At 37.2% G+C, this 144,179-nt stretch overlaps 1 protein-coding gene across 4 annotated transcripts; it reads left to right on the forward strand.

Moving 5' to 3' along the window:
• Positions 1 to 18,352: 18,352 nt before the first annotated feature.
• FUT8 (fucosyltransferase 8) lies at positions 18,353 to 87,710 on the forward strand. Of its 4 annotated transcripts, none has more exons than XM_072337641.1 (12): positions 18,353 to 18,566; positions 34,563 to 34,634; positions 48,191 to 48,333; positions 51,685 to 52,106; positions 60,627 to 60,742; positions 60,895 to 61,060; positions 67,143 to 67,257; positions 73,334 to 73,571; positions 76,540 to 76,786; positions 78,550 to 78,726; positions 79,894 to 80,044; positions 82,917 to 87,710. In XM_072337641.1, the coding sequence occupies exons 4-12, from the start codon at positions 51,904 to 51,906 to the stop codon at positions 83,232 to 83,234; spliced, it is 1,731 nt and encodes a 576-aa protein (XP_072193742.1). In that variant the 5' UTR covers positions 18,353 to 18,566; positions 34,563 to 34,634; positions 48,191 to 48,333; positions 51,685 to 51,903; the 3' UTR covers positions 83,235 to 87,710. The 4 variants fall into 4 exon arrangements, with proteins under 4 accessions (XP_072193742.1, XP_072193744.1, XP_072193743.1 ...); XM_072337643.1 differs by lacking the exon at positions 18,353 to 18,566 and adding an exon at positions 18,980 to 19,099; XM_072337642.1 differs by lacking the exon at positions 18,353 to 18,566 and adding an exon at positions 32,668 to 32,853.
• The last annotated feature ends 56,469 nt before the right edge of the window (positions 87,711 to 144,179 follow it).

The raw sequence follows: 144,179 nt of genomic DNA on the forward strand, positions 1-144,179 counted from the left end.
AGGCCTACTGGCCCCTTCCAGCCTTCCTCCTCATCCCCTGGCATACAGTTGCAAGGCAGAAGTGATCTAATACCTAGTATTCCATTTTCTTCATCTGGTTCATCTTTATGTCAGCTTGTCCTTTCCCCACATCCACATCTCTGGCTGCCTGTGCCCTGCTGCCTTCTGTCCCTTCAGTCATACAGCACTGCTGTATCTCCCACTGCTGCAGAAACTGGGTATATGCTGCTTACCTTGTTTTCTCCTCTTGAGTTTACTGAGCTCAAGGCTATTTTTGGGAAGTCGCAGTTTTCCCCATCTTTCTCATATTCCTCTAGTAGTCACAGCCTTTTATCGCACTGTCCATTCATTCCTCTCTAGCTTTTCAATAAACTGCTCTCTTCTGCCTTATTCCCTGTCATCTTTCTACTAGATGCTGTCCCAGTATATCTTATCACCTCTTTCTCTATTTGTCCTGAAGCCACGACAAAGTTGGCTTTCTCTTTGTCTTGCCTCATTCATCTCCTTTCCACTCAATAACCACAGCTCTTCCTCCTCTGGAATTTGTTCCACCCAATTTGTCTTATTTCTTAAGGCTTATTTGATTCAGCTGTGTGTATGTTTATGTGAGCATCTAAGTTTAATGACCCATTTTCAAACTCATTGGTAAGCTGCATCTCAGTGATGAGTGAAGGTTTTAAAGAATACTGGCTTCCTGAAGATTTCATAGAGACTGATGTCTAGGTGAAGAAGAAAGATCCGTGCTTGCTATTTGTGATCGAAAGGGTGCAGCACGTGCTGCATCCAGTGAATGCACAATTATTAATTATTAGTAGTACTCAACACCAAGAGGAACTTCAGTCTAAGTTCAGATTTTTCTGAATGACAGCAAATCATATCACAAGACAGATCTGCAATAGACCAGACATCGGGAACTGTTGCTCACAGGTCTCCACATTTTTCACTCGTTCAGGTGATCTATTGCCCGTTGTTTCATTACTTAACTTTGGGCTCTGTCCTTCTTCCCTGTTTGAAATTTCCATTTGTCTTGGTGGACTTCCTTAACCAAAATGTCTATACAAATTCTTAGTCACTCAGGCTTGTGCTTTGACGTCCATTTGTAAATGCATTCTTTCTGCATCTCAGCTTTCTCCAAAGTAGCACTTTTGATGTCTCTAAGTTCTCCTTTATACAGTGTCTTCTCCCTTTGTATTGCTTCCTTTTCTCTTGTTTTCTGTTAGAGCACCCTTCTGAATTTCAGCTTTTTAGCTTTGTAGCTGCTGGTGACTGCCATCCTCCCTGAATGCTCTCCTTATAATCTGGACTTTTGTAATTCAGAAAGTTGCCTTATAAATGCAGGAGGACTTTTTGAAGAGCATTTTCTAGAAAGGGGAAAAAAAAAAAAAAAAAAAAAAAAAAAAAAGGAAAGGAAAAGAAGAATAAAGTCTCCATAGAAGTTCATAAAATTAATTCATAGCCACAATGAAAGTTCAGCTGCCCTTTTATCAGCTGTGATACATTTTCATATAAATGGTCACATTTATGTCACTCATAGAAAAGATTTTTCTCTGGTTACAGGTTGAGATTAATATCCATTTCTGGGCTCTGTAAAATTATTCTGCTCTGAAGTTTGTACAGTGAGAAAGCTCTGTGGCTTACATTCAAACAAATCTTATTTTGCTTATTTTACTCTGAATGACTTCATTATTAGATAATATTAAAAAAAGGTTAGTCGGCAATGACATTGAGTCTGTGTGATGAGAAGATTATCAACGCTTGGCATGGAAATACTAGAAAAAACCCAAGAACAGAAGTGAAAAAAAAGCAGGATAAATTGTTCTTTCATCCTAGGCATTCAACCAAATTGTTTCAGAAATGCAAACAATGAATTAAAATTGGCATTTCAGAGGTAAGATCCTGAATCATGTACTTGCAGAGAGGATTTCTTACATCCCCAAATAAAAACAGAACTGATGCAAGAAATCAAGGAGAGAAGTCTTAATAATTGAGTGACATAATGAGAGGCAGCAGAGGACAAAAGTGCTCTTTACCAGGCCTGATTATGAGGGATGCCTCTCATTTTCAATCCAGGAGCATGTACAGCCATCTCTCTAGCTGAGTATTCAATCACTGAATTTCATAAATCCCAGAGACCACACAAAGCTGCCTGCATCGGAGTGAAATTAAAGTACTGTACTAAATGAGAATTTGATTTTGCACCAGCAATTTCCACAGAAAATTTTGTTAGCCGTTTTCTGTCAGTGAAGTATTGTAGATATATTGCTTCAACGGAGATCTTTGTTTCCATGACCAGATAAAGATGCTGAATGACAGTAGGTAGAGCTGCCAGTTTCAGACCTAAAGGATGAGCAGAAAGAAATTGGGCAAACAGGAGTGAGGAAATTGCAGCTTACCTGGGTACCTGAGGTAAATGAGCCTTAATTCTGAGCAGTATGTGGAGAGGTTTGAAATAGCATTTTTGTTACCTGGATTTTAGTTAGTATGTCATGCTTTGGCTAGAAAAAGAAAGCTTCTCCAAAAATGGTGTTTAATGTATCTGTCAAAATCTGTTGTGGAGACAGCAATTTGTACTTCAAATCTGCATTAGCTAGCTGCCTTGGAGTGTAGTGCCATTTGTGCAATCGCCATCAAACTTCAGTGTTTTGGTCCAAAAAGTATTTGCTGTTGAATTACAATTGCTTCTTACATGTTGCTTGTAAGGAATTATGAAATTACCAATGAGTGATAAAATAGCTTATGGATGCAGGATGCAGCTGAGGCTAAAAATAAAGGTTATATACTTCCAGTGAAGTCTAGAGAACTTCATCAGGCCACCATTTTTATAGAGACTGTATAGGCAAGTAGTTAAGAAATGCCTACTTCAGTTACAAGAAACATTAACTGTATGAAATGTTCATAGGAAATGGAATGCAATAATGGGCACATTCAAACACAGTGTCTAAGAAAGGCCAACCCGTTTTCTCAATGAAAACCTCACAGATAGAACTTTTCAAATGAGGTCTACCAAACACTGAAGACAGCACAAGTCAACTACTGGGAGAAAAGCCTAAATTGCTTTATATTGTCTTCATAGCATAGACATTGTACCTCAGTTATCACAATATTCGTTCTTTCTCCCTGGTCTGTTTTAGCAAAAACACATTATTGCACTCTTACTCTATTCTTTGAAATTCAGTCTCTCCGAAACTCAGAGATGAAGTAACAAACCTTCTCTCACTTGATTTATTTCCCCCCCCCCCCCCTTTTTTTTCCAGTTAAGTATGTTGTTGATTCCGATTTGCACACATATCTTTTTAAATATGGGAGATTTTATTCAATGAAATCTCCAGGAATTCAAGTGAAACAAGATAGCTTCAGTGGAATATTTTCCCCTAGATCTCCAGTAGCAGAAAATAAAAGCAGCTTAAAACTCAGCCATTATCTCATTAAAATCTGTTTCTGCTTTCAGCTTATAACCTCGCTAAATTAGCATTAGAGGAACAGACCTTTATGTTAAATTCATTGCAGAGTTGTGCCAGCAGGACTAGTTGCGTTTTAGTGGTCCCTCATTGCCTGTTTGCACAAAATTATAGCAAAACCCTGAACAGTAAATTAAAACGGAACACAACCTTTTTAATGTTGAACGCGCAGTAGCTGAAAGCTTAAGCTTCTGTAGAACTCCATGATTATTGCATAAAGCATGTTTTCTAGATTTAAAATTTTGAATGATTAATTTAAAACACTTGCAATAATTAACATGCATGCTAGAGGAAGCCAGAAATTATTTATACAAAATTGCTCATTGTTTCATTGTGTACGTTCAAGAAAACTTGATGTGCTGAATCTTTTCCAGGACTTCCAACTGCATGAACTAACACAGTCCTGGGGCCCGATTTTATGTTTCTATGTTAGGCTTTTTTCTTCTGCAGTCAGCTCTGTCCCTTCCAGTGGAGTTCTGCCGTGTGTGCATTTCATCTCCCCTGTTTGTGACCCAATAGTGTGATCAGAATCATCATTTTCTCCTTTTGATTGCAATCTCTGCATTCTTTTTAGTATGTCCTGCTTTGTCTTCTGTCCTTCTTTGCCATACTATTGTGTTAATATGTATTAAGAGATCACAGGAGGAGTAATTTCTGCTACTAACTATCACTGCATACTGCAGGTGCTGATGAATGTAGTGAATTCAATGACACACAGCAGAATTTAAGCTGTAGCGTTTTGCCCTCATCTCTGCATGTCTCACACTTGTTTCACAGCATGGGGTTCTCTGGTCCACTGTCCTACAAGGGGCCATAATAAGATGAAGTGTCTATACCTAATTTACAACTCCAAATTGCTAAAAGTATATAAAAATTCAGGTTTATAGCTTTGGCATCCCTGTCAGCTTCTGTTTTACTTGACAGACTGAGCGAGAACAGAGCCAAGCCGACTAAAACAGTATAAAGCTGCATCTTAGTGCTGGTTTGCACACAGGCTTTTAACAAAATCTATCTTGTAAAACTGATTGCATTTGACAGCTAACCTGCAAATGGGCACTAACTGGCAGGTACAATGATTGAAGTGGCTTTAATTTTGGTATGATTATAAATAAGATTGGTATCTATGTTGGTTCGTACTGGGAGAAAGACAAAGATTCTAATTCACATTTTTGCTTTATTTTTGCTTGTGTCTGGACTGTTCAGGAACACAGAACTGTATGGGGACCAGGTAGACCACTGAAACTACTTTGACATTATCGCAGTGTCTTGTATAATTTCCACTTTGAGCTGATCCAGCTGTGTTTTGAAAGTAGGCAGTTTTTTGCTAATACCTGCAAGAGACAAAATTGAGTTTGTGACGCGTGTTTTTATGCAGAATGATATTACTGAACTGAAAGGAAACTCTCAATCATATAAAACTGTTAGAAGGCAGATCCTGAGTATGCAGTTCTCCTGCAGCTCATCGTGTTGCAGAGACAAGTTTGCCCACAAAGACTGACTTTGTGGATCAGCTCTTTCTACATCTCCCTGCTGATGCAAATCCAGCATGGTGTTATGATACCGTGGCTAGAAATTCTTGTTATTCTTCTCTTGGTTACTAACCAGGGAACTGCTGCTTTTGTTCATAGTCTGCAGTATTTGCAAGAGTCACTTGTGGAAAACAAGCTCTGTGTCTTCTAAAGTGAAATGAGTCCTTCCAGTTAAACCCAGCACAGCCCCCTGAACTTCACTATCAATAGCTGCAAATATATTAAAACAAAAAAAGTACTGCTTTCTTATGTAGACTTGCATCTTAAAATTAACTCTGCCTAGTGCTACATATAGGCAAATACAGTCTTCACTGCACATTAAGATGGAAAGATTTTATGCAATTAAAGATGGGTTTTAGGCAATAAAGCCTTTATCAGTGGGAAAGGAGTGATCATGGATTTTCTCACAGAGTCTGGCATTTACTTATAACTAAGCTTCAGTTGTTAGGCATTAGATCCCACAATACCAGTTTTACCCTCCGTGTGGAAATAGACTGAAATAGCTCTTGGGGGCTGGCTAGCATGCTTTGAATTTATTTCCTGCTTCCCTGTGCTCTGAATATGTCTTGTGGACAAGCCCGTTTGTGTCCTTTGGCAACCTGAAGAATCGATTCAAGTGCATTAAAAGAACAAAAACAAAAACACAAAATATCACTAGCATAATTATTTATCCCTCCTCACATTTTTCTCTTGGAAGCAGATGAAGGTGATTTGACACCATACCATCATGGAAGTTCTGTCAATCTTTGTGCAGTTGTGTAACTCACTCATAAATAATTTAACCAACTCTGGATGATGATACCTTTTAATACTAAAGTGTCATGTTTTACATGTACTATGTGAAGCATTATAAACTCTTTGGGTTACACAGGAGTTGAATTGGAAACCAGGTTTATTTCCTTGTGATGTGGTGTTCCAGTCTGGGCAGGGGGAGGTGCTTAAGTGTAACATGGCACAGGGAGGAAGGGGTCACGCTCAGTCTCTGTTTACTTAGAAGTGAATTACAGGTGCTTTTCTTTTACCCAAGAACTTTTATGGATCCTAAAGAAGAAAGAGGAGAGCTTCTAAGATACTTCCTCTTAATATGTTCTTGCACTCCAACTGTTTGCAGCTCTGGCAGTTTGTAGGCTGGATGTGGCTTTGAGGTATGTAGTAACCCTTAGAAGACTTCTGCTTGAGCCCACGGAGGGTTTATCATCTTCAGTATTGCTGTGGCAAGGAGTTGCACAAGACCGCCATCTATCACATGAGGAACACCTTCCTGGTTTGCTTTAAACCTGACTTTTGTGAGTTGTTGCTCTTCTCAAGACTAGAGAGTCCAAAGTAACTACAGTCTTTCTCCAAATGGAGTTCATTTCTGTCACCTTTCAAGCTTACTGCTAGATTAGAGCCCTTTGCCCTTTGGTAATATAAATTATTTAACAGCCTTTTGAACAGTCAATCCTACAACTTGAATTACATGAACAGGTTTATTTCCTGCATGTTCCTCTATACCTGTGTCTCGGGTTCTGAAAAGTTAGAAACCTGTAAGTCTGCTGGTTTCAAAGAAGGTGGATCCATTCAGACCAAGTGGGGCTACGATCCAGGATTTATATTTCTGTTTATTGTCAGTGATGTAAAGTTAATAGGTGTCTATAGATGTTTACCGCTTTTTTTTTTTTTTTTTTTTTTTTTTTTTTTTTTTTTTTTTTTTTTTTTTTTCCTGGCTATTAAAAATCAGCATGCAAATTCTTCCTCCAGGAAGCCCCAGTAAGGCAAAACTAAACCAAGCAAGCTGCTTCAGTGCCAGGCAACATTTCACCCAGGCAAGGCTTGTTCCTTCTTGTCTGAGAGTTGCCAGCTAGAGCTCCAGGAAGTAACAGTGTTGCAGCCAGTGTTGCAACGATGCAGGCAGCAGCTAGCTAAACAACAAATGGAGCATGAAGTTGGTGGTACTTCGCTTTGCAGAGCTGGTCACGGTCTTATTGCGTGCTTTCAGCATATAAATATTAACTCAGATCTACACCTGTGCTATTTTTCAGTGGTTTGATGAGTCATCCGTGGCAGCCACCTGATAAAAGCGTTTGTTTGCAAATTTGGAACAAGATAACATGTAGCAGGAAGCAACTCATACAGCTGAGTTCTCAGTTCAAACCTGTCATATGCCAAACTGTACTTAACATCTAATATAGTAGGAAATGTTACGATTTGTGGTTGCCACTGGAGTCAAGTGCTGGGCCTTTTTGGAAGAGAAATCTGGTTTCTTTTTGTCTTGGTAAGCTCTGAGCAGAAGATGCAGACTTAAGACCCATCTGATATGTTACAGTTTCTGTTAATTCAGACATCCAGTTTCAACCAGATTTTGTATAATCAATGAAATTAAGGGCTGATCAGGGCTATAGACTCTCATAGTTCAGTAATTAAATGTCCGTAATTACAGAAGATGAAAGGGAGATGCTTTTTGTAGAGGCAGGTTATTTGTTAACTGCTGGTGGCAGAATCTCCTTAGGCTCTTCTTGAAGTACCTGCTGTGCAAATCTTGTGCACTGAGGAATATGAAAATATATTCTTGCTGCAGAAGCAGAACAAGCATGTTTCTATAAAAGAACCAGTTAGCCTCAGCTTCACAGGGAGCTGCAGGGCCCTCTCCGCTGCTCTCAGCAAGCACAAGAAGCACCTTATAGCTGCACTGAGCTGCAGGCTATGCAGAGCTGAGGCAAGGAAGGCTGCTGCAGGGATCTCAGCACTGTGCACATCCATATGAGCGCTGGGGCTTCACTCATGTTGTCTGTGTGTGTGCTTCAGCTGTTTTCCTTAAGAAGGCCTGTAGCCAGGCAGTTTTCCCTCCATGGGCACACAGCAGCGTTTTGGGAAGCTTTTAATTTTATTTTGTTTTCTAAACCAACTCAATAGTACCTGAGGTCCTTTTACTCAATGCCATTTATGTAACAGGTAGTACTTTAAGTGTACACCCTACGGGATCCCAGAGCATTTTCCAAAGTGATATACAAGTGTCATTTACTGAGCACTGTATGGGGTTTATTATTTAAAGCTGCATTTTACAGCTGAAGAAACTTGCCTCCCATTCAGTGAAACCTTAAGTTACAGCCTGGGTAGTGCAGATCTTAGTAAGAAATGAAGGCAGTTAGTGTTTCTGGACAATATAAAATCTACTGAAATGAATTTGAACCAATGCATCTGTTAATAGCCAGGAAAGGTCCCCAGGAATAGGACTTGTTGGGAAAGGGAATTAAGTTTTCAGACAAAAAAGCAGCTCACTTGCATTCACTGAAGGTTTCGACTTCTCAAACAAAAAGCTTCAATACAATTAAAACCCTCCCAAGATACCAATCAAAGAATAAGTTTTCTCATGCCAACAGAGAAAAAAAAGTTTGCAGTAATTTCTGATAAATATCCAGTATCCATTATTATTTATAAAGACCACGTGGTGCCACTACTTATTACACCCCATTGCTGTTCTTTGATCTCTGAGCTTTTCTCAAATGTTGGCTCATTTCCCACGAGACAGTTGTCATCTCACCATTCTGCACATGAGAGTGGGAAACGGGCGGATGAAGAGGCTAATAAAGCTCATCAAAGTTTTCCCTTTCAGCAGTGCAGATGGGAGAAACAAGTCATCTTGATACCAGCTCCTCTGCAGTAGCTGTATTCATCTTTATGAATTATGGTGTTTATGGTACATTTTAACACAGAACTTGCCCTGCCGGGTTAGTATGTTTCAGATGTGTAACTTTCTGTGCAGCTGCCTACTGGAGATGTGGGCTGTCTTGCAGAGCTACGCTTCTGTAGTGTCTCCTTGTGCACTTGCTGTTCTAAGTAATAAAGCTGAATTTTACTGCTTACTTTGTACAGAATTTCCACAGTAGCCCCCAAAAAGAGAAATGAAATTGAGAATTCTGGACATAATAAGAAGGAGGAGAATAAACAGGAAAAAAAGTGTCCAGAGAGGAAATCCTGAACAGCTCTACAGAACAGGGGGGACCAATAGTCTTACCTGCTGAGTGGGGCAGCTGATCCTCCCAAAAGACAGTGTTTCACTATCCCACAAACCTAGCAAAAGCCACTTCATGTATTTATCTTGATTGTCATTTATTTATTTATCTATTTACGTAGGAAGGAGACTCAGTTTTGAGTAACAAATTAGCGTGAAGGTTCCTCTTCGGTATCCAGCAGTGATCCTTCAGCTGCTGCATTATGTGAGCTGACATTTTGAAACATGGGCAGCTGCAATACGAGAGTTTTGAAATGTTCTTTTACATGTTTATGCTCTAATTGAGAATACTTGGAACTGTGTAACCATTGTCTGTTTGTGACAATCCCTTCTCCCCTTTCAAGAGATGAAATGGTCAAAGGTTTCCTGTGTGTTGTGATTGTTGTGTTGATGATGAGTGTGGGATGCACCACTGGCTGCCACACAGGACTGGGGAAAGCCAAGGGCAGGTGGGACATGGCTAGCATTATTTGTTCCAATGGGACCAGTGGCTCTTCCTGGTGTTTCATTGGTACCAGTAGCAAGGGATCCAAGGGATGCTGCTGGTCAGCTTCTGAGGCTTATGCCTTTACATCTTTAGGTTTTTGTTTTGGCTGTGTTGTTGATACATTTGTAGTATGCATAAATATATACCTATGTACTTGATAACACTACAACTTGTTATTTAACTATGAAATTACATTATTTCATCTGTGCATAGTTTTGTGCTGTATAGGTATAAAAAAATAAAGCTTATAGTTATTGTTACAGGTTTGAAGTCTTCTGGAATGGTGCCTATCCTTTATGGAGTGATTGTAGAGAAATAATTGAATGATTAAAGGCTGCTATATAAATGCAGTTGTTCTGATTTGCTATTAACACCCTTTTGACTTCTCAGTGGTTAAACTATAGTGACACACATCATCTCTTACCAGTTCTCTCACTTGGCACTCCTGTTTTCATTCTCACATATGAGCTTGGCAGCAGGATCAACAGGAAATAGAAACATCAAAGGGAAATAATAATTTACTTTAAAATATGTTTGTAAAAGATTATATAGATAGTGATAGAGGAGCTGAGCTGCATTCCACCCTTCCCTGGAGGCAGCTCTTAGTTCAAACAGATAGCAGGTCTCACTTGAATGTGGTATAAACATATACCATGTGCAATAGGCTTTGCTGTAGTAACTGTGATATAAGGTAGTATTAAATATATTGCCATCTACCAGCTGCTCTGTAGCCACACTGTAAAAAGGTAAATTCAGTTAGGTGGAGTTTGGTAATAAATTTTTGTTCCTGTTTGCCAATGTAAGACTGGACAGATTGTGTCTGTTTCTCTCTTTGTTCTGTCTGTCTACCACCTGCAAAGACAAAGATCATTAGAAGAGGCTCACCCATTCTGAGTCCTTAAAAGACTGAAATCCTCACTTACAAACTACATGCTGTTGTGGCATATCTCACACATTAGTAAACTGATTTTCCCTAGCTTTCCCACATAAACAAAAGTAATGAAAAAGTTGTGCCACCACTTTTGAGAAGGTGAATTTGATGGTAACCAGGTTCCAAATGCTGCTTTGGGTGTTCCTAAAGGGCTTGGCAGCAAGCCTGGCAGACGAAAAGGACCAGATAAACAATAAAATACAAACAAGTAAAATACCTGGTCAAAGAACAGCTATTCAAAAGCAGTAGCTATAGACAGCCAAAACTGAAAAAAATCCCAGCGGATTGTCAGAGATACCCTGAAGTCATCGCTTGGATTAGCCTGAAAAATTACTAATGAAAGTCAGTTTCAGTCCCTCAAACTATGTAACATAAAATTTTCCCAAATTATAGGACAGTCTGAATAATTTGGCTTTTTTAATGATAGTGAATCTTATTTTATTTTTTTAAGTTAGAAGTAATTTATTATCAAAAGAATTCAGAGAAATTGAAGAAGCAGCCAGTTTTGAAAGGCGGTAGAAGTGTAACAACTCCTCTTGGGTGGAAACTAGTTCTTACCGTTGCTAGCAAATGTTGTTTGTAGTTCTGTGGTTGCAGTGGGACATGACTAGAGCTTCTACAAGTGGGAGTGCTGTGGGCTAGAAATACAGCTTTGAACAGCCTCGACATCTGGCTTAGAGCCACTGCAGATGACAGAGTAGCACGCTCACAACTGTCCTTCCTTCTCTACATAGACCTTAGTGCGCTTTGAACCAGCTGGATTTTTTTCCAGTGGTAATAGAATTTATTAACTAAGAGCAAAGTCCTGGATGTATCCGTCACTGCTGCAAGACCCGTTCCCAGAGCTGCAAGTGGACGCTTTAGCTCAGTTACCTGGAATTCTGTTGGTAATGGGAATACCCCTTGCTAGTGGGAAGGACAGAGCTGGTGCTGCCCACGACCAGAAGTGCAGCAGAGGAGGCCGGCTGCAGGAGAAAGGCCTCTTCTACTTTCTGCTGCTAGGAGTCAAGGCTGAATTTCTTTACTGGTAGATAATTTATGATTGTGGGAAGATTGTTTTACTTCAGGAGATAAAAAGTTGTACTTTATACTTGTTTGTTAGCCATGGTCATTGCTTTGTGCTGATGTTGCTAGAAACCAAACTGAAATCCAGCTGGAGGCCCTGCATATAACTTTAACGTCCAGGTAGGATACAGTATCCGGTGCATCTGACACTTGCTGGCAGGGAGATCCCTTTCCCTTAATGTACTTGCTAATGAAAGGAAAAACTGGTCATTCGAGTTACACTGTGGGGCATGTGATTTGAGAATGGGCTGATAAGTTAACGGTACTGATAAATGGCTTTGGCTTGCTTTTCTCACTGTTTTTCCCTTTGTGCCAGACACTGGTAGATGAAATAACAACAAACTACCCATGGGAAATTTAAAACCTGTTTCAGTTTTAGCCACTGATGCAATAATAAATGCAAAGGCCTTTGTCAAAAGCAAAATAAAATAATCAAGCTTCATGAATGTTTAATTCAATTAAAAGTATTTGTCCTGACTGGTTTTGGTTCACAGATGTACTTTTGCCCACAACTCAGCAGAGTTTCACATGAGCTGCTGGGTCAGTCCTACAGACTGTCTTTCTGTGGCAGGTCTTCCATCAGCTGCTCCTCCTTTGCAAGTGTGTGCATAAACCATTTGCAAAGGCAGCACTGAGAGGGAGGACAGCTGGGGTCATCATTTGAGTAGGTGACAGCATTTTGCTTGTAAGCCACAGATAAAGTGTTCCACCTCTGTTTCAGGTTATAAAATAGATCAGGCTGTTCTGGAGTGTAGGCTTACCTTCACAGGAAATCCATTGTTCAGAAAGAAGCTAACGGAGCCACCACACCCCTGTGCACACTGATGGAGCTCTCTGATAACTCCTGGCTCTCCAACAGACAAGAATAACTAGAAATTATCTGATGATGCTATTGTTAAAGCTCCAATATTGAAAATCCTGTAAGAGATGGTGGATTTGTTTTCACAAACTTACTGAACTTTGTCTGGGCAAGGAAGCAAATTGCCAAGTAGAAATTACAATGTCCAGTCCAGTGCAGAGCCAAGTCCAGAATAAATTACTGGAAGTCAGCTAGAATAGCAGACCCAAGGGCCAAGCTCTTCTTAAGGGAATAGAGCAGCCTGTGGCACCTCAGGGACAAAAATATGGACAGTCCAGTTGCTTCCTGTTTCTGGTAGGTCTATACAAAAAGCAAACTACCCAGAAGAAACACTGTATTATTTGTAACCATTCAAAAATGAATTTCACTCTCCCCTTCCCTCTGAGGGAGAAATAGGAGCCAGATAAAGCGAGGAAATCTTTGTGCTGTGCTGTTGATGAGCAAGTTTATCTTCACAGTTTCATAGAGGGAAATAGTGACTGTAAGAGAGAGTCAACACAGCCTTAATGCACTTTGCATGCAGACTCTAGAACTCTTTCGGATATCATGCAGTTACACTGTAAAGCTGAACAAGAAATCCTTAAGAATGAGTTTCCTTTCTATCCGCCTGTATGGTGTTGTGCTTTAGATTTGTGACAAGGGTGATGCTGATAACAAGTGATAATAAAAGTAGTTGCTGAGCAGTACTTGCACAGCATCAAGGTCTCTGCTTCTCACTCCAGCCTGACAGCAGAGAGGCTGGGTAGGCAGGCAGCTGGGAGGGGACACAGAGGGGAACGCTGGCCCCAGGGCTAGCCTGTCCCACAGAGCCTGTGCTCATCAATAAAAGCATGGGGGAAAGGTTTGCCAGAGCTGCCATTGCTTGGGGGCTGGTTGGGCATTGATAGATTAGTGTTTTGCATCACTTGTTTTTCTTGGTTATATGGTTTTTGGTTTGGGTTTTTTTTTGTTGTTGTTGTTTTTTGTTTGTTTGTTTGTTTGTTTCCCCTCCCTTTCACATCTATGTGTTCTAATCTTTATCTCAAGCTTAGATTTTCCATCTTTTGCTCTTCTAATTTTCTTCTCCCATCCCACTGGAGGTCAGTGAGCAAGCAGCTGTGGGTTATACCACAACAAGCAATTTGTTTCTATGATTCTTCTCAGTATCATTGAAGTATTTACTGTGAAAAATTTGTTTTTTAAAATTATATACTTCTTGGACTCCATATACAAACAGCCTGACAAAATGGGAGTTGGTTCTTTGCAGAAGAGCTAAAGTGATATTCTTTTTACTGCAGTAATCTTGAGAGGTTTGGAATTCTGACTTTGAAACTTAAGGTAATTTAAAAGATAACAAAACAAAACAAACAAACAAACAAAAGGTGGGTAGGGTGCAAAGCTTTGAAAGTGGCAGTCCAAATGGACAACAGTTTATGAAATACATATTCCTGCTATAAGCAACTGACATGGGATCTTAAAGTAGGAAGCGTTGGGCAGTTTTCAAGTGGCATTGTGCACACTGCTGGTGCAGCAACATGCAGGTTGCGTAGCTGAGCTTTCATCCTGATGCTGCTCTTAGTGTGCATAATTTTGTATGACCCAAAACACTTCTGAATATTTTGTAGTTTAATTGCTCATCTACGGTGACAAATGACAGTGTTTGGATAGCCGCATTATCTGTGGCTCAATACTGTGAGCTGACCCTTGCTGTTCTACTGTGACACAGACTGCTGCTGTGCTGGTGAATCTGTCCACATAACCATGGGCACATCTAATCTTCACTGAGCATCCGCAACGTGATTTTGTGATTATGCGACCTGCCCAGCTCATTTTAATAGTGTTTGTACTTCACTCCTTTTGACCTTTAAGTGCTACTTGCAGTAAAATCAGTGTGTAGTCAGAAAAAAAAAACTTGTATACCATGTCAAAACTTGTTGGAATTCAAAGCGAAGCATTGCAAGTGTCAAGAAAGAACAAGTTTACACTGATTTATATAAACACTTTATTCAAATGCTTTGAATACAGATAAACATTCCTTGTGCAATGTTTGTTATGGTTTCACCTGCTTTAAGCTGGAAACTGAAAGTGTTTTGCTAAATGGGACAGAAAAGTGTCTTGGGCTGATCTAGGGCTGCAAGTGCTTCCTTATGTTATGCTGAAGTACTCATATCTTGCAACAGCAGTGCTTTTCAGTAATTAAAAAATACGTGTTTTTTGTTTTCTGTTTTCTGTTCCCCCCACACACAGAGCAGGAACCATGGCCTCATACTGCATTTACAGGGACTGCCTGTACCTGATGCCTGATGGCATTTCCTGGTAAATAAGATCTGCTGATTCGGCGATATTCTTTCATTGGCGTGTCTGAAAGTCTGAGTTAAAATGTTTTAGAAGTCTTCTTGTAACATTGCACGGTTCACACAAGTAGAAAGTGTGTATCCTCTGAGCACTGAAGATGGACTTTGGATGTTTTGTTGTGCGTGTGTTCGGGCCAGACAAAGTTAAAATGTCTTTACATTTCATGTTAAGGTGCTACTCGGAGTAACTTCTGAGAAAGGTGGCAGGACGTCTCACCCGAGTAAAACTAGGCTCACTGTGCTGTGTTTCCACCTGATAAAGTGCTCCCACCTTCTTGCTGCCTTGATGCCAACAGGTTTTGAGTTTATATCAGTTACAGGCAAGGTATTAAGACTGTGAGGTGAAGCACTAGGAAATGTGCACAAGGCAACAAAACCTAAAAGCCTCTATCTTAAAACTGCAGAATTGTTTAACATAATTGTTTCCTAATCATAAGCACGAGATGGTTCCACAGGTTGTAGTGTGAATTTCCCCTCATAGCTACTTAAGCTTTTCCTGAACTAGTAATTTAATTCTTAATTACAATTTTCTCTGTTTAGTTTCCCCATTGGGCTTTTTTAGGGGGTGTGGGAATGTGTTGGCACTAGGAAAAGGGAGGAATATTAAAGCAGTCATTGCCTGTTAGACAGAGATCAGGGACTTTTCAGATGCTGACAGAGCTGGTTACATAGAGGGGCTTGAATGCTGCATCAGCTTGTGGTATATGTGCTGTGTATGGCAGAAGAGGTAGCTGGAGACAGGTCTCCTACATCCATTGGATGGCACCCAGCTTCCCAGGTGCTGCAGTGAAAATAGCCACAATCTTTATGTTAATTGAAGAATCTGCATCTGTGTGTGCTGCAGTGTCCTTTATCTTTGCAATTCAGTGTGACTTAGGCATGAGTTAAGGAGACTGAAACATTGCTGGGAATTTGAAGGAAACATAAGTGATGAAAACTTAAGTGCCTTTAAACTTCAGAAATATATGCTGTCGGTTACTCTTGATTTCACTTTTTCCTGAATTTCACTTTGGTCTTTATTTGATCTCAGATTCATATTCTTTGCTTAAGCTTGTGCAGTCAGGACTAAAGCACCTGATTCTTTTATTTTTATTTATTTTTTTCACGATGGGGACGGCCTTATCATAAATGTCTCTCTAGGTTTGAATAGGCTCTATGATGTACAGACATCTTTACCTGCACAAGCACAGCACATTTTGTTACAGACTTGTTGAGTTTGGCAACAGATTAAATTTGCACTGTTGGTGTCTCTTGTCTAGCTCCTTGCGATGGCTCAGCCAATGCTTATTGCCTTTTACGTACTGACACCCTCATTAAGCATAGGAATGATATCTTTGCATAGGTAAATGCACCGTACCACTTGTGTATGGTTACTGTACCTTTACAACCACTACCCAAATCACCACATTTGCCCGGGCCATGGATATGATTAGGAATTCTCAACTCTAAAAACATTCTAGTGCTATTTGGTGAATCGGACAATGGCTCCATCAGGTCTGTGCAGAAATAAAATGCTTCCAGTGTTGCTAGAAGTCTTGTTAGCTGAAGTGCTTGAAGCTTCTGCTTCACAAATCACAGATCCAGCCATTACTGACATTTGCTTAAGGAAAGACTGTCATTCAGTTCTCATTAAAATTTCACATTAAAAAATTATGGTCGTTGCAAAGGGTAGATATGAATAAGGACAGATTGTGTAGTAAAAGGAGTTCTGACAAGTTTTTGCCTCTGTGACACTGATTGACATCAGTCAAGGCGCTTAAAAGAGTCTTCAGGAATGGGTATTCATTGGCCCTGGGGCTACACAGTATTCAGAGAATCTGAAAAAATGCAGTTGGATTTTTTAAAATGTGCCCATCAGCAGCACTTCCGATTCACTTAATAAAGAGGAGGACTTTCTGCGTGGAATTAGAAGAGAATCAGAGTTATCAAAGCATCCATAAGCTAAGGCTCTGACCATGTGCCACCTGGTGATGGATTTGTTGGAGTCCCGGATGAGATTCTACACTTCAAAGTGATTTATATTTTGTGGCTAAAAGAATTCAACTACTGACTTTTTGGTTTGGCTTGGGAAACGTCCTTCTAAATGTATGTACCTGCTGCTTTGAGCACAGATAAAAAGTTAGCACTCGGCAAGACTCTACTCATTTCATTTCTTCCATTAAGCCATGGCTTAGCACCGCTCAGGTCACCAATTGCACCTCCTCAAAATGAGGCTGATAACTGTAGGTGCTGCAGCATGCTTACAACTAGAATACAAATAAAAATAATTGCTTAAGATAATATGCCTAGAGCACAGGATACTGTGGAACTGGAAGCCGATAAACCAGCAGTAGTAGCGTTATTACATTAAGAAATGATTTGAAATGCATTTAATTTCACACCATAGTAAGTACAGATGAAACCGCTACCAGCATAGTGATGAAACAGCCCACTTATTGGAGCCCGATTTTCTGCCAGTTTGTGGATGTTCTGTCTCCGAAGTGTGGCAAATGTGCCCGTGTCATCTGCGCATTACTGGCTGGACTTACGTATGTCTGCTCATCTCTATTTTCTCAGCACACAGGGAAGACCAATCAGAGAGAGCTCCAGTTTTCAGATGTCTTTCTGAACCTTGCTGTGGGTGAGACCCTCCAAGCAAAGGCAACGTGTAGTTGAATGCATCCTTTGGTAAGCTGTGTGTTACTTTCTGGATCGTCTCGGTGCAACTTCCTTCCCTTGCTGGCGCTGCACACGCTTTTGGCCTTGATCTACATGTTTTCATTTGCAAAACGTATCTGAATTGTTGCACGTTTTTTCCCCACGTGCAAAGGGTTCCTAGGAGAGCAACTTTAAGGTTGTTAATGATAGTTCATTTTGTCTTAGTTTTTCGTTATCCATTTTAGCACTCATTCGCTGATGGAACTGCCTCACAAATGGGAAACCTCTCTGACAACTCTTCTTCTTCTACCATTGTAAGTCATTCACTTGTCCCCGTGGGTTTTGGGATCCAAGTTGTTGGCTGAGCCTGCAGGCAATATAACTGATGGTAATTATATCCATCCATTAATAGCGGCCAGCAGCAGCAGCTCAATACTGGAGAGCCATTGGCAATCCGCTTACCGTTTCAATTTCTAAATTGATCTCTGGAGTTGGCAAGAATTGGAACCCAAAGGAAAACATATTTTTGTTATCTCTGCCTTCCCGGATCTCTCCAGAAGGTTGCCGGGGGCGCAGAATTTCCCAACTCTTCTTTCCGTCCCCCAGACACGGCTGTCGTTGCCCTTCCCTGCGCAAGATGGAGAGTCCCCGCGGGCAGCGATCTGCCCGTCACGGGCGCGGGGCTGCCGGCCTCGGTGGGCTCCCCGACAGGAGCGGAGGGGGTGGCCGCGGCGATGCGAGGATGCGGCGGGGCGGGGGGCGGACCCGGCCGTTGTCTCGCGCCTGGCCTTTGAGGTGGGGGCACGCGGAGCGGGCGGATCGGGGAGGGATGCCCCCGAGAGGCGCATGCGCCCCGCGCGCTCAGCGCTGCGTGACGAGAGCGCTCGGGCAGCATCGGGAGGCCGCCTCGCGCTCTCATAGGTCGCCTCCCGCCGGCAGGCGCGCTCCCGAGACGGAGCTCTTCCGAGTAGGGCGCGCGGGGGCGTGCGCGCGCGCGCGCGAGCGCCGTCGGTTGCTCCCGCCGCGCGCCGCCCGGCGCACGCCCCGCGCGCTCCTTGTTGTCAGCTGCTCGCGCGAGCGCTCCCCGCCCTCGGCGCGCGCGCCCTGTCAGCGTCTCGCGCGCCGTCTCTCAGTCCGCCGGCGGCTCCGCTACGCGACGGCGGGTTCCCGCTTCCGTCCTCGCAGCCGAGCGTCCGTTCCCCTCGTCTCGGCGTCTCCCCGCGCCCTGCAGCCTCGGCCGCGGCAGCGCGGGCCACGCCGGCGGTGCCGCACTCGGGTAAGAGGATGCGGGGGTCGCGCGCGATCCGCGGCGGCGGGGAAGCGGATGCCGAGCCCGGAGCGGGGCTGCTCCAGCCCGCGCTCCCCATCCCTTCCCCCGGGCCTGGCGCCGCCGCCGCGACTCCGGCGCTGCTCGGCAACCGCCGCCGCCGCCGAGGGGGGAGGGGGCCGCCCCCCGCCGCGCGCCTCTCCCGGCCCGCTCCTCACCTGAGGGGCGACACCGGGGCCTGAGCCGCCTCCGCCCGGCGAGGAGCGGGGTGGGGAGGCTGGGGCGGCGAGCGGCGGCCACGGAACCGCCGGAGGTTGCGGGGCCGGGCCGGGCCCGGGGGTGCGGCGGGGTGCCCGTGGCGGGGGACGGGCGCCGGGCTGTTTCGCCGTCCCGGGAACTGCGGCCGCCCGAGGGGACGCGCTGCCCTGCGCTGGGAGATGGAGGCGGAACTCGGGGCCGGCGCGCAGCTGGAGGAAACGCTCGCTCTCACGGGGTGTGGAGCCATACCGGCTGCTGCCTCGGGCGACCTTTACCGTGTTTCGGTACGTGTGCTTGCTTTGGTCTTGGGCTCCGTTGGTGATAAGGCCTGTTTTTCCTCTCAAGTTTGGGCATAACGTCTTTTCGGGTCCTGTCGCACGTGTATGTGCTCGGCGTCCCTCTCCGAAGGCCAGGATTGTGAGCCTCTGCTTTTGGAAGCTCCTGACTTGAGGGGACAGAATAGGTGGTGGAGAGGGCAGAGCAGCGGGCGAGTCCAGCGCTGCTGGTTGGGCTGAGCATCTCGTCGCTCTCACTGTTACTTGGTGCAGTTTGCTGCTGTTACTCAGTGCTATTTGCTGCATCGTGCTGTGCTCCAGGTTGTACCAAAGAGCCTCAAGGCACAGCCATCAGCTGACGTATTGCTAGGTGAAAGAGCCCAAGTTCCTTGGGGCAGTGCTAGCTTTTGTGCGCGGTGCTCGCATAGTGTAACATTCAGCAATATGATGTCAGTTGCTGTGCTCCACACGCTGTGTGGGTGTGGAAGGGGAAAGCAGCCAGGTGTTCAGAATGCTCACGACTTTGTGGTGTATATAATGTATATGTGCATACATCATGAAATAAACACACACAAACACTTTAAGCCAAAATGCAGTGTTTTGATGTCTTGGTTTCTAGGCGTTAACTGAAAGCTGGTGGAGTAAATGCTTCGGAAGGAGTGCTTACGCGTGAAGCATTTTTGGATATGATAGCATTAGTCAAATTTTGTTCCAAGTTATTCTCCAGTGTACGCTATCGAAAACTTTAGACAAGTCTGAGATCCAGAAACAAATGAATGGTCAATGCTGGCTATGCTGCTGCCTGGGGCTATTTTACAGGCACCTCTGTTTTAATTCCTTCCATTATTAAAGAAGCCCAGTTACTAGGACTTATCAACCGGTGACTGCTTTGAAGTATTTCCAGTGATATCCGTTTTTCTGGTTATTACAGGTACACGAAGTCTCATGTTTGTATGATACTTGTTGGTGTTTCATGTGTACCTAAAGCTGGCAAATCATCATATTGCAGAGTTTGCATATTTTCCCAACAAAATAATGAGACGACCATTTTTCAGTGTTGGAAGTTTAATCAATTATTCATATTTTCTGAGGAAGCGGCTCAGTAATGAGGGGAGTGTAGGAATCACCCAGGAATACCAAATCATGCAAATGGACTAATTGAGTGATGCTGCTGCCAGGACACACAGTGGTACAGCAATGCAGCATGCCTGGCAGCAAGTGTAACTTTATTTTCTTTCCTTTTCTAACAGGCAAAATTCTAAACAAAGCAAGACGTGTTAGCTGAGCGGCTTGAAAGACATTGTGTCCAGCTAATATTAGAACAAGAAAAAAGCATCAGTTATTCTCGCTGGAATACAAATCTATATTTTAAGTGAATTAGCGAAGGTAGTACAAAACCACAGAGTGACTTCCTTTTGTTTTGGCATCTGTGGTTTATGATCGGTCTGCAAACAGAGGCTTGATTGTATAACAAAGTTACCATATTATCCATTCATGGGATTGGTCTGAAAAATTGCTTTTTCAGTCCACTCCTGTCTCTGTGTAGCTGTACGGATTTGCCTCTTTATCTCTCACATCTGTTTTGAATCGAATGATTTTTTTTCAGCCTTGGAATTTATGTACAGTAAGGAATAATAGAAGATATTTTTGCGCTGCCATTCTTTGATCAGTCTGTTCATTGAGATTTAAAGGGATAAAGAAAACTGGGACTTGAGCATTTACATTTCATTGCACAGTCAGAATTTAAAAAAAAAAAAGAAGAAAGAAAAGTAATTAGTGTGAGGTCTTGCTGGTCTGGAGGGGGAGCTAGTGCCAAACGAAAATGGGACCTGCTTGTCTTTAGACTTACTTAAAGCTTTCTTTTTGGCCACAGAGTTTGCTTCCAATACTGTAAGGGAAACAAATGGTAGATGGTGTGCGCTGTGTATGATTGCATTAATATGCATCTCTTTTATAGGACAGCTGTAATATGCAGTTCATGCGTATGTTTTTCTATTGTGCAACAACAGACATCTTCAAAGAACTTGGAAGTTATAAGATGAAGCTTTCATAAGTGCCAGGGATTCTTGTCAAACTCTAATTTGGCCTGTAAATATACAGTTAATTGTTGCATTTTTCCATGCAATGTGTCTTTTACTATTTGGAGTAGAATGGCAGCGGTTGTGTTCAGTGAGCAGAGTGGAGTATTTTTTTTCTTGGTACCAAACAGTGTATGGCCTCACCTACTCTTTGTTATGTGCTGCTCTTACTACACCTCTTTACTGCTTCCTCTTTTCCCGTTTCATTGCCATCAGTCTGTAGTGCTTCTGTGTTTCCCTAGAAATATTGTCACAGAATTCTCTGGGGATGTGTTGTGTCCCATCATGTGGAGTATCCTACCCGGGGCTCTTAGGACATCTTTCAGAGTTAGCAGTGTATTAACCATCTGCACACATTGAAATGCTTCCTAAAAAAGCTCTTTCTCCCTTTGTAATTTACTAACCGCTACCTGCATTTCCCTGTGACTTGTTTTATAAGCTACTTAGCTGGGATCTATGAATGGCCTTGCTACAGAAGTTCTCACTGCTTGATTTGTTGTTTGGTGTCCGTTGATTTAGACTGCAAATTTCAATGTTTAGATGTACTGTGAAGTCAGCACTGAGATATGAAGTCAGAAATGTTGATTACCTATTGAAATACTCCTTTATTTAGGGGGGGGGGGGGGGGGGGGAAGGCTTACCTACAAGACACAGTATCCGTAGCATATCACTGAGATACAGTTTAGATGTCAGTGGTCCATCCTGATACTCAGGAAAACAAGCAGACATATCAGGAGATGATCTTGGTGTCTGATCTCCTGTGCAAAAAAAAGGGAGGATTCAAGCAGTGGAAGTCAGGGCAGAGTACGAAGGAGCAATGCTTCAATGATTGGACTCAGAGTAGCGGTTAATGGATCATATCTGGATGTCAGTAACAAATGGGATGCTTTAGAGGTTGATTCTGAGGCCTCGAGAGGGTGATGGAATATTACATTTGTGGAAGGCACCAAATTGAACAGAATATTCTACGAGATCAGGGCAGGGCTGCCATTGAGGGGGACTTTGGCACCATGTAGAAAAGACCTAGCTAAAACCTTGTGAAATACAACAAGGCCAATTGCAAAGCCCTGTGCCTGTGTAGGAAGGGCTCCTTGCAGTGATACAGGCTGTGGAGTAGCTCCTCTGGGAAGCTGTGGCAGCAAGGATCATGGGCCTGCAGTGGTGTGCTGGTCCAATGGGAGCACAGCCAGTGGACGGAAGGAAGGGATTATCCCTCTGTCCTTGAAACTCATCAGACCACATGTACAGTGCTATATGCAGTTTTGAGATCCTCAGTACAGGAAAGATGCTGATAAACTGAAATGAGTACAGGAGGGGGCTGTCAGGATGGTTAGGGGCTGGAGCACTCATACTGTGATGAAAGGCTGAAACACCTGGAATTGTTCTGCTGAAGAGGCACTTCAGTGGGATTACAACAACAATGTGCTGGTACCTTCAAGGAGATCAGTCAGAAGATGAAGCAGTGCTCTTTACTGAGGTGTATGATGGGAGTGAAAGGGGCAGTGGTTGTAAGTTGAAGCAAGATTTAGACTGGATATGAGGAGAAACGTTTTTCAGGAGTGTGGTCACGCCGTGGAAGTGATTGCTCATATAAGTGACTGCTCACCGACTGCTCTCTGTCTAAAAGGTTTTTGGTACCCAGCTGGACAACAAGCTGAGCATCTTGGTTGGATCTCATAGTTGCCATGAGTTTGAGAAGGAGGTCAGATGAAGAACATTTGGGGGTCCCTTCCAGTGTTTATTGTCCTGTGCATCTACTGCTGCAGATGCTCGATCCAGAGGCCTTCTGTTGGAACGCAGTCAATACAGGCAGAATGTTTTGGTGACTCAGCTGTAACATACCAAAGCAAAAGAACAAAGTTGCAGTCAGCTTGACAAAAGCATTGTTTGTACGTCAGGATACCTTTTGCTGTCTCTTAGGAAGATGCATGTGGATCTTAAATGATGAAACTTTCTAAAGAAAAGGGAGCCTTTTGTAATGTGAAAGCGTTCTTCCTGCACCTGTCTTTGGAAAGGTGAAAAATGTGTGTTTTGCATAGAATGAAAATATTGAAGGAGCTGAGCTTTAAGATGGATACACCCACAGAAAGGGTCATCTTGGAAAGCCTTTGGGAACTTAAAAGAACATGAAAAACGAGTCTTCTATGAGGGAATATCTGGCAGCCTTAAACATGAGTGATCTTTCTGGGTCATTTGTCATGATAGGTATGTTAATTCATATTATGCAGCTCATAATGCATCATTTCAAGGTGGTGATTTTTTGACTATCTGCTAAATTGGTTGCAATCAATTTTCATTCCCTTCCCCCCCAAACACATAATTATTGCTTTATGGTAGCAGTATTAATTCTGAGTGTAAATGCTTCTTAAGAGTCGGCTTTCGTTGTGCTTTCTTCAGAACCTTATAGTACTAAGTATAGTACTAAGGTGAATGGTTTTCTGTAAAGTTAGAGTTGCTTTTGCAGGACAGTGATAGCAAGAAATATAACCGTGACACGATTAATTCTGCAAGGAAAGGAATTGGGAATGTTGCTGCTAATATCTTATGGAAGCTATTTCTGGCTTGCTATGTCTTAGCATCAGTCTTATGCAAGGTTTTCTAAAGTAACTGTAAGAATTCTATTCCAACAATTTTCCTAATGTTTATCTTTTTAATTAGGTTTCTTATGCTGAACTTCACCATAATTTGCCGATAGCTAGCATGGTCTCATCATAACTTTTCTTTTTTTTAGGGGGTATTTGTGAGCATGTATGTAATAAAGTAAATGTATCTGATGTGCTGTTTATTGATTGGCCCTTTTTTTTTAATTAAATGACTTTGTTACATTATTAGAATGTTAAATTACGTGAATTACTCTGTCCATGAGGAGATTTCTGCTGACCAAGAAGAAGCAACTCAGTCTCTTCCAACAATGTGAACTTTCGTTACAATTGCCTGAAGCCTTTGTCTTTGGTTCCCTGCATTTATTTATGATGATAAAATATGGAGTATATTTGAAACGTGTATGTTTCTATTATGCTGTGCTTTTTGTACCTTCTTGGGTATTTGCTAAGCAGCTTCCACTGACAGTCATAGATATTCACACAGTAGATGGTCGTGTACTTGAGGATGAATGGTTTTTGCTCTCGTACTGTATGTAGTGAGGAGATGGTCTTATCTGAGCTGATGGTTTGAATGTGTTACAGAATTATGATAGTTAGTATATATATATATATTTGCATTTACGATTCTCTTGTTAAAATAATATTTGATAAATATATTATTGTGTAGGATGGGTTGATTTTTCTGTGTTTTTGTTATCCACTAGAATTACTGTAAGGGGATTTTTATGCTACCTTAGACCTCCAGCCTGTAGTCAAGCGAGCTGTCCGAGAGCTGGTGGCTACTGTTACTGGTAGAAGCTGTACGGCGTTTCTGCAGGGCTGGTTTCTCTTTGCTCAGGGAGGCAGAATAAGGGAACTTAATATTTGAAATGAAGGTGTCTCGTTTGTTTATCTGAAAACATAATTGCGGTATTTTCTGTATTTATTTATTTTTTTTTTTACTTGAGAAAGTTGTTTATATTTTGAAGGAGTTTTAAGTGAACGCTCAGGTGAAGTGCCTGTGGGTTTATACTGAATTATTAAAATTAACTGGCGCACAGCAGTTAAGTTTACTGTTTCTTCTGGATAACAGCAACCCAACACTTGGATTTTTACCTGTCATTAAGATACCTTTTTTAAAATTTAATTTTTTTTTTATTATTATTATTTTTTGGTGAGAGTTCAGCTCAGCATTTGGAAAAGTTTCAATAGGCATCCTTTTTGTGACATGTGATAATATGGGAGTTTTTTGTTTGTTTGTTTGTTTGTTTTTTTCCCAGTCTAATCTTTCATTAGTCCTTTCATATAACACAGACCCTACTATTCTGTTAGTTTTGTGGATCCCTGCTGTAGTACTTTGACCTGGCAGGCTTGGTTAAATAATGTCCTGCCCGTTCAAGCAGAGTCCCCTTCCTAGAGAAAGTCTGTGAAAGAGTCAGGCATGCTGGAAGACAAGATGAGCCACGATACAGTGCAGTAGAGATTTACAGCTCATGTTGTGTGCCATGTCATACTGTGGTGATGAACACATCCATGTAAAACTTCAATTTTTTTCTATTTTTATTTTTTTTCCTACAAATTATTTAGGAAAAGAAATATTGCTCTTGAAGAATTTTTTGGTGTATTTCTATGCCTAATTTTTTGTTTCTAGAATAGCTCATCTAGTGGTTGGGGATGCCATTTGGTGTCCCATCAGAAGCATCATCCAAGCCATCAGCTGCCTCGTTATTTCTGAAAATAAACGTGAAAAAGAGGAAGCAGAATTGTATCCCCCTGCTTTCAGAGTGCTGATTTGAGAGCGCGTGCAGATTTTTCAAAGCATCTTTGACTTCCTTAATGTTTGTATAGTCAGTGTAAATATGGAAACGCTTCTTCACAGTTCAAATATATTTTCTCGTGACACTGATGTGAAATGTTACAATATGTTCACACTGGTTTAGATAGCAAGGGTGTATTCTGTGAGTTCATGAAGGTTATTGTTTCCTGCTGAGAAGTTTGAGTAGTGGGTATAACTCAGGGATGCCTGCCAGTCAAGCACAACCAGCGCAGCTTTTGTCCTACAAAGGGGTATTTCATTTGTTGGACTCCATAGGCAGTAAGTGACTGCTTGCTTGTTTAATATTATTATGTGGCAACTCCCTCATTCAAGTAGGTCTCAAAGTTATAAACAGAGTATCGTTAGATTGATAACCTCCGTTAGTAACTTTTCTCCTGAAGTCTGTTACAAATGTGTAATATTGTTGTTTAAACGTTTTAACTTCCTGGCAGAAGCAACTCTAAGTAGATTGATTGTTCCTTTATCTGACTAAGACATTTCTTATAAAAAAAAGACGATAGTGCTTTTCAAGATAGTAAGTGCTTTGAAATGAAAGTGAATGGAATGGACTTTTGAACATCTCTTTTCTTGGATGCTGCTCAAGACTACTGTACCAACTCAGTGTTTATTAGCTGCCATCATTTGGTGGTGAAGTACATCTAGAGCTCCGTGGTCCCCTTAGAATGTGACTTTTAAAAATTTTTTTTAACTTATATACCAGATTGAATGTAATTCCAGAGAAAAATGTGTTGTGAGCTGTGAATTGTCATCTGAGAATTCTTCATCCTTGCTTCAGCGTGCTTGCTTGAAGTCATTACTGTATTATGAAGGTGAACAGTCCCAGATGTGCACAGTTAGAATGAATAAACATAAGAGAACAACACCAATAAAAGAGAACACAAACTGTAAGCTACACTTACTGCATGTGTCTCTGCCAGCAGTCCCTTGGTTAGCATGTCTTGTGTGGAGATGTTTTGAAGGAGGAGCCCGAGGTTCTTGAAGATGCAATCTGAGCCTCAACAAAACATTTTCTCTACAATCTTTTGCCTAGCCCTTTTCCAGCTTAACTCTATGTGTCCTGATGGAGGCTTTCGATGCTTAGTCCTTCTTTACCCTGTTTAATGAGTTCAGGGATAAGAAGCACGTTGTCAAGTTGTATCTCTGTAGAACTATAGTGAAAGCTGCCACAAAATGTGCTTTTACATCAGACTTATGTTTGCATCTCCATGTTTATTTTTTAAGGATGTCTCAAAGTTTTTTTAATTTATTTGTTTTTATCTTGTTCTTCTCCATTTTCTTTGTATATACCGCCTTATCCTTTCTGTTATACGAGGGTCAAGATTTAGTGGAAAATCCAATTTCATAATTCCAAGCCCTTGACTTCCTTGTATGTTTGTCTGCACCTCCTCAGTGCTGTGGGAAGGGGTGACCTATGTCATGTTGTTATGAATGAAAACAAAGGTAACTGATGTAACTTAGGAGGTTGTTTTCTGTATGAAAGCAGGGTTATCCTTTAGTCTTGTGCTGGTCACTCAGGGTAGCTGGTACCACAGTCATTGGATTGTACAGAGGAACCTGAGTTACTACATATATATACTTGCTTTGGAAATAAATGAAGGACTCAGTTGTGCAGCCTTTAACTCTCCGTAAATGCATTGCAGGGAGTCTGTTTTCTTTCATATGTTTTGCATATTGAACGAGAGAAAAAGATGACATTGAACTGGATTTAAACTAAATAGCTACAGGGCTAGAGGGAACTGCCTCAAGTTGCATCAGGGGAGGTTTAGCTTGGATATTAGGAAAAATTTCTTCTCTGGAAGAGTGGTCGGGCAGTGGAACAGTCTGCCCAGGGAGGTGGTAGAGTCACCATTCCTGGAGATGTTCAAGAAATGTGTAGATGTGGTCCTAAGGGATGTGGTTTGGTCAGGAGATGCTGATGGTTGAACTGGATGGTCTTGGAGGCGTTTTCCAACCTTGGTGATTCTATGATCCTAAATACGTGGCTTTGAAAATGATATTTTCTTTTTATTCCTGAATAGGAAAGTACGCATAGTTTTCTATAAATTTCCCTTATAAATGAAGCATCAAAAGAATAAGGGAGAAATGCAAGATAGCCTAATGTATAGTAAAAGCAGGATAAGAAAGCAGCAGATCCACTTCAGAAGGAATCTTCATGCAAGCATTTAACTATAGTTTCTTCTTGATATCACGCTATTTTAGTCTGTTTATGGTCATGTACAGGTATGGAAAAGATGGGTCACAAAATGACTATGCAAAACTGAGCAACTTGAAAGACCCAAAACCTCTCTGGAATGCAGTGTGCCTTATTTTTAGTAGTAGATGGTTTTGGTTTTTTTCTCTAACATTTAGGCACTATAAAACTTTGCATATAGTATTGAAGAACAGTCTCAAAGGTATATTCTGGTGTACGAAAACATACAAATAACATATTTTCTTGTGTAATATTTGTGCTGATAGAAATATATTAAAAACAATTCTTCAGTGCTCTTCATGGTCAGGTACCATCAGCCACATAACAGACCATTTTTGACAACATCATTCAGGTTTTTCTGAAGTCAGTGTCTCACTGAAAATCTCTGTCCATTTCTTTGATGTTAATTGCTTGTATCCCAGCTCTAATGGTCCTCTTGATTTTCTTTTTATTTTATTTCTTTATTTAATTTTTAGGATCTATCTTTGATTAGCACGTGTCTGATGAATGTGAAGCCATAACTCTCTAGCCCTGAGGGAAGAAGTGGTGTTTCTTCTTTTTCTCTCAGGTTCTGGATGCTGAATTCTGCTGGCAGCTGTTCAGAGCCTTCCCGCGGATTGGCAGTGGCAGGGATATGAAATAGCTACCATCTTTGAAATCTGCACAGCTGCTGGGATGGTTCTGATTCACAGCAATGAAGGTGACCACAGTCTTGTTAGTGTCATCTTACTGCTATTTGACTAATCACTTGGTGAAAGCAGTCACTGATGCTGTTTGATGTATTTTGGAATAAAGTGCCATGATTTTTATTTGGTTATTGTTTGAAAAACTGGGAGTAAAAGATATTATGTATGAGTTCTAGTATAATTCCCATGGCATTATGAGACCATGGGCTTACTTTGAGCAGGTTTGAATTACTGACCTTTTTAAGGGCGAAGAAAAAGGAAGAAGACAGGAAGGAACAGGAAAGGACTCAAAGGCACTAAAAATAATGCTGTTTCTTCTTTTAATCTGCTACTGTATGATTTGTTGTAATACATAAAGGATTCTTAGTTCTGTTGGCACTGGCCTTGTGTGTTGACTTCCCTTAGGGAAGTGTGCTTTGGTATTTGTAGGAGTAACCAGTATTTGTGGTGGGTAGTACGGTGTATGTTTATTAATCTTAAAAGGAAACAATCTCCTTTATATCTTTAGTTTGGTAGGCTGAGATAAATCCTGGGGTTTTAAACTGTCCCTCATAATTAACAGTAAAGACCTCTATTTTTATTACGTGAATAACAAAATTTGGGAAAAAAATTCTTTTGGCTTGCAGTCATTTTTCTTTGTAGCATTTTCAATATTGCTGCTCCTTTTCAGTGACATGCATGATACCATCCTTCTTGCTGATTTCCATCTTAGATTTTTTTGATTTTTTTTTTTTCTTCCTGTAAGTGTCAAACTTTATTTTCCTACCCTTTGCTTTCATGGGATAGGCCTTCTAGTTTCATCTAGTTCCTCAGACAATTACTTGTGAAACTTAACTGCGGAAATAATTTCCTTTCTCAATTTGAAACACAGGTTTGTTTCTTCCTGAATTTCTTGACCTTATTTGAAGAGGGTGGATTTTGCCAGCATTTCAAGCGTTGTTTTTCTTCTTCATGTTGTCTGTATTTTCCTTTAGGAATTTAATTTCTCTTTCCTTATAGATTTTTGCAGTCTTTTCTTTCAGTAGGTTTTGTCTAGGGAGAGTTCTCTGTAATTCTGTTGCTTCTGAATTTGCTTTTTTTTATTTTTTTTTGTTTCCTTCAATTTTTATTTTATTTTCTTTTATTTTTGTTTTGTTAGATCTCTGAAGATGCCATTTTTCCCTCACCTAGTTTCTGCTTTCTTAAGTTAATTTGATTTCAAAGCCCTTTTGGTCTTATCAGCATCAGTAAATGGAACCATTGTCTGGTCTTGAGGACAGCTGGCATGGAATGAGATTTGTCCATTTGGTTCATCTCTCGGCTTTCAAAACAGGTAGCTGCACACAATACCATTTGCAAGTTTTTCTGGCTGCACGATAACCTTGACGCTGTTTGTTCCCAAGGGCTCACTGGGACAGTGCTGTTGACCATTTCCAAAAGTATTTTATTGTTCTAATATAATGTTTTTCACTTCAGTGTAGCAAAGTTTCAGACACCAGTATATTGATGCAAACTTTTAGCTTCACTTCAACAAAACCAAGTCAACTCAGTTACTAATAGGTCTAGTACTCACTTATGTCCTTGATCTGCTTCCTTAAAGCCTTACTTTGTGAGTCATTAGTACTAAATCTCATGCTTTGAAAATTCTGCTAGCTGTCAAAAAGAAAAGCAAGAGTCAAAGCCAAACAACTCTCTCCCTCAACCACTTTATTCTTCTTGTTTGGTAATTTTTCTTTTCTTCCTCTCACTATAAAATTTTCCTGTTAATGTTATGTGGATACTTTCAGAGTATTTGGCTTCTGTGACTCTAGATCTCAAAATGAGCATGTAATCCTTTGATATTCATGATAAATTTCCTGCTTCGCCATTTGCATTTGTATTTTCCAAGCAAGATATATCTTCTAGCTTCATGAAGCATCCCTCTAAATGTATCATCAACTGAGTTGTATTTTTATTTACATTCAAGCTCATCTTGTTTTATTCTCCATAATTTTGTCATTAGCTTACAGGGAATAAGAAAGCTCTAAAGGTAGTCTACTGATTGCTGTCTTCCCTGTGGTTCTTTAACTAACTGTGCTCCTGCTCCTCACTTTGGGATCAATATCTAGATTGCCATTTATAATTTTCATTTTATTAAAGAGGGAAGTCTCTGCCTTTAATATGCTTGTTGCTGATACAAATGACAGCAGAATTTTAACTTGCCAGTTTGGGAAGCACAGATGGCAAATTCACATGGCTGAGAAGAAGTGGAACTCTGGGGAAATGAATCACAACATACGTTTTTCTGGTTTGGAGGGAGCTAAGAGAAATCCAGTGCTTTTCTTTTCCCCACATTTTCCCAAATTTCCCCAAATCTGCATTGCATGTGCTACATGTGTATCAAGTAGAAGAAATTTCATTATAGTGTACATGAAACTTTGTAGAGTGAGAAAAACATTGATGGAGGTACTCCCAGATCTGCCTTCTGGGAGTATTGGGATGTGTCGGTGGGAGCCATTTGTTTTTGAAATAAAAGGGAAAAATGAGTCAAATATCTGGGCCAATGCCTCCTGAAGGGAGTGGAGAAAGAGCGTAGGAAAGCAGTTAAAGTCCTGTTGGTTTACTACATCTTGCGTGAACTGCCTCTTCACAGACTAATAGATTGAAAGTGTTTTTATATTTGGATGCTGTTCAATAACATAGTTATTAGGTTGGCCTTTAGGTATGTTCATGAAATAAATCCATTAATTGTATCCAATGAAATCCATTAATTATATACCATTCTCTATCAGTTCTGTAGGCTGAAACTGGTATGTATGAAACTTTTGATATCATAAAGTGACTTTATAACAGGGTATAAACCAAGAACAAAATCAAAGTAATAAAGTTATACCTGATAATAGAAAAACGAATACAAGTAAAGCCCCATACTTCTAGACTTGTTTTGGGAACTTTGAGGGGAGTGTAATGCTTTCAAATTTGCACCTTCTTTGATTAAAGTAGAATTTAATTGGACAACTATATGTCTTCCTCAAACCTGCAGTAGTCAAATCTTGTTTGAAGGGGAGCACAGAAAGAGTCCTCTGCATGTTGCTGTGTAATGGCTGATTCCCGAGACCCTTTATTTGCTGTGCTGGAGTAGTTAGGTGTGATGACTTTCATCCTTGAATATTATGAGTTCAGTACAGTGTAGCTGTTCCTAAGGTGTTAATGGTAAGGGATCTCTGACTAATATATGTAAAAATTATTTGATACATATAAAGATTGTCTCTTCCTCGGTTTCCCTGGGTTGTATTTCTTTTTTTACACATTGGTTTAAGGAAATTTGCTTTGTGTCAGCAGCTTAACTCTGATTCCAGACAGATGTATTACAGGGTGTAAGAAATCCAATTCATTATTGAAGTTAAATAACTGTTGTTATTTTGTTTTTTTGTTTTTTTTTCCCCATAAAGTTTACTTTCTCTTGTGTCTTTAAACTTGGAAGCAACTTGGAGCTCCACCTGATGTACAGAAGGAATAATTTCTTATATATTTTTCTTTTCTAAAAGTGAAAAAAATGTTCATTGTAACATTTTTAACTGTTCTTGTTGTTTCTTTTCTACAAATACAATTGTTGGAATAAATTGTTTCTTTTCCTGTAAAATTTTTTTTCTGAATGTAATTTTAGTTATTATCCCTGCCAGATACTTGAAATAATAGAGACTGAAAAGTAACTGACTTTGCTAAAAATCTGGCCTGTTTCCTTCTGAATAGTAAGAAATGATTATAGTACTCAGTAGCAGAGGATGGTTTCTGTGTTTGGAGCAATAAATAATGTTCAAGTTTCATAAAAGAAAATTAAAAATGCAGATGATTTACTTATTCCGGTGCTGACAAGAACTCCTGGCATAACGAGACTGCTAATCAGAGGTAGAGGGATCTGGGCTATAACACAACTGTATCTGTTTTCTTCTCAGATGGTTCTAAGACACACCAGGTGGTTTATAGCTTTTAAAAAAGGTTGTTAGGACCAGCCAATAAAGCACTAGTTAATTTGCATTTAGGACATGGTTTGTAATGCTGATCAGTCACACTCGGAAAAGACTGAGTCTCTCAAAAGACTCGGGAACAAAAGAGTTTTTGGATTATGCTTAAGTTGAACTCAATGTCTTAAAAGAGAATGAAAGAGAATTTGGCAAGTGAAGCTAGAAAGAAATAAGAATAGTCTTTGCTGAGTGTTGGAGAGTGCATGGGAAAGAGAGACAGCACAAAGTAAATATGTCTGAAGGAAAAATTTAGCTCCAAAACACTGGAAAATCAGATGATGAAATTTAGTCCTGAAAAATTAGTAATGGTGAGAAAGAAAATGAGCGGTTTTGTATGATCTTTTATACAGTTCCGTAAAGAGCCTATGTTAAATGGCAAAATTGAACCCGGAGGCAAAAGTGATAGGTAAGCATTTGAGATTTGTTGGCTCTGGAATATTGGAAATCTTGGGAAGCTGAGGAAATATTTGGTTGTTGTTAGTTGTAATGACTCCAATTTTACCTGATCTGTTCTTTGAGGATTCTGCTGGTAGCCTGCATGGAAGAGGAGGGAGCATTTATTTATTTGTTTATTTCTCTTGTGGTGCATAATTTGTTTGCTGTTTCCTTCATTCCCCTCCAAATCAGAGGCAGTTCATCATTGGCCAAAGATGGGATTTTGAGTGAGGTGATTCTTCCTGTAGTAGTGGGAAAGTAGTCCTGGCATGGAGAATGGGTTTGATATGTGAAATCAAATCTAAATGTTTGACCCCATCGTGTGGGGAAGGGAGGGTTGGTATATTTGGATATATATATATATATATTTTTTCCTCCCCTCTGTGTACTGAAACTATCAAATTCTAATGGAAATGAAAATAAGCCATTTCACTCTTTTCCCCAGATTTTCCACGTTTGAAAGTTCATGGGCTCTGACCTTACAGGTGGAAGTTATGTCAAATAACTTATTACATGATTTAAAAATGTACAGAATTAGGCCTTCTAAAAATTATATTTATATATCCATGGTACTACATGTGACATAATCTTAGAGTTGCCAGAATGGTTGCTCAACTTCTTTTCAAAATGTAAGGGCACTTAATAACTTTTAAGCAAAAATAAGATTAATGTGGCAGAATTGTCATTGCGGTAAAAGACAGCAGATGCACTTACATTTTCTCTTCGCACCTGTTCCTGGTGCTATTGTTACTTTAATTAGTTTCCTATTTATTTTTCTTTTTGCTAGCTTCCCCCGTTTTGCCCCTTTCCTTGAAGTCAAATTAACTTTTTCAATATCCAATTTATGCTATCTTGAAGTCTGATATTTGCAGCTTTTGATTGCTTTTTCTCTTAAATGATCAGCAAGCAGCACTTTGTTCAGTAGTCTGCAGCTGTTCTGAGGTAACAACAACACAGTTATTAAGTGAGGTAGTAACTCCATGCCTTGATAACTCAAAAGTAAGAGTTTATTGAAGACAATACACTTCCTATATACTATGATCTGCTATGTATGTTATGTAAAAATATAAACAGACGAGTTCAGTTTACTTGTGTTGTTTAAAAGTAGATTTATTTATTTATTTATTTATTTATTGTCTTTGTAGCAAATATTTCAGTTTGAGTTGTTTCTTTTATATTTTTGGCTTCTGAGACCGTGTTTTAGAATCTTAGTCCTATGATTTTCCTCCTCCACCCAGGCCTGGCTATATATATATACACAAAGAATTACTCCACTGCTTTCTTTTTCCCTCACATCCTGAGTTTGTTTCCCAGCTGCCTTGAAAGCATCTACTTAATCTTTTTTTTTTTTTTTTCCTTTCTTTTTTTGGGGGGGGGGTGGGGGGGTTGGGGCGGAAGGGTGGGATTGAAGCAGACATCACTATTTATTTTGCACATTTTTTTTCAAATTTCTAGTTTTCAAAAAAGATTATTCATGTCTATTGATTTCTGTTTTCATAGGAGTTATGGGACATGTCAGATGTTGAATCATAAATCATAAAACAGAGGAACTTTTAAAAATACGGATGTTTACATGCATCTCTTGAATGTATGTAGTGGATAAAGGATGAAAACGCATATAAAGATTTAAAAAGAAGAAGGGTATAAACTAGTGATCTTCTTTTCCTCTTCCATTTTCAGAGAATTAACTGGACTTCAAAATGAAAGTGAGGAAGTCCTGGAAAGTATTAATTTGAACAGGAATTATTGTTGGTAAGTAGATAATTTTTTTAAATTTTATTTATTTATTTATTTTTTCTGCAATATTGCTGCCACTGAAACAGCAATATGGCTGAGTGTAAAGAAGCTGGATGAGAAACTGTGCTACTTAAGTAACAACCAAAAACTGCCCTTTTAATGGTAAATCAATGTCAGCTGGAAAAGGCAAACTTTGCAGCACAGAGGTCAGGTCCTTTGCTGGATGGTTTGTGGATTCCATTTATGAAGAAGTTTTTATTTTATTTTATTTTTTTTAATGTCAGATTGTTGACAAAACTGGGTCAGTCAGACACCTCTTTCACCTTTTTCTTTCCTCCCTAAAAAGCAAAATTATTTTATAGATACATTGTGTATCCTCTGTCATGTGTACAATGTACTTTGTCTCTATTCTTAGGTCCTTTCATCTGTATCTGAGTTGTAGATATTGCATTTCTCAAAGCTAAGTAGTACTTCAGTAGAAGTTATACACACACTTGATTTCTCTCTATCTGACCTGTGAGCAACTTGATCATTGCAGCTGAAAATAATTGTGTGCTTTGGGATATTCTAAATCCAGGGCTTTCTTTCCTCAAATAGTGACATATTAAAAATGCAATATTACACGTTCATATGCTCTTGAAGGTCTACCCAGGAACTGTAACTTACATTCAAATAAACGAATAATAATAAATATATCTTAAAATCTTCTTTTTAAATACTGATTAGAGTGAAGTTAACTTCACTGAAATGTGGATTCAGATGTGAACTTAGAACCCAAGCCTGTTATTTTTGTTTGATGCAACTATAGAAAAGACTCTTATGATCAGTAACATTAGTAATTATGGTAAGGATAAGAAGATTGAGAGAGCTTCTTGAACTTTCAAAACTGAGTTTCACAACCATCTCAGAGCAAGTTTGTTGCAGACCACAATGCCTTTACTATTCACGCAGCTTTGGTAATGACTGTAAATTAATCTGAAGACAGCTAAAGCACTCTGAATTATAGTGATCTATTTGGAAGTATGGAAGTAACTCTTGAAGTTTGCTTAAGAATTTGATGGATGATTTTAAAAAACAAAGAAATCTAAACAAGAAAAAAGGAATCTCATGGTCAAAACAGAACAAGAATATGGAGATAACTGAATGCTTGGAAAGCTAGATTTCCTGGAATTGGGTTAGCCATTGTTAACAGCCTGCAGCTTGAAGACATTGGCTGTATTTCCTGAACACTGCTCTCACTTCACTTTGTTCTATTTCTGACTCTGCTGAAACCGTTTGTGAATTGATTTATGTCAGAAACCTAGCAAAAAGGTGAGTTAGTGGGTTGGATTAGCTCAGATAAGAGTTCAGAAAGTGTTAAAATGATGCAAAGGAAGAAATGAGAATGTGCAGGTGGTAGCAGTGAGTGTGAGAGCATAACCTGACCATTTAGGCAGCAGAAAGCCAGTAGATCTGTCCAGCAACTTGTGGAAGGGCCAAAGTTATTAGGCTAGAAATAGCCAGTGTTACTTTTGAGTAGAGCAGAATACAGCTTCTGTGACAGTGTTTGACTACAAGTAGGTGATTTTGCAAAACTTTTCCTGGTCTTTGCTGTGGGTAGGGGGTGACCTTCCTCTACTGACTGGTAACAATGATTCACAGAGAATAAGTTTTGAAAATCTCCTAGCAGACAATAATAACATCTGTAGCAGTCTCTCCCTCCCTATATGTCAGCACGTGTAAATATGTATCAACTTGTATGGTTTGTGCAAGCCATTTATTATCAGAATTTGCTGATCCCTTGAACATGCTGCCCTATAAATTCATAATACAGCAGTTGCTCTGTCGTCTTTTACACATTTTTTGTGTCCCTGTTTGGCTTACTTGTGAAGTTGGTGTTACAAAGCACTGTAAAGTTAAAAGGGTGATCTACATTTGTTTTTAGTGTGAGTCTTGGATGTAAGTGTATATACTTGTTTATATTTAGTTTCTGTAGTACAGTTTGCACTGTGCTCACGCTTCCTTGGTTTGTCAGTTTTAGTGGTAGTTGTTCCTCCGTTAGAGAATCAGTCCTTCTGTCTTAACTAAAGGAACACTGAAGTTTAGAACTACATGAAACTCCTTTTTGCTTTCTCTTTTCAATTTTTGTCAGAGGGCCATTAAGAGGAATTGTACAGGCCTGAGTACTGCAGTGCGTGGGGCACCAGTTCAGCTGGTGGTTTTGGATTTATTACTCAACTACTGGGGCAGATTAGACTGTGGAGGAAAGTTGATTTGAGCTTAATGTCTTGGTGGTTCTGGTAGGTTGAGGAGAAGTAACTAAGCAATAGAGGAAAACTGATACCTATTCCTTGTTTCTTGATTCTTTAGTCCGGGGCTGCATTCAGTTCCTGCATCTTTTTGTTTTTCTTTTTTTTCCTTGACTCTTCTCAGATGTATGAATATTTTTGGTGGTCTTTTCCTTTATGTTCAAGTTAAGTTTCATACTTAATCTAATCCATTTCATCTATGAATTGCAATTTTGCTATTTATTAATATAGATGAATGGTGAATTTTTCATATTCTGAAACACTTTTTGATCCTTTATTGGAAATGCTGAAAGTTGTTTTTCATCTGTGATGGGCTTTTGAAGGTAAATACTCTGAAAAAGGCTTGTTTGTGTTGAGTTTTGGTTTATTTAATGGGCACCCGAAATCTTGAATAGATATTCTCTATTTCTACATATCAAAATGTGTCAACATGCGGAAAGGAAAAATATCGTTCTAAAAGAGTATATTGATTATTGCGCTCTTCTTATCAAGATCAAAGCTGAACCACCCCAGTGTGTTTCTAAAGTTTCAGTCTAGTATATTTCTTGCTTGCAGAAGCAGCACATAATCTTTCTGCATATTACAATGAGTTTCGTATTTGTATTTTGTGGATGAAATATTTTCCTTTAATGGTCTAAGTAACTTTAGATCATGAATTGATCTAAATTTAAATTTAAATATTCCAGATCTTAAACATTGAATGTGAATATGAGCAGTTATTCGGGTGGATGTTATCTGACGATAATACAAATTAGTATTTTTACAGTGCCTGAAAATCAGATTTCAAATATCGTTGATAATCTATACCATTTGTAATGTCTGAAGTTTATCTTTTACACCAAACTAAGACTGAAATATTGAGGAATTATTTAAGGAGGTAAGATCAGAGGAAATAGGCAAGAATAAACCAAGAGGTGAACAAATATGAACTTACTACTTGAAATAAATGTGTATGAAATCATAACCTATTCTTATTTTGGAATTAAAAAAAGGATTTAATTAACCCAAATCATTGAATAAATTCTTATAGGTTATACTTGTGATACATCAATAATTGGGAGATGCAGCTTGAGAAAATTAATAAGATGAAAGCTTCCATGTCCATTTCTATTATTAGAAGTATGTCTTATTTTTGTAATGCAACCAGTTGAATGATTTTAACCAAATGTCATTGTCTGTTATGGACCCAAATATGTGTGCAGCATTTGATCTTCAGTTGGTTATTACATAAAGACAAAAGCCTGTATCAATGTGATAATTCAATTTTTGTGATGACACATTCAGATCTACATGGTACCCAATTCTTTGTTCTGTAAACCTGTTCCCTTTGACCTGGTCTTTTTTGACTTTGTTCTGGTAGCTGTCAGCTACCACTAAAAGGGGGAGAAGATTTAAAAAAAGAAAAAGAAGAAAAAAGCTTATGTGAGATGTAGGTAAATGCCAGGGTTACTTTTACATAGAAACATAACATTCAGGAGTTTCTGTTTTACAAAGTATGATGTAATCATATTACATGTATTACAGTGCTCTGTTATGTTTATATTTTGGTTATTAAACGGTAGCTAATAAGCTCTTTGGAAACTGATGAAAACTGTTCATTGTTTTTGTGCTTAAGTTGTGGCTTTTTTTTGGTGTCTTGTTTTGTTTTTAAAGAAATGCTGAAAGAAACTGGAGTCTGAAGTGGATGAGAAAAATTCAGTGACTTGCCAAGTTGTACAGTGATGCACTTAAAATGGATCCCAATGATAGTCATACTAACTTTTTAACCAGATTGATCTTTCCTAAAGGTATTTGTTGTAATTGATGTTAACTGTGTTAAAATCAGTTAATGAACAACAAAAGTGTAACTCAACAGGGAAATTTCATGCTCTCAAGACGGTTCCTTTAAGGCTGAATAGGGGGACTTTTTGGTCGTTGTTTTCGCTAGTTCTTAGAAATGATATATGGCTCAAAATAAATGCATAAAATTCTATGCTTAATTATGTAACAATGTTGTAATAGTAGGGATAGATCATTAATTGTTGAGTTGCTTGGTAGTCGGACTTATTTCAAGAACTTGCATTTGGATAGAGTAAATATGTGGTCCCAAATGTAGTAACGTATTAGTGCAGATAGCACTTAAGGTTAGAGATGGTATTTGGTATTGGATGCTTGAAAAAATTAGTTTTGATTAGAAAAAAGGAGAAAATAGTCTGAGAGGGGAATTTTCTGAGCTTCTCTTGTGGTTTTAAAAATATAGAGGCTCATCAGCAAGCAGAGATGGGAGGGAGGATGTGTTAGAGACAGTGCAACAGGACTGTATAGTACATTGTTCACTTGAGAATGAAAGATTGTCATGGACTTTGAAAATGGAACTGAAGTCTTACTTCACTGCTGAGGGAATGAATGTATTACAGAATCTTGCAGTCATACCATTAGCTTATCAGTATCATGTTTCCTTTTGCTAACATCTTAGCAGCTGTATTACTCTTAGCCAAATTCAGCTTATTACTGACAACATTTTACACCAAGTTCTATGTAAAGCACAATGTGTAACAGTAACGGGGATATTAAACACAGTGAAATCTGTCCTTATCTTGAGGCATTACAGGCTTTTTTTCAATCAAGTGCTTATTAAAGGGTCACATTGCATCATATTTTACAGTAGTTTTATCACTCCTTTTTTCTCTTTATAAGTATTTTCCCTGCCGGACTAAGTGTAGAATACTTATGAACAAATATTTGCATTGTAATTCTGCTGCAGAATATATGCTTTTCCATGAAAAATGCTAATTGGTTTTTAGAAAATCCTGTTCTTAAGAGTGCTTTCTGCACCTTCCTGCCCAACCATGTTAATGAATATTAATTTTATTATTATTTCTTAAACCATAGAATGTATTCCTTTTACTTCTGTATTTAAGATTGGTTTAGAAAGGCAGAGCTGGTATATATATAATCTCCACTCTTGATCTGTCTCATTTTAGAACTTCCGTTGCCTTAAAATGCTGTGGTTTGGTTTTTTTTTTCCCTGCATATTAGAGTTATGGTGCTACACAGCAAGTCGTGTGTTCAATATCTTTTTATATGCAATGATTTCAATTTAGTTCATATTTCTAATTGATTATCTGATACCTGATGGTAGTCTGGGATTGCAAACCTCCAGAGAGCAATCGTCCCCCCTTTCCTACATTACCAAATGACTTTGACTGCCGTCAGTGGTGTTATATGGCAGTCATACTTGGCATGAATGTAAGCTCCCCGTATCAGAAGGATGTGAAGAAATTGCTCATTGTCCTGTGACAGTAACAGTGAGTGATCTTATAACTCAGAGCTTTTTTTTTTTCCTCACAGACCCACAAACCCCACTCAGCACTGTGCAGCTGCTCTAAGAATGCTTGCAGCAGTTGGTGATTTTTATGCACCATCTGTATTATGCATCCTTTCTCCTTGATTATCTTTTCTTGATTTCAGCATGATTTGGTAGTTGCTGCAGTCAAGAAAATATGGAAAAATGATGTGTGCTTTTGTTATATGTACATAGTACTCATCTGAGATGGATGATATTTCTTTGGAAGGGTAGCAGAGTGAAAACTAGTGTAAGGAACCACAGATATTTTAGGAAGGGTGCCCTAAAAAGCAATTAATGGGAACTCTGAGTTTTCATAATTCCTTGCTGCTGTGATTAGTACCCCTCAGAACATTGCAAAGCCATCTAGGAATTGTATCTTAGGCAGTGATAAAGATGGCTCTGGAATGTGACCTGTATTGGATATCTTTCTGTTGATGGAAGGTCTTGTGAACAGGAGCCGGAACATTGGTGAGGACAATTGTATGTGCACTGTAATCTGACTCTATTAACAGCAGGTTAGTTCTTGAAACTTCTTCTACTATAGCAATACTATTGGAATATGTTCTGAAGTTATTTTACTCAAAATATTTTATGGTATTTGTACTTTTCTATTACTAAACTAATTTTATTTTAAATTAACACCCAGGTCGTAGATACTTGCACTACTTTGTCCCACTCTGCTTTTTTTCAACCAACCACTCTTTATTTTCTTATGCTCTTTTAGGTCGTTATGTGTTTTTCCTAGGGAATTTCAGAAAAGTAACGTGTGTACTTGGAACCTCTGTTTTTCACTTAGTAATTGTAGCTATTACCTTGTGGATAGTTCTTAAACTGTGTTACAGTGTGGAATAATTTGTATGTGAACCTGAATTATTAAGATTTTGTTGGAGGGAGGAAGATAATTGGTGCTCATACATCTAAAATTGTTTTACACAAATTGTAAATTGAATATTCATTCTATGTCAGCACTTTGCAGTAAATTTACAACGTGGCTTATGTTCTGATACACTTTGAGTCAAAATATGCTTGCATGTGCAAGTATTCCGAACATACTGCACAATCACAGAACTGTTAAAACAATTCCAACATCTTTCAACTGGTAACTTACAGCCTTTGGCTTTTGCTGTTTAGTGCAGTAGCAGCAATCCAGGGTATATCAGTAGGTTGTGCTCAGTATAGAATAATCTCTTGAGTCTGGAGGCATTTTACAACATTAATACTGGAGTTTGTTATTATTTTGGTGCTTTACTAGAGCAGAGAGCATAGCAGAGAATGATGTTAAGAATGAAGGAAAGTTAAGCTCTGTTCACAGAATCCCTGGGATGTAATTCATGCATTCTAATGGCTTCAGGAAACATCTTAATAACATAAGTGCTCCCACGCTCTCACTCTGCTTGTTTCTTCCACATAGGTGCCTTTTGAAGCAGCAAGCTTTCAGGCTTGAATTCTGTAAATCCCTCCAAGTTTTCCACTCCTGTGTTGTGGGCTTTTTTTCTTCCCATTTGTTTTATATTGAATGTTTGCTCATCGCCTGTATTTCATTCTTTCCTTTGCATTTACTATTTCATAATTTAGTAAACAAATGATCTGGAGATGGAATAGATGACAGAGCGCATGAGATATTTCCCTGACGTATGCCAAATACAATTGTTAGATTTTGTATGATTTCTTGACAACTACAGAGCTTGTCTAGCACTGTATGTGCTGAGACTCAAAACATGCTATAAAGAAGCATCAGAAGAATTAACTGACTGATAATTTGTAAACTGTACTTAAGTTTTCTGTTGTTTGCAAGGCTTTTCAACACTGTCTGCTGGGAGAATAAAGATGTCCTGTAATAAGAGAAACTGACATTTGGTGAACTTGTAACTCAGTAAGGGAACAGGAAAAACTGCAATGTATGGTTGTTTTTCTTAATAAAGTGTAGTGCAAGGACGAATCCTATGTCACTCAAGGAACTGTGCTGAATCGCATCATAAGAATAAAAATTATCAGGAAAGCAGAGACTTGGAGTTTTTCTAAATAGACTATTGAAAACTTCAGCATTATACACAGAAGTAATCTTGACTTAGTGTCAATTTTTGTATGCTCATCTCCTACATGGAGTAGGAGTAAAGAAAGTTAGCGATGAGCATGTATTGGGCTCTGGGAGGAGCTCTTCCTTTGGGTATTTAATGCATTTTATTAAAATAACAAACAGTCTGAATTTAACAAAATAAAGCCACAAATGTAGCATTTTATGGAGAAATGGCTATGTGTTATTTGGGACAGCATGTGAGCAACAACAGAAGCTATCAGATAAAAACAACAACAAAAAAATCAACCAAACTGTTTTACACTTTATATCTAGGAACTTTCATTGGGTACCAAAGAAATTGTTCTTCCTTCCCTTGTGCCCTGAGCCTTTTTTTGTAAGAAAAGAACCCTTTCTGTATTTCACTGGAACTGTTTTTACACACATAAATAACCAGCAAATTTTCCAGTTCAGTTCAATGAGTGTTGGTTCAAGCTTAGAAAAATGTCAAAGAACTGCTCTGAGTTCATTTCTGATTTGAGAAAAAGGGAGATTTTAAGTGAAATTTGAGTTCAATTCAACTCACTGCATCAAAGGCATAATTCAGAACACTGGCCTTAAATGTTCCCAGTCTTAGTATCTATTACTTAGGGAAAAGAACCGAAACATTTTGTGCAGCAGTTGTTGCTACTTATGGCATAAATGATTTATTTTTGTGTATTGTAATATGAATATTCAAATATTTTTGAAGTATTTTCCATGCTCTGACAATGCATTTCTATATTTATGCATTATTGGGTTTCTTCCAATTTATTTTTTTAAAATTATTAAATAACTTGGAACAGATTCTTTGGCATTTGTAAATCTGGTGATAAGCACACAGTTATTCTTCCTTGCAGTTTGAGAAGTATTAATGGAGCCATAAAAAGCAGATCAGTATGCTGCTGTCTTTTTGTTAAATACACATTAGATCTGAACTTCTGGTCACCCATTGCTAATTTAGACATGTCTCCCATCATTGCTCTAAAAATAAAGGCCTGCTCATATACTTAAAATGCTTACTCAATTGCATGTATGTTTTTAAAAGTTTAAGTATGACTGAAATAAATGATTAAATAAAGCTCTCCATCTCAGGGTATTTTAGTCGGTGAGAACTGGATCAGAAGGATTCTTTTTCTCTGGAGCCACCTGTGCGAATCATAGTGAGATAAACTCAGGCTGGATAGTTTGCCTTTTTTTGTGGCAAGGAGTTTTTCTTTTGAGAAAGAGACTCTTTTTGAGTCTATTCATAAGTACTAGACAATTTATTTATAAGCCTGCATAGAAGCAGGAAGTACTGCGTTGTTGTTGTTGTTGTTTTGTTTTTGTTTGTTTGTTTTTTGTAATATGAGTAACTTATACATAATATTTTGAAGTTTTCTATAAATAACCATTGACAGCTTACAGTATATGCTCACAACTCCCTTTCGCTAAAGGAAAATTAATACCCTCCTTAACATTTAGTATTTGAAAATAAGTTTTTGAATATCGTGAACTAAGAAAATAACCCTGGCTTATTCATGGCCTTGCTACTGTAGGAAGTAATTTTGAATGTTTCAATTAATTCATTTTTTAATTAAAAAAAACAAACAAACAAACAAAAAAAAAAAACAAAACAAAACAAAAAACTCAGCCCAGATTAGCAAAGCACTTTACTGTGTGATAGCCATGATCAGATACAGTAAGAAGTCAAATTCTGGTGGCGTTGAGCTCTGCAAAAGCTGTAGAGCAGTTTAAATGAGGAAACACAAATCTGCTAATACAGATAAATAGCTTGCCGTACTTGAATTAGTTCATTACTTATAAATCAGATGACTGCTGTATTTTGTGGTGTGTAAAGTTCGGTGTCCTAAAATATCTATGAAAACAGAATGGCATGTAAAAGAAAATTGGAGAGTTGAGGGGAATTTTTATCCATTAAAATGTGTATATTTTGGCACAGTCTGTTAAAACTAAGGTACCTACTTCTTTATTGTATGTCAAAGTTAGTATTTCATTGGTCTTTCACAGTTTGTTTGTTTTTATTAGTTTTTTTTTTTTGTAGTAAAAGCATTGTAGAAAATAGTTCATTTTACGTTATGAAATAGTGATTCAAAGTGAATCTTTTTATTTCAATAACGATCACTTCAGACATTTTCTCTCTGATGTGACCCATTTGAAATGATATTCTGGCATATCTATTGCACAGTTGTCAAATCACCTGATCTCCCTCTCTCTCACGTGCAGCAAGGAAGGCTTTTAGCTCGGTTCTATGACTTTTTCAGCTTCTGAATACGGTACAGATATACTCCTATACCTGGAGTTTGCAAAAGCACCTGATTGCAAATAGAACTCCAGTTTTCTTATGGTCATTGTGTCATGCATTTTTGCATAACAATTACAAACTCGGCTTACTTATACGTCTGCTATTTTGTCTTGATTTTTTAACATCCAGCTAAGTTGTAAACAGGCTGGTGCTTAGTTTCTTGTTTATTTTAGATATTGTATGTTGCTTTGATGCCAGTCGGAGAAGGAAGATCCTACCTCTGACTTAGTTTCTGATATTTGCAGCTGTTATGGAATGATGTGCAGAAGCTGGTGGAAGAGAAGATTTGGTGAAGAACTTCAGCACCAGCAAGAATGAAAGGATCAAATACTAGCTAAAGGTTGCCTGTTTCTGCCCCTACCGCTCTGTTCCTCACCCAAGGTATTTAGATTATGGTGCCAGTTAGCAGCACTGTCCCCCAACAACATTTATATCTCACTGTTTTCTCCAGTTACTACCTCTGGCAAATGTCCGTTTCTAATAGTTAGTTGGTCAGTGCTTGTGGGCCTGAAGACCTCCATAAATACCTTCAAAAAACAGTTTCCGCCTGGCTTTGTATCCCAGGATACATTGCTGCTACTGTAACTTGTACTTTTATATTTCCTTTCTACAAAGCTTATTTCCCCTTCATTCTTTTACATGCATCTTTGTAATCACCGAACTACGGCTACAAAATTTTATGCAGTTGCGTTTCCAGCATTTCTTGTAATGGCAGTAAGAGTAGGTTGATGTTTCTATATGATTGTATATAATATATGTGCTGCCTAATTCACCTAAAATTTCATATGCTGCTAGTCGAAGACTTGTAGATACTTTTCAGTCTGTTGACTTGTTGTTTAAAGTACTGCTGATTGCATGTGTAGTAGTTTGCTTTTCAACTTTTATTGTGGTAACTGCAGAAGAGGCAGCTTGCACTTCATTCCCAGCAAGGCACTAAAACAAAAAGTGAAGAATTTGCATGTATGATTCTGATAAAGCTGGATTCAAATGCAAAACTGTGAAGGAAAGTAATATCCTGGGGGAGGGAGGAAACATCCCATTATTTAAAAAAAAAAACAACCCCGTGGTTAAGGGACTATATGTAGCATAAAGGATGTTATCTGCTGTTGGGTATTCTAAGTACCGTTGGAAAATAGGTCCTTTTTTTAAAGCACCTAATTACTGTGAGAAGTTCAGCTTGATATGAAGAAAAATGTCAGATAAAATTTGGAGAGCATTAGGTTATTTTAAAATTTGTGGCATTTGGAGAAAAAACAAAATCAGAAGTTAGATCTTAGTGGTTAACAGCTTGTCTGGAAGATTATCGAGTTCAGTAAACATTGCTGAATGCATTTTAACTGAGTCCTGCTAAAACACCTTGAGATATATTCTTCTGAGAAGTGACAGCTAATGTGGAGCTTGTATGTGGCTTAATCACAGCTTTTGTTTTGGAATCACATAATGGTTGGTCATGCTTAACACAGGGACTGTTGGTTAACATAAACCCTCAGCTGCTGGAGGAAGCTAACCAGCAGCGTGTTACATTCAGTCTTGTTCTGATTTCTTTCTCTCTTTAAGACCTGTAATGTACTTGGCTGTTCATCTTTCTAAGATTTTGGCATGTGGCTATGATGTAGGCTAAGACTGGCCTGCTTTGCTTTAGTGGTATTCTGCTGATTCCCAGAAGTATTTCTCACAGCTACAGGCATTAAGTTCAGTGTTTATTAGAAACATAGTAAGTTTTAGGTTTGGGGAAGAAAGCATGCATTTTTTGTTGTTATTAAGTCCAACCCAATTTCTTATGCAGACCAAAACTCAGTTATTTTTAAACTCTAGTAAATTGGTTTATTTTTGGTAAACATCTTTGATGCTTCAGTTTAAATTGGGTAAGTGGCAGGGAGTCCATTAATTCATTAAATCATGTTTCAATGGCTTGTTCCTTTAGCAATAGATATTTATAGGTGTAGGTTTTCCTTTCCCTTCCTCATAAGATCAGTTTGTTTAGATTTAACTCCTAGGCCTTAGATAACGCCTTTGTTTGTAAATGCAATCAACAACTTATCATCAGAAATCCTTTATTTTTTAATATAAAGTAATTGTATTTTGCTAACCTTTGTAGTCAGTTCTTTTACGGTATCACTTCCACAGATTTACACTCGCTTCTTGAAAGTAGGTTTTTACAAGAGCTTCCAGTTAATAATCAACTTATTACTTTGGAGGAAAATTATGCTTGATGTTTGAATTTTTAATGATTTGTTCTTGGCTGTGGCTATATTAGATTAGACTTGTATGGTGTTAATACAGTAAACAAACAAAAATAAATAAACCTTCCTTCTTATGTAGTTGACCTGTTCATTTAGTAAGATATATCTTAGAAAGGCATTGGGTTAGTTAATATAAGGCTAAGGTAATTTTTTTTACCTTGCTATATTTCTGGTTTATGTATTATTTTTATAGTTAAAAATAGATTGTAAAACCAAATAGTGCTTTATTCATTGCTTATTCAAATGATTCTATATAATTTTCTTGGAGGCGCCTGTTATTCTGACAATTCACTCTCTTCTCCCTCTGAAAAAAAAAAAAAAAAATCCCAGTTATTTTTTATGTAGATGTTTGAGAGAGAACCTTACAGGCATTTGGGAAGTAAGTTACATTTCTTTTTCTAAGATAGGATCCTCTCTTTTGCTTAAAATGGTATCAGTTGCTTACTGAAACTGCAGTAGCTGCCTAGGTGAAATGTTTAGATTGTTGATGTCCTGTCTACCTTTAAAAAGGTTTTACTGTGCTTAATTCTAAACTCCTCTTGAACTGTTTCAGGTTCAGTGTCCTATGCATACTTTCTCCTTAAAAATCTCACGCTGCTGGTATTTCCTCTTGCCAGGGAGTTTTCTGTGCTCAAATCAGAAATTATAGTATGTGAAGGCTTTGTTACTGAATAAATCTGCTCTTGTAATGAAATTCAAATGGGTGGTGAATTTTCCATCAAGAAAATGTTTAATTAGAGAATAATCTGATTGTATAAATAATCTGCTCGTCTCACACAAAATTATAAGGAAATATACAAAAGGGAAATCACACAGATTGCTTGGAGGAATCCACTGAGATATACAATTAGGTTTTTAAGGAAGCAGTAGTATAGCTGAAGGTATGGATGTAAGGATAAATATGACCTGTGATTATGTTTACTCACTTCTTATGATGCACGTAACTAGAAATTAAGATAGAAAAGAGGAGTAACTTTACACAATAATTAAGTATGCGTTTGGAATACTACAAAATGTGTGTCTGCATTCCAGAAAAAGCATTAGAAAAGGAAGTGGCTGAAGGTGTGAATTGACATTGACTCATGCTGCAAGGAAGAATATTAGACTGGAGAAGAACAAATATTTGTTCAATTCCTTATGGACTGCATCTGTTACCTATTTTAGGTAAAGATGTTGTGATATGACTGTCCCAAATATAATGGATTCTAATGGGAACTGGCTTACAAAGTAGATAACGGTTGTGATGATCAGAATAATGTGCAGGATGTATTTTACTTGTGATACTGGACTAGTGGAGTAGGCTTAAGTATAATTACGCCAAGTGGAAAGGATTAATAAGAACTTCTGTTTATAGGATGGGAGCTCATCAATTTGAAGAGATATAAGTGCAGAAAGATTTGGAGCTTTCATAACTGAGGACTGCTGAAGTAAAGCGGCCATGAAAAAGACAAATCCGGTCCTGGGATGCAGCAGACAGAGGAAGTCCAAGAGAGAAAAGCAAGTATTTGTTTCTTGCAAGATACTGGCAACATCTTACGTGCTGTGCTGTGTATGCAATTCTGATTCCATATGTTATGAAAAGACTTAATCTGAATGGGAGCTTGTCCAAGATATGGAAAATCTGTAAATCTCCTGTGGTGAAGTGCCTGTCCTATTTAAAGTAGCACATAAGTCTGAGAAAGGATATGGATGCTTTCTGTGGATGCGCTTTTGGGTACAGAAGAAGCACAGACTAAGCTCTCTAAACAGAATATATACTTGTGCAAGAAAACAACTACAAATTCACAATGTGTAGATTTAGTTTGAAAATTAAAGAAGGAAGATGAAACTTAATTAGTTAATGAAGAGGTTTCTCTGGCATGGTTACAAGAAATATCAAGATGTAGATTCTGATTGAAGAAATCTTTTCTAAGCCCATAATACTTGCTACCTATTTGCTTATTTGTATCAAACACTAGCATCATTGTAATCTTTAAATAATTATTTCTTTAGTTTCCAGTCCTTTGTCAGAGGCTGTGCCATCACATGTAGTCACACAGGAGTTAGAATTTGCAGTTCTTTGCCTAAGAGTAGAGCAATGTACTTAGAATAGTGTGCTTTCCTAAGGAGATAATTTAGTTGGTGAAACTGTGTATTAAGAGAAATTAACAGTGATGAGGGAGTTCAGTTTAGGTCACATGTGAAATGAATGTATCATGCTTTTTGAGTGTTTCATGTTTAGTGATCAAGTCAATGTTATACCACTTAATAGTGGAGTTTCATACTTCATATTGTGAAAAATAATTGTAGACCATGTATATGCCATTAAATATAATGGTGCATGTATTAGCTATAATGATGCAAGAGTTCTGCTTCATGAGTAGCTTGCTCTTTCTTTCTTTCTTTCTTTCTTTCTTTCTTTCTTTCTTTCTTTCTTTCTTTCTTTCTTTCTTTCTTTCTTTCTTTCTTTCTTTCTTTCTTTCTTTCTTTCTTTCTTTCTTTCTTTCTTTCTTTCTTTCTTTCTTTCTTTCTTTCTTTCTTTCTTTCTTTCTTTCTTTCTTTCTTTCTTTTCTTTCTTTCTTTTTTTTCTTTTCAGCTTATGTAAGTTACACATGAATAGAGTAGAGAGCTGAGACAAAAGTTTGCTTGCTTAGCTTGCTTAGAACCAAGCTTAAAATATCTTAAACTGTACATTGCCAAGAAAAACACAGTCCTTTTCTGAAGCCATTATTCTGACCAGCAAGCAAAAACAGGCAGGAAATCTCCACTCTCTCACTAAATTTGTTATTGAAAACATATTGGAAGTAGTAAGTTAACGAGGACCTTATTTAAATCATGGAAGTTTTTAATTTTAAGTATCACCTTGATCTGTAAATAACCACAAGACATTCTGGGTGCATAGTATAGATTTTTTCATTAATTAATCATTTTTGGTGTAACAAAACTACTTTGACTTGAATGCATATTTTTCTTCTGATGATGACTGTGGAGATACACATCAGTCTCTCATTTTTAACAGAAATAATTTTAATTAAGTTTGCATTCTCTTTACCATTTCCTTTAGTCATTTTGTAAACACTGCATTCGCTCCTGTGGAGTGGTGGTTTTTAGCAAAACCTTTCCTTTTAGTTTGACCACAAAACATTTTCTATGCTTATGGTGAATTGCGGCTTACATGTGTAGTATGAATGATTTGATTTTTTAAGGCAAATATTCTATCTTCTCTTTATTGGGGTCTAAATAAATTTGTGATGCTAACTGCTTTTCCTATGCTGTGCATTTAGCAGTAAATAAATTTTAATGTGACTTTTTCTTACAGCTTTAATTTCCAATCAATTGGTGCATTAATGAATGTGTATTCCTAATGATTTATAATAGCAAATACTTACCAAAACTTTTTTGTTTCATTAAATGCTGACACACTTCATAATTTAATTGCTCCTGCAGTTAATCCTGATTTGGCTCTAGGCTTGCTTTGCTTGCAGTAACAGTCCTCAATGAGCTCTGGGTATGGCCTGTATTGTTTTATGTAATGTGCACCCTTTTTATTTGGTCTCACACTTCTACTAAGTTGAAATAAAATGTGTATAAAGCTATCTTAGAGATCTGTAGAAGATGACATTATCTTAAAACATAGAATTCTGCCTTGCTTTCAAAGAAAGCAGGTCAGGTTATAATTTATACTGTCAAAAAAAGCATTAGATGGAAAGAACTCAGAGATGTGCTACAGATCTTTTCCATTTCCATCGCGCATGCCATCCTACTAGTTTGAAATGAAATTCTTGTGTCTCTTTCAAACTTATGCAAACAAAAACCTTCCCACAAAATAGCTATGGAAAATTTTCAGCATTTTAAATTAAAAATTCCTTTGATTCCTTTGATTTTTCCTACCTGGAAGTAATTGCTCAGTGCATATCCCTAGGATTGAACGAACTTGGAAGTTATTGGGAAATCTTTTCTCTAAACAAGAAATTGAAACAGCAGTAAAAGGTGAATGGGGGGAAAAGGAAATTAAGATGAAGGAATGATTACACAGAAGAGCTTAGTGAGAACATGGGTGTGGAGCATCTCAGAGAAAATTTGGTAGATTTACAGATGTGAGAATTGGAGATAAAGGTAAAGATGTAGAGAGAAGCTGTATTGTCTGAATTTTGGCTTTAATTTTAAACAGGCATTTCAGGAACTACAAGACAGGAAGATGGACAAAGGATTGTGTGTCTAGAAAGTGTTCCTTACAGTCTTTGCCATGCTTACAGTTGTTTAATTTGTGATACAGCTGCCCCTAGGCAAGAGTACTTGGCAATTGTAAAATATTTTGTTAGAATGGCTGATTGTTTAGTTGCAGGGTGTTATTTATGACAAGATAATGTAAAAGAGAATTTATAAAATAGAGAAAAAAATGAATGTGAAATTATAATTGAGTAAAAACTCTTTGGTGGTAATAAATGCAGCTATTAGGTTTACATGGAATTTTTAAGAAAAATATTTTAAGGTCTGAAATGACAGAACTGGTAAAAATTTCTGCTACATAAAGCAGTGTTTTATATGTATGAGTGTGTGTATACAGATATACATGTACTTGCATATATATGTACATATATATGTACTCTCTTATAAGAAGTTATGTTTCTTCTGGTCATTTAAAACCCAGAATTGTTTGCATTTTATGTGATTTGTTCTTCAACTCAGTGGAAAGTTAAAGTGCTTTTCTTTTCTGCTTGTCAGAAAGTAATAATGTTTTTGGCAATTGTCATGGTTTTGTAATGTTTTACTAAATATTAGTGATCACACTTTTAGCTTAATTGCAATCAAATATGTTGTTTGATATCAGAATTATAATTCTAGATTTTTTTAAAATTCTTTCCACAGAATATAATCCAAGAACGATACAATGTTAATTCTGTGTTCAACTCCATAAGGATCTTCACTAAGGAGTTGCAGTGAAACAAACACTGAGAATAATTTTTCTTCAGTACAATGTGGTGAAGTGGAGGAACTGAAACTGTCCACTTGTGTACAGGCTAAAGACTTAAAATGTGTGTTGCTTTGTGAACAGAAGCAGTTCTGGAGTGAACTGAGCATCTGAAAATGCGGCCATGGACTGGTTCCTGGCGTTGGATTATGCTCATCCTCTTTGCTTGGGGAACTTTACTCTTCTATATTGGTGGACACCTGGTACGAGACAGTGAGCATCCAGATCATTCTAGTCGTGAATTGTCCAAGATACTTGCTAAACTTGAGCGTTTAAAGCAACAAAATGAAGACTTAAGGAGGATGGCAGAATCTCTCAGGTAGGATCTGAAAATAAAATTATTCAGAAAATGATTATGTAGGATTAAAAAAAAAAATCAGATTTAAAGGTTGTTTTTTGTTTTTTTTTTAACTTCAAATTTAGCGTATTTAAAAATGTGGAAGTATTTGAGTCAGTGCTTTAAATGAAAATGCGCCAAAACATTTAAAGAAGTTAAATAATGTTGTACGTGTTGTTTTGCTTTAATTCAAAGCTATTATTTGTCTGAGTGCTGCTGCCACTATAACAGAGTGACTGACTCCTCACTGTCAGCTTCAAATAGCTGCAGTTGTTGTGATGTTTAAACCAATTAGAAAAGCTAGTGACTTTTGTGCATTTGTGTGCAGTAACTGAAAGCTTTTATTTTACAATTCTGAAAAGTTGTACAGCTTGTTGAAGATGTGTGAACTTGCTGAAGTTGAACTGGTTATCACTAATCTTTTTCTTTACTTTGCTGCTAAACCTGCAATGGTTCCTGTAGAATGGTGCGATCATTTCTGTTTTCCAAACTTTTTGTTGTATTAGAAATTGGAACTATTGTGGTTCAAAATGTTTTCTTTCTCCTTTACAGACAGAGAGCTCTTCACGTAGGTGGTATCTCATCTGATATCTCTGTATTGCTTTCCCAAAAACTTGTAAAGGAAGAATTTATTGGGGTAGGATGTGATGCCACGCTCAGATTGCATCTAGATTGCATGAACATTGCTGCACACAACCTGAAAAATCTTACTTAATTGAGGGGACAAGTGCAGAGGCTTTGTAGGAAACCAGAGAAGCAAAACTCAGTACAAGATTTTAGGGAATTGTAGAATGTTATTTAAAATACATGTAAGTGATTTTGTGATCTGAATTCAATTACTTTTCCACCACAATCACATTCAGGCACCAGGACATGTGTAGAAGTGCTCTAGATAGCTGGCAATAAATTCAGGGCCTTCAGCAATTAATTCAAGCTTGTCAGCAAACATTATGTCTTGGGATTTTTTTTTTCCTTCCTGGATAAGCAGGACATCTGGAGCCTAAAAACAGAGACTTAATATTCCACAAGCCTTGAGGAGGCACGCTGTACTTTGCTAGGGTTGATAATGTAAGGTCTATTACCAGGTTAAAGTGCTAATTAGAAAATAATTCAACAGCAGTGTTTTTCTGTAAATAAATTCCTGACCATATGTGGGGCCTGGTCTATGTAACATGTGGATTATAGTTTGCTCTGATTTGTATCAATAAAGCAATTAGTTTATTTCTAATCTAAGTGTGTTAGAGTAGAACATTCCTTCTCTATACTACAGGTAATTGCTGCATATTTCTGGGCTTAGACTAGATGATCTACTAGGATCATAACTGTATTCAATTCAGTGTTTATATGAATATGTTACTGAAGTGTTTCTGAGGCCTTTTGTCCTAGTGATTTTGTGGAACTGCAGAAGAATTTGAAACTCCAGCACAAGAAAATCTAAAATGACTTTAAAGGCCTATTTAATTAGCAGCACACATCCATGTACCTGGGGCTGGAAGGCATAGTTTTTTTTGAAGGAATTGATCAGAGATTGGTGAAGCAGTAGACTTTGAGGGAAGTGATGTAAGACAGTGGAAAGGCTTTCCATTATTTGTGTTGAACAAAATCCACAGTGTTTTCCTAGAAAATTCACAAATATGTTTGAAAGATGTTTACTGTTCAGCCCTCATCATTTATTAATCATAAATGTGATAAAGGATTTCAGTATCTTGCTTGTATGTTTGCCAGATAGAGCAAGTGATGATAAAAATAACAGTTGGCTTTAAAATAGCCTGCTCATGGTTTTATAGTGACATGGTTAGTTAACATGAGGTGGTTGCCAACAGTCAATGGTTTCAGTATGTATCCTGCAAGAGATTAATACTGCTGTGAACATATATCAAAGAAACAAAATCACCTCAACTTCAGAAAATGAATTAGAAGATTACTGTTGCTCTAGATGTAGAGTATATTGTGTCATGAAACAGTGTAAAGTATACTCACGAATTTAAACATGTTTCAATATTAATTCCTGCTCAAAGTCATTGGGAATTTAAACATAACAGGAATGCCTAGCCAGAAAACTGCAGTACTAAACAAACATCTGTTTAACTTCACAAGTAAACATATTTTGACATAATTAGATAAAATTTGTGGGTGGAGAAGATGCCCAAGTTAATTTATCTCAGTGGGCAAAGAAGCTTTGTGAATGGCAGAAAACTACCATAGTATCCAGCTCTGCCATTAATATCAGAGAGCTACAGCAAGGAGGAAAGGAACAGAAAGTGAATGTGATTACAAGAACTGTGTCATTGAAACAATTCCTCTTCTGAAATTAGAGAAAACTGGTATTTGATCATTAATTGCTTGGAGTCCTTAGTTGCATAGTCAAAATTTCTCATTGTGATGTGTTGTTCCTGTGGCTTCTTTGACTTCAACTTCAATTGATAAAAATGCTCAGTCATATGGGGGGGGGGGGGGGGGGGGGGTGGTGTTTGAAACTTCTGAGCCAGGCTGCGCTTAGTTACATTTAATTGTCCATGAAACCAAGTATATGGCAACAAAAGTGATCTTTCCGCTCTGGGATTTGAATGCTATATTGCTACCAATTGATGTATCAGGCTTTCATCCCCACAACCAAGAAAGCAGACCTTATGAACAGCTTAAGCATGTGCAGAACCAAGCACATGAGAGCTGTTATTTGTCATATACATGACAGAATTTGTTTAGCACTTTTTTGCTTTATGATACTTAACCATGGTAGGTTTTTTTTTCCATGTAGGGTATGCATGTAGGGTATGTGGAATGTGTGGGGAGTAGAATTAGGGAATTAGGGTTTGGGGAAGAGAAGAGGCTTTTTTTTTTTTCTTTCTTTCTTTTTTTTTTTTTTTTTTTCCCTAAAATGCGTGTGTTTGATTTCACAAAGAACATGATGGTTTCATCATTTTTATGTCTGTAATTTATTGCACATACTGTTTAAGAATGGTTCATATTTTTATAACACTTTTCCCCGAGTTTAAGTGAGATACATTAAAAAATAAAAATAATTAAAAAAAAGCCTTGAGCACGCAATGGTGTGACTTGGAAGAATCCAATCTTTTTGAAACTTGCCCGCATGTAAGGTGCTCTTTTACGACTGCAGTGCACTTTGCTATTGTGCTTCTGATGACTTCATGTATTGTTTCATTTCTACAGTGAATTAGGAAAACCGTAGGTGAGAAGTGATTGTTTTTTCTTTTGTCAGTGTGATCCCGTGTGAAAAGCTTACCTGTGGGCTATAAATAGGCATGGATCTATACTAGTGTTGTGAAAGAGAAATGAAATTAAAGGTGTTTTGTATTGCCTGAGCTTTTGAATTTACATGCATGATTATCATTGTGTAAAGAATTTTGGAGAATTACCATAATCTTTACATATTTATAAATAATACTGGTGTGAGCGAATCTGGATTTGTTTTAGAAGCAGCCTACATTCTTACCTGTACAAGACAGTAATAACATGAAGTTCTTATATACATTTTACTGTACATACAATCCAGTAGAATTGAAAGAGCTCTTTCAAGAACACTCTATAGATATCAGGTCTTGCAGGAAAAAGAGAAATCTTTACTACCATTTTTGTTATTGTGGAAAACATGCTAGAATGTAGAATAAATTGAAATATTGCATAATGTTTCATTGTTTGCCTGCGTTGCAATTTTGCCTGAAGTTTGAATTTACTAGTATGTTTATGATACGACTGCTGAAAGCTGTCATTGTTGCATATAAATGATAGAAGGCCTTTAGGAGGATGGGAGCTTAAAATGGTTACTTTGACAATTTCTGGTTTTTATAAATGGAAGCAGGAAAAGGTGCTTGTTTGCCATCATCTGTTCCTTAGACTTCATTTAAAAAGTATATTAATGGTTCATAGTATTCATGTACTCCTTTGTAAGATGCTGGGAAGGTGCTCACAGTTTTGTCTTTTGCTGTCAGTGGCATCCTTTCCTGGCATATTTGCATGACATTATAGGAACCATCATTTTCAGAGTTCTCTTCAGGGAAACAGATAATCTTGCTGAATGTGTTCATATTATGTTCATATTATTAATATGTCACACTTCATTTATATTTAGTAATATGTATTTATTCCCTAAAGCCTACTAAATATTACATATTGCAGAACCTGTGATTGTTGTAATAAATACAATAACCTATTTCTTATTTGAATGGGATCAAGTGCTATAAAGCGGAGCAGGAGTGAAAAAGGGCAAAATGTAATCAAACAAACAAAACTAAGAACCAGCAATTCTAGACATCATTTTTGTTTTTCTGAGTGTAGCTTCAGAGCAAAGAGATAGTGCTCTTCCAAGATGAAAGTACTATAATTGCTTCAGTGCAGTTGGAGCTGAGGCTGGGACAGAATCCAACCTCAGGATCAATTGATTATATGCAAATCTAATTAGTAGAGTACTTGTGTCCATTTTTCTGGGCAGTTTCTGGCTGCACTAAGCCTGCAGAACCTAATAAGTGTTGAAAGGCAACTGGATGCAAAGAACAGTTTTGATGCAATTCAAAATACTATTTTAAAATGTTATTTTAAAATATTATTTTCTATTAGATGCATTTAAATATTGCAAATTCAAGGCTGAGATAATCTCACAGGCCAAGGTGCGAGGAAGAAAATCATTCAGGTATATGCTGTGAATTTCTGCTCTTAATTGTTTTGTTGTTTTCTTTTTTTCTTCAATAATGAATTAAGGAAAGGGGCACATCTTCAGTGGATATAAATTAGCACTGCTGATTTAAATTGGCTGGGAATTCTTCTCACTGGAGGTAACCTTTAGTATTTCCTTTCAGTTTTATTTACTAGGGAGGTTTTATCTTAGAAGTATGAAATAACAACTTAAATTCCTATTGTTTGTCATCACTAATAATCAGTAAAGAAAATACTATCCTAATGTAGATAACATTATTTGTGAATCTTCCAGCACTATGCAAAGAGCTCAGAAAAGTGTAAATGAAAGAATGAGAAAATATTTGTGTGGGAACCGGAAGGTTATGGTCTGAACCTGTAATGGAGCAGCTTGTAAAGGGGTGTAGCCAGCCCTAGGAACACAGGTGCAAACAATTCAGCTCCCTTACCTCATTTAATGACTGGCAGGGAAGGATCTCTAATTGAAGATTCTCCCTGCGGGGGTTCCTAGTGAGCTGTGATCCTCTGAAAGGGGTAATCTACTCCTTTATGACCAAATTGTGATTGCTGATTTTCTTAAGTGATCTGAAACTGATTAAAAGTAACTATATTAGTAAGTAAAGTAAAAGTAACTGTATCCCCCTGTCATGGGGACAGGACTAGGGGAAATGGGCTGAAACTTCAGCATAGGAAGTTCCGCACGAATGTGCTCAAGAACTTCTTTACAGTGAGGGTGACGAAGCACTGGAACAGGCTGCCCAGGGGGGTGGTGGAGTCTCCTTCTCTGGAGATATTCAAGACCTGCCTGGACGCCAACCTGTGCAACGTGGTGTAGGGAGCCTGCTTTGGCAGGGGGGTTGGACTCGATCTCTAGAGGTCCCTTCCAACCCCTACAATTCTGTGATTCTGTGATTCTGTGATATCTGCTACTGCTTACAGAATTGGTGTGAGTTTTTGTCATCTGTCAGTTTTCCTTTTGTTGACTAATTATTGTAAACTTTTAATACTTGGAAATAGGAAAATCTTAGCATATTTTTAATAATTTCTGGTTAAAAAATCTTTATAATATTTTACAAATTATGGCAGTTAATTGAATGTCACTATATGACATTTTTGAGTCCTTCTTTTTGCTTTCAGAGGTTCAGGTTACAGATGGTTTATTTACCATCCATCCATAATATGAGAAAGTAAAATAAAAAGCCTTGGTGATATGCCTGCTGTGCGTTACACTTCATTCTTTTTTTTTTTTTTTATCTTGGAGTGCCGCTGGATTTGTTAAACAAGGGACGAAGCAGGAACTACTTTTCTATATAACCTAATCTCTCTGACATTCAAGGTTCTACAGTAATACATTTATGAGTTGGTTATGTAAAAGCATTACAGTTATGTTAAACTGGTAAGAAACAGCATGTGGAAATTACAACTTGTAAGTGGTGAGATGAATGCTTAAAATAAAACTGATGTATTATCGTGGCTGACTGTGTGAGTGAGTTATAAATCTATTTACTTTGTATTTATAACTTAATTTACAATGTTATCATAGCAATAAATGAAGGTTATGTGCTAGGTGCTTACTGACATTTTCATTATTATCATCATGAATGATCAGAATTCAGATAAACTTGTTTTAAATTCACTTCTCAAATTTTAAGGAGCAAGTCAGTTGTCAGGGCTCATTTTGGTAAGGAAAGTTATGTATATCTTTCTCAGTGAGAATTCTTGTTTGAAAGAATGTGTTATTTATAGGATTATTTGCACTGAAAACTATCTGAATAAATATCATGAACGTGGGAAAGGACCACAAACACTTTTTCCTCAAATGTTACCTTATCTTCAACTCAGTGTTATACTTGTAGAAGGCATTAACAAGAAAGCTGTGCTAATTTTTGATCGAACCTTTTCTTTAATTCTAAGACTGGAGGAAGACAGTAGTTCCGTGTCTAAGTAACAGATTAAGGAAAAAAAAAAAAAAGTTATCTTTGTTTTATCCTAAAGTGGTGGAATTTTTTAAAATCCAAAGAACTTGTTTAGGGTAATCCTTTCCTCCTCCATCCTTGCTCTTTTTGTCTTGCAATGGAAGCACTGTAAACATTTTCCCTGCTGTATGTCAGAGCAAGTTGAGTTTTAAATGGCATATGCTTTTCTTTTTTAATATCTTGATTGTATCAGATGATAACAGTTACTGTGCTTCATTCATATTATCCATTCTTCACTAAGATTTAATTGTTACCTTAGCAGACTGAATTTATGTCTGTAGGCTGTCTGAAGATTTCAAACTAGAACAATTTTATATCACATAGCTTACTTAATAAGTTCTAATTTAGGGAATGTGGCTTATGCAAAATAAGCTGTTTCATTTTTCCTTGAAAATTTACAGTAAATCTGTGGTGTCACAATCTAAATTGTGGTACCAAACGGATGGATTACAAACAGGTTTCAATCTTGCTGTTACAAAACATACTGCAGAAGCTGAAATTTTCAGTTTTTTATCTTTTTTTTTTAAGGTTGTCTTTTGCATGTATTGATACCATGTATTGATACAGTCCTGTACTATGACACCGTCACAGAATCAAAGTCACTAATTCACTTGTTTACATTGGAGGGGGGTATTTTGTGAGTACATGTGATTAAGCTTAGAATATTTTCTATAGTTATGTTAAGCTCACTCCTTCAGTGCAAAACAAAACAAATGAGAGGTTATTGATCACTCCGTTCTATTTACCACGGTAGAATGAATGGTAAGAGTTTTAATACGCGGACAAAATATCTCACACTGATTTAATTATGCCTATATTGCTTCTAATATGGAGTTTCAAGACTTTAGTTGTTTTTTTTTTTTGTGTGTGTGTGTTTTTTTTTTTGTGTGTGTGTGTGTGTGGTTGTTTTTTTTTTTGTTTGTTTGTTTTTTTAATTAAATTTCTGTTGGGCCACCTAGCCTTCTTTTATCTTTCTCTTCCCTCTCTCAGGGGAAAAAAGATAAGTAGGGGGGGGATCTCACTGCTGTGCTTCATGTAATACACCTTTCTCATACACACATTAAGTATTTATCCCTTTGAAATGTTTAGGTGAAAACAGACTTTATCATCTCCTGAATTTATGTTACTATTTCATTATCCAGTTCAGAGGTTAATGAAAGAATCTCTTTATGATCGTTCGCTATTTGGTGATAATGAGGAATCATCTTTGTGATTTCCAAGAATTGTGTTCTTTATTATTTTAGGGGTTTTCCTTCTTTTCCTACTCATCTTTTATGAAAGATGGGCACCAGCAATTGCGATAACTGCAGCCATGAAAAATTTTCAAATGGTGCATTGAAGAAGCTGCAGTCTTGTGCTGAGTCTAAAGAACAATACCCCAACACATTGAAATAGTGTTTATGTATGTAGGGCAATTAATTGAAAAATTGAGTTGCTGTGCAAGTCAGAACCTGAATCTTTTAAAGGCACATCCCTGATTTTGCCTTCACTTGTGTGTCTGTCAGTCCAACAAATGTCTTTGGTTATTCCTATCAGAGAAAGAGTTAAGTTGCTGCAAGTATTTCCTAAGAAAGAAAAAATGTCTTAAGGAAGGGCCTTGGATTGGTATTGTCTGCGAGAGAAAGTCTTGTAAATAGCATAGCTTAATGTTAGGTAGAATCTAGATGCTGCAGCTATGTTATACGTTGTTCTATGTCTTTGATGTTTTAATGTCTTTATGTTAATATACTTAATTTCTTCTAGTTAAAACAAAAAATCAAAGCCAAGAACAGCAAACCAACATGGAACAGAAGTCAAAGGAGAGATGAATTATTACACACAATCTAGCAAATATAACTTGTTTATAAATCGTATTTCTTTATTTTGTATGTTGTAGGATACCAGATGGACCCATTGATCAGGGACCAGCTGCAGGAAAAGTACATGCTTTAGAGGAGCAGCTTTTAAAGGCCAAAGAACAGATAGAAAACTATAAGAAGCAGACAGGAGATGGTTAGTAGATAAGCTTTCTTTTACTTGTTAAAATTTTCTTGGTATTCCATGTCACAAATGTTTTAATTTCTTAACAATTGCTGATGCTTTTTTTTTTTTTTTTTTTTTTTTTTTTTTTTTTTTTTTTTTTCCCCCTTCTTTGATTTTAATAGGAGGCCTTGGAAAAGACCATGAAATACTGAGGAGAAGGATTGAAAATGGGGCTAAAGAACTTTGGTTTTTCCTCCAGAGTGAATTAAAGAAGTTAAAAAATTTAGAAGGAAATGAACTGCAAAGACGCATAGATGAATTTCTGTCTGATTTGGGGCATCAGGAAAGGTATTTGTATTAGTTGCTTTTGCATGTGTAGTGGAAGAACTTAGGATTGATTTAAGTAAAATATTTATGTACTGCTTAAAAAATTATTTGGATAAGTTACTGGTATTTGGGCTAAAATAGCATGTCTGAAGCATGAAAACAAAACTATAATTTTATTTAGTGGGGGGGGGTGTAAATTATATATTCAGTTTATGTTACTACAGCTTACAGTGTAAATCTTTTTTGGGTTTTTAATTGAAAGATCTGGGCCGCAGATGCCTGTTGTTGCTTTTAACTTGGATCTATGTATGTGCATGTGTGCTGCTTTGGTTTAACCCTAGTAGGCAGATATCTCAGCACCGCACAGCCCCTTGCTCACTCTGCCAAGGTGGAATGGAGAGAATTGGAAAGATAAATGTGTAAGAACTTGTAGGTTGAGAGAAAATGGTTTTCTAGGTAAAGCAAAAGCTGCACATGAAAGCAAACGAAGCAAGGAATTAATTTACTACTTCCCCTCTGATGTTCAGACACTTGCATGAAAATCAGGTGTGGCCCATGTAGCAGTTTCTTGGAAAGACAAACCTCATCACCCTGAACATCCTCGCTTCCTCCTTCTTCACCCAAGCTTTTAGGGCTGACTCTGTGTGATATGGAATGTCTTTGAGTCTGGGTCAGCAGTCCTTGCTGTGTCACCTCCCAGCTCCTTGTGTATCCCCAGCTTTCTCACTGGCAGGGTAGCACAAGAAGTAGAGAAGTCCTTAACTCTGTGTAAGCACTACTCTGTAACAGCTAAAGTAGTTAACACTACTATTTTCATCAGAAATCCAAATCACGGAGTCATAAATTACGTTGATTACTACATAATTTTAATTAATTTAGAATTGTGCAAGGTCATTATTTCAGGACTAATTATCATTCTGAAGTCATTTTCCTTAAAAATGACCTTAAAAGCTTAATGAAGAATATATTAGAAATTATCGTTATTAAAGTATTCATTATTATGTTGTTGTGGATATTCTGGCCTCCATATTGTTGCAATACTTTTTGTATTATACTAACATTCACTGTGAGTTTTGTTCATTCTCAACAAATTTAATTCAGTAAGTGTTGCAAATTCAGTGAAACCTCTGTAAACCTATTATATTTAAAATGTTATCTTCCCAACAGGATTACAATGGCAATTTCTGTCTTGTTAGTAAACAGTCAGAAGAAAATTTTGGAATTAATTAAATATACTTCCTTAAACAAGTATCTCTCCCCAAAAAGCTGAGAGACCTGCATGTTTGAACATCAGTAGTAAAGCATGAGCCTTTGAAAATATTACTGTAGTAGAAGGAAAACCTGGTAAGAAACTTTTGGAAGTCATGTAAAATAATATTTAAACCAGTAGTTTAAAAATAATGCTTTTGATTATAAGTCTGGGCAAAGACTTGAGTTGATTTAATTTTATAATTTAATCTTTCAAACACTAAAATTTCGCAGATTGATGGTACTTAAAGGGATAAAGGACCATTCAATTATCTAGAGTTATTGTCTATATAAAATAGATCATTACGTTTCATCCAATTATTTCTCTGCTGAGTGCAATAATGTTTGTTTGAAGTAAAAGTAGAGCTTGGCTAAAGCAGAATTTCTTGAAGACCTCATATCTTCTGTTAAGCAGTCAACAAACAAGCAGATAAGCTACCAATTCCCTAGGCAGTTTGTTTCAGTAATTAACTCTGAAATATTTGTTCTGTTCCACAGTTATCTTCTTTTAGGCTTCTTAGACTTCAGGCCATTGATTCCTGACATACCTTTTAAACTGTATGCCAGAACTGGAGCAAATAGTATGTCAGAACTACTGAGATCCATAATGGAGACCAAATAACTTCTGTACACTACTGCTTTGTTTATATACCCTAGTTCATGTTAGGCTGTCACGACAGTTCAATCTTAAATTGTGTTGTGAATTGACTAGAATATTTTTGACCCTCTGTTACAGTTGGAAAGATTAATGTGGTGGAAAGGTGACGGAGGAGCGTAACAGCAAAGGAACTAGCACTGATGGAATGGGGTTACAAGGGAAAGAAAAAGTACTCTCCCATCTCCAAAGATCTCTGCTTGCAGGAAAGACTCCACAAGGGATTTATCTCAAATCAGAGATCCTTCCACACTGGCAGTCTGCCCTTAAATGGGGTCTGAGAGATATGCAGCCAGGCTCTACCCCTTCTGGTCACAAGGGGGACTGTGCTCCCAGGACTGACCAGGTCCTTTTCCCAGGTGCTGGATCAGTGGTTCAGGCCATGACTCAACTGTTACCATACACCCTGCCTCCCAGGATGAATTATTTTCTTATTCCTTTCTTTCCAGTACCAATGACTGTTAGTTCATGAAGTCAACATGAAAGTTACCTGTACTTTTGTCTGACAGCCTTATCTTCATTTCTGTCTTTACTTAAGGATGGATGTGAAGAAGCACATACTACTTTATGCTAAATATTGAAAATGTGCATTGTAGACCTCTGAAAGTTATTAGATGAATCCTTCTATGGAATCATAGAATCATAGAAAGGTTTGGATTGGAAGGGATATTTAAGATCATGTAGTTCCAGCCCCAGCTATAGGCAGGGACACCTCCCTTTGACCAGGTTGCTCAAAGCCCCATCCAGCCTGGCCTGGAATGCTTCCAAGGAGGGGGCACTTACAACCTCACTGAGCAGCCTATTGCAGTGTCTCACCACCATCACAGTAACACAGTAAAGAATTTCTTTTAATACCTAGTCTAAATCTACGCACTTCCAGTTTAAGACCACTTCCCCTCATCCTGTGGTTACACATACTTATAAAAAGTTCCTCCCCAGCTTTCCTGTAGGCCCCCTTCAGGTATTGAAAGGCTGCTATAAGCCTTCTCTTCTCCAAGCTGAAGAGCCCAAGCTTTCTCAGCCTGTCATCACAAGGGAGGTGCTACAGCCCTTTGATCATTTTTGTAGCCTTCCTCTCAACCTGCTTCAACTACCTCATGTCCTTTTTGAGTTGGGGACTCCAGCATTGGACACAATACTCCAGGTGGGGTCTTGGAAGAACAGAGTAGAGGGGCAGAATCACCTCCCTCAACCTTCTGGTTACTCTTGTCTTGATGCAACCCAATATGATTGCCCTTCTGGGCTCCCATCAATCAGCACTCCCAAATCCTTCTCCTAAGGTCTGCTCTCGAGACATTACTTGCCCAACCTGTATCTGTGCTTGAGATTGCTCCAGCTCAGAGTAGAACCTTGCACTTGGCCTTGGTGAACTTCACAAGGTTGACATGGGCCCACCTCTTAAGTCTCATGTTCAGGTCCCTCTGGATAGCATCTTTCCCTCTAGCAAGTCAACTGCACTGCTCAGCTTGGAAGTCTGAAACCACTGTGGTACTAGAAGAAGTTTGTATGTAAGATACAATCAATAACAATTGTACTTATTCTAAAAAAAAATGAATAATCAGAAGCAAAATGTCATGATGCCTGTTGAGTCTTAAAAGCAAATCCGTGCAGACATTCTATATGGTGAGGTTTTAAAAGAAGACTGAAGTTTTTAAGCAAAAATTGAAATCCAAGAAATTAGAGAGTGGCTCACTTTGCTTTTAAAATTGTATAGAGTGCTATTTCAAAATAGGAAAACCAAAAGAAACAGCGTAACAGAAAACATACATAAATGTTTTGGCTGTATTCAGCCTCTGTATTCTGTATTTGCAATGTTGACTTCGGGTACTGTAAAGATCTTGTGTTGCAGTACGCTCTTTTTTGTTGGCTCTAGTCCATACTATATTTGTTCTTTCATCTTTAAAGGTCAGTCTGATTCTTCCATTGTCATGTCAGTCTTTCTCAATAAGCTGCAGGAAGACTCCTAGCCTTCCCATGTGCGTGTCCTTTGGCCTGTGAGGAACTGCTGTCTCAGGGATTGTCTTTTCCCTTAGGATACCTGGTAGCCACCTAGACTCTTTTTCCCCACACACAGTCTGTCTAACATCTTCCCTGAAGATAAGCATAACTCTAGAATGAGTGAATCAAATGCTGTCATTCACTTTGAGAATCACAGGATTTGGGGTGTTTTGGTTATTGCCATGTTTGTTTGTTTTTTTCCTTTGGAAGTATGGGTGGACTTGTTGATTTGTTTTGGAATTTAAGAAGTTGCTGAATGTTCTTTTGTTGACCAAAGTAATGAAGAATGGTTATGTATGTATCTTAAGTAACTGAAATTTCATATGTTAAGTTGGCAGTATATAGACACATGAACTTGCAGATTTGTAATCCAAATTATGTTATGATATGAGAAAAATATTATTAATTTTGAGTACTTATGGTAGTTTTTAATTTCTTTGTCATCGGGGAAACTGATGTAGGTGTAGGAAATGATGAAGTAACAAGATAGCTGTTGAAGCAAAGTAGATATTTTGCTCATGAACAAGAAGATCTTATGTAATATGGAAGACTTGCTTTTGTAGAGATGGTAGACTTCAAGATGGTTTCTGTGACTCAAGCTAAGTAGGATTGGAGTTCCTCATTAAACTTAATGCTGTTATGCAAATGGTCTATTACTAACATGATAGTGCTTTTACAGTCTGATGCCTTAATCATTATTTCTTAGTTATGTCCTTGGATTGTGAAGATTTTTCTCCCTAAGGGTGCTGGTCTTGGTAGATGTTTTAGTCCAGTACTTCATTACTACTTCTACTGAAGAAACAATAGGGTCTGTTGCAAGTATATTATAGTTGCTAAAGGGAAGAGAGTCTTTGAGATTAGCTTCATTTTAACAATGGAAAGGCTTTTTGATATAGAGTTAATGAAAAAGAACAAGTTAAACTACTAGTTGTCATGATTGTATCCTGTGTTGTTTTTATGTTGTTTGCGAAGTGGTTGTTACCATATTTCATTCCTTCTCTTCCCCTTGAGCTTTTATCATGGCTTTTGTGGTAGCTGACCAAGCTTTGATAAATCGTGTTTGGCATACTTTCAATTTGATGACTCATCTTTTTGTCCTCTGAGTTTTTATTTATTGTGCTATGGTCCCTACTATGTTGATATGTGTGATTTTTGTCACATGACTAAGGTAAATGTCTAGCCCTTTATAATGTCTTAATCCATCTATTTGTTTGTTTTGTGACAATCAAATGCAGATGAAGCATAGATCCAGATTCTTTAATTCTTTTTTCTGCTTTCTAGGAGCAAAATAGTTTTAGGGCAACTCTAAGATATGAATTTGTAATAGAAAGCAAACATAGCAAAAACCCATTCATGCTGCTAATTAGAAATACAATGAAAGACCAAATGTGACTTAATAAATATCTGGAACTTCAGTATCTGAAGTCTTTCTGCCATCTTAACACCTGCAGTATCCTCTAATAATCCTCTTCAGACTCATCTTTTGTGTGTTTTCCTGTCTTGGGCCTATTGATCGCTGGTCCACCTACTATAGCTCTCTGTATGGAGACTAACCCTGGTCGTCGGTATTTGTCCGTATCTTTTCAAGTCTGTATTATAAAGCCAAAATGATGGTCTCTAATGCTCAAATGAACACAGCAGCTGTAAACCTAAAGAATGCATGTTTCCCAGCAAGAAAATTAAAGGAAGTCCCCATAATTCCAGTTATACTCCAGTTGACAGTACGCTATCGTGATTTTCTTATAACATCTGTGAATTTATTTTTTTTTTTTTTTTAGACCCTGGTATACTTCACAGTTTTATGAGAGTAAATTATATATATATATAATATGTATATATAAATAAAAGTTTCTGGGCATGTGATACCTCTTGCATGAGATCATAAGGTTAGGTTTTGTTGTTACATGACAATACTGACTTTCTGTAGATGATACTACATTCACAGAGCGTCTTCTCTAGTGTCCATGAGAATGATTCAGGATGATTTTTTATTTATAGCCCATCTCCTATGTAACACTATAGTTATTTATGGTTACGGAACATATGTTAAATGGAGAACACAGTCTTTCTTGATTGCCGTTTGAATTATGGGGTAGTATGAAGAAACTGTTTTTGAGGCAATAACTGAAATAACTTTCATTTTTCTTTGATTTAACACTCTTATGTTGTAATATTACAATTGTTTCCCATTGTTGTCTATAGGTCAATAATGACAGACTTGTACTACCTCAGTCAAACAGATGGAGCAGGAGATTGGCGAGAAAAAGAAGCCAAAGATCTAACAGATCTGGTACAGAGGAGAATAACTTACTTACAGGTAAAAAGAGTAGAGTATGTTTTTTAAATCAAGGGAAGCATTAAGAAATTTTTTGGTAGATTAGCTATATTTTTAATAGAATAATTACACTATAGATTGAAGTGAATGCTTACATATATACAGAATTCATACAAGAGAAGAAAACTTATGTCAAAAATTATTTTGTGTACATGGAAGAGCAGTATTTCACGTAAGAGAGGATAACAGGAAATTGCTGATCACAGTTCTAACTGTAACTGAGCAGAAGTGTATCAGATCTATGAGAAACTACAATCATCTATCTCTTTGCTTTTTATTCTCATTGCTCTGCTTTAAAAAACAAACATAGAAACCTGAAGGTGCCAACTCTTACCCTGCATGCCTCTGCACTAAGCTGGACGTAAGCTTTTTTGAGTCCTTCTGAAGATTAAAATATCTATTGTGTAATGTGATTGATGATCCCAAACTGAAATGTCTGAGGCTGTGCATTTTGAATGCAAGTTGATTTGTTTTGTAGTAATTATGTTTAAAAATACCTGTGTTGGTTTCAGGATTTTGAGGAGTGTAGTGCTGACTGTCAGTATGGAATGTAAAATCATCCATGGTCTGAAACTACAGATTTGCACTTCTACTAATTATGACTGTATATTTAAAAAATCAACTATCTCCTCATTTCCATAAACCAAAAACTTGATATGGAGCATTCTAATAAAATTTTTTCATGTTGAAGAATCATAGTACAGTATGGCTTTCTTGCTGGGATGTGTTTGACGGTGACAGCTGTATTATTTTGAGACATCTCCTTGGGAAATCATTTAGCTGAGTGATTGTGAATAGTGATGACTGGAGTTTCATTTGGATGGTATTATCATAAATTTGATTTAATGAGGCTACATTTAGCTTGTTCCTTGTAGTCTGAGCAGTACTTAAAAAACTAGGAGCTTATGTTTAAGCAAAAGACGGTATTTTCAGAGATGTTCATCATCAAGCCATTCAAAAGAATGTGTAATAGAAGTCAGATCTTTAAGTTGTCAGACAAGGGCTTCAATAATATATTGTATAGCATAATACTGTGTTTTAGAAGTGTGACAGAGCGAGCAAACAATTAGAAGAGTGGTATTTCATTTTCCTGCTCTTTTTAGAATTCATCTATTTCAGGAAGTTAGTGATATGACAGTGCCATCTCCTAGTAGCAGAACATGTTTTGCTTTCAATTTTAAAAATTCAAAATTGACATTTAGTTTAACTTTGGAGGTTAAAAATATAGGTTAGGTGAAAAACTTAGTCGACATCATCAATTATAATGGTCATAGTTTGCTAAAGTCGTACTATTTGAGGTGTTTGTGTGTGTATAAAATATATATATACAAAGAAAAAATTATTCTAGGATGCCTGAATTGCCCAATATTATTGTTGATTTAATGTGTAATTTTTTAATTTTATTTATTTTTTTCTCTTTCTACCTCTTCCTACAATAAAGTTAACATCAGTTTTTAATAAATGCACTTTAATGAAATAATAGCAACAAAGAGGCTCAGGGTGTTTTGCATATGTGTAAAGGGTTGTACTCTTCACAACTGTCTTAGTATGTATAAATTTGTATACTTCAATAATTCAAATCTAATACAATTCAACTTTTCCCAGTTATTCCAACCAGGAGAAACAAATGGTTGTTGTAAGATGCCATTTGTGTAGATAAATTTAACCTAGTTTGAAATAAAGACAAGATTCCAGCGTGGGGAAGAAAAAAAAAAAAAAAAACAACCCTAAATATTCTCCCTATATGCATTTATTTATTCATTTTCTTCAGTCCTGTGTGTCTGTGAACCCATGTCCAGGGAAAAGTGAGGCTTTCTTTAATTAGCAGACCTTGCAGTATTTCAGTCTTCTCGTGGTAGAGTCAGCATCCTTAGGTTTGTTTGAAAGCTTTCTGGCATTTATACCAGCTACATAGAATCCTGGTAATTTGCTTATTAAAGAAGAAAAATGTCACAAACGTTTATAGTTTCTGAGTAATGTTAAGAAATAGACTTAGGCACAATACATTCTAGCAGTCTTGTTTTGAAATCTTGAAGGTACAGTTAGATAATTGTCAAGGCAAACTTTTGAGAAAGACTGTATCCTTAAGCTTAACTGAGATATGTTTCTGGCCACGTGTGCTACCTGCTTGTTTGAATAGTTTAGCTGCAGTCAAGATTTTTGGTTATGTGTTCATAATGCTGAAACCTTGGCTATGCTGAGAGAAGTGAAAGATGGGAGCCAGGAAGTAGTCCTAAGACTGTTTCTACTTTACTCAAACAATGACAGGGGATGTTCCCAGGCACTGGAACATAGTACTCTATGTTCTTATTAAATTATTAGAACAGTGCTTAGCATACTTTTTACTCACATTAAGTAGTTTTCTCCCAAACAGTTCTTTGGTTGTGATTAACAGACAGCACAATACAATTTTATTTATCTATTATGTGTGTCTATCCTGTTTTCAGAGGTTTAGAGAGTTTAATAACAAGACCTATCTATTCTGCACCAGTCAGACTAATTATTAGGTACGTTTGGTTTTGTAGTATAGATATAGTCTGTATTTGAAATTATCATACTTCTAATAATTTTGATGATGGCCAGCAGGTTGACCATCATGGACAAGAAGTGCAATGGTATCCTGGGGTGCATTAAAAAGAGTGTTGTCAGTGGTTTTCCCCCTTTTTCTCTGCCCTCATGAGGCCATGTCTGGAGTACAGTACCCATTTGTGAGGTCCCCAGTTCAGGAACAACAGAGAACTTCTAGGGAGAGTCCAGTGAAGTGCTAAAAAAGGATTAGGGGCCCGAAGCATCTCCTTTGTGAGAAAAGGCTGAGACCTGGGACTGTTCAGCCTAGAGAAGACTGAGAGGGGATCTTATAAAAGTCCAAAGGATGAGTGTCATGTGAATGAGGCCAGGCTTAGTGACAGAACAAGGGGCAACAGGCACCAAATTGAACACAGAAAGTTTCATCTAAACATGAGGAAAAACCTTTTTTATTTTTAGAGTGGCAGAGCACTGGAACAGGCTGCTCAGGGTAGTTGTGGATTCTCCTTCTCTAAAAGTGTTTAAAACCCACTTGGATGTTTTCCTGTGTAACTACTAGGGAACCTGCTTTAGTAGCAGTGTCGGACTTCATGATCTTGAGGTCCAACCCCTGTGATTCTGTGATTTTAGTTGATTTTTACTTCTGTTGTTGTACGCCAATAATCTGAATGTAAAAATACAACAAACTAGTTTTGGAGTTACACTGCAATAAGAAAACACTATGGTTTTTCATTGTCCTTTATTGAGTTACAAATTTAGTGGACTGTGTTTTTGTTTTACTCACTTTACTCAGTCATTCATCAGGAATAAGAAACAATAAATGAACTCATGGTATAATTAATGTGCTAGAGACCGTTAAAGCTATTTAGTCTTTTGATTTACATGGAACATGTGTGACTGGAAACACGATCTGTTCTGTTCTCACTGTTCTTGCTGGTTATTCCATTTAAAAATTTAAAATTGCTGTTTGTTTAGAGGAAAAGTAAATCCCCATTCAGTGGTGTCCATTTCCCACTAGAAGTATAATTTCCATCAAAACTTTTTCCATGTTTTTCTATTTATTAGACTAATATGTTCCATGAGTTAGAACTCTCTCTTGCTTTTATTTATTTATTTATTATTTTTTCTTTCTTCTTTTGTTGCTGTTGTTTTAATTATATTGTTTTGTATGGTTTATTATTTTCTTATATAATTCATTTTTGCCTCAAAAAATGAAGGAAAATATAGTTGGATTTTAGATCAATTATTGCAGATACCCCATGAATATTCTCCAAACCCTGAACTGAAAATTCTGAGACTGAAACTTGCAGAAGCATTTCATGCTGTTCAGTCATAATCCAATTATGCTGTCCTTTATGGGATAATAAATCTGGAGATTACAGATACCTGCACTGAATTATCAGTTATGTACAAGAAAGAAGGCAATCATTAACATATACAGACATATATACAGATGACAATGCCATTGAGTAACAAGATTTTAAAGTTATCGATATTGTTGAACACAAACTGTATTTTCACAGAATTATCTGCATCATGGATATTCTGTGCAGTTTTTGACCTGTAGTGTCAGAGGGGATGTAGCAGGACTAGAAAACCTGAAAATATATGAAATGAATTGTTCCAAGAACTAAGACTAAACAGATGTAGATTTCAATCTAAGAGAGCTGAGGACATGTGATGTACGAATGTCTACAAAGTCTTTCCATGGAGAAAGCAAGTAGGATACAACAGTCTAGTTTCTTTATAAGAAGACTTGCTTAAATTAAAGGAGTTGAACAGCTCTGCTCTTGCTGAGCTAAGGTTGAATTTAACAAGACTTAAATATTTGAAGTGGTCAATCATGATAGTATGGAATTCATTTTCAGTTTCATTAGTCTTCTTGTAAAGTTTTGTAGTGCCAGCCTTTCTCTGGTGAATCACAGATACTAGAAATAACTTTATTTAAAGGCTGATGGTTCCTGTTTAGCATATCTTAGGTAAAATAATTTTTAAATGAGTTCAGGAGAGTTATTTTTAGTAAGAGAAAGTAGCAACCTAAGTCAGTTATTTAAAAGAAACTATTCAAGGTTATTCCTTCAAACAGGCAAATCAATTAATGTTAATTAAATCCAAGACTAAACACTACTATTTCTGTGAGTACTAATGCAGTTTTGAGGGCTGCAAAGTAATGCATGATTTCCCAGCTGCAGTAAAGATGATGTCAGCCATACTTTTTTAACTCTGCTAATGGCCTATTGTACCTCATTACGAAGGTTGTTAAGCAATAAGAAAAAAATACGGTGATAGATTTCTTGTTGCGGAAACCTGGATCTACCAATTTCCTTATAATCTAGATATACAAAGGCATTTGCATTTGCTGCACATCTTCTTTGGGATAGAAGGAGCTGGAATGTCCAAACGCTAACAAGGTGCAAGATAATTGCACATTACCCTTGAGTCCATTCCATTTAGTGGGCCACCCAAGATGCTTTTCCCTTAAAATGAGAAAATGAAATCTTCAAGTAAGATGGTGACGTTTGTTTTTCAGATCTGAATTGTTTTCCTTCACACAGTTGAATTCTGAATGTCATGGGTTAACACTGAAGTTAATTGGTTGTTTTTTTTTTTGTTGTTGTTGGTTTTTTTTTCTTGGTATAAGAAAGTTTTTATTCCTGTTCCAAATATTAGTATTTTCACAGGCTAACTGAAAACTAAATTTACATCCTAGAGATTTTATATGGGGGAAAAAAGCTTTTAGGAATGCAGAAATATTTTGAGAGAATGCAAGGGCGAATATATGCAGAAATCTATGTTTAACATAATGGAAAGCTTACATAGATTTTGTTGCCATTACATTCAAATATCTAAAAATATTTAATGGTTGATATATTTAAATATACTTAGCATTCACATCCCATGCACATTTGGAAGTATAGTATATTATTTTATGGATAGTGTGTACTGTCTTTTATCAATCTATTCGGCTATCTGTTTTGTATTCTGTATATGGTGTGTAGTAAATTAGTCTGGGAACCAGTCCAATAATAAATGTTTTATTTTGTAGCCAGGTGAATTGAGATTTTTTTCTTTTTTTATTTTTTTTAATGTAATGCATAGACATTGAAAGAGAACTGACAAACTTGGAGGAATACCAAAAGAAAATTAAAAGAAGACCATTCCAAGACTGAGAATTATGTTGGTTACACATGAATGATGTGTAGAAATATTAGAGAATCATGTTGGTTGTATGTAAAATCTGAGTACAAGTATTAGCTTCTTCCAACAGATATACAAGTGATAAACTGATTGAAGATATTCTATTGTACATTCTATTGTACATAGTGAAGTATGCTCAATAACAGTTTGTGTTCACGGTGAAAAACTTGCATAAAATTTTCATGGAGCTGAAGCTTGCTCATTCATTTTAATGAGATGTACTATGGCAGGATGACTTGTGTGATTTATGGCATTTGTCAGTTTTTCACAAAAAAGTATGTATGTCTTTGTGTATGCCTGCTCTTCAACTTTACTTTTTCATCCATGTTTACAGAACCCGAAGGACTGCAGCAAAGCTAAGAAACTTGTCTGTAATATTAACAAAGGTTGTGGCTACGGTTGTCAGCTTCATCATGTAGTCTACTGCTTCATGATTGCTTATGGCACTCAGCGAACACTCATTTTAGAGTCTCAGAATTGGCGATATGCTACTGGTGGCTGGGAAACCGTATTTAGACCTGTAAGCGAGACGTGTACTGACAGATCTGGTGCAACCACTGGACACTGGTCAGGTAACACTTAACTCACTTAACTCAATTTCTATTTATTTATTTATTTATTTATTACAAATTCAATCGTGTAGGACTATTCTGGTAGCTCTTCCTTATGTGAACCATAATAGCTGTGACTGCAATTCTATGCATAAACATTGTTTAAATTTTATTTATTCGTTCTACTGAAAAAATAACATCCCTACTAAGAGGATGCTACTGCTTTGGCAGGGATTTTTTTTTCCTAATACAAATTTCAGATTTTAAATATAATCCTCCATCAGTCTTCCACTGTATTATGAGCCAGGTATGAATTTGGGTTTTGTGGGAATTGAAATGTAAGCAGAAGCTGTTGTTCATGAATTTTAAAATAATAAAGCATGTCTGAAGTATAAAACAATGTAAATATGAAGAAAATGGTATTCAGTGGGAATATACACGCATACACAAAACCATATTTGAGGTACCTTTTAATATAAATGAAACTGACTCAAACTTCTAGTTGCAAAAGTAATGGCAAAGTTAAAAGCCTTGTTATTTGTAGATCAATATGTTGATCCAATCTTATTATGGACTGAACCATTTTGCTAGAAAAGAACAAATATTCAGAGGGGCATTCATGTTTGGAGGATCAGATAGCTTTATCACAAAGAAAACAGAGCATTCACTTTAATGAAATTCTTCTAGTCAACATCATAAGAGACTTAAAAAAAACCATCAGCATAGTTTTATTTTTTTTCCTATGTATTTAAAATGTTTTTTGGGTATTTTTCAAATTGAGTAGCTGTAGTGTAAATGTAGATGACTGACATTTTCCTCTAAATTCATACTGAACATTAGAATTTCTTATATTATTTTTTCATCACAGTTAACTTTAATGTGAACAATTGTGAACTTTTAAAACTGGATTTTACAGACTCCCCCTCCAAATGGTCTTAAAATAGTAATTTATAATGGTTTGAGTAATTGTAGGAAAATGTACTTGATTGTAAAAGTACAACTGGCTCTTCATATTTAAAAAAAAAAGGTAAATCTAGAGATGTGTCTTCATCATGGTGATGTGTCATATTAATAATAACTGTAGGCCACGTAGCAATTATCAGATGAATAGATAAACTAACAATGGGCAGAGAAGGTTAAGTTGTGGACAAAACAATTAAGAGTGAAACAGTAAGAGAGGTGCTGTGCTGCACTTCTGATTATAGCCATTTTATTTGTTGGTACTGGCTTAGCAAATTGCGTGATTCTCTTACTCCGGAAAGGAATTTTGGCTCAGGAATTCTGCTTAAGGATGGATGACTGATACTGTTGATGGTTAAGATTAGTTGGGTCTGTAGGTTCAATAGAATCAATAAGGGAATGTCAGAACATTGTTCTTTACTCTCTTTCCACTATATCATGAAGAAAGTGGTTGGCAGCAGTAAAAGTGGCTTTGGTGTCCCTGGGATATCTGGAAAATGCTGAGAAATTTCAGCAGAGAATTGTATAGACTACATCCTTCAGTAAGGGACTATGACACTAACGAGATGTTTTCATAGCATATGGTTTTCACTCTAGAAATGCAGGTGATACAGAGTGACATCCTCAGACCATTACTACCCCAGTGCCATTATGGCTATATACAGCTTACCCTTTGGACTAATAATCAGAGCTTTTAGTTTCTGAGTTGACAGAAAATATTCTTTCCTCTGTGTTTGTTCTTTTTGTTGTTGTTGTTGACAGTCACCTCACCTATAGATTTTGAATGATGCTTGAGGTTGTTGTTTGTTGGTGTTTTTTTAAGTAATAAAAGAACAATAAATGGAAGAAGAAAAACAGATTAAATCAGATTAAGGACAGGTCACAGTACAGTTAGAAGTTATTTCTGCGTTACACGATGGACAATGCAATTTACATGCTTAAATAATGGTATTTTCTCCAATGAGACCTCCAAACCATTAAGATGGATTATTAATTGAAACAGGAAACCTGAAGCAAAGTTTCCTGCAGCTTCATTTGAATATTGTCTCAGTAGCCTCTAGGTATGGTTTTATGGATGAATTGTTTGAAGGCAGGGCTGCCCAGAGGGAAAGAATGTCAGAGCTGCTCATTTGTTGTTAGCGTCAGCTTTCAAGAATTCATTGAACTATAATTTTTAAAATACAAATTCACTGATAATGTTATATGTATAATTCAAGACAGAGGGTAAAGATTAGTTATTTAGACACGTATAAGGGTAATCTAGGTTTGAGTGAAAGTCCCATCTAAAGCATCTGTATGTTCTGCTTTAGTTGGCATTTAAAAGATAACAAATTCTTATGTGTAAGTAAATCATGTGTCTGTAGTGCTTGGTTGTTTTCCTTGATCTATATAGTTGGCTGCTTATCTTCATAGCTTAAGTTCTTCAAGACAAGAATTGTCTTGTCAGCAGAATAGTAAATTCAGTGGTTCCAATTGATGTTAGAAAAGCTGGGATTTACTGTAATAAAATGTATTTGAAAAGTTGGAGGTAAGTGAAAATTACATACAAAAAAAAAAAAAGAGTAGGACGATATAATTTTGTTTGTTTTTTTTTTTAACAGTTTCTTGGGTCTTAAACAGTTCACCTACTTTTGTCTTAAGCAACTGAATTGAAGCATTTTAGTTAGCAAGTTATATTCTAGTAAACATTTCTCCATAGTAGTCCTCTGGTCATACTAAAAAGGAAAAACAGGTATGAATATGTGAACAGAAACACTTCTTAGCTTTTTTTGATTGTCAGCTGCTATGAATTAAAAAACACTGTTCTAGTAGAAAAGAGAATTTCAGTTTATAAATCTAGCCTAAAATTGTATGTGTTTGTTTGTTTTTAAATTGTATTCTGCTAAAGGTAGAAAAAGTGTTTGGTGATGTTTTTGAAATTGAAGCTTTTGTTTAGCTGATATGTTTGAGATGTTACAAGGCAATGATAAAGCTCAGATTTACAGATTAGTAAACTATCTGACTTATCCTGGTATTGTTTTTAATACAGGTGAGGCTAATGATAAGGATGTACAGGTGGTGGAGCTCCCTATTGTTGACAGCTTACATCCACGGCCACCTTATTTACCACTGGCTGTCCCTGAAGACCTGGCTGATAGATTAATTCGTGTTCATGGGGATCCTGCAGTATGGTGGGTCTCACAGTTTGTCAAATACTTGATTCGTCCACAGCCTTGGCTAGAAAAAGAAATAGAGGAAGCCACAAGGAAACTCGGTTTCAAACATCCTGTGATTGGGTGGGTACTAGTTTTCTGTATTTGTCTGTGCACTAATGTGTATACAATTATTCCTATTCATAAGTGTTTTTTTTATAATGGTATTCCAAGAGCCTGAAGATTTTTGAGGGAGCAGGGGGGTACTTTTTAGATTAAGTCATCATTATTAATAAGCTGTGTATAATACAAATTGATCACAAGTATTCATTTTCATCAAGCATACTTCTTGTTCTGTAGTTGGAAATAGATGTAGGTTCAGTAGAAGATTTAAATGTCCTTTGATATCTAGAAATGTAACATTGAATTACATTCGCGTTAATGTCTAGCAGTTTGTATTCCAGACACTCTTCTATCTGTGTTTTCTTTTAAAGTGTTCATAGCCTTTATCAATGGGGAAATTGAGTGCCACAGTCCAGTAAATTTCTTCTTGGCTGCACTTGAGCACGGTGTGTGCCTTTTCTGCTGATGCTTTAATTGTTGTTAGCAGCATTTATAGATTGGAAAGGACTGTGTGGGGAGCTGTGGGGAGCAGGGAAGTACCAATGTGCAATGAAGAACAGCTTGTGGAAGAAACGTTTTTACTGCCTTGTGATGTGACAGTTTTTGCTGCTGCTTCCTTTATTATATTTTTCTTTCAGTCCTTCATCTTTCTTTTTCTAGTCTATAGTAGTTCTGTCCAAATGTTAGTTCTTTAGATGGCTTTTGACCATTGACCTGGTAGGCCACTTCTCAACTGGAAGATCTTAAGACATGTTAGGTTTCAAGAGTAGGAGGAAGATGTATTTTAACTACTTTCATTCAAACCCTGCCTTATAGTGGTGTTCCAGTATACCTATGATGCAAATATTCCTATTTGCTTATTTGCTTATGTATTAAACAAGCATTACACTTGTATTTTCTTATCAGCAGAAATTATCTCAGTATGTTTTAACTGAACCTCCTTCATTTTTTTCTTTCAGTTACTCCCTGCCTTCCTTACAAGATAGGTCGCTCCAAAATTAATGCCTCCTATTTATTTCCTTGGAAACTACAACAGATTAAAAAAAAGGACATGTTAACACTATTTGGTAGAGCAAACTCTCAGCTACAAAACACTAGTTTTAAACATATTCACCACCATTAGCTTTTGCACCAGTGCTGAGCAAAAACGTGCATACTACTTCCATAAAAATCTGAACCAGTGGAGGTGACCACCTGCCACTGTTGACCCTGATGCTGAAGTGCATCACCCACTACCTCACCGTGTTTGTGTTCAGTGTTAGGTCACCATAAACATTCAGCAAGCATCGATGAGTGTCAGTGGGTGCAATTTTTCTTGTGTGGAGGAATTCAGTTACACAGATTTGCTTCGTATGTACTTCCATGTCAGGTGCCGTATTGTCAGACTGCCCCTCTGCTGCCATCTGTTTCACAGCAGCAACGTGTAATGAAGTATTGATGGGAAGGTTCAGCCTCTACTGCCATACCACCAGCATCTGCCTCTGACATTGTGGACAAACATATTAAATCAGAAGGAATTAAAGAGCAGCCTTCCTATATTGCATTCAAGAGGAGGCTGACAGTAGACTTCATGTTATTGAAAAATCTGACATATGTTTCAGATTTTGCAGTTAATTTCTCAGTTCAGCACGTCTTGATGGATATCAGTAAATAATTCTAATTGTTCCTTGTTTTATGTACAGGTTCAATTTGCTGCATAAGCATGAAATTTAAAGTTAAAATTTCACTTACTTAAGTATGTGTTGTGTTTGTATACTGAATTCCTAGTTTCTGTCCTTTTCCAGTGTTCATGTTCGGAGGACAGACAAAGTGGGAACAGAGGCTGCATTTCATCCCATTGAGGAATATATGGTGCATGTTGAAGAGCGGTTTGAACTTCTTGCTCGTCGAATGCATGTTGATAAAAAGAGAGTATATTTGGCTACAGATGATCCTTCATTATTGCAAGAGGCCAAATCCAAGTAAGATGAACTGTGATTGTATTACAGTTTGTTCCTTCTAATTACCATTTACAGTTTCACCATTTCTGGCTGTTGTGGGTGCAGGTCTTGGTATTGTTGTTTTATGATCTTTTATACAGTACAGAATTTCAACTTTTATGCTTTTCATTTTTCTCTTAGAAATTCTTTTTATGGATGACATATATACATATGTATGTATATTCACCACATAAAATATGTTGGGTTTTTTTCATTCTATTGATGAATAAATGTAAGGTTTGTCTTTAATGTGTGTGGGATTCTTGGTCTGTACCATTGTCTTGGTCCCTTTATTGTTATTTGTCTAATAGCTCTCTAGAACGTGGCTCTAAAAAACTTTCCCTAGCTCTCATAGCAAATGTAACTGTTCAAACCTGTGAGTGCATGTATGCATTCATTTACTCCTAATATGGCCTGTGTTTTCCCAAACAGACTTGTTAAGTTCCATAGTTCAGTAAATTTTGCCAAGTTGGTAAAAACTTCTGTTTAATACAAGAAAGCAGATGCATAAGGAATAACATTCCTTCAGATGTTTATGGAATATAAACAATCTCACAAATGCTTATTGCCCTGACTGGAAACTAGGATAAGTACTCTAGGTGTATTGAATTTAAATGTATTTGCTTCAGAGTAGTAGTGCAATTTAGCATATTGTCATTTTCAGTGCTATTTATTTGTCTGTATACTAAATAACTCTTGTTTCTACTTCCAAAATTTTGTCTTTTGTACAAAATAATGGGTTTTTCTATTCAGCAGGGGAATGAAAACTTTTTTAAGACAAAGGTAACATGAGAATGGCAATACCTGAACTTGGTAGCATGGTTGGAAAAATAAACTACTCTAGTAGTTTAGTAAGGACAGTCCTGTATTCCATTTAGTAGTAGAGAAAGTTAAATGTGTACATTTCATGTAAAATCAGTAGGATTAACAGAGTACAGCATCCACTTCCTGGTAATTTACATTCATATCTTTGACTTTCTTATTTAAGTTCGTTTTGACAAATTGAGGGTATGCATTGTGTAATATAATGCGTAGTAATATTCTAGAGTGTAAAGGAGAGACTCACATTAACTATCTTATCTTACTGCAAAGATGATGTTTCTTAACACCACCAGACTCTACTGCTAACGGTGTATTATATTTTCATAGGTATCCAAATTATGAATTTATCAGTGATAACTCCATATCTTGGTCAGCGGGGCTTCATAATCGATACACTGAAAACTCCCTAAGAGGTGTTATTCTGGATATCCACTTTTTGTCTCAGGCAGACTTCCTGGTCTGTACATTTTCATCCCAGGTAAACTGCAATATAAATACAGTATAGAATATATGTACTGGTTCCTTTTCTTGCTTCTGTTACCTTGGTCTCAGTTCTCTCTGATGAAAATTTCATGGGACTTCTGTGGGTTTAATTTTTTTATTTTTAATAACATGTTAAAATTGAGATGACTTAGCACTGGTTGATAACTTCTCCCCTATTGAAGTTATTGGCTTAATTATGACATTTCAATTAAGAAAAAAGTTTTTTTTAGCTTTACATAAAGTTAATATTTAACTTGTATATTTGTTTCTACACAGCTTAGTTAAGGCATGCAAGTAAGTAAAAATAATTCTGAACGTGTTGCTTGACTTGATAGCAGGAGTGACAAGGAAAGGAGAAATATAATTTCTAATTAGAGACTATTATGTTTCTAGAGATCCAAGGGCTTTTTTTTTAAGGACTACTTCTTAAAAAGCATATTTTGAAGGTTATTTTGAAGGTTGTTGGCTACTTCAGGGCAAGATATGAATAAACTCCAAACTAAAAAATCTCTGGTAAGAAAAGCCTGTGAGAAGCTATCCACTTCTAAAAAATGCTCTATTCACCTATACTGACAAGGTGATAATCAGCTAAGACCTAGGACTGTGTATGTCAGATGTGGTAAAAAAAATAAATAAAAAAATCATATTCTAAAGGGAGTGTTATGTGCTTTTCACTAAAAAGAAGAAAAAAAAAAACTGCATGAAAAATTTATGACGTGATCTGCTATTATTATATTTAGACAGCTATGTTGAAAATATGCTGGATATAAGCATAGAAGAACAGTGTTTAAGTTTAGGTTTTACAGTTGCTTTGACAGAATATATTTTATATGAATTGTAACTGTTTCAAAAGAAGAATATACGTTAAAATAAATTAGTATAAATTGATGAAGATCGAAGGGGACCTCTGGAGGTCATCTGGCATTAACCCCTCTTTCGGAGTACATTTGAGTTGCACAGTATCCTTGAACTCTATCCTCATTCTCCATCTCTGTGCATTAACAGTAGATATTTCTGCTGAATGGCAGTTTTCAAGAAGTGTGTAAAATTCTGCTGAAGTCTAGGCAGTCTTGTATTAAACTGTAACTTTCAGTAGCTGGGACAGTAATTTAGTCCAACCTCATTTACTCTTTGTGATTATTTGGCATTAATAATTCATACTCCTCAATTTTGTTGGATGTGTACCGTGTGTGTGTGTGTGTGTGTGTGTATATATATATATATATACACACACATATCTACTTTCACTATCCTTTCATCAAGGAAACAAACAGTTTGTCAGAATCTTGGATCACAGCAATGCCATGCTAAAGATAACTCATCCAGTATGTAATCTGTGTGAAGAAAAAGAGTGAGAATTTGTTTTCAGTGTGATTTTGGACTGTCTATTCTATACTGGATTTTTTCCATTTTCCTTGAGGGGGAGGGGGAAATCAAGGTGTTCACTACGGAGGTATTTTTAGAAAGTTAGTATATACTTGAATAGGATTGAACTTTTTAGGAAGGATCCTGTATTAGTTCTTCTTTGTGCTATGAAGGCTAAATGAATACTGAGTAGAAGTTTGTTGTTTAAAAATTAGGCCTGCCAAGAGAAGGCCAGATCTACCTTGACACTGTAATGTGTCACAATAATTGAAATGCCTGAAAAAGCCACAAATCACAACACAATTGCAGAATTAAGGTTGTACATTAAAACAAATAGCAATTTTGTCTCTTCTGTCTTCATTTGGATGAAGTTGTAGCTCTGTCTGCGAGACTTATTTTTCCTGATAATATTGTTTTCTTTCGGGGTTTATTAGTCCTATATTTTGCATTGTATCTGTAAGTATATAGTTTACAAAGCAAGTAAATCTATGAAGAAAAATAAGAGACTTATTACTTAGCTTCACATGTAATTCTTTATGTGGATTCTTTGCCTGCTGCTGTTGACAGGTTAGTTTTCTAGGTTCACAGCTTTATAGCTGTGGAAGTAATTACTGAATGGAAATTTTGCATGCTTTGTCAGATTTGAAGGATTTACTAAGATGACTCATACTGAAAAGATTTAAAGTCTTTCACAGAGTTGTGTGTCTTTCCTCTTTACTGGGTGCACACATGCAGAGAACAAAATATCAGAAACAACCACAAAGTATGAAATAACTTGTTACTAATGTAATGGTAATAAAAATCAGAGAAAAATATAGTAATCTAGATTACAAGTCAGAGAGATCACAATGACCAAATCAGACATCTGACACATGAGACTGAATGTGTTCAAGTCTGTGGGGCCCAATGACGTGCATCCCAAGGTCCTGAAGGCCTCTGGCCAATGTAATTGCAAAGCACTCTCCATCATATCCAAAAAGTCATAGCTGTCCCATGAAGTCCTCAGTGACTGGAAAAGGGGGAACATCACTCCCATTTCTGGGAAAGGGAGAAAGGAAGATCCAGGAACTGGACTACCATTACTGACGAGTAGACTTTGAAAATGTAAGTTCTAGAAGTTCATCAAGAAGTAAAATATACTTCAGTCAAAAAAGAAAACAAATTTGCTTTTAAGTTTGCTTAGTTACAAATTAACCATTTTAAGAGACAGACTGGCTAGTGTTCATTTGGAAGTTCACAATTTTTACTGAAAAGTACGTCATTGCAAGTAGTTATTTGCTGTGTCTATGCAGAATCCCAGTTCAGAGCTGCATGCTGCTTGTTAGCAAATACATAGCATTTTCAAGTACTTCTTCAAAAAATAGACTGAATATTCCTTGTTCTTCCTTTTGTAAAATTTAGTTGTTACACATTGTTTACTGACTATGATATATTTTAAGCACACAGGCACAGTATTTATAAGTTTTCTCTCTCTCTTTTTTTTTTTTAAATTAATTTCCAAGGTTTGTCGAGTCGCCTATGAGATTATGCAGACGTTGCATCCAGATGCTTCAGCATATTTTCATTCTTTGGATGATATCTACTACTTTGGGGGACAGAATGCACATAACCAGATTGCTGTTTATGCTCATCATCCACGAACTGCTGATGAAATTCCTATGGAACCTGGAGATATAATTGGAGTAGCTGGAAATCACTGGGATGGTTATTCAAAAGGAATCAATAGGAAATTAGGAAAAACAGGCCTGTACCCGTCCTATAAAGTTAAGGAGAAAATTGAGACAGTCAAATACCCTACATACCCAGAGGCTGAAAAGTAGAATAAAAGGAAGACATTTGGCAGTAATTCTCACTTCTTTGACTCAAATCAGTCAACATACTAATGGTTTATATGGGATTTGAATTTGCATTTTAACATGCATTTAAAATCAAAGCCTTTGGTAATGAAACTGGATAAGAAACTGAGAACAAATGGATGGGCTATTATCTGAACTCACTCCTAAACATTTTTTGTTATATGCACTCTCACACATGCACACACACAAACGCATACAACAGGAAAACTGTTGTTTTATACTTTTTGTCTCTTCAAGATTTGTCCCTGTCAGTAGTCTTATGTGAGCTTTCAGCTCTTTTTTCTGCCATTATATGACAATAATGCTCAGACTTATAACACTGCCATATTGTGTAATTTGAGTAACATGAACATATTTTGTATGTGCAAAATTTAAAACATGGTGCCTATATCTGAAAGATTTGTGACATTTTTAAAAGAGCCATGCCTATTTCACTGATGCGCAAGAGTCAGTTTTCAGTTGTTACCATGATCACTGAATTTGCTTCAAAGAGATTCAAATTTCAGACTAGATTTCTTTACAAGTTTATTTTTACCATTCCATCGGTTACTTCTCATAATTAATAAAATAAAGGATACATCCAACAATGAAATAATCACTGTCTGTTAGGAGCTTTTGTAAAACAATGCCATAAACAAATCTGTCAGTACTGAATGTTTTTGGACATTGCTTTTGATTTAAAACAAAGCAACTACAACAAAACAGAAGGAAAAAGTGGCAGAACTGGAGTTTCATCAAATGTACATGCACTTAGAATGACAGCAGGTGGTGGCAGAGTGGTTCTTGGTTCTGTGGACAGCAGATTTTAACAGGATGACTTCAGTGGCTTATTTTCTTACATCTGTTTTCAAGCATTTTCTTTTACCCTCTATGTTTCTCTTTCGAAAGTATTTTTTTAGTATTATAGGTAGCTATTTATAGTTCGGGCATTGTATCTAGTTGATTTGAAGCAAAAATATTCCAGGTCTCCTATTTTAGATCCCTTCAATTCACATGTAATTTCAGGAGGAGTATATGCTGTTTTCACTGCATTAGTACTCAAAAAAGAAATAAAAAAAAAAAAAATAAAAAAAATCCAACAGTTTACCCAGAAATTAGTAGGTTCCAGTAAAATATACACAAGAGTACAGTTTATGCATGATATTATTAGTTAGTAATTCTTAGTGTTTTGAGGTCTGCTGCTAGTCTATACAGAAAAGAGAATTTTAAAAGTTTACAAACAGATTTGCAAATTTTGAGGGTTATGTATGTGTGTGTATATATAAATGTACGAGATATTAAGAGTATTTCCAATTGAGAATAGTATTAATAGTATTGTACAGGTTCTAGTGCTGTCAGAGTTGGGATACTGGAAGTAAAGACAATCTTTACTCTTCAGGTACTGAGAAAGTCACATGAGTAAATGTTTTTAAAAAGTGTGGCTGTTAAAATGATATTTAATTATATTTATGAAGAGATCAAGGACAGTTTTGACCCAAGAACAAATAAATGAACTTGATCATGAATAATTTCTACTATAAAGTAGATGGAAATCCCTGGAGCTGTGAAGTTTAGCAATAGTTTTCTAATTGAAATAGTGATCAATTAAGTGGAGTATGGTTGGTATATGATGGAATTAACTAATTAGTTCTCTGTGGCATTATTTGCAGGACAGATCCTGTAGATCCTTGCAGTTATGTGTTCCTCAAGTGAAAAGCTATTGTGTCTTGAAAAAGAACAAAATCAAAACTGCTGTGGAGAAAAAAGATAAGTTACTTGTTACTAGTATTAAGTAGAGATCTTGGTAAAAAATATACCAAATGTTTTAATGAATAATTGAAGAGTAAAGGCAAATGAATAAAAGAAAGGCAAGAAATGCTGAAATTGATGAATATTTGTGACTAAAGCTGACTTGAATTAACTAGTATTTCTGTGTTTTTTTAAAAAAAACTGAGGAAACTGTTTGGCATTAGATTACTATCTAAGTGATTTTGACAAATTTTCTACCAGCTTAAACCAAACTTGTGGTATTTTGGAGGTACAAATGAAAGCTAATACATAACTTTTCTTTAAATTTGTATGGTCCATGTAAAGCTATTATTGTTATTATTATTATTTTCAACTTGAAAATACTCAAAGCTAAAAATATTTGTTCCTCAATGGTTGAATCAATGCATTTTATCTTTGGGAAATGTAAATAACTATTTCCATACAAGTATTACATTATCTATTGGATATTTTTAGATTTTGAATGTTTTATTTTTGAAGCTCTTTATTTACACCTTCAGACATTATAGTTCCAAGCTTGTTCATTGTGATTGACGCAAAAATAGTAAAAATGAATTAACATATGAGAAAATCCTCTGTAGTCAGGTAAGTTTGATAAAAAATATCACAAGAAAAGATAAATAACAGAATATTTAAGATGAACCCAAAGGCAAGAACTTATCTTCTGATGTAGTGACCGTAGAACTGAAAACACTGTTTCTGTTGAGCAAATATCCATATAATTTGGCAATTGCTTAACTAACTGTAAAGCTGATATTGGCAAGGTGCTTGTGTGTTCTTATGTATTCCAAGTACCTAATGAATAATTCTCTTATTGTCTTTGATGAAAATGATGGTTAAATCATATGAAATGATAGAATTATTGTTAATAATTAAGACATGTTTTAACGTAGATGCTGTGACCTTATTCCACTGGATCATATTCTCTATTGCTTACAGTGCAGTGCTTCTCAGAGGAAGCATCACAGCAGTAGGCTGTTTGCTGGATGTATCTGTCTCTAGAGATGTTTTCCTAAAGACTATGAGTCAATTATGGCCTGGAGTTCTGGGACCTTGGGATGTTAAAAGTGAATATCAGTTACAGTGAAATCAAGATAGATCCTTCTTTCCATACTATGGTTAAATGAAGGTGAGACCTCCAAATTTTTATTGTAGCTAAACAAACAAACAAATAAACAAAAGGAAGAAATAACAGGAATAAAAAATTATCTTACATACCTGAAAGAATGCTGAATTTTTTAAAGTTTTTAAACTCATTAAGGTACTATCCAGAATACTTGCAAGCAGGCATTTACACACCTCATTTGTTTCATTCACTTTGTAGCTCTGCAGTGGTTTTTGCCTCATACCAAACTATCAGGTCCTTATAGTCTCTCAAATGAGATAATATTTAATTAAATTTTTTCTCTTTAAGAAGCATTTGTGCATGTGTGAGTGTGTTGTATTCATAAAGAAAACAAACAAACAAGAAACAATACTGTTTCCTTCTTTGTTAATTTATAATTATGTTCTTTGTAATAACTTATTTTCTAGGTAAATGTAGTCTCTGTATACAAAATATTCTAATTCTCAGTAGCTGGTCTAAGAAATATATTCTGCCATTCAGTTAACTAGTCTTCTGTGACCATGGTGCACCTTGTAGCCTGGGATCATAGTCAGCTCACTGCTGCAATTACACCAGCCTGAGTTCTGTTCTTAATTTTCAGCCCAACATGGAGTCATTGGACAGAATTCCCAAATTTCCTCTTCCGACATGCTGTCTTGGTGAACTGCAAAGTATTATGGATTTGTTCATGAAGGATGATGTTTTATTTCAAAATCTAAACGTATTTTTCTTCAGAGAAATGTTTTGTCTACTACTGGACTTCAAGGAGACTTGTGATTATCAGAAAGATTTGTCTTTACCAGAAACGGGAACTGATCATACTTCTTTTATGGAAAGAGATTCATAATCTGAAAGCTTCCTCCAAAACTGAAACATGTTTCATTTTCATGATAGGCTTTTGTTTCTTTAGAATGTAGTTAAAAGAACTGAGTATCAGCTTCTGAGGTAGAATCATAATAATATGTAAAATAGAAAATTTTCATTACATGTTGTCCTAAGGGGAGGATGACTTTCCTTCATGCCAATGGAGCAGCGCCTACAACTTAGATCTTTTTCAAAACAGTGAATTGAACTTTTGTTTTTTCACTTCATAGGATTCTTTGCAATCTCTCAAATGTTTGAAGAATCCAGGTGAAAAGCCTTTGCTTAGTTTATGAGGTGGGGAATAAGTCTAAAACAACTAGATATTTTATACTTCTAAGTTGCTGGATCAATTTTATAAAGCCACAGGATACAAATAAACCTTTCAGAGATTAATGATCTTTTCCAGCAGATCCTTGCCAAAAATACTTAATTTGCAGTCCCTTTTTTGATTTTGCCTTGTACAAGTCTTAGTCTTGTTTATAAACATCATGCTGGTTATGTTCTGGTCATTGGCTGTTACTATATTACTTATTTATTTGTATTTTTGTTGATGAAGTCTAGCTGAAACGCTCTTAAAGGACTTAAATTTTATTTTGTTTACTTGAATTAAAATTACGTTTATAACTCACTATAACTTCATTTGCTGAAGCCATCACTAGAATTCTTTTCAGAGGCTGCAGACTTATGTCAAGGGCTACATTATGTACTACAGATTTTTAAGGAGCAAGACTGTAGCAAAAAAATAAAGTTTAAAAAGAATCATGTATAAATTTCAACCACAAACAAGTTGGGCTGGACTTCTTAGTATTCTGTCATTTCTAAAGGTGTGAAATATGACATTACAAGGGGCAAGGCAAGTAAGAGGGTAGTATAAAATTTCTGATCCTGCAAAAAAAAAATTGTTAGTGTCTGCCTGCATGACTGGTTGCATTAATTGTTTACAAGATTATTTCAGAATCAAAGTACATGAGGAAGAGTGTGGGGGAATCTGAGAATCCCTGCCACAATGTGGGTGCAATAAAAAGCAGTCCTTACCACTGTTGGTACTTTGTGCAAGTGCCTAATGTTACTGATGGTGTTTTCTGTTCAATGGAACCTTTACTTTGCATGTTTATTTTCTTTGACGTAACTTACTTGTTGATAGAATCCTGTTGCCACTTCAGTTGAAACAAGTTTGGATTATACAAAGGTGTGCCAGTTATTTACACCAAAATATCTTTTATAGTTTCCTAAAATTATCTCCATGCTCTTAGGCATGGATTTTTCACTTCTATTTATAGATTAAAAATATGCATTTTTAATTTTAGTTTATTTATAAAGTGTTTTATTGACATGGTGAGATAAAAGTCCCAACTATCCTATGCTTTGTTGAATCAATCTGTCAGCCCATTTCCTCTAATTCTCCTAGACATATGCCAGTCTCAGCATTCCAATAGGAGGACCTTCTAGATTGTTATTTTCTGAAGTCTGTGACTTTTTTCTGCTTTTTCATTAGTGCTGCTGTCTGCTTGCATCCAAGCCTGATCTGTATAGTTCTGTATGAACCTTTATCAAACCTTTCTGCTTAGTGAATTTTGATTTTTTTTTTTTGCTAATGGTTAGTGATCACTACTTGACCAGAAAAGCAAGGAAGCAAGGAAACAGCAAGTGTGAAAATGTAGTGTTGAATTTTTTTTTTGTTTTGTTTTGTTTTTTTTTCTTTTAGTGGTTTTATTTATTTGCAAAATGCATTTGATTTGAATCAGAAGAGAATACTTGCTACTCATACCATGACAAATTTCTTGACCAGTTGAAGGATGTCTTTGGATAGTGTTCCCAATCCATTTTTTTTATTTGTCTAGCACTTCTAATGCATTAACACTTGCAGTTTAGGCAAGTGATAAGGGACATAATCTGAATGCAGTCTTTTACAGAACTGTAAGAATTGGGTCATTTTCTTCGGTCTTAAAGTCCTTTGTTTTAGCTTTGTCTTAGGCTTCCTGCTCTTGCTTTGGCATTTATTCTGCTATAATAGAGCTGCACAATTCTCAATTACTTGACTAGAAGTACAACCACAAGAATATTACATACTTGTCTGCAAGAATGCATTGAATGTGGAAACTACAGTCAATTTCAGCTGTCTACAAAAGATCTGTCTCTGAATGAAGCCAAATGTGTTTGGTGAAGTCTTTCCTGACTTGCTGCTTGGAGGTGTGGAAGGAGACCTAAAACCAGGACATCCTACTTAATTCTTCATGAATGGAAGGAATCTGACATCTGTTATATCCAGCCAAGATGCTGGGAAGAAACTGACAAGTTGTCTCACTGCTTCAGTGTGTCTCCACTTAGTGGAGTCTTAGTAAGTCTCCAACTTAGTGGTGGAGAATGATCTGTGATGAATTTATAATTTTAAATTTGTGGTCTCTTTGTAACATCTATAAAACTTAATTTGGTTTCACTTGAGAATGAAATTGCTATACTGAAGGAATAAATTCAGACTTATGGGCTTAAACTGCTAAACAGTATTTCTTCTTGCCTTGGATGGAGTTCATTGTACATGAACATTTCTTAAAATGATTTTTGTGTCTATATTTCAGTTATTCAGCGAGTTGACCATTTTTAACGTAAGCTTAACTAGATATTGTGCAAAGACTGGAATTAATGAATCTTTACATGATAATTTAAGGATCAATGGATGTGTAATTTTTTTCCTTTGTACTTGTATTTTTTCTTTTGAATTTGATTTTGTAGTGTTTCTGTTACATTAATATTTTGTTTGGGTGTTTATATTGATTACTGTTGTGTGAAAAGAAATTCTTAAACCAAACCAAACTGCTAGCCCAAATATCAGACGTCAGATTCAGGATGTATTCTTAGTACCTTTCTACATGCTGGTGACATTTGTTATTGTTAGTATATTTATATGTTTGATTCTGAAACAATGCAGTGGTTTAAGAAATAATCTGTTTTCTTCATCTGCTCCCATTCCATCTTTTGTATCTTAGCAACTGACCTAGCATATGCTAAATGTATTTTAGCATGAACTGAATTAGGTTCATTTATGCCACTGCTGATTGGGTTAGTGAGAGTTTCAGAAGTAAACACGAATATGTAACCTTCATTTTTGTGCTTCTAAAATTGTGTGGTAGGAGAGTCAGTGCAAGAACAAATGGAATAATAGGTCTTTGTCACCCTTTGTTGGCCTGGCTAGGGCTTACTCCTGCCCCTTTTCAGTCTCAAGATAGTATTTTGCAGTAATGTTCTGTGGAGTAAAATGATATGCCTTTGCAAATATATATATATATATATATATATGTGTGTGTGTGTGTGTGTGTATATATATATATTTAATAGGAAGAGATGAAATCTGTTGAAGAATCTAGATACCTCTAGAAGACATGGAGGATGTGACTATAGTAATAGTTGGCTTGACATGAGATTGACTGGAGGTTGTGGTCTTCCTGGTCTGCCCTGTCAGAACTAATTTAAGACATTATTCAATCATGCTGGATAGATACTGGTTCCAGAACATGCTGTTCCTTTCTGATGAGGTGCATCTTGTCAGTGTAGGTGCTCTGCTCTTTTATATAGTGAAAAAGCCTAGCTTTTCACTGCAGTATTTACTTCATCTTGATCTCCCTTGAAAGTCTCCCTGGAAGCCTTTTTACTCTGAGAAAGAAAGACATAGACTGGGATAGTCTTTTGATGTTTGTGTTTCATGTTTTATTTCTGAGGTTCTTGTAGTTTGTCTTCTTAGAAAATCTCAACATAGATTTTCCTTTCTGTGGCAAGTAGTGAGATCTATAGACAATAATTTGAAGTTACTGTTGTCTGAGAGGGCAGTGACCCCTTTGAGAGTGGACATACAGAATTTTCAAAAAGCAGTTTGAGCTAATTCTATGTTATATATTTCTTACCAATATTGTCACTGTTTTGCCTTATACCTTATTTATCCAGCTTTGCTTCAGAGTTTATCTTGCAGTTGCAGAAGGATGTGACAATATTGTTTCCTGTACTCAAAAGGCAGTTGTAAATCAATTTTCCAAGTATGCTGCTAGTACAAGGCACAAGAATGGTCATTAATTTCTTCATTTATGCAATTTCTTCCACAACAACTTCTCTACAAGTGGTGCCAACTTAATTTCTTTTTTTCCAATTGATTTCCTCCATCTCTGTGTCTTATGCATTGAATGGTCTGCTATTCTGTTCATTCAGATCTCTCTGAAAAAGAAAAGATTTTTATATGTACAGAGAATGAAAACAGAACTAAATACAATTATATTAACAGATTTGCTTTTTCATCCAATTCAATCTTTTATATATCCATTTTTTTATAATTTATTTTTATGCAGAAGCAGAAAAAAAATATTACTGCTTGAAAGTCGATGTATCATTCTTTAACAGTAAATAATAGAAAGGCTTAGAGGGAGAGTGAAGCCTTTCCTAATGCGAACATTAAAAAGTAGAAATTCCATTAAATTCCTAAAAACAGAACTGCATGGAAGATTACTCTGAATGCAGAGTAAGAAATATACGGAATTATATTTTTTCCTGAGTCCTCAGTTTTAACTACCTCATCCAAGTTGCTTCTTATCTTTGAAGAATCAGCATTAATTTTCACCTGCTGAAATGAACAAATTCTTTGATTTACAGACTATGTGTCAGAGCAATGATATGAAGTTTTGTCTCAACATTCTTAATCATAAGATAAAAATGAACTTAATGTTTGGTTATTGCATGTGGTATTTCTGCATCTTGAGGGATCCACATAACTACTTTAGAGTGATACATAGCATGAATGGTAGAACTTTATGTGTATCTTTGGAAAGAGTAGGAATGTCTGCTTACACTGAGGGCAATGGATTGGTTTGTCATGTTAATTAATCATTTTAATTTCTGTCACAGGTTATGCAAGGTTATGACTGTCTACTGGACTTCAGTAAGGCTAAAGAATGAATTGTGAAAATCTTGGTCCATTTTAACTGAATGCTTTTATTAAATTATGGTAACTTTGAGTAGCAACAGGTTTTCCTTTTATCTTGATTCAAGGCCTGTCACCTTTTTATCCTGTCACACTCAATGACTTAATAATAAACTGTAATAAACAGAATTATATTTTATTATGCTAAGATTCAAAGGATAGCTTAGTCCTGCCCACAGCAGCATGAATTTATTTGGGGAAACTCCTCAAAATATATAGTGGGCACCAGTACCGAGTTCAGAGTTTCCTGCTCGAGACCCTACAGAATACCTCTCTAGGGAAGATTTAAGTTTCAATGTGTGCATCAGAACCATGCATTGTGTTGTATCTATTTTTTCTCAAATCAATGTATATATGAGGGTGTATTAATTTTATGCTACTCTGATCTTGATGATTTTTCAAAATTCCTAACAATTATCCTTACACTTCAGAATTTCCTAACATTATCCTATTTATGTACTATAAGAACATTGTGCTACATAAGCAAACAATGTTTTTCAAATTTTCAAATGCTTTTCCTTTCTGTATGCAATGATATTAACGCTCTGGAATTTATCTGTGCATCTTCAGATCACCATGACAGTATTGAAGTTAAGTGTCTCTAGCATGGTAGCACTTGTGGCAAGCACTTCCAGGAGGCTTAAATGAGAACTGCCTGAACCAGCTAGTGTTCATTATTTTCAGGAATAGTAGTATTGAGTATCAATCTACATTGAAAGGAGATTTTTATTTTAATATTATTATTAAGTCGATTAGTATCTGTTTTCTCCAGGACGCCTTTTTTGATTGTGGAGTCTCATGTGCTGAGGTGTGCATTCTTTGCAATTCTCTAGTTTTTGAGATTTCTCAAAATCATTGTTTAGGCATCTTTAATTCTGGTAATTTGTGTATAGTCTAGATTATCTGTTGATTGCTAAGCTTAGTTCCTGAGGTTGCTCAAATTTGCTTGTTGTTTCCTTCACATATCCTTCAAGTAGGGTGATTTTTTTTTTTTGACTGAAAACGAAGTATCGCACTCTAACCTTTTCCAGTTGTACATAGTAAAACTTCTTTAGTATGCATTTCTCACCTAGACAGACCATGCTCAGTAAAAGATCAATTTGAATACGAGGGAGAAGTCTACAAAGAAAATTTAAATATACAAAAATGTATGTTTTAACTTTTAAAAGTTAAAACTCATGATAGCTGTAGTTTTCTTTGAAGTCTTTAGGCTCCTCCCAGTATTTACCTTGTATGCACTTGCAATTTCTTAGAGCCTTTCCTTCATCTTTACACTCTGCCATGAAATTTATAAAATAATTTGAACTTTGCAACTTTTCATGCATTGTGTTTCCTTTCTTCATCTCTTTTTATCGGTATGCTTTTTAAGACTGAAATATATAGAATATTTATTTGGAAGTTTTCACATCAGTCGTCCTGACACACTTGTGCATGTGCTCTGTTTCATCCTTAGTAGTTTTCCATTAAGTCATAAATGAAAACCCTAAAAACTGCAGGAAATATACGCAGCTCAGTTGTCATAATGGCCATAATCTTTAGTTGGTTTTGAATTAAGCTATTCAGAATTTGCTTATTTTGAGAGGCTGTCAAGTTTTATAATTTGCACCAAAAACGTTCAAACTACATATCCCAGATATGCAGCAGAGTGCAATGTTATGAACTGTCAAAGATATGAGTGCTGAATATAGTCACAGTTCAAGTATTTTAACCAATTTCACTCATTGATGCACACATGAAAGTGATGTAGGCTTCTGCACAGACATTTTACAAAGCATTTTGAACAACTGTTTTTCTGGGTCTGTTTTCTAGCTTGGATTTATTTCTTACCTCAGTCATTTATTGATGAAGAGAAAATGACAATTGAATAAGTATAAACACTTGAGGAAAAAGTTAATTGTCTATTTAAAAGCTTTACTTTTGTAACCAGTATATTCCCATAGATACTCTACTTTCATTCAGCTTTTTCCTTAGCTTCACATTTGCTTATACCTCAGGAAATCTATAATGGAGAAGGGAGAGTGTTGTTTCCTTTACAACGTGTGTAAATGGCAGGTGTGAATTTATGAACTGAGGGGTCTCAATTCTCTGACTTCAGGTTCAGGAATGCATGCCCAGCCCCACGGGATTGTACACAGCAGCAGTACACCTGGAAAACACAAGCTTCTAAACAGGTACATGCTTTTTTAATTATTAAGGTTTTAATATTAAGGGAGTGGTGTATCTGCTGTTCTCTCAGTAGCTGTCTTTCACATATATTCTGCTCTTCAGTGTGTTATCAGTGTCACGGATGTTTTAATTATCTTCTACAACGCTTTTGGACTGAGTCAGCTCTTCTGGCTGCAGTCTGAGGATTTAGGGCATGTGGAGAAAGCTAGTCAGTTCTTTCCCTCTGAGTATAGGCTAAGAGATTGAATAATTAGTAGAGCTTTTTTTCCAAATATATAGTAGCCAAATTAATAATTATCTTTTTTTCAGCCATTGCTGACTGTAGCAGTATTTATCCATCTACGCTAGTTCTAGAATATGTGTAAACATCTCACTATTTTGTTTTTAAGCCTTTTATTTCGAGGAATGTTGTTAGAGGACGCTGACTACTTTTATGAGAAAACCTCAAGTCATTTATCATGGGATTTTTTCCCTTATTATTCGAGTCCAAGTATTCACAAACAGTGGTGATCAAACTAAATGTCACTATGGCAGTGTAAATGATGGATGCTTATTAGCCCTAATCCTTTTGCTTCTAAGGTCACTATAGCTTTACATTTTGGTCTTGTCAGAACTTGAACCCTGCTCAATTATTTCCTTTCAAACAATATTATTTTTTTCCTGAAGTAGAAATAATGCTATCACTAAGTGCCAATGACACCTGAACTACAGGTGCCAAGATTTTGGATTGGATAAACAATTTAGGTTCAGTCATTGCTTAGGCTAATCACCTTGATTTTAGCAGTATTGCAGAAGAATCTAGACTAGGTCATTGTTGGCTAAATACTAGCTGTAGCTATTACTGCAACACAGTCTTATTGCTGAGTGAAGTCACGGAATTTGTTCTCTGTCTCAGCAGGATAAACAATGCATATTAGTGAGACTCAGTCCATTATCTCTAAGAATTCAACCACCTGGATGTGAAAATGAATTCAATCTCTATGCAAGTGTTTGGGAGATATGCTGAATACAACTCAGCTGGCAATTTGGTTTGTGTACAGTTAAAACCTCAAATACAGTGCAGATCCATATATTCTTGTGCTCTAAGAGGAGATACATGAAACATGTTTTTCATATGGTTAGATGAGTAGCTTATGCATGCATGATGCTAGAATTAATCTCACAATGGAAGACTAGGCTTAGTTCATATGGTGTCTTCACTTCTTAGCTGAATTAGAACTGTGTTTAATTGCAGGCCTGGATTTTTAAATTTATTATTAGGATGTCTACAGTAAAAAACAAGTGATAGGCAGAGACTCACTGAAGTGAAGAAAGGGGTCAGTCACTTAACCATTGCTGCCTTTAAGCAGTACACATAGTGCTGTGGTGACTGAGTATAAATGTGGATGAAGTAACTTCTTAGTTCATAACAAATAAAACTGACTTAAATATATTATGATTTATAGAGGTTAAGTGTATTTCATGCTGTATGAACTGAGCTGTTTCTGTCAGTAAATTGGGTACAAACCAACGATTACAGCATGTTAATTTCTTTACTCAGTTTATCACAGACTGTTTTGTATTCAGATTGATTCACTACTTTTCCAGCATCATTTACTCAACTGCATTATCATTTATGCACACTGTGGGTTTTTATTACTCTAATTTCAGGATCCATACTGATCTCTAGAAATTGATACTGGTAAGACTGTAATTGCTGGGAAAGCAGCCTAATCTCATCATATGTCGAATGAATAAAGGCTAATTTTTGTTGATGTAACTGCTACTAAAGATATGCCATCAGGTGGTGATCTCTATCATTGCCATGACTTCATTTAGGTTACAACAGTGGCAGGAGCCTCTCGGCTTCTAGCCAGGCAGCACATAATGCAAGCCTTAAAATACGTGAAGCATTAGAAACCTATGTTTGAGTTCATTCAGTGTCACTATCTATTGATGTTAATAGTTTTAAAAGTTTTAATCAACAAAAATATTAATATAGTGTAAGTTTATGTACGTTGTATCTGTTTTCAATCCAAATAATTGGTTCTCTCTTTTAAAACTGAGGTAGCATTTCAAAATTAGAATTGAGGCTTGAAAGTCTGGGCTGAATTGCACATCTCAAATAATAGCCATGAACAAGTAGAAAGTACTAAACTACTGAAATGTTAAGATAGGATGACAGTGCACTTTCTTTTAGATCCTAACCTTGTCAAAAGTCTTCATGTGGCTCATCTCATTTAGCTTGAAAGACAGTTTACATTTTAGTTTCCAAGAAGTGTTAGCTTTTCTTGTATTATCACATTCTTTCTTGTTAATAAAATCACAGATACTTATTCCCCTTTCAGCACATATTAAACCCCTAGTTGGAGAATGATTCCCCACCGCTTTGCAGCTCAGAGAAACAGGTGTTTGACTAATGCTCAGTGAAGATGAAAACATTTCCTGACAGATGTTCAGAGAAAAAAGAAAACATAATCATTATTGCTGGGTAATTATAAATCAATTGAGTTTTGCTTTAATTGTGCCTTAGTCCGTAAGTGCCATAAGATGGTAAAGCTGTGAGAAAAGTCCTGATCATGAGGTATGTTTGTATTTCAGTGGTACATTGTCTATACTTCAGTATGGTCAGACACATTTTGTATAGTTTTGATACACAATCTGGGGTAACAGCAGCAATCTAAACATAGTGAAGTGAAACTCATTGTAGTGCAACTAAACCTTCATTCTTCTTGACCCTGGATTAAGTGTACCTGTCCAATAATGAAGTCATAATGTTAATGCACTTAAAATTATTCTGAAGCTTGCTTAAACTCTGACTGGCTATCAGAACTAATGAAAACTGTATTGACCATCCAAATATGGCTACCTAATAGTGTTTATACACTTACTAATAGAATGGGGAGTTCTATTCAAGTCAGTTCAGAATTTTATCCTTTCCTGCTGGGAAGTTATTATATTCTGAAAGTGATAGGTTGGTTAACGTATTGTGACCATGAAATGGGGGGGGGAGGGGGGGGAAGTTTATTTGCTTCTTGTCTCCTGGAAAGAAAAACAGCATATGACCTTGGCAAACAACCTTGTATCCTGTAAAGGAATCCTAAGCGAATGTTCTGTTCCAAAAGTGGAAAGTTACCCATCTCTTTATTTGTGACTGATTGCTCTCTATCAAATAAGTTTTAAGGGAGTTATTAAGACTTCTTAATTTATACTTTATTTTGGATTAAGTGGAATCTTTTTCCCTGTTCTGTTTGTACTCCATTCACTTCTGATTCTTCAAAGAGTAAGATACTGTAGAATAAAATGTTTTCTTTTTATTTTCTACCTTTCTGAACTGTGATACATTTTTGACCTGTTATGCCTTAATTGTGGATCACAATTTTTAGTTTGTTTCATTTTTCCCTTGTTCTGATTGCTTGCATGCTTGCTATTTGAAGAACATTAATAGATTAATTCTGATTATTCTGAGAACATAAAATCAATTTCTGTGTCAAGAATATCTTTTTTTTTCCCATGAGGCAAATGCTATTTTCCTCCTTGTCAGTACAGAAAAGCTCTCGTTTCTGATCAGTTTTTTATTTGTGAATGAACTGGGCATACACAAGTCCTGATGTGGACCTGACTCAGCAAGTGCGGATTAAGCTTGCTGATGTCCTTCCAAAATCACTCATATTTTTATATATATATATTTTTAAAGGTAATTGTGTTTAGGGATGATCCCTAAGGGATAGGAAAAAAAATGCAAATATCACTCTTACCATCAGTAAGGGCAAAAAAGAGGACTTACAAATTGGTCAGCTTCACCTCAGTTCCTGGGAAGTCATGGAGCAAATAATCAGGGAAACTGATTCTAAACAAGTTAAAGAAGAAGATGAGTGATAGTAGCTGGTGTGGATTCATGAAAGGACTAAATACAGTGCGTTATTGAAAGGCTATGAAAGGATGATTGGCAAGGTAGATGGTGGGGGAGCAGTGGATGTTATTTGTCTTGATTTTAGTACGATTTTATGTAGTCTCCAAGTTACATAACTTAGAATAGCTTGAGAAGTGCTGACTAGAATAGTGAACTGTGGATTGAAAACTAACTGAACTGCTGACCTTAGCTGTTTTTGTCAGCAGCATGAAGTCCAGCTGGAGACCAGTCAGTATACCAAGGGTCAATACCAGCACTGATACTATCTAGTATTTTCATTGGTTATAAAATGAGAGTGGGCCTACTGCAAGTTCGCAGGTAATACAAGATTGAGAAGGAGAGCTGATAAAACAGATGGTTGTGATGCTCTTCAGAGTGACTTGAGATGGGTGGAGAAATGGGACTGTGTACTACTCTAAATACTGTAGCCCTTTTATTCTTTTATTTAGTAGTACAAGTGCAGAATTCCAAGTTTTTCCAGTGTGTCCTTGTTAAGTTGGGTCAAATGATTACTTTGTTTTGGAGGTATGAATATCTTCTTTCTGTCTTAAGATGTATTAACTTTCAGTAAGAGTCAAAATGGTACCCTGAACTCAATAGTACAACGCTTTATTTTTTTTTTAAATGTTGCTTAAAATCTATGTTCTAAGTCTGTTGATATCAGTGGCACTGAAAACAGCATAATTTGAAGGGGACATTTAAATGTTCCTACAACACTTAGAGGGCAATAAAAATGTGGTTTTTCTCTTGAAGTTGAATTTATTCTGTGAAACTGACTGATAATAGTAAATTTTTTTAAATATTATTCCTTTAACCATTGAGACTGGTATTGATTATATTCTGGAAATTGGATGAAATGGTTATCTGTATGAAGTGACTTTTCATACATAAAACTGCAGACAAAGTATAGAAAGCAATCTATTCAGTGTTTTGAATATGAGGATAAAACATGGATTATTATTTTTTAAGCAAATAGGTTTTCTTCTCTGACCAATATATTGAAGCTTGCCTTTGCAGGCAAAAGAAATATCTTAGTTATCCTGAAGGTCTTCAAAATCAAGCTGGGAAAGTTGCTGAATAATCAGTTGCTTAGAACAATGTTAATGGCTCTTTCCTGCTATGGTAAGCAAAGCAGCACCTACGAAACTGCTCTTGTTTCAAGAAAGATCATGTAGTAGATTTACCTTGCTGTTAAAACTCTTTGTGATGACAACCAACCTACAAGAAATTGTCACTGATGAAAACTTGCATAATACAATTCTTGGTATAGTACTGAAATATAGTCAGGTAATGAAAACTAACCTCTACCTCTACCTGGAAAGGTAGCATGAAATCAAGTGAACTGTATAAAAGACAGATGGGCTGTATAATTTGTCTATCTAGATCACACACAAACTGTAACTAGTCCTATTTTACTTTGTTTCTGATTTAAGTGGGGGGAATGCAGTTAATCAGTTTGGTTACTTTGTGGATCTGCAGTGTTTTTTTGTGCTTACTGATACTCCTGACCACAACATATGCCCTATATTTCTCTGTGTACTGAACTTAATATATCTGAGAGAAGTGATTTAAACTGCTCTGACATTTCGCATAGCTTATTTTTTGCTTCTCTGAAACTGAAATCGTATGCTCTTAAATCATTACCTAAAGTTTGAGCCCCTTCATAGACTCATGGAGCTGCTTCTTTCCTTCTGCTTCACAAATTTTGCTTCTTCAATGGTTTTAACATATGCACTCATCCAACTTCTGCAATCAAAGTAAACATCCCAGCACTTCTTCCTAGAGAGAGATCTACGCCTAGCGTGCATTGTAGGGATTATGTCATTTTTACTTACACATAAGACTGGGATTTAACTTGAAAAGCTTCTTTAGATATGCTTGTCTTTCCTCTAATAGGAGCTGGAGCAATTGGCAGAAAGTTTAGAATATCACAGAATCACAGAATCACAGAATCACAGAATTATAGGGGTTGGAAGGGACCTCTAGAGATCATCGAGCCCAACCCCCCTGCCAAAGCAGGCTCCCTACACCACGTCGCACAGGTAGGCGTCCAGGCGAGTCTTGAATATCTCCAGAGAAGGAGACTCCACCACCTCCCTGGGCAGCCTGTTCCAGTGCTCCGTCACCCTCACTGTAAAGAAGTTCTTGCGCACATTCGTGCGGAACTTCCTATGCTGGAGTTTCAGCCCATTGCCCCTAGTCCTGTCCCCACGCACTACTGAAAAGAGACCAGCCTCGCCACTATAGCTCCCACACCTCAGGTATTTATAAACCTGGATCAAGTCCCCTCTCAGCCTTCTTTTCTCAAGGCTAAACAGACCCAGTTCCCTAAGTCTCTCCTCGTAGGGGAGATGGTCCAGGCCCTTCACCATCTTTGTGGCCCTCCGCTGGACTCTTTCCAAGAGATCCCTGTCTTTTTTGTACTGGGGAGCCCAGAACTGGACACAGTATTCCAGATGAGGCCTCACCAGGGCAGAGTAGAGGGGGAACCAGGGCAGAGTAGAATATGCGGAATGATTTTTTTTTTCAATAGATAACTATAAAGTAACATTAATTAAAGGTGATAACTGCTTTTGTGAGATTCTTTTAGGGTTATGGAATAGGCTTTGTATGATACCCGTGTGCATTTATGGACTTCATAGAGTACAGGCTTTTCCTTTACTTACATTGTAAGAACTCCTAGACACCTGCTGTCAGCATTTTGAGAATGGTACATATAGACATGAAAAATATATTGATGCTTGGGAAAGCATTCAACTCGTAAAAGAAACCTCAAGTAGACCCCATTTGCTAAGCATAAAATAATAATTTCTGAATAGAGAAAAAAATTTTTTGGGCAGTTAATATGACAAAAAACATTTATTACAAAAGGTGCATACACAACTATCAGATCTAAAACTTGAGTTCTTTGTGCTGTGAAAAATGATTTATTCTGAGGAGGACTCTGAAAGATTTTGACTAGGGAGGAATAGATCTCTTTAGCCAAAAAGTAAAAATGTAGACTGAAAATTTAATTTAGTTATGAAAGAAACAAAGTGAGAAATGTGGAATCATTATTACTGGGAGGGCTGGTAGTGAATTCGTGAATTCACTCTTTAGATTGCCTAACATTTTCCATTATGTTATAAATTTGTAATACCTTTTTTTTTTTTTTTTTTTTTTTTTTTCCATGATGCTTCTTATAGGGTACAACAGGAGAGAAAGAGGTAGAAAAAAAGCTATTTAATTTCTTCTTTTTGTTCTTCCATACTGATCATGGGACATCTTTCCTTATCTTCCTCTCTAATAAGGAAACCTTTCAAGCAAATACAATTTTGGTTCTGGAGTCATGTTCTCAGATACTACCTTTGTGGTTGCCCATGTGAATTTTATTCTATTTCTTTAAATCTCTGTATTACAATACAGTTGGTAATTACATGATCATGCTATTCTTATTTAAGATTTGCATATCGCTTAGTAGCTTAGATTTTTACATTAGGGAAAAGATTAAAGTTTTATGAGGAACTTTTTCCATATGGCTTTACTTTTAGTGCAACATGTAAAATAAAGTAAAGAAAGAAAAATAAACTCAGTGGAATATTATTCTGTTTAAAATACCAGTGCTAAAGGAAGAGAATGTTTGAAGGAAATAACTGTAATATTTTAGGAAAAATACAGTTCAGCTGGAAGGTTTACTGCTTTCCAAAAGAAAAATAGTCTAGAGATGTGGGGACCTGATCTGGTGAGGATATCATTTTGCATAACTTATTTGCTGCTTGTCAGTATTAGAATTGTGTAGAATATTTTCACAGAGTAATCGGAAAATGTAGGAAGGGGAAGATGCAGGCTTAGGGAGGCCTGTTGGACATTTCTGTAGCAGTGTAGTCATTTATATATATATTTATTTATTTAATGATCCAAAGCTTCAAAGCGTAGAGTACTGAGACTGCAATTGTTAAGGATGGAGCATTCTCAGAAGGTATGTGTGTGAGTGTTGGTATCGAGCACTTGAATATTCAACTTCAAAGATTAGTATTAGGGTTTATGAATATAGAATGCAAGTAAAGTGGTAGATAAGTAGTAGTGATCCCCAGTTTTTGCTTACACAGTCGTGTAAGATCCACTACTTACAACGAAAAATTTCCTTTGAAATGTCTGGTGATATCTAAGCAGAGAAAATAGAGAGAGAGAGAGGCTTGGTAGGAGACACTGTGCTAATTTGGACAATTTTACATTTGGCTCTGATTTTGATGCAGATGCAGTGAAGGTTGAAGAATGTATACATATAGATATACATATAGATATACATATATATATATATTTTTTTTTTCAGCTCAAAATGTGAATAATAAATCATTTATGACATTGACCTGAAAATACATCACAACGTTGTCTTATTCAGCCTTCAGTATCTATTCTGAATTTTGAGTGATATATGTAAATAAATGCTATGCAAAAATGCTTGACAGGAGTTCTGTCCTTACAGGGCATAACAATTGAATAAGTGAGATTATTTAAAAATAAACAGCTATTAGGTAACTTCCCTGACACTGATTTTATAAACTGCTGCTGATATTGCGATGACTTGTGTATTTTAAATTAAGCCAGTTTAGGGTAATTTCTTTTTCTGCTACTCAAACCCATTAAGTTAGTGTAATTATCACAGTAGGGAACTAGCGATATAGTAAGAATGCCTGGACTCACATTCTCTAGAAGGAATAAATGGCAAATAGAAGAACTCCCACCTATTCTAATACAATCCACAGATTTTGAAGAAAGAAGATTTTAATAGGATCTATTTAATATTATAGCTCTTAGTGTAATAATAGGATATATCTGTAAAATATCATGCACAATGCAAACAAATATGTATATACATGTATATACACAGTATATAAAGTACAATACTCAGTTTCTTTGCATTGTCCACATGAGGATATCAGAGAGACTTAAAAATGTTAAATGAAAATATACTGGTTTGATTCAGCAGGATTTTAATCTGTACCTGACAATCTTATATTTAGTCCTCAGGACTTCAGTTTGTTCCTTTATTTATTCTCATATAACAAACAATCCGAAACACTACCGTAGGTTAGAATTTCTGATTAAGCACTTTACATCTTTTCAGATGTCATTACAAACGAGTAGAGAGCAGAATGGATGTGCCTAATTTCTGAACCAGCAGACAAGATATGCAGTGTGTTGTTTAAGGGAAACAGTGAAAGATTTCTACCCATAGTGCACCACAAAAACTTTGCACCCTTTTATTCTGTTGTCATTCTCAAACCTCTGTATGGTTCACAGGTCTGCATAATGAATACCTGTTTGATAGGATGTTAATTGATGGGGCAGAGATCAATTACATCTTCTGTCTACTGTTACCAGAGTCTTACTGAAAGGAGCTATTTTCAGTTCTTTTCAGTGCTTTCTGTGGGAGAGGAGAAGATTTAGTCACCTTGATGCCTAAAGTTACATTTTATATCAAACAAACAACAGTTGTGAATAGGAGAGTTTTTAAAGATGAAGAATCTATCTAACAGTAAGACAATGTGTAATTTTTTCAGAGTTCTTATTCTATAGGGTTTTCAGGACATGTTGTCAGATTGAAAACAAAAGATAACACTTGATCATATTTTTTTAAGAGAGCTCAGATAGGATGAATCCCCTGTGTCAAGAAGAGAAAGCTAAAATGATGAAACTGATGGAGCTGAGACAGACTTGCTAATATGAGATGTGTATGGAAAGGAACCTGTACCTAATGCAGTCTGAACTGCATTATCTAAAAGTAAAACAGTTGATGATGGAGTTCCATCTACACAACAAACTGTGTGAACTTTGCAAAGCTCTGGGAGTGAACACTGTCTGGATAATGTTGATTTATTTATTTATTTATTTATTATTCCCTTCATTTCCAAAGCAAATGTTGGCTGAACGTTGATCAAATGTTACTTGGTTGAATGTCTCACCGATGAACAGGTGGCTAAGACCTGCTTATTCATGTTGTCAAACAGTAGCATTGGTTTAACAATATTTTGTATGGCACAGTACTTTGCTAACAATAAATAAACTAAATATTGGAAAGAGGTGATCTTCAGAAACTTCTACTTTCTACTGCATAGTGGAGCAAAGCCAGAAAAGCAAGTGGTCTCCTAAATCAGTCTTCAGATCATATATTAAGAGAAAAAAATAAAAAAATAATAAATCATTGTATTTACGTTTCAACACAGTAAATCTCTAGCACAGGTAAAAGGGATGAAATGTAGGAATGAGTTCCTTCAAAGATTTGATCATGAGGAATACAGAGAGGAAATATGGAAGTATCAGTTGTCATAGTTTCTAGGCTGCATTTGACCTAAGGTCTTAAAGGGCGATCATGTGTTGCTTCATTTAACTGTGGTAAAGTTAAAGTGACATAGTTCTACATGATAAACTTTCTGACTGTCATGGTCTAGCCTGATGTGCTTCTGTTGAGTAAGCACTAATTTTGTTCATTTATGAGGAATGACAATACACATTTAAGAGAGAGGCAGCAAAGACTCAAATGTAGATGTATTGTTCCTCCAAGTCTTCAAAGAAAGCCAAGTAGAATTCACAATACACCAATTTATTGATTTTAATCTGTGGTTAACTGATAGAATACTTTTGTCCTGCACTATACCCATTAAAGAAAATATAATTGCAAAGTAGGAAATAGAATAGATCTTCAGAATTTTTTTTTTCTGCTGTTTCTTCTTGGAAGAAGTGCTAAATGGTCATTCCTTTCTTCAGGTGATTCTCATACTGTAAAAATTGACATCCTTTTTTTCTACTACTAGACAAGCTTCCCACGCACCGGCTGAAGTAAAATACGTGTCCTCCCTGAAACACTGGAATTTGTTGAGGCTATTTATCTGGCAATTCATTCGTGTGTGTCATAGACATTTGAATTGGCACAGCTTTTGTGATTTCACACTTCTCCTTTCTCCATATCAAATATAATTTATATTGGGAAAGAAAAGACATAACAAGAATTAATTCTGAGGCTTTATTAATCTTTTAAGTGATGAGATTCAGAATTATTTTTTTTCACTGAGGCAACTATGGGTTCTCTAATTGAAGGCACTGCATGCTAATTAGAATCACACCAATAATTCTGCAGAGGGCAACAGTTCTAATAAGGAAAATCATGGAAGTGGAACATTTCTAAACAGTGCCATTAAGTTTCTTCTATCAGGACTCAGATAACGATATAGAAAGAAGATGAAAATAGATGTTACATTTGGATTAGGGAAGTCCTAAGCTGTGCTATAAATACCATATGCATCCTCTTGGAGATATTGGGGAGAATCCTCATCTCCCTCTTTCTTACAGACATTTTACCATTTTGAGAGACTGATATAACTGTTTAATAAAGAAGCAGTTGTGGAAATAAGAAAAAAATAACATTATCCTAAATATATTCATCAGAGTTTCTATCGAGAGAGCTAACTTCTTTTTCTATTCGATTTAATTTCTTATTCCTTTATTGCTTTGGAATTTGTATGTGAATGAACACAGGCATAATAACTTATAGGTGCTGATTCATTTAAATTTCTAAATGGGATTGTGTGTGTTGTTTGCTGTCCCCTAAAGATCAAACAAACCTGATAACATGAATTTGAGTGATTTCAAAATATCACTCTTGTATTCTTCAAGCTAGCTACTCTTTAAAATATACTCAAGGAAAAGGTAATTAGCCTCTGTCCAGGGACTACCATACAAATGTCCTTCAGTGAAAAAAATCACTTACACTTTCAATATATCTTGAAAGGCTTTATTAAAGCATAATACAAAATTCTCTCAGAGCACTGACATATGCCAGAGGGCAGATTAATGAGACCTGGATAGCCAAGCCACCCGTCTGATTTCTGAACTGAGAATTTGCTGGAGATGTAAGAAATTGCTGGATGAGTCAGTAATTTTTCATTGCCAGAGGTACAGGATCTTAGAATTTCTTTGACTTCCTCTGCAATATAAGGGGCAACAAGTGAAAAGCAGTCTTAGCTGCAGGGACATTTGTACTGCTTCTGGCTGTAATGTCAACATAACTGTCACTTTTGTCACCTTATACGGTAATTACGTGTATCTCAAAGAGGAAGCAGCTGAGTGCTGGGGATTCATCTCCATGGCTTTTTAGCTAGTGTCAGAAAGATTACAATGGAATATTACAAATTGTTAAAAAATGACAAGTATCATGTGATCAAAACTGATGTATCACTGTTTTTTCCGAGCTCTTAAATAGTATAGCCATACTTGTTTGAAAAGGCACACTAGTACAACTTCTGCTCTGCTGTGATTTGATTGTATCATAATATATCCAATTTCAAAAACAGATAAGACTAAATAACTTGCAGTTTTCAGTGACATTTGTTATGGCAGCTTAAAATAATGACAAATGAGAAATATTTACCTTTAAATCCTCTGATTAGAGCTCCGACCGTTATTTCTTCTGACTTACAGGTGTTACTGTGATAGCTTCTTGAATATTCTGTATCTGAGGAGAGTTGTCTTTATCTTACTACACAAGTAATTTTACTGCAAGAAACATTTGTAGTTGGAGTGAAGAATTGTCCATAGACAGTGATCTCTGTAGAGGAAATATAGGCTATACTTCCTGCTGAATTCAAGGTGCATTTCTTTTTAACAACTACACTGTTGTCATATTCATGAATGTTTAGAGTAGGAAGTTGGCACTGTCAGCAGCTTCCTCATCCTCAGGACTTGCAGATTGTTTACTGGAGCTTGCTACATCCATGGCATTTTTGTATGGCTTTGCTTTTCCTTTGGGATTCCATTTTTGTGTGATTCCTCTCTGTGGAGTTTCTTGCATGATTTGTGTCAGTCACCTTTTTATTTTATTACTGCTACTTTTATTATTATTATTATTATTATTTTAGTGGAAGAAAATGTAGATGCTCATAGTTGAAAAAGATTTTGCTCATTGTTGAATGTTCAATTGGATTGGTTGCTGAAGATATTTCATCTGTTAGTAATACAATAATAACAGTTGCTGTCTCTTTGTGGTTTGGTTCTATGGTGTGAAATCACGATGAAGGTCTCTAGATTAATGAGGAGGTTCTATCTGGAAAGAGGTTCAAATTCATGCAACATTAGTTAGAGTCTTTTGACCAATCTGATCATCAAAGCTTTCAAACTCAAGTACGTCATTGCTGTCCATGGGCTGGAATAGAGTGTGCCTAAGCTTTAGACTTCTAACTTAAGGACGATTTACGTATATTGTCACCTGAAACATCTCAAAAAAGAACTGGCTTCCTCACCCCAGCTCCTCCAAAGTGATTGCATCTTTCACTGTATTTGGGAGCAGGGAGCTCATGATGTGTCTCCCCATAGGGCTGTAAGCATCTGACCCCTGAATCTGGAGCACCTTTTTCCTTTTCAAGATTGTTATTTGGTGCAACTGGGCTTTTTCCCTTAATTCATACCTGTATTGAATTGAGAACTTAATGGGGAGTGGATGAGATTGAATACAGTGTGGGGAATTCAAAGTGAATTATAGTGAGATTGAATGAGCTATAGGGAAGGGCAAGAATCTTCTATTGTGCAGGCCAGATGGGTCATGCCAAAAGATTAATCTGGCTTGCTCCCACCATTTTGCTTCATAGCGGCCTCTCAGAAGACAGGAGTCAGTGGGCTACGGGGAAAATATCTTGTGCTGGCAGTATATTTATTCCCTGATATACTGTTCTTCAGTAACTTTGCTGCTGATCCTCCTCCTGTCCCTAACATGATGTCCCCTATCATGGGAATTACATGACAAAATACAACTGCAGTTAAAGTGTTGGGTGCAGATTCGGCTATGTGGCATGACTGCTTGATTCCAAAGCTATGTCATAGGGACACCAGATGTATGCTTATTATGTTATCAACATAGCATATTTTCTATCATACAGTCAGTGTTGAATATGCTGATGTTTTTAGAGTAACTGTGGTATCACTTTGCTTTTGTAATGGGATGGATGGGGACACCTGAGTGCTAGTGCCTATGTGACTTGTTTTCTGTAAAAATAACCCACACTATTTTAGAATATAAAGTCTGCAGAAACTGTTTTATTCTTATATTTACTAGGAGAGCTGAAGAAAGTGCCTTAGAAGGAAGCAAATTTATTACTGCATCTGGTTCAGTTCTTGCCTACAGAGCTTGTCTCAGGTCAATGCATACACAAATTAAAATTCTCAAATGTGACAGATGGTATTTGTTTTTGGTGAGTGTTCTCAGTTGCTCTCTGCGTCCCTTTGAGAAGTAGATGTAAAAGCAGCCCTTGGAAATGACAACTGGGGAGTGGATTCATCTTTGGGGAGAAAGGAGCCTTGTCTGGGGAACAGGTTCCAGGGCTGTAAGGTATGACATTAGGAGAATCTCGATGGGAGGCTTCAGCCTAGAGGGACTGAGAGACTGCTCAGAGCAGACAGCAGATACTGGAGGTAACAGAGTGAACTTTTTTGTTATCAGAGGAGACTAACAAAGTTCAGCGCAGTTCAGAAAGCCACTGAGTTATCCAAAACTATGCCTACAAGCAATGATCTGTCTCCAAGGACACAATGGGCAGAGAGCAGAGTTATTTATGAGATTGTTTTACTTTCTATCTGTTCAATGCAATTGCTTTTATTTATTTATTTATTTATTTTTTCACTCTAAATATGGGTTTCTTTTATATATATATACATATATATAAAACTTGTCCCGTCCATTTTGTGTCTGAGGTTATCTTGCTATAGATAAAGGTCTAAGCAGATCCAAGTAAAAGTTCTAACCAATATCAGCTTCCTTCAAATCAATAATTTCTGATTATTTACTATCTTTACAGTTCCTGTCTATAGAGGACACCCTCAACTGAACTTTGGTGTGTGGCTTGCTGATAGTTTTGACATGACTGTAGAACAAACAATAATGTCTAGAAAGTGAAACCTTTGATCTGTAGTTTCTGCTATATTAGTGTTCCCCTCTCTACCAGCACTGCATCTTGTTTCAGTGGCCTTTATAGAAAATGTATGTTTTTCTTTTCTGGCCTCTATATTACTCTTAGCCACTCTTCTACTTACACGCATAACTCTTCAAAGCATTTGATGACTTAGCTTGTTTGAAACATGCAATTTTTTTATTTATGGTGCAAGTAGGAAGAGATCTAAAGAACACAGTTGGCTCTGAGTGATTGTGGGCAGCAGAGTTCTTCCACAGCTTCACAAAATATGCCAAGATGTGTGGGTTGTGAGAGGAAGTGGAGTCTAGTGGCTTGAGGGTAGATTTCTCAGCCATCTGTGGGACCAGAGAAGTATTTATATTGTGACTTAGGACTGTGTTGGATTTTTCCCTACTTTCCCTGGTTCTTTTTGCTCATCTCTAGGTTTTCTCAGATCCAGTCTTAGCATTCACAGACTTGCACAATGACACATAAGTGAAAAAATCTGCATGAAATAAACTCACAGAAGTTCTTTAGATCATAACATTATATTGGGCTGTAGGGAATATGGGATAGTTGCTTGTTATGCTGCAGTGCATCTTATCAGCTGCTGCCCTTGCCTCATTCAGCAAGTGATAGTTCTATTCTTTTGCAGGCAGATGGTCTCAGAACTACAAATATTAAGTTGGCTGTAGTGCTTGTGGACTGGATTGGCTGCCGTCTCTAACTACTAACAAATCAGTAAGTGCAGTGGGAGAATCCTTCTTGCCTTCACAGAATCACAGAATGACTTGGGTTGGAAGGGACCTCAAGGATCATGTAGTTCCAACCCCCCTGCCTAGCAGGGCCACCAAACGTACATGCCATGACTTCTTCCAAGCCATGCTCTCTCTCTGAGCTGTAGCAATGTGTAGTGAGGCAGTTAGTGTTTGCTGTCCTCTGCAAAGTTTCCTTCACGGGAACTTTCAAAAAATATTCTCCATCACTTTCAAGTATATTTTTGCAGAACTTTTATTTTCTAAAGAAAACACAGCAGTAAGATAAAGAATTAAAAGTATAAAATCTCCAGAATGAGAAAAAGACAATGAGTAAATCATCAGTGTTGCTTGTCAATTCAGAGAGTTGTGACAAAATGAAGAGGAAGTTTTTCCCAATCACTGTCGGCCTTAAGGTTGACAAGCCTTAAGCCAAGGATATAAAAGGCACATCCAAACATTGAACAATGGTTTCCAATTTAAGAAGGAGCTGGATGATGTTATGAGGACTTGACAAGTGCTGTCTTTTTCCATCATGGCCAGAATACTTGGTGCTTGTGAATATTATGTGGGTATGAAAGAATGAGTCTAAAATAATGAATGAGTCAAATCTATTAGATTGCACTTTCAGGCTGAGAGTGAAATGAGTTTTGATGAGATTTCTTTTTCCTTTGTGTTCTCTCATGGAGTTTATTCACACTAGTTGTACAGCACCAGTGCCCAAAGTTCATTTCAGAAGCATAAAACCATTTTTACACTGTAATAGTATCACTGATATTATGACATTTAGGGAAGGCAGGAGTAGAAACTAATAATATTTGAATATTTACTAAGTGTAAAGCAAAGCTGAAGAATGAGGAAGGGGGAGGACAGCATTATTAGTCCTTTCTTTAGCATGTCAGTAGGCAGTTAAGGAGGTCCTGTCACAATTCATTCAACATTAAAATTATATATTCTGTTGAGAGGTGGCTGCTTCTACTAACAGCAATTACAGTCAAGGAAGTTCATTTCTGAGAAGTGATGCTGCATTTCCAAAATTGCAGAGTTGTAGTAATATGCATTGTTTCTGTATCATTTAGTTTTCATTGTTTGCAATGTTTCTTACCTTGAATGTAGTATTAGAGCCAAATACTTTTGAGCCAAATACTAATAGAAAATAGATCATTCATAGCCTTAGATCACTCTTTCTGCTGAGGCTCTCGTTATGTTATATCTGTGTGCAAAAAGGAGACATACCAACATTCACAAACTGAAGTGAGATCAAGATATACGGGATCATGGAGTGGAAATCACAAACATCTAGGTTGCTGTTCTAGACCAATGAATTTCCCTTCTCCACAGAGAAAGGAACACTGTTGTGGTGCTCATCACGGGGTTTATGAAATGCTGTGTGCTCTTTGCTATGTCGCAGACCCCTCTGTGCCAAGGGGAATTTTGCCTGCTATGAGACATTAATACTGAGGTCACCATCTGCTTGTTTCTGCTTCTGAGTGAAAGGAAGGACTGTCTTTCATCATATTAAGTAGATCTGAAGCCAATATTTATTTTTAATATCTTTGCTAAAAGAAGAGAAAATTATCCTAATAATTATTCTAGAGGCTTTGTGCCCATGAGTGATCCAGGAAAAGCTGTCAGGCTGTGCAACCCTGAAACAAATGATATTTGTGCAGTAGAGTTTGCTGCATTTGAAAAGGTGACAACACAAGCTCTTCCTATATATTATGGCACTGTGAATGCTCTGATGTTTTTCTGAAGGACAGTGGTCCCCTCAAAATATTAGTCACAGACACTCCTGTACTATCTTCTAGTATGTACAATTCTTAAAGCTGCTTCCTGATCTAATGTATTTGTGTTTTCTCTGCATGGTCATTTGCACTCTCTTTGCACATATTTAAAACACAAGGACATAAGCATTTTTCATTCTATAGTGTTGCATCTTGGTTGTGCAGAAGCACTAGCTATTAAAGGTGTAGAGCAGTTCACAAGCGGTTTGTCTAAATCAAATTAACTCTCATCAGCTCACAGAGATGTGCAGTCTCCACTGAACTACCAGTAGCCTTCGATTCAATACAAGACCAAATACTCTGTAAATGGATAACGATGGGGAGTGCTTGCTGAGTGAAATGCTGGACAGTTCTGATACTTGTTCCAGGAAAGAGCTAGAGTAATTGTTCATCACAGAACAAAATTAAACCACTATTTCTGGCCAGAGCACAGGAGAGCTTGATTTGCATTACCAGTTGTAAAAATACAAGATTCATCAAAATATCAAGGTTTCTGTGTGCTCCATCAGCCCTTTGAATCTTTTGAGATTTCTCTGCTATTTATAATACATATCTTAGTCATTAGATTGTGGAGGCTGTGTTCTAATGCCTTTAAAAGCTGGAGAGTCAGTGGAAATATTACAATTAATGTGACAACAGTTATTTTAAAACTAACCTTCTGTCAACAAAAAGCCCTCAGAGCTGCTATTTTGCTTGTTGGCTGTCGTGCCTCTTGTCTCAGGGGAACCATCCTTGGCTGATTGTGCTGTGACACTGACAGCTTTTTGCTGCAGGGAATCTTCACATATTTTCCCCAGGTAAAGAGACAGCAATATGATGTCATTTAAGCTGTTTTGGAGAACAGACACAGTAAGACAGGCAAACCTAAAAATGCAAATGCATGGAAGTGGAACTATGTGGCTCTCAGTACTAACAAGTAGCTGTGAGATGCCTGCATTCTATTTCTGGCTCTGTTGTTTTCTCATACCATTGTGAACTAGTAAATTAACCTTGTTCAGTGACTGCAGCACCATTAAGAAAATGGGAATGGTAATGCTTAGCACCACGAAGGGGCAGTGTAATTCTTTGCTAATTAATATTTATATAGTGACAGCATCTCCATTGCTCTGCACCTTTGCAGTAATTTACATATGTGCAAAATGAAGACAAAGTGGCTGAAAAATGCAGCTGTGTTATATGAACTCTGCCAGTGTGAAGGGCTATACCAGGATTGCAGCAGTGGAGAGTCTGTCTTTAATTTTCAAGATACCTTTGCCTGTAGACATTAGATCTATTAGTTCAATAGTGGAAGTACCCGTAATATTTCAAGTGCTTCCTTCTTAGACTATAGCAGATGAAAAGGTTAGTGTGGTGTTAATTAAGGTACAGACTTACAGGACACTAGTTACTTCACTAGTTACATATATTTGTGCACATGTTCTTACATTGTAAGCTACCTTATCTGCCAGTGAAAAAGGAACAAAACATATTTGAATTACTGTTGAGGTGTGAAAAGTCATACTGTAGCATAACCCTGCAGCAACTCCTTAATACTTGTCTTATATTTTGATAAGTTCAGTGGTTACATGTACTCCTCTTGCAGCAATAATGAGTTCTAGGGATGATGAGGAACACAGGAGTTCAGTGATTCAAGAGAAATGTTGGCTTTTGATCCTTAACCAAATTTCTTCTTTTTATAAGGGAAACCTTTGGAGGTGAGGATACCAGTAACTTTTACCTGCTGGAAATCTAAGTGTCCCTGACAAGTTAAAAGAAACAGTACTTGCTCATGATTTTCTGCTAGGCAGACTAGAAGACAGCAGGACAAACTGCCATCTTATTTAATTAATGAAAATGAATCAAGGACACAAGTAACAAAAGAATCATCAGGTTATCACAGGTGGAGTCTTTCTTGTCATTTACCAAGATCTTGACAGACCTCTTTCTGCAGGATCACTGTAAGCAGTGCCTGTTTGCTATCCTCAGCCTGGTTTTTCTTACAACTGAATGTAGAACATTTTTGAACTCTTACTGCATTATATATTCTAGGTTGTAAAGGAATGAATAAGGAGTACCAATAGTCTTGGAATTGGTAAGTTATTATTTACTAGCTTGTTTTTCTACTGCTCTCATAGACTGAAGAGATTATGTGACTGCAACTTTATTCCTACTCAGTTGAGACTTTATTTGCAAAATCATAGGACGATTTTTTTTTCTCTTTTTATCCACTTGTTCTTCTCAACACTATTTTCCATGCAGCAGTGGCCAGAATCTTGTGTACTTGTTAGTCACAAAATTTAGTGCACATTCTTATTGCTTCTTTGATTATGTGCCTGTCACCAAGAGTCTAGCTATCTGTTCAGAATACTTTCTGATTAATCATGCTCTTCTTATCATACACTTCACTTTTAGAGTATCAGATAATATTCCTTCTTGCTGAGAGTTAAAGGATTCCCAATAAATAGAAACTTTAACTGTTTGGAATCCGGACAGTGTGGTCTCCATTAATTAAAGTGACGGGAAACTATTCAGTGAGCAATTTGTCTTTACAAAATTATCACATTAAAGTACTCTTTATGGGTAAGAAAAACATTAGATGAGGTGACATGATGTAAGCGAAAGCATGACAAGGAAGTATGAGCTGATATTAAATGAATGTCCTACCTTGTAAACTTTGTGATTATTTCCCATCTGCTGTTTCTGCACAAAAAGAAAAGCTTTTTGTTTTGACATCTGTTCTGTGTTTGCTCCTGGAACACATCATATAATTGAAACAATCCTACTCATCCTGTCATAAAGAAAAGAACAGTGGCCTGCATCCTATTCAGTCTATCTTCTGGAGCCCCAGCAGTATGATTTGTATTTCCTTGTCCAGTCTGGAGCTCAAGAAACAGAATTTTTACTGCTTGTCTGTGGAGGCTCTTCTACAGCCTGAAACCATGGATAGTAGGTATTTTTTATTTCAGAGCTGAACAAGTTAGAAAATAGCACATTACTCTCTCAATATCCTTTTGTATTATTAGCAATAAAAAGGGAAAGTTAAGTGGACTTGGGTGGCAGGAAGGAAGGAGCTAAAATCTGTTTGTTTGTCTTGTTTGTTCTGTATATTTTCTGAAGATCTGGATCTTTGTGCTGTTTCCCCCACCTTGAAATTTAGGCTCTGCAGGAATATCTCCTTGTTTTTGTAAGGCTACGAGACGAAAGGGCATAAAAAATCTGAGACCTCCATTTCCCTTTATGGGTTGATGAGCATATTAAATATGAATATTATGTACTCATTATACATATTTTGGAAAGACAGCAGATAAGTGATCAAAAGTGATCTGTCAATGAGTTAATATAAATGTCAGTAGTTGACTTACATCAGTCTTCTACCAAGGCAAGTTTTTAGGTCTTGAACAAGGTGACATTACTGTGATTTCTCCGGTCAAAATGCAAGTTTATCCTAGTGAGTGAATTACCATGTTTAGCAAGTTACTATTGTGCTGGATTTGCAGTATTGTTTATGAGTCTACTTTTAGCATGTGAAAAGCAAATTCGATTTAATTTAGTCAGTGATGAAGGAATCTTACAGTGAATCAGATTTCCTCATGTTGAGAACAAAATATGGGTAAATACACAGTGGTGTTCAGTTGAATCACAGTAGCCTTTAGAACATAGCAAGTTGACATCAGCCCTTACTCTAGCTGGAGGTGCAGACCACATAGAGAACAGGGAAGCAGTGTAATATAATACCTGATATAAGACTTGAATTTTAGGATGCTGTTGTTTAGTTTCTGCTTTTCCCAGTCAATTTGAACTATGATGGCAAAAAATCATTTCTAACTCTGCACCTTAGTTTCTTCAGATGTTGTCACTTGATAATAATTCTGAGCTGCTCTTGAATGACATTTTTACATCTTTTGATTAAAGGTCAAATTTAAAGCCTTCTATAAAGGCTTTCATTCAGTCTTTGTTATGTACCAGACTCCTTATGAATAGGTGCCTTAACTGAGAAAAATTTTCTGTGTTGTTAAGTAGCCAACTAAACATAAAATGACTCTAAAGTGTGGCTAAAATCAGATACATTTTATTCAGAGAGTGAAACTTTTTTGTGAAGGTAAAATTGACCCCCTATATGACAGGTTGGTGTGAGATTTGCATATCAATTTGACTCTGTTCAGATTTATTGTTTTGCAGCATGGTGACTTCCAAAAACATGGCTAATCGTTCAATTTGTGTTTCTTCAACCAGAACTAAAATTCACAGATGGTATGCTGTTCTTCTTTAGTCACAATGTTAAAACTCCAGTCAAAATTAAGATTCCTTCATGGTAACGGAGGTAACATGAATGTCAGACACAGATGCTTCTCTCTCTCTCATCCGTTGGGTAGGAGCAGATATCATGCATGCAATTTGTTCCTGTTCTCATAGGGCATTTAGTGGGAAAACTGGACCATTTCTTCAACTGCACACCCTGTAACATATTTCCTGAGGGAATGAAGATCACAGATCTGTGAGTGGCAGTTGGAGGTGAAAACAGTAATTCTGTCTTTGGCAGTTGGTGGCACAATCCTCCAACTTTTGTATGGGTGATCTTTCCATTACATATGGAGTTCTTGTGGCTGTGGACTGTTGGCATTGCATTTGCCCTGGAACAAGTGGCAACACTTAGCCCAGTCACTGAGCACCTTGCAGATAGAAAGAGAAACTCTGAATGGGCTACCCTGCAGAGCTAGGGAGCAGCACAGATCAGATGCCTTTGTGGAATGAGACTATCATCTGAAATTAAAAGGAGGAATAACAAAATGAAAACTGAGAGGGAAAGGTTTCATTTAGGAGTAATCAGTGGAACTTCAATCAAGTCATTTATTTTCCCTATAAATGTCTCTAAATTTAAATCCAATTTTGTAAGTTGGAATTTACTGTTTAAATTATACTTAAACATTTCAATGTATTTTATATCAATTCATTGAAGTCTTTATGTGTACAATAGAAATTAACTTCAATGTGAAACACAGCCTTAACAAAAACATTATTTAGCAAGTCTGCAGTCTGCTGAGATCTGACGAAACAAGGACAATATTATTTCAGCTGCTACATTCAGCTTACTCATGGACTGAGTAAGTTTCTCACACTTTAAGAAACTGAGAGAAATATGAATTGGAGGTAAAAGTACATGAGTTCCTACGAGCCTCTTGAGGGACATTCAGCCTCTTTATTGTGTCTCGTTATCCCACAATGAGCCATTTCAGGAGTTAAGCTGGTTAGGAAAAAAAAATAAAGGGTTCAGATTTCCTCTTCAGAAAATATCTGAAGAATTTTACAGGGGCTCAGATGATCAGTGCTGGCAAGTGGTTGAAAAGGGAGCACATAACAGAAAGTGAAGGAGACACTGTTCCTTTTAGCAGTAGCATTAAATTTGATTGCTTTAGTCATGAAACCACCAGTTGCTGAAAGAAGTTACTGCACTTTTAGTCACTGAAGTCAAAGTATTTTTCAACTGCACGCACACTGGTGAATAAAATTCCTTTGAAGTTTTACTTCCTTTGATGAGATTTTTAGATAAGAATTATACTTCTCCTGAAATGTTGTCCTGAAATGGTAAGTAGTACATAGACTCCCTCATCACCACTAACAGACTGATTTCTGAATATTTCAGGATGAATGTTTTCAAAATGCATCAGGATTTTCTATATTTTTGCCACTGATTATTGGAGTGTTAATTTGTGTTGAAGTTCCTCAGTAATATTTGTTGTAAGATCCCACTTAAATCTATTGAAGGAGATAAATGAAGCCTTGTTTTATGTTTAAGGAAATGTAGGAAAGAGAAGCAAACAGTACTTGCATTTCAATGAGATACTATGTGAGATAATAGTCTAAAAAATCATATGCAGCCTTATGGTCCAGTCATCTCATTTTGTTACCAAATAAATGATGAGGTTTTCATACTTGCAATTTATAAAGAAGTCATGACTTAAAAATGAACAATCAGTAGGGGAAGTTTGACATTCAAAAGAGATTACAGCACAACAGAAAGGCAAACAATTGCTCAGTGTTGCAGAAATATTAGTTGAATAATTTCTTTATTTTGATGCTTTCACATTTGAGTTTAATTTTTATATGTATAAATGAGTGGTTGGCTTTTGGAAGTAGATTTGTTTTTCCTATGTGATTATGGAATTAATATTCTCATTGGTAATAGAAAAATAATTCAGTTATCCACATTCAACATCGCGATGCATGACTGTTATCCTAACTCATAAGAGGAAACAAGAATGGCAAATGCTGTAGCTTAATTTTAAGTGAAAAGTATCTGGGGAACTCTTCTGATTGGTACTTTGTGGTAGAAACTTTTGAGATGTTCTATTTGAGGCTCCGAAGATAGATAAAGTTTTGACTTTGCTCTTGACGTGCAGTGTTTGAATGGTTCTCCCTGCCTTCCTTCTATTCACTCTTACTCTTGAAAATCAGAGCAGCTCCCAGTTGTTCACTGAGATGTCTCACTGAGCTGCTTCCACAGCAGCATCCTTGAAGAGAAAAAAAATCCATGGATAAGATTCATTCCAAAAGTTGCCTCTTGTTGTGTTTTGTTTTGTTTTGTTTTGTTTTTTGTTGTTGTTGTTGTTTTCAAGCTACAACTTTTTTTTTGTTCTTTTTATTGCCTTTTCAGTCAGTCCCTTTCCTTTCCCTGTCTTCTTTTTTTTTTTTTTCATTTTTTTAATTTTCTGTTTCTTTATCTCCTTTGCCTGCTTTGTGTCACTTTTTCTTTCTACAAAGCAGAGAGAAGCTTGCAGATTTTGCTTTGTCTCTTAGATGAATGTAGTATCGTTTTAGCAGTTCATGCAGTTAACTTTAAGGAAGAATTTTAATGACAATAAATAGATCTTATGATAATATCTTTTTTTTTTTTTTTTTTTTTTGTATGTGCTGTAAAACCTAATAAGCAAGCACTGCTTGTAACACGAGCATTCTTTTCTGCTTTTCTGTACTCCTTAAGGCAACTGTTTGAAGATTTTCATCTGTATCTGACCATGCAGTTGTAAGTTTTGCTGGGGCACTCAGATGCCTTTTCAATGGCAGACTGTTAATATTTCCTTTTGTGAAAATGGCTTCAAAAAATATAGTCCTTAAAGTGGCATTGGGCATTCCAAGCCCAACGGTCCATCCTAGAGGGGAGTAAGAAATCAGACTGATAGAAAGTCATTATTAACATGATCATAATGTTGGAAATCACTACCTCTAATCTTGTTGCATCTTGCCTATAGATTTGTTAACAAAAAGCTGATCTAAGATCACTTAAGTCAGTGCTGCTTATATAAGAATCCCAGATGAAAAGAGGCTTGAATTTCTCTGTCCTCTTCATAACTCTCTTTATTCAGTGTTTACTTTCTTCTCTGCTGTTTGTTTTGTTTTGTTTTTTAGTTCACCTGTGTCACCATAATCATGCCATAAATAATTGACTCAATTTTTTCCTTTAGTCATTAATTCAAGAAAAATAGCAGGAATTAAGGAATATGTGTTCTGTAATTCACTGCACTTGAGGACAGGGGCAATATGATCTTTTCTTTGTGGGAAACCCACAGAAGGGTCATAGGCCTTGTTGCTCACTCTTATAGCAGTTGGGAGAATGGAGGCAGATCTGGAGATTTGGATTGCAATATCCCAGTGTCCATTTAATTCTTTCTCCGTCTTTCTGTAAAACAGTTTCAACGTTGAACATTTTCCAGATCGTACAGAAACAAAGAGAAATGAATTTTGGTCAGGATGACTCAGAAGGAAAAGCACAGGATGGGGAATCAGAATCAGTGAGTAATGTTCCTTGCTCTGCTAAAAAGAAAGGAAAAAAGGAAAAAAAAAAAAAAAAAGAAAAAAAAAAAAGCATTAACAAGCCTTGGAGTTTTCATTAGTTTTCCTTCTAGACTTTCCTTCTGTCTAATCCACAGAGGAAATATGAGATTTAATATATTTGTCTTCAATAAGTGCTTCATAAATAGGAAAAAGGAGGTGGAAATACAAAAAGATTTCAAAAGATGGAACTAAATGATAAAGATTGTTTGTTTCACCTTGGTTGAAGTTTTTTTGAGGTAAAAAAAATAAAAAAATAATAAAAATGAAGAAGAATAAGGAAGCGTGACCCTGAGCTGCTTCAGAACCATTTATAATTCCACTGTCTGATGCGAGGTAAATACTGAGGTTCTGTGTGACAATGTGCAGCTGTTGTTATTGACCACTGTGTGACTGGGTTTCTATTTGTATCTGCATTGGGCATCTTATTTTCTAGCAAACACAGAACATACAGCTTTTTGTTGTTCTTGCTTTTTTTTTTGTGATCATGTCTTCCTCATAGAAACTAGTCCTAGAAAAAAGCAGAGAAACTAAGAGAGAAAAAATATACATAGCTATTTTATGGGGAAGAGAAGATAGCCTTTTAGTACTTTAGTTGTAGTCTCTTCTCAGTCTCTTCTCAGATCTGCACAGGCAGATCTTTCTTAAAAAATTTATAAAAATCTCCCATTTACAGCCCCAGCTTTGCCATGTTAGTAGACTTTAAAGGAGTAGTCTGCAATGAGCAGTACAGGATGATTATAAAAGGATGGGTGTATGATAATTTACGTGAATCTCTGTAAGCATCTCCTATACATCTCTTTTTAGTTTATCTGATTACTCATTTTATCATTGGTATTAGATACAGTTATGGTTTGCATTTTCTGGAAGGGTAAATGTGTGATGCTATAAATTATTCATTACACATGTATTTTAATCAGAACAGACGAAAATAAATAGTGTGAACAACAGTAACAAAGGCAATGAAACATGTATTAGAGTCCATTCTTACTAAGGTACAGGTAGTCCTAAGAGATTGCTCCAAATTGTCCACAAACATATTCTGCTTCCCTTTATTAAGAAAGAGCATTTCCATTTAGCTGTGCATTTTACTGATCTCCTGAGGAGCAAGCAACTGAAGTAAGTTTTAAGCATAATTGACACCTTATGAATGTATAGAGCTATACTAATGTGTAACAACTGGTGTGTTTTCTTCACATCTAAATCTTGCTGAGTAAACTCATTTCTCCAGTCAAAATGTTCTCTTAATTTTTGCAAGACCAATTCACATCATAATAACTTAGTGGCCTACTTAAATACAAAATATATTAGAAGTGTGTTTATAAGTAACTTTGTTGTTGTTGCTATTTTACGCTTTAATAACAAGTTTAAAACTCTTGGCTGTTCTTAAGGAAGCATTTAATGCAGTGGTTGTGTTTTGTAAGTGAGCCTATGGCTGTCATTGATGACATGGAGTTAAAGTCAGGACATACAATATAATCTGTCATTCCTCATTTCATTTCATAATATGAAAAATATTAACCCCAGAATTCAAACACAGCAAAATTGGGATAAGTAGATAGTTTGGATCTCTAAGGCTTAAATACAGTGAATATCCACAAACTGTAATGAAATTATTAAGAGAAACAGGGATACTCTGTAGATCAGGATAGATCCATACTTTTTCTGACCTTGGAAAACTGTAATATTTTATTGATCTTATGAGAAACTCAGTGCCAGGCCCTGCTTCCTGAGTTTCATCTGTGCAGCGTATGTAATAGAATTTGACAAGAGAACTTAGTTATGTCTGTAATATCAGAGACAATTCAGATTGCAAGGCAGCAGAGAACGTCTCTAGTCCAACCCTCAGCTCAGAGCAGGGTCAGCTATCAGATTGGGCTAGGATGTTAAGCTGAGTCTCAAACCTCCAAAGATGGAGACTTTCTTGGCGGCCAGTTCTGCTGCTTGGCTGCCCTCTTGGAAAAAGGGTTTTCATTATATTGAGTTTAACCTCTTACTCCAGCCCATTGCACCATGCAGAACTGAGAATTTGTTGTGGTTGTCCCCCCCATAACCTCCCGTAGGTGCAGCCAAGCTGCTGCAGTCATCTGAAGCCATCTCTTCTCTGGCTGAACAAGCCCAGCTCCATCAGTCTCTCCTCATAGGATAAATGCTGCAATTGCCATAGCCCTTTACTAAACATGTTTATCTTTCTCTCACTGGGATCTAAAACTGGAATCAGCACCGTAGATGTGGTCTAACTTGTATAGCAGAGACATATAATCACTTCCTTTGATTTGCTGTTTGTGCTGGTGTTGACACAGATCAGGACTTTCTTGTTGCTGAGGTGTGCTGTAAGGAATGGTGCCTGCCAAGGCTCCCTGGACTTCATCAGCACAGCAGCTTTGCTGCTTGCTAGGAGACATGCTGGAAAGTTCGGAACTGAAAGTGAAGATATGAAATATTTTATTCCAATTTCCAAACAAGACATTTTGATGTGGTTTTTGTTGTTGTTGTTCCTTCTGTTTTCTTTGTGCAGTGAAAACCCAATTACATTGATCTAATTTTGCAAAAAGCTAGAGCTACAACAGAATAGAACGTCATCCTATCTGCATTTCTTAAATCAGCTGTAACTATTATCCTGTCCTCTTTCTCAGGGAGGTTCTCTTGTGAAATGTTTAAACAATTTTACATTTATTCAATTGAGTTTGACTAAAATCCATTATATTTCTCATACTGATAACTTATGGGAGGGGAAAATATAACATCTAAGCCACCTGTGCAGAAAGAAAAATGGTATGATGAGGAAAAATGAAGCAAAAATAGTATCTGCCAGAAGTCCAGCAGTTATTCTTTGGCAACTGACTTGCAAAATTGACATAATTTTTGTACATAGATCACACTGATAAAATAAATGAAGCACTTACGCAAGCATTTTTTGCAGGATTCTGTGGACTTCATAGCTTGTTGTGCTGTTTGTCATGAGAAAGGACAATAGATTGGAAGAAGCCAACATTAAACAATAAATTAATGAACTGTAATGTCTTTAAATCCCATTGTGAGCTAATGGTAGATTGTCATTGGTTAAATGCTCTCAAGGACTGATATTAATAACACTCTGAAGCGAGAGATGTCAGTTCCCTAATGGAATGGGGCCATTCAAATAATATATTTGAAGACTGGTCAGCAAGCTAGCGAGAGCGAAGTGTATGCATGGAGACAGGGAAGAAGAAGATCAGAGGATCAACACTTAATTTGTCCATCTTAGACTGTCAGAAATGAGAGAATAGTTTTTCACAAGAACAATTTGTCCTGCTGGGCTTCTGTGATGCTTCAGTTCCAGGAACAAAAGCAACAAGGGATGATTATTATTACAAATGAAATACTGAAAATGAAATAAAGGGAATGAAATTTCCTTTTCTCTAAATACAAAACAGAAGTCAGTTAAATATATTTCTGTATTCCAGTTCTACGCTAACATTCACCTTACAGGTTGTTTAAAAATTTTCTTAACAAAACTCGTTTCACTCCCAATCCTTACGGATGGGCTTCATTTTCTGCTACTTTTCACTGCATTTACTTGAAAGATACAGGTTGGAAATGAAGAAAAAGTAACTGCTCAAATGAAGAATAAGAGGTATTTTAGTAGAATGTGATGGAATGGTGGAATTTAGCCAGTTCATTGCATAATAACTAGTAATAGTAATAAGACAGGACTTGAAGCCATATACTACTCAGTCTGTGTAATTGCAGAGTATTTCTCTTTCATCTCAAGGAGGTGAAATTACATTTAGGGCAGGGCAGAACTCTTTGGTCTATAGAGGTACAGCCTCTTTCTCTGTCTTTCTACAGTTATGATCCATAGGTGCTTAAATCTTCTTTTAGGCTGGAAACCATTCTCTCTGAGCTAAGTTAGCCATGGTAGAAAGTGAGATTGGTGTTGGGTACTAGCAGCATGCTACACTAAGAAAGCTGTGTCATGGTTTTGAAAGGCTTTATGATTGCTTGAAAAGTGTGAAGCTGGCTTGTATTAATTCTCAGAAGACAGCATGGAGAATGCTGAGGTGGGGGAATGTTTGATATTTGTATTCAGGGAACTATCAGAAGCTCTGTCTAAAACTAGTTGTGTTTCTGGGCAATGAAACTGTTCATGTATTTACCACAGGTACTAGTAGTGCATGTGCCCAGGCATCACCTTCACATCTGTTACAAGAAGGGGACTGTTTTGTGAATGCAATGGAAATGAAGGAAGTGCCTCTATTTTAAATTGAGATGTGATAACCAAGGATGTGTATAAAGTTGCTGTCTGCTAAGAGTAACATAGCTGTTGAAAGAAAACAAAAACAAAAAAGCAAGCAAAATACCCCAAACCAGAACCCTGTCATGACAGAGCTCGACTAGCAGTTCAGCCTTGGCCTAGGAACGTATAACACTACAAATGTCCTGAAACCAAACAGCTGCATCTTTTCACTACTGGAAAGAAAGAGGGGGTGAGCAGATAATGACCTTCTAGTGAGGTGTGTAGATTTACATGCCCCATAATAAATTTGGGATATATAGATACATCCTTTGGATGCTGTCTTATATGTCCCAAGGATGATTCCCTCCTCTACAACACACACAGCATGATTCTTGATAGCTGTGATTGAACCTTTGTCAGTTTTAAGAACACTCCAAAATATGGAGTTGATTACATGATTATTCAGCCTTTATTAGTATCAATTGTACATTGGTGTCAGATTCCTTTCTTTGAAAATGGAAAGAAAAACACCCTATGTGTCCACAGCGATCTATTCAAGACCAAATGGTAAATTTACAATGGCCAAAAAGGCAATGTAGTGAATACACAGCGGGGTCGTGTTCCAGTTAAACTTCTGAGAGAGATGGATGTTCCTTTCAAACAATTGTATTGGTTAAATGTAATCGCACAAAGTAGACCAGTCCTCACAGATTTTTCAGAAGGTGATACTGTGACCCATGAAAGGAATACATTAGTCTTCATTAGTCTTTACATGAAAGATTGCTGTTACAAGGTAGCATTTTTGTTCTGTTTCAAGTCGGCATTTTGCACGGGTTGGTTGATAGCGAGGAACAGTGAACTTTTATTTTGAATGTAACACAGAGCACATTGCATGGATTTGGCAAAACAGTGATTGCTTCTTGGTGAATCCAGGTTTAAAAAAAGAGGGGGGGAGGGGGTGAGGGTGTTTGTAAGAGTAGTAAATGCAGCATGTCCAGTGATAGAGGTTCATCATGTGAATTTAACTGTTTCTGAAGGCTTTTCTATTTTAGTGATATTATCCTATTTGAGAAAATCCAAACAAGGCCTACTGCAAGCTTACACTCCTTATATCTTTCTCTGAAGAAAAAGTTCAGTGGTTCTCATGTTCCTTGAAGCAGTTTGCTTGAATTGCAGTCAGGGAAGGATAAACGTGCTGTATCGTCATAGGGACAGCAAAAGCTCTTAATGCTGTGCCAGGCATCAGTGCAGAAGTTGGCACATGGCTACCAGAGCCAAAAGGAAAAGGAGAAAGCATGGATTAAAACCAGTTTTAGATACTTCTATGGGTGTTTTGTGTGGCACTTTATAAACAGTTTGAAAATCGGTAGCAGTAATTCATTTGGTGCCCACCACTTCAGAGACTGTCAGCTTGTGGGGAAGAGGGTGTCATTCATGTCTTCTGCCTTTGTGCACAGTAAGGACTCCAGGCTTTTTTGTAAAGACAAAAAGCAGAAGTGCAATTGCTGACACATCTTCAGGAGTGACGTAGAACACTCCTGTTTCTCCTTTTTCCCTCTCCAGATGGACTATCAAGGAAGCAGTGAAGAAAAACAGTTACTTCTATTTCTCGTACTTCAGATTCCTTTGTGTGCAGAGGGAAAAGAAAATGGAAAGAGCTAGTGTGCCAAGCAGGATCAAATCAAAGATGAGTAGGTGGAAATGGTGGCCACCCCATGTCTTATCTTAAGTGAATGAGGGAGAGTAGCATAGCTGAAGATCACATGTATTTACTGAGATTTCTTCCATTCTGTCTGCAACTCCATGCCTGCCTGTCTCTGTTCTATAAGAAATTCCCCATATTCAAGTCTGTCCTGCTCTGCTCCCATTTAGTTTTCTTATAAATATATATATATAATTTAATTTTATTATTATTATTATTTTAATCAGGATTTGCTGTCTTCATCTCTTCCTGGCCTTGTTGGGCAGAGTGATGTCACAGTGTCCTCATACAGGGTGAATGGTGCAGATGTAAGGTTTGTAGGACTCGTCTGTGCTCATTCCAGTGTAGGAGTTAGTCTTGAATCAAAATTGGCCTGATCTGCTGAACTTGTCTCCTTTCCTTCAGCCCTTTATCCTGGAGAAATAGCTCAGCTCCAAGGATGAGCTCTTTTCCCTGCTTGGGGGAAGACATTTAGTCATAAGTAGTTTCTCAAAGGAAAACTGGAATTCATACGAGAAGTAGAGAGCCACTCAGCCAGCTGCCGCCACAATGGCGTGACTAGAGAATAGCACAGGCAATGCTGCAGCAAGCAGGATGCTGCCAACTGTTACTTCATCTGCCTTGAGAGTTTGGGAGTAAAGAAACAGAGAAAGGAAAGCACAGCCAAAGGCACTTAAATATCATTAGAGTTATGTAAATCAGGAACGTCAGAGAGACAGAACTGAAGTGTTATTTCCCTCCTGAGGAGTTCTGAGGATAACTGAAAGGGGAGAGGGATGTCTTGAACAAAGATGAATTGAGTTTTTCTACAATGTGAGATGTTGTGAGTAGACAGGAAATAATCTCATATTAATGTCTCCTTTTTCACAGTCAAATATAGGTACACAATATAATTCTTTAAGAACAATATTTGCAAAGGGGTCACACTTCAACATTTCACCCGTGCTGAGTGCTAGCCCCTGAAACAAAAATAAATGCATTCTGTGCATTTTGTTTGTTGTTACATACCCAGAATGATTAAAGCAGTTTACCTTCAACTGCATATTACTTGAATTACTGTTGACTTGTAAATAAGTATTTCAGAAATCTGATTAACTAAAAAAGCAGGGATACTAAGGACTGCAAATATCATCTGCTTCCCTGGTGCACATGGGTAGGGACAGGCAGTAGCATGTTATGAAACCTAGATCAGTGTTTCCTATGCTACAGATTTCAGCTTGTGCCTCTTCACATTCCTTATGCAGATGTTGGTTCTTGGAAGCAGCAAAATTACTTCTGATAAATTCTTTGTGATACTAGGCTAAGCATCATAGGGAACATCAATAATTACATATAGGAAAAAGTGATCTTGCCCAACTGGTCATAGGATCTCTGGCATCAGAACGCTCCTTGTCAGGAAGCAACCTTTATTCAGGAGATATTCCTTCTTTAGTGGCTGGCCCTTGAATGAGGCCAGGAGGGAGTGGACCCCTTCTGGTCATGTGGGAAGTGCAGGTAAATTGCTTGCACCTGTGCTCCCTGGGCCTGCCACTCCACCAGATGTTAAGCTCAGGCCCTGATGTAACAGGTCCCTTACAATGGGGGAAAAAAAATCTTAGCTGAGTGTAAGGCACTATGGATGGAGATACTAACATGTAGAAGCGTGACTTCCTACATGTAACCAGCCCACTGTAGGCAACAGTACTGCAAAGAGGTTGGTTTCCTGTAATCAAAGCTCTCAGCTGTGAGCAGAGATACAGCAGGAGGCAGGAAGTTGACATAAGTGTTGGGGAGCAGTCAGCCAGGGGCAGCACTGGTTTCTATGGAAAACCTATGCATACAGAGGAGTCAGCATTTAGCAGAAGACAGAAAAGAGCCTAGGTCCAGCAAGTATGTGGGAACATTTTTGCCTGGAAAATCCTACAACACAGAGATAACCAAGAAAGCTGTGGCTGCAAGGAAGTCTGTCTGGGATTACTTTGCTTCTCAGGGGCATTTTACAGCCTGTTTGTGCACCTATACCAACTAATGTAAATCTTCACCTTACACGATCTGGGGATTATGAACAAAACCCTAATGCACAAAGCCTAGAGGCTGAGGCTGATGAAGATTCTGACTGCTGATATATCTGAGTGTTTCTTACAGACGGTAGCTCTGCCATAATTTCCAGGCAAGCTCACAATTTCCAGTGGCAGCATAAAACTTTTCATATCAAAGTGAAGGCAGAGATTCAGAACCCATTCTTAATTTTAAGAAACTTATCCTATTGGTTGTCTTAACACCGTATCTTATTACTTAAGAACATGTGATGGTTTTTGTTTTTCTGCAGAGATCTTAGCTGCTAAGTGTTTGGAAAGGGATGTGCTACAGGAGCTGGTTCAGAGCTGCACTGCCTGCCCTGTACATGTTCATACATACAAAAAAATATATACCCTTGATACTGAGAATTTTTCTGACCAGTGAAGGGACATTTTGCTTTGTATCCCGTCATGTACACAGAGCAGTGTCTTCTGAGAACTCGCTGCTGGGGGTAAGGACAGCAGTAATGTAACACAGGTGTGGTACATTGTTATTAGAAATAGCCAGTCTGCAGTGCCCGTCAACTCAAGGATGCCCTGCTTGAAAGCTTATGTTTAAACTCTCGGTCTTTCTAATGCAAACACTTGTTCTAACTACTTCATGAGTTTTTATGTGATTCTCAGAGCTGTCACTCACCAGTGGAACAAAATCTGCAATAAGGAGGAATACATGTCAGCATTCTGAAACATTGCTGTGTTTCAACAATACAGTAAGATGCTATTTGATGATATTGCCTCATGACTATTTTTCAGACTAACCTGAAAAGTGTCTCAAAACGTTAGCAGTAAGACACTTTATAGGTACCTGCTAATTGGACTAGTCCCCTGGGGAGGCTTTTGACCTCTGTCACAGGTGAAACTAAGTCATACGTTCATAATACTGTTTTATTCATAGCTCTTAGGTGAGAGATACAGAAGTGTGAAGTGTGCTTTCAGACATACAGGAGAAAAAATAAGCAATGGGATGCAGTTTTAAGAAACCTGAGAGTTGTACTGAAGAGTTGCAAAATGATTCCCAGCTGAACAGAGCCTCACCTGAAGAGCTGCAGTCCTGCTGAGGTCAGCAGTAATGGGGAGTGTACAGTCTTCACATCAAACAGGCAAGAAATGGGTGACCTTACTGAGTCTGGACTTGACTATAAATAAAAGAACAGCTGCTGCTTTCAGAGTCAAAGTACGATAAAAAGCAGGGATTTACATCTTACAGTGTGTCTGGGACTCAGTGAGGCTCACAGACCGTAACACACAGTGGGGGGAAAAATCCTGTGACCTAAATCAGTGGCAGCTGCTGTATAACAGGCTTGGTAATTTCCTACACCTGTGGAAGGCAGCTGTTTGGGAACTATAGCAGTTCCTCATGCTCTCTGGCACTGCAGTAGGTCCCACCGAGTTCTTTCAAGCGCTGCAAATGGAGATTTTCCACTCTGAGAAGACAGCATGGCTGTTTCAATATCAAGGAGGTGATAACGTACGCTATTCTACCTTCACACTGCCTTGAGGTGCAAGGAAGAGGCAGCCAGCTGTCTGCCCAGTGCCTTAGAGGGGAGTATTATGCAGTTGTCTGACTTAGAAAACTCTGAGCTGTTCGTGTTATTTCTCTGGTGCAAAAATTCCCTAGATCTTCCACTGGGCAGCATGTGACAGGGTCTACAACAAATGCTGAGGCATAAACAGCCAAATTTCTTATTCCCAGATGATAGCCAACTGCCTTTCCATGGAGTTTTTGTAAAGTAATTATACTGCTCCAGAAGGTTTTTACAGCCTCTTTGCAGACATGTAAATGTATACCTAGAATATAAAAACCATGGCAAATCAGAATGTACATCTCAATCTCCACTGTTTTATGCAGCTTCATCTAGGAAAGGAGGGAGCTGGTCACTGCACAGAGGTGCTATGTACCATTCCTTGAACACACTCGCCTTGCTTGTATTCACAAGAAATAAAACTGCTGCTAATTGCCTGCAAGTATGGGACTTTGCCCTTGTGAGCAGTACAAAACCACAGAGATTTGGTTCACAAGATCTTAGCTTGCTTTCATATCTTTTTCTGAAGAAGCTAATGTTGTATGAGGCCTCAGAAACATTTGAGCAATTCTCCTGGTGCATTAGGACCGAAAACAAATTCTAACTGTGTGATCTTAGATTTATTCTGCTGTTTGGTGAGCTTTTAAAGTGCCTTTTACTGAGAAAAACCGGTCTGTTCTTGGAGTTTCTTTTATTTATCTTCTCCACTGTGCCCTGTGAGAACACTGACTTAATGGTACTGTTTTCATTGGTAAATGATGTTTTCAGTTCAAATTAGAATATGCATTTACTTAAGTAGGAAACATGCCCTGCTTAGGAATATGAATTAAAAAGTAGAACAGCATAATGTAAAAGGAAGCTATTGAAGAAAACATATAAAACAGAAGCAATAATTTTTTTAATTGCATGATGGTCCTATATGGACCCTGGAAAGACAAAGCTGGAAATACTCTCAGAACAATATCAGAAAATGGAAGGAAAAAAAAAAACCACCCAACATCATCCAAAAACCCAAACCTGACTAACATAGCACATGTCCTGTGACAACAGCCATCTCACAGATCCAAGCTACATTGTTTGGCTGTTATAGGTAGGGGTGTGTGGAGTGGTACACTCAGGCCACAGATGTAAGGAATAAAACATGTTCTCCAAGCAGCTGACCAACTATCCATGAAACAAATGAAAACAAGAGCCTACCTTCTGTCTCACATGGATCTCATGTTGCCTAATATGCTTCTCATGTTGAACTCATTTGTGTTTCTCTGCCTTCATTTCAAGTAATGGATAAGCATGAGTGATGCTAGCATGCTAAATTTAACACTTTGAAAGGACTGTTAATCTGTGCCAAGCTGATCACGTAGCAGCTGTAACTTAGCCAAGTGCTGGGCAGTATTTGAAGTAAGATGCTTCTTTTCTATTTTTATGTTTTTCAGATAGCTACTTTCCCTTGATCCAGTGAGTGCCTTGAGGTAGGTACTCTGTCTCTCCTGAGACAACTGCATGTTAATGTACTGAAGTGGAAGGAGTGCTCTTTCTGAATTCTTGTTTCTCTTTTAAACGCTAAAAATTTCCTAATGTGTTGTGGCTGTTTTGCACAGCTGCTATGGTGCGTAAGCTTGTTTTAAATGTCTGTCTGGTGGCTGCTTGGAGTTACGGGAAGGCACGCAATCACTGAAATTTTATTTCTGACAGAGCTGCTGCGTGACTTCTGGTGAATGGGCATTTCCTAGGTTGTGTTGCATTGTTCTGACCTTGAATTCTTAGGATTGTCTTCTAAGACAGCTGTATCTGTCCTTGATGTAGAATCGCAGAATGGTTTGGGTTGGAAGGGACCTTAAAAATCACCTAGTTCCAAGCCACTGTCATGGGCAAAGCTGCCCCAAACCGGATGAGGCTGCCCAGGGCCCCATCCATTCTGGCTTTGAGTGCCTCCAGTGATGGGGAATCCACAGTTTCTCTAGGCAACCTGTTCCAGAGAAGGGATGGTTTATATTTGATAGGAAGAAAGGTGCATGGAGGAAGTCATAAGAGAACTGGAATTCTTGCCTCTCTTTAGGCTCAGCTGGAAGTTTGATACCAACTTTATTGGAGCCTGAGCGTGAACAACAAATTTACAGCTTAATTATTCCAAAAGGTAAGGCTCAGAGTTTCGTGACTGTTTTTTCTACTTGCTGTTCTTTCTTCTTCCCCTGCCCTCTTTCCTTAATTTATTTCATTAATATAGTAGTTCTGTCAGTACTTTTCCTTCTGCCTATGCCCAACACTAACTTCAGACACAGGCAAAATTGAGTGTGGCTGCCTACTTAGCTTTATGTTAGTGCTGCAAGTGGTGACAGTGATAGAGGCTGCTACTGAGATGTGTCAGGATATGTAGGATGATAGGAATGGTTGGATGAATAAAACAAGATGATAAAAATTTTGTATTTGCTCCTTTTGAATGTTTACCTTAGCTCTTCATTCCAGTTTTGCCCTTCACACTCTGGTAGCAAGAGCAATTGGACCTTATTTTCCCCTCGTGTTAGTTAAATTGCTAAGAATACTCAAGACAGTTTTGTTTATAATAAAGGCCTGGTGGGCTAATGTCATAGGGATTAAAAAAAAGCCCTTGTTCTTTTGACTTGTAAGCTAGATCCAACAGACATCCAGCTTTTTAGAGACCCATCTATTGATTGTGTCTGCCATCAACTGTGTAATAGCAGTGGGAGTCCTCTCTGCAAAGCGCTCCAGTGTCTACAGATATTTTTGGTAATGTCATGCTCTAGGATTTTTTAATTCTTCTCAGTCATTTCACTGTTTATTTTTCATTCTTGTCTTAACAGGGGCAAGTGGGAAGAAGTTTTCAAGTGTTTTTTGTGTCTGCTTTTGTGGAGATATTCAGAAAGTTAAATTATAAATAAAAATGCTACTTGCTTTGCTTTTATTAAATTCTAGGCTGTCCATATAAAACAGGATTGCTTATGCCAAACCTTCAGGCTGACTAATAGCTTCTGGACTGTGCTCTCGGCTTGTCTGTCTCCTGCACCGTTATTGCGTTGGTCCTGTTGAACACGTTTTGCCTTTGGTTATACATGTTTTAGTTGGTGCAATATTAAAAATGAGTGAGTTTCTTTCAAGAGGAGATTAAAAAGATATTTGTTTAAAGATTTAACAAGAGTCAGTAGGAAGTGCATTTTTGTCTCCTGGTAAATTTATTGTGAGGCCACAGGACCGGTTAGTTGTGTTATCTGAAAACCATAGTTAGAAAAGTTTACTGTCTTCTGGATGCTTTTATAAGGGTTTCTATCTTCAAAGCTTTTGTGTGTCTGGGAGGTGTAAAGCTCTGTAGAAACATTTATGCAAGTTTATTTTTTCCTCACAGCAGATAAGCTTGAATCAGCTACTGCTGTGCGCTTAATGGCAACACAATGGTTTTCACTTGCATAGTGCTAACTGGGCCTCTGAAGTCAGCTGTGTTAGATGTGGGGATACCCTCAATACCAGATGGGGTGTGTGTGTGGGAAGCAGCTCAGTGGTGTTCTAGCAAGTTATCTCCACAAGCATCTGTTGAGACTTTTTTTATTTTTTAAAGCTATGAAGTATCTCTTACTCACTGGTGGCTTCTTCTATTTTATGTGGCAGCTGAAAGTCAATCTAGGCTGAGGCTTTGAGTTAATGAGTGCATCTCCAAACAGGCTTCTGCAAATGTGCTTATGCTGCAAAGTTGGTGTTAAATCAGTTGCAGCTGTCCTGGGCTAGTTCGGTAAGGGTTTATTCAGCTTCTTGTATTACCTTTGCAGTCCATGCTGTCACATGTGCGTTGCTAGCACTGCCCAAATGAGCTAATTAAAATCTGTGCTGGGTTGCACTGTAGAGTCTAAGCCTGACTCAGCAGAAGAATTCTTACTTAACATCTTAAAAACTCAGTCTACCCGAGCAGTGAGCTGCATGTGGGGTTAGGAGGTTGTCCATCTCTGTATTGTGGTTGTTGAGGATGGGTGTTGGTCTCTCAGTTGGGATCAGGCATTGGCATTTGTACACTTACTAAAGTCAAACAACAAAAGCCTGCTTGCAAATGTTTACTTCAGAGTGTAATTTTCATCCATAATTTTAAACATGGTGCTGTTTCTGTTATTTCCCCAAATTGTAGTGTCAGCTGTTGTTTTCAGTGATCACAGCTACTGAACTCCAGCGTGCAATAAATTACCTTCTGATCAAGGAGGGTTCATTTGCCAAATGTTGCAGCCTGTCAGAAACTTGTACTTGATAAGAAATGTCAGAGCTATCTATGCGTTAATTGCTGTGCCAACAATACGCTTACATCAGTAACCTTGCCTTTATGGGATCATCAAGGTACCGCTTCCGTGAACAATAGAAAAGGTTGGTATGGCCAGATCACATCAGCCCACTCTCATGGCCTGATGCAGGATTCCTCTGCCCTCTTATAATGGCTTCTCTGGAGCTTATCTAGCCTGTTATGAAAGAGGCCAAGAGATGGATAATTCCCATACAGCTCTTAGAAGGTATTTCTACCACTGAATGTGATTCTTGCAGTGTTTTTCCTGATGTTCGTGTTACATTCTAGTTTCATTTTGTAGTTTCTGATTTATTTATTTAAAATCTAACACATGCTATCAAATATAAACTATTGCACCAGGACCAGCCATATTCCACTGTTACCACTAGAAGTATCCAGAAGTGAAAGGATTCTGATTTTTTTTTTTAATGGGTGCCTAGATATGTGAATATTTCAGACAGAAGCAAAGCCAGTGTGATAAAGTTGGTTGTATTTAAGTATGACATCATGTGGTGAAAGGAGCTGTGCCTAAGAGTAGAATGATGGTGATGATTATTAGTAGTATGGCCATACAGATACTTCTAGCAAAATGGTGGGCAATGAAGGCACATGGATAATTTAGCGAGATGCAAGAGTCAATATGAGTATACCCTTCAGCCATTCAGTACTGCCTCAATGGTTAAACAGGGCCACGTGATTTTCAAAAGCAGCAGTTTCTTTACCACATCCACAGGTAATAATTCTGTCCCAATGTTTGTATTTATTAATACAGTAAATAGAACAAAGCTGCCACTGGGCATTCATACAGCTACTGAGTGTTGAGCTAAGGGAGCCTCTGTCTTCTGCATATGCTTTTCAGATGCGTACATGTTATGCTCTGAAGTACAGCATCATCAATTTATGCAATGTAGTTGCTGTCAGTTCAGATCATCTTTTCAAATTGCTTACTGTAAACTTAATGGGACAAATGAGTGAATGCAGTCTGAGGAGTTGGGGATTATGTATCATCAAAGCAATGTATGAACTGTTGCAATGTTATGCTTCGTGAGCTTTGTGGATGGTTGGTTTGTTTGGCTTTATGTTTGCTTGTTTTGCAATGAACAGAAGTTTTAGTTGTGTTCCTGTGAGGTTCCACTGAATTTTCTGGACAAATCCTGCAGTAAGTTCAATTTAATGCTTTCAGAAAATATCACTGGGATAATAAGACTGTGAGTACTCTTTTGTTTTACCTTATCCTTTAATCATATGCAACTGTCTTCTCAAGTGCTCTTCCTTGTGTAGCCCTCCACAGGAACAAAATGAATACAAGTTTGTGTGCTCCCACAGTGGAATTAGCAATGTGCTTGTTTTTGCTTTCTCAGTTAGTTTGTGTTCATTTTTATCTAGACAGCATAATATTAATAAATCTACGCTAGATGGAAGCCTGATACTTAGAATCTTAATGCTCGTGTCAAGAGTTGGAAACCCTTAGGTTGGAGTCTGAAATATTTGGAACTGGAAGTCCTGTATGGTTAACATTAGGTGATAATTAATCTCCATGTTCTGTAGTTTATGTTTATCAGTGCTGTTGAAACTATGTAATGGCTCCATAGCTGGTGGCACCTGCTCTCAGCTTTGATATAACCGGAGAGAATTGCTGCCATATGTGGCAACATGGTCTGTATTCTGTAGACTGCAAGACAAGCAGAGTGGCTGCTCCTGCCATTAGAAACTACTAATTCTTGCTCTTAATAAATTGCAAATAGTAACTCAAATACATGATTAAAAATAAATTCTACAGTGCTAAGGACTTGCAGTTATAGCTTGCTTTGTCCAGTGGGAGCTGTCAAATAGAGAACTAAATGTATTATTTCCTATATTTACAGCTTTAAGATGCCCGTTCAAGAGGAATCTAGCACGGAAAATTGTACTAGAGCCCTTTTTTGGCAAAGTATGGTCTAAGTGTGACTCTGTAATGCTACCTCAGGGGCAATAGCATGTCTTGAGCTTGTGTGCTTTTTTGTCTTTGCTTTTATGTGGATATCACTGGAAACTGGTTTCAGTTTAACCCTTGGCCTATTTTTAGTTCCACCCAACTACTTCTGTGGTTCTCCACCATAACTAACTCCTTTGTTGGTGTCCTCCCTTCATGCGTAATTTCTCTCTCCTTGAACATTCCTTCATTTTGTGCTTTTCTCCCCTGCTTCCCTCTTCTGTTTGCAAGGCTTTGTGAATTCCTACATAAAGAAATGCTGAGATGCATCACTTACATACCAGGAAAATCTGTAGCCCCAGCTCTTCTTTGCGAGTTGCATCTGGTTTCTGAGGCAGACATTTAATCTCTCGTAAGTAAACAGCATCCACAAAACAGGGAAGCGTAGCTGTAGCACTCTTAGAAAGTTGTTCTTTCAAATCCCCCTATGGAGAAGGGAGAGAAATCAGTAAGTTAACTCAAATGGGAAGCACTGTACATAATCTTGCAGAATCCTACAAACCACTGAGGGCTGCTAAGATGATTTTCTGGGTATCACCTGTGCTTTGCAGTAAAGACAGGCCACGAGAGAGGCCAGATTACCCTCCAGGTAAATAATCCCATAGTCAGGAGGCAGATGAATTTCTGTCTTTTTCACCTGAAATTAATAATTTGCAGGTAGAAACAGCGAGCTTGCTGCATGGTAACAACAGTCTATATTGCAAATATGCAGCGACAGTGTGGTCAAAGAGTGCTGTTGAGGTCATGTGGCCAAAACTTTGTCAGGTATTGCCATATGAAAAGTGGCTCTGCAACCTTACTTGACCTGTAAGTGTGTATAACTGTTCAATGTAATCTGTAATTGCATTTATTGTAGCGTTGCTCCCCTGTGGAGTATTGCATTCGCCTATGAACAACAGGTATCTAATATAGGGATGGACTGGGAATATAATAAATGTTCATTGCTATAGCAAGCAAGCAGAGTGTACGTAGCAATAAGGTTGTTTAGAAACTGTTCCGGGCCAACTACTGGGATGTTCAGCTGTGTTCACCATGCCATACAAAGCCTTTCAGTTACAGCGTGCTTTTGAGACATGATTAGTTGTTCTGTGTGCATTTTAGTGTGCACCTATGATAGGTGATCTATGATAGGTGTGCATTTTAGGCATTTAGAAAATCATGAAACCCGCAGTCTGACTTGCAAAAGTACAAACTATGTGGAGATGCATCTAGAATCTAAGAGAACAACATGCAGATAAATAATCATAGAGCTGGAGGAAGATGAGAGAATATCTGTTCTGTATTATGCTGTGTGGTAGCACCGACTGAGCCTTATCAGCCATGGAGATGTTTGTTCTCCAGATCCTTCAGTCAGCATAGGCAATTTATTACAGTGTTTATCTGGGTGGGTTTTTTTGTTTTGTTTGTTTTTAAAAGTCAAGTATTGTACCTGATTCACTCTTCTTGCAGTAATGGATAGGACAAGGGTTAAGCTAACATTGAGAGCATATTTTTGATAACAGCAAAAAAAGACTATCTTGGACATAGAGAATTCTCTCTTCCCTCAGTCTTTTAGGGCTGTATGGTGCTTATCTGTCCAGTCTGCTTTTTTGCAAGTGCTGTGTTTTAACTCTCATTTTCATTTCTCTCAACTGGATATTCTTTGGCTAGATTTTATCACTCCTGAAGTGCCTTCCCCAGACTGCTGGTGATATTTCAGATGAGGCTTTATCAGTAGTGCTCAGTGCAACAAAAATACAGCTTCACATCTTGCTGCCTGTTTCCAATGTGATAAAGAAAAGCAGGAATTTGCACTCCTATCTCACCTTGGATTTTAACTAGCACAGAGCAGCATTTTTCAATGCTCTGTTCTGTTTTCAGAAATGGATGAAACAATGAGGTTGTAGCTTTCTCAAATCATTCCATTTGAGAGGAGGAAAAATGTTTCAAGCCAAGTAGTTGGAATTTGGTGATTACAAGCAACAGGAAGGCTCAGATATTAGCTAAACTCAACCTTACCTATAATAAAGTTGCATGTAGTCAAGTATCTTTGTGAAGGTTGGCTTTATTCTCTTCAGATCTTTCATGTAAGCTGACTACATCCTTATCAGCATTGAAATCAATATGAGGAGAAATTTAACTTAATCTATTTCAGCTGTTTTAAAAACACCTAAGATTTTTTGGTAGAGTTCATTTAGTAGAAAATAAATTTAATAAAATTTAATAAAAGTATCTGATGGTCAGTATAATTATGTAAGATATATCCAGTATCTGCTTCCCATGTTTTCAAAAGCATTTTACTGTGATAGAAAGCAATGTTTGACTAGGAAGCCCAGTAATTTTAATGAATCTTTCATGTACAAAGCAATGCCTCCTGTCAGCTGCTTCCTACGTAGGTTTCTGGGTATGTGTTGACAGGCCACGCAGGAGGTACGCTCTGGTTCTCAATTCTTCATCAAGAATTTACAAGAATTCTTGTAATACTTTATTCCTGGTAAAACCTTCTGGTGTCTACTCCTAAGTGATTATGTACTGAGAGGTGGCAGAGGAAAAGGACTTCCATAAAATATTTTATGAAAGTTGAGGTGTCTAATTTGTATTGAACCTCATTAAATGAAACAGTTGATTATTAGTTCAAGGTTTGGTATAGTTTTTGAATGTGGTCAGGCACTGTTGAAGCTTTGCTGCTGTCAGACTCATTAGTGAGAGAGCAATAAACTGCTAGAGAAAGATATTGCTTTATTATTGTGTCACGATCAGTGTCAAGAGGAATAAGATTTCAGTTTTGAAAATGGTTATAGGGAAATATGAAGGACAGTTTAAAAGTTGTCTTTCTGCCTCATTTGTGGTCTTTCTCAGATTTCAAGCCTAACTGGATTCAGATAATATAAAGGTTAACATTTTCTCTGATAGATGTGTAAGACTTCTCAGCAATGTTTCTGCCATCCAGAAACATGAAAGTTATAGTGATAGGCTGAGAATAAAGCTCAAGTGTTTCATCCAGAAGATCAGACCTGTGCTCAATAGTGCTGAAATCTTACCAGTAGAACACTTAGAGTCATTGAATCACCAAGGTTGGCAAAGAGCACCATGACCATCTAGTCCAACCATCAGCCCATCCCCACTGTGCCCACTGACCACATCCTTCAGTGCCACATTCACGTGTTTCCTGAACAACTCCAGGGATGGTGACTTTACTGCCTCCATGGACAGCCTGTTCTGATGCTTCTAAGAATTTCTTTCCTAATATCTAACCTGAATTTCCCCTGGCACAATTAAGGTCATTACCTCATTTGCAGGCCATTACCTTCATCTTGCTAGGTAAATGGAACATTTTTCTTCTTTGTTTAATTACCTCTTCTCCATCTTTGGTTATTGTCATTGATGTGACTGAACAGAAACCATTTATCATAATTCTTAATTATCATTAGCTTATTAAGTCAGTGAAGTTCAGGAAGAGCTTGAAGGCATCCCCAGTACTGAAGGTAGGCATCTTGTAAGACAAACAATATTTTTATTTGTGACAAATACTGGTATTTTTCTCTTAACCGCTGCTGGGAATCTGCTGCTTCAGACCACATCTGGTTACCTACAGCTGATAGACCTGATCCTATCTGAAAGTTCCTGTGGAGAATTGCTTAGTTCTGGATGACTTTGTTGTATTCATAGTTGATCCACTTTGGAAACAGTGCAGTGAGGAGTATCAGCATTGCTACCATGTCTGGATTACTTTGATAAAAGCATATAATGCTTTCATTTTATCCGCTCTCTGAAAGCATGAGTGAACTGGACTGTTCTGGTATTTTCTTAACCTGTTGAATGAAGAGATACTTTGTAATAGACGATCTTTCTTTAGTAAAGCTTCTTGTTACAAATCTTTATGCTGGGTAGTGTATTTGTATCTCTACTCAACCTGCTTTTGTTGTAGCTGATCTTAGCCTTAGCCTGTGGCATGCTGAGGGGAATGTGTTCAGCCCTAGCAAAAGTATTCAAATCAGTGTTTTGTGAAAGCAGCTAGCAGTAGATCTACAGGATTTCTGTGGCTGCTTTAAACATCCTCCAAATTCTTTTATCTTGCCATTTATATCCAAAAGACAAAGCCATTTTTTAGCCTTGATCCCACCTAGTTCTTCAGCTGCCTCATAGTTGCAGTTGCAGGCTCAGGCGTGCATCCATCCTAATAGTCTGTTAATAGTCTGTTCTCTGCTAATTGAGATTGCTAATTGATACTTAATACCTCTGCATATCTGAAACCCCACCACCACAAAAAACAAACAACAAAAACAACACCCCCCCAAAAAAAAACAACCCAAACCCACAAAAGCCAAACAAGAAAACAAGAACAATAACAAAAAGAAACATCAGCAAACTTTTAAAAACAGAACTCTGCCGAACTCCCTGTAAAAATAACATTAATTCCCTTTTTCTTTCCTTTTGTCCTCCACAACAGCAATAGCAGCTCAGTCCTGGTGCAAGTGAGAAGTCTGATATGTGAAGCTTACACAGCTGTGTAGTTTTGGACTCCAAACAGAGTCAAGCGTCTGGAGCCAGGATATAATATATGTTTTGGAAACTGTAGTCTTAAGCTAACAGGCTAGAGAAAGCTGAAGGGAATAATATCAAGATAAAGAGGATGCATCTGTAAAGTAACTAATAAAAAGCTTGAAAGGATCCTAAGACTGAAAGAATCTTTGGAGCCCACATTGCATACAGTTAGTGAGATAATGCTACACTTTGCTGCATTGGGACTTTGTTGTACAGTGCAGGGGTTGCTATTGTTGAGAGCAGAGGGAAAAGAGACAAAAAAAAAACACCCCTCTGATCTTTGGCAATAAGTCACAGAGGTCACCCTCAGGAAGGAGAACAGGCAAGGCCTGACAGCTTCTCCACTGTCTCTCAAAATTGTACATCAAAGCAGTTCTGTTGCTGTGGTAAAGACAACAAAACAACAACTTTCTTGTGCACTCGTGCTCTCTAGAGATATAATGGTGCCTGCCTTCATGCTGACACCAGCCATGAGGACTTCTATTCAGATTAAAGGATTATTGAGTGGTGTGCAGTTTGATTCAGAATCTTGAGAATGAAACATGTCTTGAAGTTCCTTAGTAACTTGTGTACAAATGAGCTTCTTCCTGTTATTGATAGTGCTGTCTGATCTTTCATTTAGCATCAGTTTGGCTCAGATCATGGTATTTTGTTTAGGCTTTACTGAAGGAAAGTTGTAGTTCTTGTGTACCTTTCCAAGTGTTTCCCCAGAAGATTTCCCTGAAGTAATAGGATTTTCTGCTGAGAAGTGCTTTTCCCTAGCATCTGTCAGGGCCCTGTAAAAAATATACCAGTTGCACAAATCCCTGTCCTAAGAGCTACACTGCCTGACAGTTTTAGTCCTAAGCTCTGAGCATACAAATAGAATACATAGAACATGTAAATAAGGGGTTTTGTCTACAAGAATCACTTGCATTGAAATGAATCTGGTGGTTGTCTGGCATATCTTTATCAGATAAATTACATTTCTTTGAAGTTTCAGGTTGTGTTGGCAAGTTTCTACATTGGATACCAAAACTTCTGAGGCTTGAACCGAAACCTGAACTCTCTGAGAATTGCCTTAGTGGCAGAGATGGCAATCACAGGGGCTGAGTGAACCTGCGTGGCTCTGATATGAGATTCTAGGGTGACAAACAATTTAAAAGGTCTGTGCCCGAAGCTGTAGGTTGGGACATCTCATGCAAGGGCTAGTTCCTAACCTTGTCATGGATAAATGTATTTGTATAGCCAAATTAAGGCTGAAGGGCATCATAAACAAGCTGAGTCGCTCTTCTGGTGTTGGGATGAACTGGCCTTATGAAGACCTGTAAATGGTAATGCTGCCTGGGAGGTTGAAACTGTAACTATCTTCTTTTGATGTGGCTGAGTAACCAGATCATAGAAGGCATCTGCTTTGGAAGTGCATTTGGCACGATAAATAATATTTACACAACTCTTCAGTAAATATCATGGTGACATTTACTGGGCGTTTGTTTGTTTTTTAAAACCTGTATCCCTATCTTATCTTGTTGAGAGCAGAAGATCACCTGCTTTAAAGAGAGAGCTTATATTTTCCTCCTCTGAGCACTGGTTTTCTTACCATTCCAGCAGTGCTACAGAGATGTGTGGCAGTGTGCAGATATTTCTGGATCTTTACTCAGAGGGTTTTATAATTCAAACCCTGATTCTATTTCAGATTTTTCAAGAACCTTCTTCTTTGGGTCTTGAAGATCCACGGCAAGGTGGGTAAAGTGCCCAAATGGAATCTTCCTGACAGGCGTGTGAGGGGGTGGAAGAAACCTCTGCTGAATTTCCAGACCTTGACTATGTTCCCTCAAGAACTTCTGAGAAAGCCTCACCGAGGCAATGTATTTGCTTAGGACAGATGTGTTTAGAGCTCCCCGATTCTGAGGAACCAATCTTCCTACAGCCTCAGACTGTCATGTAGCCAGAAAGGTGTACACCAGCAGCTTCCAGCCCCTGCCATTCAGACAGCTGAAAAGAGTTTGCAGTGTCATTAAGAAATTTGTATATATTGTCTTTGATGAGACTTGTGCAGATGTTTGTGAGGATCTGTTATGCTTTTCCACACGGAGATGGATATATATTCTGAGATTACTGTAATGACAGCTTGCTTGGTTTACCTTTGTATAATGAATATTTTAACCGGTATTTAGCTGTCATATGTGCCACAACTCATAACTTTGTAAATCTTACTTTAGCTTGTAGTAATACATACTTGAGTGCTGGCACAACACCTTTGTGGTTTAACATATGCAAATATTTGTACCTGGAGATACTACGGCCCTGCAAAGTATCAGAGTTGTTTTATGACACTGATAGCGATGAACACTAAAACCTGTTGGATGTAGCATTCAGTTGTCTTTGCAGGTTTGAAATTTCAATTAGATCAAGCAGGATACTGATAGAATTAAAGAAAACCGGGAACTGCAGAAAGGGAATTGGAATGATTGATTTCTATTCTTCCAAACCAGATGTTACACAGAAATAACATATTTGTTGTAAGTTGTTTTTTTCCATTCTTTCATGTCTTCTGGCCTATTCTGTTCTGTATCTGCTGCCCAGCATGCACTTGCCTCCATGTGCCTGAACACAGTTTTTCTCCATGATACTCCAGAGTCATTGCTGTTGAAAATAATCAGCAGGAGAGCCTATCCTGTTCAGTGTCTATTTCCTTGAGCTTCTCTTATAAGCAACCTTGTTTATATTAGGGTGAATTAAGATGCAATAAGTTAGAAAGATCTTCACCTTCCCTTGAGCTTACATTCTGCAGGAGTCCATACATGATCAATTTCTAGCATGCTGTTTTCCTAGCAAATTTTCTTCCGTACCTGCCTGTATGACTCCTGGCTGAGACTATGCTGAAGTTTCTGCATTTCCTACTTCCTCAAGAGTGGTGGTGGTACAAGATATCTGTTCTGGGCTATTTTTCTTCATAGCAGTCAATACGGTGCTTTATTTTGGATTTTTGACCCAAACAGTACTGATTGCACACCAGTGCTTCACTTAGTGCTGACCAATGCTTTAACAGTGTCAAGACTCTCTCACTCAGCCCCTTCCCCCCAGTGAGTATCTAGGAAGGCACAAGGGAGAGGACATAGCTGTGAGCAGCTGGTTGGGGCCACCAGGGCACACCACAACATCTTGTTTAGATTTAAGAATGCTGATCCAAGGAGTTGGGGCAATATGTAAGTGTTGTATTAAAATGAAGAAAAGTAAAAGGGTTTGCAAATAAGCTAAGGAGTCTTTTTATGTATTTTTCTCCCCAAATGGAGATAGAAGCAGCTATGGCTGTTGTGGGACTGCCTTAAAACATCCCTTGGCAAATTGCAGGCCAATTCAGTTGCCATATGGGAGACAAAACAGGGTGTTTTGCCACCCTATGCTGCTCTGTACCTTTCTTGTCTCTGAATGAGACTTTAAAGTTTGGCTGTGTTCTGAAAATGAAGTAGGAAGGCTTTGAAGTTTCCATGTCTGTTGTTTCTCAAAGAAATGCACTCAGTTTAGAAGTAAAATAAGGCTTCTTTTCCTGCTGTTTTTTACAATGTTCAAGCTGAACTTTTTCTTTGGATTTCACCTGCTACTAAGGCATACTGCCCTAGATTTAGACCCTTAAAAGCTAAAGCTACCTGGCTGAACAGGATTTGTGGCCCTTTTGGCTTTGTTTTTCTTTTCTTTCCTTATAGCTTCACCAAACATTTGTTTTCTAAAACTTTAAAGCAGGTGTGGGGATTAGCAATTCTGGTGTTTTAGCTAGCTGAGATAAACCCATTGGTTGCTTGGTGTTGGGTTTTTCTCCTGTGTAAAGCAAACAAAAAAAGCCAAACCAAATTTAAAACAAAGAACGTCATATTGCTATTAATACATTGGAGATTAAAAAACAACTCAATAAACTTTTTGCCCAATAGTGACACCAGTGGTACACCAGTATCACTCCGGTGTGTGAGAGCAAGTAGCTGTGTTGATTTAGATTTACTTCCCTTAGCTGTATCTGCTCTGAAAACGCCAGTGCTGGCCTTTTTCTGTGCTGACATCAGTAAGCCTAACAGTCACCACATAAGGACAGTACATCTGAAGTTAGGTCTTTGTGCACATATAATCTATTCACCTTGGAATTGTTAATGGATTTATTTGCTGTTCTGCAAGGTTGATAAAAGGTTATGGGTTTTTAATTTCCTGATGGTGAAACTGAGGCACAGACAGTACAAGATACTGTGTAATCTGAGACTTCTGGAATTTCTGTTTTTACTTTCCCTTAACTTCATGTTCCAAAAGGCCTGAAATAAACACTGTATGTATAAGCTGCCTGCATATGCTTCGTGTGTATGTCTCTATGCACTCACAGTAAAATCTGTACTGAGAGGAGAAGGGAAAACAATTTCAGCAAAGCTACTTTTTGGAAATCCTGTGTGCCCTGAGACTTATTTTGTCACTAATTCATTGACTGTTTCAGTTTAATTCTTCCTCCCATTCAAGGCAGGAGTTTTATGGTGCCAAATGACACAACTGGATGTTCCAGAATGAGTCACCAGGGTGAAATGGTGGACAGAGCCTGCGTGCCTGCTCTGTACAGGAATCAATCACCTAAAATACCTGTGAGGTGAATGGCTCACTAGAAAATTAA

This window comes from Excalfactoria chinensis, chromosome 5 (assembly GCF_039878825.1).
Source record: "Excalfactoria chinensis isolate bCotChi1 chromosome 5, bCotChi1.hap2, whole genome shotgun sequence".
Classification (NCBI taxonomy): Eukaryota; Metazoa; Chordata; class Aves; order Galliformes; family Phasianidae; genus Excalfactoria; species Excalfactoria chinensis.

Excerpts from the sequence above, each read along its gene's own strand:
- FUT8 (XM_072337641.1), top strand. The coding sequence starts at position 51,904 with ATGCGGCCATGGACTGGTTCCTGGCGTTGGATTATGCTCATCCTCTTT. Across the intron at positions 52,107-60,626 it reads AGGATGGCAGAATCTCTCAG|GATACCAGATGGACCCATTG; the intron begins GTAGGATCTGAA and ends TGTATGTTGTAG. Across the intron at positions 61,061-67,142 it reads GATTTGGGGCATCAGGAAAG|GTCAATAATGACAGACTTGT; the intron begins GTATTTGTATTA and ends TGTTGTCTATAG.